We start from the raw sequence: 118,869 nt of genomic DNA on the forward strand, positions 1-118,869 counted from the left end.
AAGCGCGGGCTCTGCCGCCTCCTGGTGGCCGCGGAGGGAGGAGGGGCCGGGGCCGCGGCCGGGACTTGGGTCCACTGGTCCTGCGCGCGCGCGGAGGACACGCGTGCGTGCGTGCGTGTGTGAGGCCGTGTGTGCACACGGAGCCACAGTCGCACGCAGGGCGATCCGCCCACGCGCGCACCTTCAGGACTCACGCCCTCGTCCTTTCTTTCGTGTGTTCATTCACTAGTGTTTTCATTGAACACAGGTTGAGCGCTCCCCGGGTGCGGGCACTGAGCACACGATGGTGGCGGGTCCGATCGGCCCAGATAAATCAGAGAGAGGTTAGTACACCGATGGGACCAGGTGCCGGGCCTCCCTGGGGAAGTGACAGGGGAGACAGGAACCGGTGAGCAGGGGGCCACAAGGAGATGGGGAGCAGCGTTCCACACAGAGGGCACTATCAGTGCAAAGGCCCCGAGGTCAGAACAGCCTTCACGTGGGAAGGAGGTTGGAGCTGTTAAATGCTGTGCCAGGGAGGGTTATAGGTAGAGGCTGTCCCAGACTGAGGCTAGCTGAGGACGAGAATTGGACTCTGCCTCTGGCTGAACTGAGGCTGGGAGGACTGGTGGACGAGGCAGAGGGGAGATGGACCCCAGAGGGATCTGTGTCTCCTTGTGGGAACACACCCATTTCCCTTGGAGGACTAGCAAGGCTAGTCCTCAGACCTTGGGATGTAGGGAGGCTGACTCTCCTGTGTTGGGCCCTTTTAGCCTGAGATGGGCTTGGGGATGAGCATATGACCCTTCCTAGCTGAGAAGAGCCGGCCCTGGGACTTCGGTGGGAGCTCTGGGCCCCTTTGCTAAGCTGGTGGGAGCCACTGAGTCCTGACATGGCCCCATGTGGGGAGTGTGAAACTGAGGCAGAGAAAACAGCTAAGGCAGACTTAAGTTCCACAGGATAGTAACCTGGCTCCTGGATCCCACTATGCCTGAAGCCAGACACAGTTCTGCTTACATGAGCTATTAAATCCCCTTCTGCTTCAATCTGATGGAAGAGGGCTTCTACCCCATTCTGCCCCAGCCCAGGCCCCAAGGATGACAGAGCCAGACCGGATCTTGCCAAGGATGCCTTCTTCCAGCTGCCCCACTCCCTCTGTAGGGGCTACTACCTGTCCCCAAGCCTGTTTCTCCATCTCACAAGCCATGTGGCTTTGGGCAAGTGACTTCGGCTCTCCGGGCCTGTTTTCTCATCTGTGAGCTGGGAATAATGACATTACCCCTCAGTGAGGTGACGGCCCAGGCCCAGGTGCAGCACCTGGCAATGCACTCGTCAATGCCAGGGGGACAGGGGGCCCCTCAGGGGACTGGGCTTGTGTTGCCGCTCTGTCCAGTGTTCAGCAAGGGCCTGGCAGCTCGTCACGGCCCTTGGGGGCAGCCTCGTGTCCTCACATGTGGAAGTGCAGGGCCCCAGCAGGTGAGAGGCCCCCACTCCCCTGATCACGCTGCCGTGTCCCTGTCCCGGGGGTAAGGGGTCCCCCCTCCAGGGCCACCAGCCGTCACTGAGCAGGAGGAGGGCTCGCCGCTATGACACACAGTCTCACACGACCTTTTGTCCCACTTTTTTTTTTTTTAAATTAAAACAGCAATCAGGCAAGTGCCCCAACCAATCAGGGACAGGACCCTGGACGGGCAGTCCTTTCTTCAAAAAAATATATTTTCTTCTTTTTTTTTAAAACAATACCAAAAGCAAATCCACAGCCCCCGTCGAGCCGGTCCCCAAGGAGAGTGAGTTGGATGGCTCCCCTCGCGCCTCTCTGAGCAGAGACCTTGTGTCCATCCCCCTAGACCCCAGCCTGAGCAGAGAGGGCAGGTCTTAGCCTGCTGGTCCCCTAGCAGGTGACAGAAAAGTGATCGGCTCCAAACCATGCAAGAAAAACCAGCCAAACCCACAAAGCGAAAGAAAAAAATCAAGAGGATAAATTAAAAAAATAAAAGTGAAACAACACCCCTAGAGGCGGCAGGCAAGGGCGAGGTGGCCCCGGTGCCCTTAGAGCCCTGTCTGCCAGTGCTGGGGTGAAGGCCTCGGTGGCTCTGGCATCTGCCTCATGGGGGCTCCAGGGGATTCACATGGCTCATCCCCCTACTGGGTCCCCCTACCAATGCCGGGACAGAGGTGTGGCCAGCCTGGGCCAAGTGTGCAAAGTCCATTCAGTCAAGAGATAAAAAAATATACAACTTGGGTGGCATCCAGGGCCGGGCCAAGGCAGCGGCCTGTACAAGGCACCACTGCCTTCTCTGTGAGGGGTGTCTGGCCCCTCCAAGTCCAGAGTCTCAAGAGTCCTTGGAGCAGCAGGGGCAGAGGCACTGGAGGGCCCCGATGGTCTGGTTCTTTGGCACTTGGGACCAACAGCCTGTCAGGCGGGAGCAGCCCCCTGGATTCCTCCCGGGTGCCCAAGGCCAGGTTGGCAGTAGCTTATGGGTGTGGGCAAGCACTGCCGCAGCAGAGGGCTGCGGGACACCGCAGGGCCAGAGTGGGTCCAAGGCCCCACCGCCTACGAGTCCTCTCCCAGGATCTCCTTCACAAAGGCAGCGATGTCGGTCTTCTTGGTTTTGTGCGAGGTGAAGAAAGGATGTTCCTGATGGGGATAGACGGCAGTCAGTCACCTTGGAGTGGGGGAGGTGGAGGTGCCCCCACATGCTTCTCCTGCTCAGCAAACTCCCAGTCTTCCTTCCAGGACCTCTGCCCCCCAAGAAGCCCTCCTGTTAGAGGCAACGTTCATGGCCTCCTGCTCAGCCCTCCCGCAGCCACCCTCAACTCACTCTTCCCCGTGCATGCTAGGCCTCTGTCCCTCAGTGGGTAAATCCTTAGTCACCCTTCTAGGCCCAGTTCCCCTGCAAAGCCTTCCCTGATGCCTCCAAAGAAAATGGTCCACCTGCCCCCCCCTTGCCCTTTGCCTCCCTCCACAGGGCCTGGCATGGAGGGGGGAGGAGGGAGCCAGGGTACATGTGAGTGAATGAGTGACAGGAGTTCCTAGGAGTGAATGCACAGGCAAGCCAGAGGAGCTGCCCACTGCTGTGCACAGAGGCAGCCCTCTCCCAGAGAGTCGTGCCCACACTCACCATCAGCTCCAGGTAGCTCATGCGTTCTGCAGGGTTCTTTCTCAGGCTAGGACAGAACAGGGTAGGCTGAGGGCAGGCTGGAGCCAGACTGGCAGGGAAGAAGTGAGTCCACCCCATCCAGGCCAGCCAAGCCAGTCTGGGTTCAGCCCTGCGCGGGCAGCAAGGGAACACACATGCTCCTCGGGCTCAGGGAGGAAGGGGCCGGACTGTCCTGGGGGGCTTCCAAGGGCAGAGTGGGATCCATGGTGCAAACTACAGAGATTTGGACCAAGTTTCTTTGCCTCTTGGGGTGTTAGCTTTCTTGTCTCTAGAGTGATCTAGGGAATTTACAATGATCCCAATACCAAAATGCTAACATTAACAATCACTTACTTGGTATCCTTCACTGGGATACCCCCTACCACAGGTCTTGGGAGAAAATGACTCTGTCTAACAGGCTCACTTGTCTCCAGTCTTTCTTATTTTCCAATAAAAGAAATAAAGGCTACGAATTTTCCTCTGAGTATCTCTTTGGCCACAACACATAGATGTTGACATGTTATATTCTCATTGTCTTCACTTCTGACTAGTTTATAATTTTATTGTTTAAATCTCTCTCATAACCCAAGAGTGCATTAGAAGAATTTACTTTTAATTTGCATGTAGCTTTTTTCTCTTCAGTTATGGATTTCCTGTTCCAGCTAATTAGTCAGAGAATGTGGCCTATATGGCTTTGCCTTCTGCCTCTTCCCTTATTTCCTTTGTAATCTCAAACATAATTAATTTTTATAAGGATCCTGTGGGCATTCTTTAATTTGATATGAAGTTCTAAACATCAATGAAAGCAAATTTGTTATGCATTTAAACCCTCCATATGCTTTTTGTTTTCTTTTTCCATCTTCATGATCTGTCCATTTCTAGAGGGACTATTTTAAAATCTCCCCACTAGGACCATAGTTGGTCAAATTTTCCTTGTACTCAAACTATGTGTGCCTTACTTATTTTGATGCTATGTTGTTTGGGGGTTATTTGCTAAAGGAGAAGGAGACCAGGCCCAGGGAGCAGCTGGGATCTGGCCAGGACAGGGAGGGGTACTGACTGGGCTTGGGGAGGCCCAGAGGTCTGGGCAGGGCTGAGACTCACCACTGTGCAGTGAAGTCCACAAACTCGGGGGAGAAGCGGTCAGCTGGGAGCTGCGGGGACGGCTCCTCCACCACCTGCTTCAGCTGCTGGAACGGGGTCCCCCAGGACTCGTAAGGAAACCGCAGGATGGCCATCTCGATCTGCAGTGGCAACAGCGGCACTGGGTCAGATGCACCCACATTCTGTACGTGGAAGCAGGGCCTTCACAGATCCTGCCTGTCCTGGTCCAGCACCCAGAGCTGGACTGTGAGGCAAGTCAAGGGGCTGATAGATGACATCATACCAAAGATGAAAGCCAAGGGGACACCAGTAGTTAATTCTTCTGACCCAGCCAGCAGCTATGGCTCATGGAGCAAATCCAACCCTGAGTTTTGACTGGCTTAGCTATCATCAGGTTTTCAAACAATCTGAATTCAGAAGATTGTACCTGAAAACCCAGGTTTCAGCTAATCTGAAAAAATCAGAGGAATTGGCAACCTGGGGATGCTTTCCCACAGGCCAACGGCAGCAAAGGAACTCGGATAGGCAACCAGTTTCCCTTTCCTTTGCCACAGGCCACTCCCCACTCCCTGATGTCTCAACAATGACTTAAGCGTCTGCTGCCATTTATTTGGGCTGTTGTTATTACTGAAAGGGCAACAGGAAATGAAATGACTCTCATGTGTTTGCAGAAGGAATGTTAGACTGTGAGGTCTGCCTTTGACCGTGAGTTTCATCTCCTGGACTGTGCAACAATCCACCAGACTCTATTAGGAAATGAAGTTTACAGGTCCCTCCTCCTCCACAGAGCCCCCACTGCCCAGCCACCAATACCTGTAAGGCCCATATCCAATGCCTCCCCCTCCAGGAAGCCTTCCAGCTCTGACCTCATCACTGTTTCTCCCTGACTCCCTGGACACAAGGCTGCCATGGCCTCATCTCTCCTACTAGACCCGGACCTCCCTGTGCCTTGGGTGCCTCACTTGCAGTTGGCAGGAGTCATCTGTGGGAAAGACTGACAGCTCAGGACTTCCCTGGTGGTGCAGTGGTTAGGAATCCGCCTGCCAATGCAGGGGACACGAATTCGAGCCCTGGTCCAGGAAGATCCCACATGCTGCAGAGCAACTATGCCCATGCGCCACAACTACTGAGCCAGTGCTCTAGAGCCCGCAAGCCACAACTACTGAGCCCATGCGCCACAACTACTGAAACACGCACACCTAGAGCCCATGCTCTGCAACGAGAGAAGCCACGACAATGAGAAGCTCGCACACCGAAACGTAAAGTAGAGCCCGCGAGCCACAACTACTGAGCCTGTGAGCCACAACTACTGAAGCCCTCGCACCTAGAGCCCATACTCTGCAAGAAGAGAAGCCGCCACAATGAGAATCCCGCACACCGAAACGAAAATAGCCCCCACTCGCCGCAACTAGAGAAAGCCCGCACAGAGCAACAAAGACCCAAGGCAGCCGTTAATTAATTAATTAATTAATTAATTTTTAAAAAAGACTGGCAGCTCACAGCAAACTCTGGGTTCCGATTTTGACTGCTGAGATGAAAACACAAATCAGGTCCACCCAGGCCCCTTTCCCTGACAAGTGATCACCGTAATGAACAGAAGAGACCTTAGCTCAAGCAAATGCTTCCTGTTGGTGGTGACTGGCACCGAAACAGATCGCTAGTCATTGTGCTAAGAAAGCACCTTCCCGTTAGGCTAAAGGCCCCTTTCCAGCCAAGACACAAATGCATCCCACAGATGGAGGTGGCACAGTGCGGTGGGTGTGGGTGTGACCCTAGATTTTCATAGGACAAAGTCAGCCTGCTTTTTTCCCTAGAGTTCCCAATGATTCCGACACACAGAAGTGAGGACCCTGCCTGGGCTGCAGAGAAGGACCACCAACCAGAGTTTACAAGTAGGAAAACAGAGAAGTGTCCAAACCCTGGACCTCGTAATTCCTTTCCTGCTAATTTTTTCTAAGGAGCTCAAAAAAAGAAAAACAAAAATATAAACAGCCTCTGGGCACAGAGATGCACAGTACGATGTTATCTGTGATAGTAAACGTCGAGAAGCAGTATGACCGTCCAGCGCCAGGGCTGAGTCTCACCGTGATCTTGAGGGCCACATGTATGAGGAGCTCACTTAATTTGGGGTTGACTGTGATTTCTCGACAAGCACCATGAGCACTGGGTAAAGTCCAATGGACGAGTCATCAGAGACATCGAGAACTATGTAAAGCTGCCCCTCACCCCACGGCGGGTGTAAGGCACTTGCACACGCTCCCCTTAAGACACCGTAATTTTTTGTTTGTTTGTTTTTGTTTTTGTGGTACGCGAGCCTCTCACTGTTGTGGCCTCTACCGTTGCGGAGCACAGGCTCCGGATGCGCAGGCTCAGCGGCCATGGCTCACGGGCCCAGCCGCTCCGTGGCACGTGGGATCTTCCCAGACCAGGGCACGAACCCGCGTCCCCTGCATCGGCAGGCGGACTCTCAACCACTGCACCACCAGGGAAGCCCAAGACACCGTAATTTTTGATGACACAGTCTCTCCTCAGTTTGTGAAGCCAACCAACATTTCTGTCCAAGGCTAAACTATTTCCCAGGCCCCGGAAGCTCAAGGACCTGGTACAGCCCCTCCCAAATAGCAAGGGAGCCCCAGGTGGTACCATGGTGATGCCGAGGCTCCAGACGTCGGACTTGACATTGTAGCCTTTCTGGTTCAGCTCCGGGTTGATTCTCTCAGGCTGTAAGAGGGACCAGAGCAGGGTCGCCCAGGCATCCTCAGCTGGGTCTGGCCTCCCCCACCCCTAACCGAGGGGCCAGGGCTCACCCATCCCATCTCCCCTGGGGCAAGTGAGGAAGCTGAGGCCAGTGAGGGCCAGGGTCTCAAGGTGGAGGCCTGAGTCTTGCCACGCAGCTGCCCTGCCTGGGGGTCCCACCTTCGGGACACTGGGGGAGGGGTGGGACCCCGCAGGCCCCACCAGCCACCTCCCTGAGGTGAGACTTATTATCCAAATGGGCACCACGGGGCCAGTCAGACAGGGGTGGAGAGGGCCGGGCAGCAGACCCCTCTGCCCCCAACGGCAGGAAATTCAGGGTCTGGGGAGGCCTCATCCCTGATGGACACAGGACACGGCGGGGGTGGCCAAGCCTGGCTGCTTCCTCCTTGGGTGGCCCAGGAACCACTCACAGCCATGTAGGGCTTGCAGCCAGCATCCATCGTCTTGGCCACGGAATCCACCAGGTAGCCACTGATCCCAAAGTCGCACATCTTCACGTGGCCTTCCTTGTTGATGAGGACGTTGGACGGCTTCACGTCTGCCGGGGGCAGGACACGCCTTTCAGCTCCTGGTTGTGGGGCCCCCACTGCCCAGGGCAGAGCTGGTGGCCACACAGCCAGGAGCCCTGGGCTCCAGCCACAAGTAGGGGAGGAAGTCAGGGCTCGGGGGCTTCGCCTGGGACCATGTCTTTGCAGCCAACCAGCTGGGACTCAGCCGCCACTTCCCGCACAACCTCCAGCTCTGTGGTCCACCCAGGCTCCAGGGGGACCCATCACTGACAGCGTGGGCACTGGAAACCACCCCGTGCCCACCCACAGGGCTCGGCAGATTTGTCCAGGAAGCGCAGGGCAGCAGCTAAACACAGGAGATGGGTCTGCAGGAGAACCCAGAGCCCCCGGACTCGAGGTGGACACGGAGTGTGCTGGAGGGCACAGCAGGGACCATCCAGCGAGCACACACACAGGACACACACGCATCTCTGCTGCCTTCTATGGGGACTTCTGTGTGGATACAGACGCACAGAAAAAGGACCGAAGGTTCCGTGACAACCTGCCACTGAGTGGTCAAGGGGGCTTAGCCTAATGGACTTGGTCTGGAAAAGTAGAGCACCCAGAACACAGATGAAGAGGCAGGACGTACGCTGCCTGGGGGAGTCTCAGAATCACCGGGCCCAGCGGGAGGCTGAGAACAAGCAAAACCAACCCACTGTGGGAAAATCAGAGGAGTGTGGCTCCAGGACGTGGGGGGCTGGGGGCATGACTGAGCAGCAAGGGCTGAGAACGTGCCGGGAGGGAGGGGGAGGCTGGAAACACCTTCATCTTGATGGGCGGGGGTTACACAGTGTCAACAATGATCAGATTCACACAGTGGTACACAAACCCCCTGCGTGTCTTGCAACACGTAAACAACACATCAAAACAAGATGGCTCAGCCTTCCCAGGACAACGGCCCACACCATCCGTGCTCTGAGCACCAGCCAGCAGAACTGGGACTGGGCCTGGGGGCTGAGGAAAATGGCTGGGAGGAGTGGACAGTGGCCTGGACCGGGCAACAGGCTCAGCTCCTGACCCAACAGGCACGTCAGAGCCGGCTGCCTCTGAGCCTTGGTAGTGCGGGCCCAGCAGGACTGGGCAAGAGCGTGTGTGTGAGCAGCCAGGCCCCCTCCCGCCAGCCGGCCTGGGCACTGACCTCTGTGGATCACGGACAGCTTGCTGTGCAGGTGCTCCAGGGCCCTCACAATCTGGCATTTGGAACAGGAAGGGGGGGAAGAGACCGGATGGCTGTGACTCCCGGTTGCATCAACAATGACAGAGCTGTAAGACACCCCACCCAGGGCCGTCCATCGCCCTCTCCCAGGTACACACCCAACCCTTCACTACCCTAGGCTCCTGCCCACACCCCAGCCTTTGCTGTGGGGTCCCAGCAACCTTGATGCAGACGCACTCGGTTCCTGCATTGCTCTGAGGGGGCAAGGGTCTCAGGTGATATGCCCAGGACCCTGCAGAGTCCCAGACTTATGAGCCCCCAGGGTGCTGTCCCTTCCCCCTGCCAGGCTCCTGGTAGAACCCAGCCCTCTGCAGCCTCCCTGCTTCCTCTCCCTCCCTCAGCAGTCAGTGGGCTACATGCTCGGAGCCATTCCCCACAGGAATGACCCCAAAGATCCTGATTCAACGCCAGGGGGATGTTCACACGTTCGCAGGTGCGGTCAGGAGGAAGGACCGCTGGTTCGCTGACTCCATTTCCCTTCCTGCTTTGGCTGCCGGGGTGCTCATGCCCAGGGCTGCTGCCCTGCCCTAGGGACATGCAAGCTCAGGGGGCAAGCACGGAGACGAACCCCTCCCCCGACACTGCGCCTCTGTGAGCTGCCCCAGAGTGTCCTCGTCCTCCTCGGCATGAGGAAGTTGTAAGCACTAAGTCCTTTCTCGTGGCCTAGAAGCTCAGGAGCTGCACAGGAAGGCCCAGAGGGCCTGGCTCTGCCAAAGTTGCCTGGCTCCAGGAGCCCCGGTCTCCTCAGCAGGGAGGCTCTGGTCCAGGGTGGCGGCAGCTGGGCTTCGAGGGGCAGCCGCCCAGGTTCAGGGCCACAGCTGGGGGCCACACCGGGAGCCCGACTCTGCCCAAGACAACATCATCGGGACCCCCACCCCAGCAGGGCCTGAGCCACTTACAGATACAGCGATTTCCCCGAGAATGTCCTCGGGGATCGTCATGTCCTTGTCCAGCACCTTCCGGTAGAACTTGTCCAGGGATGTGTCCATGAGCTCCATGCAGATCCACACGTCTCCCTGCACGTGGACATGGGGAACTCAGCCATGCCCGCCCAGGACCGCCTGGCCCAGCGTCCACCCGTGCCCACCTCCCCGGAGCTGGCCGGCGCCCCCGACACACCTACACCCCTCAGCCTTTGCGGATGCCCCGACCTCCCAGCTCCTCCCCCTTCCCCCGAGGCCTGCCCACTCTGCTGGCTCCACACAGCAGCCCCCCCACCGCCACTGTCACCTCTTCGCGCCCCCATCTGACCCCTAATTCCACGGCAGTTTCCAGAGAGAAGTGACTGTGTCCCTCAGTGGGGGCTTCTGGGACCCACCTGTGCCAGCTCAGCTCCATGCCCCGGCCCTGCAGACCCCTCCTGCCTCAGCCCCACACCGGCCCCCCCGCCGCCCCATGGCTCGTCCCAGCTCTGAGCCTGGCAGACGGGCCCTTCCTCCGCCAGCCCCCCACCGCCCACCCCTACCCGAGACAGCCTTCTGAGAAGGCTGGGTGCAGCACCCCCTGGGGTACCCCTAAGGCCCTGGGCCCCCTGCCAGCTCTGACCCGGCCTGTGGAGAGGCTGGCGTGTCTCCCCTACCACGGCCTGGGCCTGGCTGAGCCCCCAGCCCCCGGGCCCACTCCGCGAGGGCCCACCTCTCTGAAGAGGGCCCCGTAGAACGTGACGGTGTAGAAGCAGTCGACTGTGCGCATGTTCACGTCCAAGTCCATGAGCAGGCGCTTCTGCTCCTGGGAGTTCACGGTGGCCCGGATGCGCTGCGGGGCAAGGGCCGCGGTCAGGGGCTGGGGGGCAGGTGCGCGGCCCCCGGTGCCCCCGGCCCTGACAGCCCTGTGCTGGGGGTCCCACTCACCTTCACGGCCATAATGGTGCCGCTCTGGGCGTGTCGCACCTTCTCCACTACCCCGTAGGCGCCTCGGCCCAGCTCCGAGATGGTCACCAGGTCATCCGCCTCCACCTCAAAGTTCTTGGGGGACACAAAAGAGGGAGAGTTCACAGGGGCCAAGTCAGGCGCCAGTGGAGACGTTGGGGCAGCAGAAAGAGAGGACCGCCAGCCAGTCAGACCTGTGCTCAAATCTTGCCCGAACCACTTCTGCTGCGTGCCCTGGGGCAACTCACGTAACCTCTCTGAGCCTCCCCTCACCTTCTACAGAACAGGCACAGCACCTACTTCCAAGGGCTGCTGCGAAGTGTCAGCAGGCCGGTCTGGGAAGTGCTCCCAGAGGCGTGGGGCCCTTGAGAGATGCTCCTTCCCTCTCGCCCCGCCCCACTCAGGTGGACAGACTGAATCACTCGTGCGGCACCTACTGCATGCAAGTCCCTGTTTCAGGCACCGGGGACACGGAGAGGACAACAGAAAGGTCTCGCCTCACAGGGAGCAGCCAAAAAAGGGAGCGAGCACGGGGACGAACAGGACACCGTCGGCGTGTCCTGTGGTCGACACACAGTCCCCAAGCCGGGCTTCCCAAGCCATCAGGAAGTGTGAGTGAAATGCAGGTCCCCGGGCACTGGCCCCGAGGGCAGGGCCAGGGATCTGCGCACTCAGCACCACTCCTCTGAGGTCGGGGAGCTCCACGCCGGCTCCGGCTCACCAGGGCCCCAGAAGGCAGCCACCACCTCTGCCCCAGACGGGCCACTGGTCAGCAGTGGGGAGCCAGCGCTCCGCCCCAGCCCAGCTCTGTCCACCACCCACAGCCACCTCCCACAGCCTGACGACACCTACCCTGTCCCCGATGGTGATGAAGGCCCGGGAGTCCAGGTTCCGGGGGGGCCTACAGAGAGGAGCAGGGCCGTGAGCCCGGGGAGCCGCACCCTCCTGAGCGGGCAGCCCAGCCTGGCACATATCCTGCCTGGGAGCCCCCACCCCCCAGCCACCGAGCGTCTGCGGGGCAGCACGCGGTACAGCACGCAGACGTGGCCAGGGCCTCGCCTTCCGTCCTCGACGGGAGAGCAGGGCCCTGAGCGGACGTGAGAGGCCCGTGGCCCCCGCAGCTGCCCAGAGGAGGTGCTGCCCAGGCAGGGGCCTGGCTCTCATGGTGGTCCCTTCAGGAGGCCGTCTGGGCGGCGCCGGGGGAAACCCGAGGCCAACTCACGTGGGGCTGGGCACCGGCGGCTTGGACACGCAGGAGATTCGTAAATCCTTCTTCCTCCTGGACTTTCCTAAATGGGAGGGAGAGAAGGGAGCGTCCGCTCAGCCACTGATCAGTCAGCGTCTCTCGGGACAGTAAGGGCCTCCCCAGGGTCCCGGCAGAGACACAGACGCCGAGGGTCAGCGTGGTCGGCACCGTGACGGGGCCCCAGGGTCTCCAGGAGCCCAGAGGACGTGCCCAGCCTGGGCTGGAGGGCCTGAGCCCTTCCAGTCTTCCTGGAACAGTCACCCCACAGCCACCTGAGAAGAGACAGCGCCTCCAAGGAAGATGCACCGTCACAGACCGGCCCCCACAGCCCCCATCAGGCCCCCGCGCTCCCACCCACGCAGAGTCCTATGTCCCAAGTTTCCCTGAAGGCCTGAATTGTGTCCTAACCCCTGAAAGCTGAAGTCCTAACCCCGAGTACCTCCGAGCATGGTCCTATTTGGAGAATTACAGACATGATCAGGTTAAAATGAGATCATTAAGGTGAGACCCTAATCCGGCATAACAGGTGCCCTTTTTTTTTAATTTTTTTTATTATTTTATTTTATTTTATTATTATTATTTTTTTGCGGTACGCGGGTCTCTCACTGCTGTGGCCTCTCCCGTTGCGGAGCACAGGCTCCGGACGCGCAGGCTCAGCGGCCATGGCTCACGGGCCCAGCCGCTCCGCGGCACGTGGGATCCTCGCGGACCGGGGCACGAACCCGCGTCCCCTGCATCGGCAGGCGGACTCTCAACCACTGTGCCACCAGGGAAGCCCACAGGTGCCCTTTTTATTTTATTTTTTTTTTTTTTTGCGGTACGCGGGTCTCTCACTGTTGTGGCCTCTCTCGTTGCGGAGCACAGGCTCCGGACACGCAGGCTCAGTGGCCATGGTTCACGGGCCTAGCCGCTCCGCAGCATGTGGGATCTTCCCGGACCAGGGCACGAACCCGTGTCCCCTGCAGCGGCAGGCAGACTCTCAACCACTGCACCACCAGGGAAGCCCAGGTGCCCTTTTTAAAGGGGGAAATTTAGGGCTTCCCTGGTGACGCAGTGGTTGGGAGTCCACCTGCCGATGCAGGGGACACGGGTTCAAGCCCCAGTCCGGGAAGATCCCACATGCCGCTGAGCGGCTGGGCCCGTAAGCCATGGCCACTGAGCCTGCGCTCCGCAATGGGAGAGGCCACAGTGGTGAGAGGCCCGCGTACCGCAAAAAGAAAAAAAGGTCGGGGGGGGGGGGAATTTGGACACAGAGACAGACACATGTCAGAGAAGACGACCGTCTGCAGTCCCGGGGGCGAGACTGGGGAGGCTCCTCTCGTCACGGCCGCAGCAGGACCAGCCCTGCGACACCTGGATGGGCTCAGGCCTCCAGACGGGGGACAGGAGGTTGCGGTGTTGAAGCCGTGCAGCGTGTGGGGCTTTGTCCAGCAGCCTAGGAGGGTAGCAGGGCCTCTACCCACCCCAAGCCCGTGCAGTGTTAACCTCGGTGGGGGAGCACCCGGCGAGCCAGAGCCTCGGCTCTGCCGCCCACCCCGCCTCTGAGCCTCAACGTCCCCACCCGTCGTGCTGGAACGCAGACGTAGGCTGGGGGCCCTGCCGGCAGGCATCACATGCAACCCGGCCAGGGGTGTCCACAGCCAGGCCCATGGGCCGGGACCCTGTGTGCAGGCACCCCGCCCCTCTCAGCCTCAGCTTCCCCAGAAGGGGCCCCGGGTGGACAAAGTATGAGGACAAGGACCACCTGCCAGGGCATCGGCCCCCGGCTCAGTTTGGAAAACGGGGCCAGGGCCAAGGGCAGGAAGGTGAGTCGGGAAAGGACCGCATGTGCACCCAGGTCTGCTGGTTCCACAGCCGGGGGTGTCCAGGGCAGGGCAGGACGTCCCCTGTGGAGTGAGGGCACTGGACCGGCCAAGCTCCCACTGCCGCCAAGGCTGCCTGTGCTTGGGGCCAGCTCCCCAGCCCTCCACACAGCCCTCCCCGTGGACAGACGGCGAGACTGAGGTGTCTGTACCCACAGCTACACCTGATGCTGTCAGCATCCCCGCCCAGGCTCACGCCAGGCTGGGAGCGGGGGAGGTTCCTGGGGGCCCACCTTCCTGGGGAAGCGGGAAGTAAGCCCAGCAGGCCTGCAGGGTCCAAAGCAGGGCAGATCCAGGCCTGGAGAACGGACCCATGGCCTCATCTCACCCCTGCCCACTGCCCCGGGCACACTGCAGTGCCCCTGGGCCTTAGTATCCCCATCTGTGAGGAGCCCCACCCCCAGCTCTAGCCAACAGGGTGGGAGGTGAGGGGGGCCCGGCGGGGTCCACGTCCCAGGGGAGGAGGACCACCCAAGGGGCGGGCAGGGCCAGCTCTGGCTGGGCCCACTCACCCTGGAGGCCGGAGTCTGTGCACATGCTCACCACACGGCCCCAGGAAGCCCACTCCCACCCCCAGGCTGCTGGGTGGGCCTGAGTCCCGAGGCAACGCCTCCCTCACCCCTCACCGCCAGGGACCGAAAAGAAGTGTTGCCTCTCCAGGACTCTCTGGCCGGTGCCTGGCACACGGCCGGTGCTAAAGAAGAATCGGCATCGAGAGCACTGGGCAGACCTGGGACTCGACCAGGACCTCCCAAAACCACCCAGAACAGAAACGGTGCCCATGTGCCTCTCCTGAAGGCACGTCCTTCCGCCTCCCGCCCAAGACCCCGTGCCTCGTGCCGCAGGTGTGCACAGGGCACCAGGAGACCCTGTGCACACCCTCCTGAAGTCACCTCTGAACCGCGTTTGGATCAAGCCTCCACACACCTGCTGTGCAGCCTCGGAGCCTCATCTGTGAATCCAGACAGGCCCACGCGCTCGGGCCCAGCAGCGGGGAGGTGGGGGGCCTGGCACCAATGTCCATGATAGGAGGGGTTATCAGTGCCCCTGGGAAGACGAGGCCCGGGCCCAGCTGTCCTGAGAGCTGGGTGAACCACCAGGAAAAGTCCGGTGGGGGTGGGGTCCCAGCATCTACCCCAGGGTGGGTGACGGAGGCAGACACTTGCAGCCTCTCCATAGAAGCACCCGCAGGGGCCCCCAGATGCCAGGCTTGAGGTGCATCCGTCTGTGCCCTGGCGGCCAGCAGGAGAGCCTCAGTCCTGGCCAAAGGCCCTGGCCCAGGCGGGCCTGGGCCTGCAGCCAAGTCAGTGCTCCGACGGCACAGTCCACAGCCCCAGAGCCGGGGTCCCTGCTCACTCCACACCAGGCTTGACTCTCGTGCAACCCTGTTGCCAAAAGCATGGGCTCTCTCTGCCACAAGTTCAAATCCCACCTTTGCCCCTTACAGGCTGGGTGATCTTGGGCAAGTGCCCACACCTCTCTGAGCCTCAGTATCTTCATCCATACAATGGGGACAAAAACAGCACCTCTTGGGAATTCCCCGCTGGCACAGTGGTTAAGACTCCACGCTCCCAATGCAGGGGGCCCAGGTTCAATCCCTAGTCAGGGAACTAGATCCCACATTCATGCCACAACTAAGGGTTCACATGCCACAACTAAGCAGCCTGCATGTCACAACTAAGGAGCCCGCCTGCCGCAACTAAGACCCAGCACAACCAAATTTAAAAAAAAAAAAAGAAAAAGAAAAACAGCACCTCCCTGTAGAGTTATCAGATAAAGCACTTAGAACAGCGTTCAGCCTGCATCGAGCTACTTCACCACCTCTGAAGCCCCAGGGGCCTGTCCAGGACCTGACCGGCGCCACTGCCTGTGCCCAGCACGGGGGTGTGCCAGCTGCACAATCATGACCTTGTGTGTGGAGAGATTTCAACCTGCTTTACAGACAAGGCAAGGTGGCTGGTTGTCAGGGGCCAGGGTGGGGGGTCTCCCTCCAAAGTCCTTTCGCCCATGAGAGCAGCAACCTGCCACTCACACACGGGCCCTTCCCATCTCCTCCAGACACCCCGATGACCCTGGAGGAGGAGCTCTTAGCCTCGTTTTACTTGGGGAAACCAAGGCTCGGAGGTGGAGTCACTGCACGTTAGTCAAGGGTCTGGCCAGGAGTCACACCTGGAGACCCTAACAGGCCAGGCCAGCGGCTCACAGTGCCCCTCCTGCAGGGAAGAGGGGACAGGCCTGCCACACTCCCCCAAGGGAAGCCAGCACATTCCACACGCCAAGAGGAAAACAGAAAAGCCGGGGCTTCAGTTCCTGAGGCCACTTCTGTACTGTCCCCAGATCAGACTTAGTCACCACCAGGCCCCAAGGTGGCGCAGGGGTCCACGGCGTGTGGTGGCCACAGGCCAGGCCAAAGGAAGCCCAGCTCTGCAGCCCGGCTGGAGCCCAGCACAGCGCCCTCCTGCCCGCACCTCTACTTCTCACCCGCTTGGAGGTACACCTGCCGCCCTAAAAGGCAAGGCCGAGGGTCTGGCACACAGTAGGTGACCCTCTAATGGCCCGCAAGTGGACACCACAGTTATCATCAGCGCCTCTGCAGAGGTGAAAAAATCCGTCCTAAGTAATGAGAAATATGGGTGGCTTTTATTCTTGACTTGATGCTATTTTGTAACCAGAAGATAAAACATTTTAAGTTACAAGGTAACAATCCACGTGGGGGTCTCCGGGGCCCACCTGCACCTCCTCTGCTCTCAGCCCCCTCTCCACCTTTCTTGGGCTCAGCCTGCACACCCATGGCCTGCCCTGGGCTTTGGGAACGTCCCCCTTACAAGCCTCAGTCTCCCTGCCTGTGGCTGCAGTGGTGGTGGGGGTGAGGGGAAGAGGGCGAGGACCCCCTGCCTGCCAGGGTCCCCAGGCCTACGTCTAGAGTGACACAACTGGGTCTGCGGGGCGGCCAGAAACAGGCTGCCGGCCCCTCCCACCGTCTGCCAGAGCCATCAGCGCCGGGCCGGGGCTGCCCAGGTGCAGGCCACTGTGGCGACTGTCACCACAACAAACAGACTTTGTGGGCTGCCACCAGCAAAGCACGATGAGCCCGCCAGCCTCGGCTTGCAGGGATCCCAGCACAGGAGGGCACAGTACCGGGTGTCTGTGTCCTCGTCCGCTCCAGCCTTCCAGGGGAGCCACAGGAGACAACGAGGACTCCAGCCATGACCTGAATGAGCCACCGATGTTCCCAGCTCAGGGCTTTTGCTGGTTCTGTTCCCGCTGCCTAGAATGCTCTTCCCTGCAACTCTGTCCCAGCTGATGTGTGAGCCTCAGCTTCTGTCTATTCAGAGAGGCCCCCCTGGTCGTACAGCTAAGCGCCCTTGTTAACTGGCTCTCCCGTGTCCAGCCGGCACCCCACAAGTCACGGCCCTGTAGTTACATCTCAGAGGCAGCACGGACTCTGGAGCCAGGCAGCCTGGGCTTGAACCGCAAAGCTGCCGCTTCCTAGCTGGGTGCCCTCAGGCAAACGACTTCACCTCTCTGGGCCTCAACTGTGACGTGGGGACAATGGACCGACCTCGCACGGGTATCAGCGCATCCCACGCGGTCCAGTACCCTGCCTCAGTGGTCCTGGCGCGAGGAAGATTAGACTGAGCCGCCTGGAAACGCATGGGACCCAAGCTAACACCGGGCCCGCAGCCCAGACGGCCACTCTGTCAGCACCCTCAGCAGCCCTGGAAGTGTCTTCACGGGTCTGCTGCACCAAGAGGGTCGGAGAGGAGGCGCCAGGCGAGGTCACAGTGGGCATCTGGTGGGGAGCAGACCCTGAGCGGGGCCTGGAGAGATTCCAACAAACCAGCTCTGCCCGGCTCTCAGGCTCCGTCCGGGGCGGGGGGCAGGGCAGACAACCCCGCACCACGGGCCCTGCCGGGCCTCACTCGCACGGGAGCCCCACACCCCGCCACGTTCTGTCTCATCCGTGGCCTCCCCGACGAAAGCAACACCGGCTCCCACTTTGTTATTCCCGTCTCCTACTTTTGGATATTTGGGGTGCTTCTCGTGCTTTCCAATCCTGCTGGAGATGTCCTGGGTCCTCCGGGTCCGTGCCCATCAGGTAAGGAAGCACGTGCCACCACGGAGGTGTCAGAGGCCAGATGTCCGAGGATGCCCACACACCCGCCTGGCCCTGCCCCCAGCTGGCCACCTCTATCCTGTGGGGGTCCCATAGAGAGAGATCAACCAGGCCAACCCGCTCCCACTGCTCAGGTGGGCAAACTGAGGCCCCGAGAAGGGGAGGCTTTCAGGGGGGCAGTAGATTCACCTGCACAGTTAATGTCTATCGCCAAGCCAAGGCCTATATCCACCCCCTGATATCATGACCCCCCGTTACCGCTCTGCGGGCGTGTCCAGCGAGGACACGGAGAGGCAGGCACAGCAGGGACGTCCCCTCACGTTCACACTCGGCTCCCCAGCTCTGCAATGGCCTCTCCCCCAGGTCCCACAGAGGGGAGGGCTCTCCGTTTCCTGGGAGCCTCCACGGGCCGGGCCCGCACCCGCCACAGTGCCCTTAGCACCGAGCCCACAGGGGAGTGACAGGCTGGGCGGGGGTCCGCTCAACCCAGCAGCCCTGCCCTGCGCCCCCCCAGCGGCACGGTGGCTCCCGGGCCAGGCCCTGGCCTCAGAGGCCTTCGGCATCCCTCGTCCCCCCACCTCCAGGGCCCTTCTCATCTGCAGAGCCCGTGGGGAGGGTCCTGAGCCCACGCAGCTCACAGCATCCGTCCCCTCAGCAGTGAGCAGACGGGGCCCTGCCCTCCCAGGATCACACTCTAACCACAGCCACGTGGCAAAGCCTGAAGACAATCTGCTTGTCACAACTTGGGATGCCACTGGTATCTGGTGGGTAGAGGCCAGAGGTGCTGCCCCACAAGCCAGAACGATCCGGCCCTAGACGCCCGGGGCTGGGGAGAGACAGGGCAACAGACAAAGCCAACTAACAGACAAAGTCCGGGTACACACCGTTTACGTAGATTTCCACAGTGGTAAGTGCTCTGACGAAAAAGGAAGCAGGGGACCCTGCGGAGGTGAGATCTGAGTGGAGGCTGACAGGGAAGAGGAGGCAACCTGGAAAGCTCTGCAGCAGGGGAATCTAGGCAGGGAGCTCGGGGTGGAAGCGCCCACAGGCTCACCCAGCAAGGGTCCAACCACACTATCCGGGTCTGCGCAGGGCAACTCGGGATGGGACAAGCTGGGCTGGAGTGAGAGGGGATGGGGTGGGCCAGAGGCCCAGACCCAGGTGCACAGAAGAACAAAGAGGGCAGGGAACAGTCTCCAGCCCCCGCGCCCAGAGCGGTCTCGGGCCAACCTCCCATCCAGGCCTCAGCAGCCACCGACTGCCAACACCGAGGAAGCACCCACTTACTGGAGGCACAGCAATGCCCCTCGGCCCCCTTTCTACTTCCTGGTGGCACCCAAACACCTCCACTGACATCCGAGGCCCATCACTTGTCCCTTCGTGCCCACTGGCTCGTGCAAACCTTAAGACAAACCCTCGAAGCTGCACAGTGACACAGACAAGGAAACTCAGGGCGGTGGTAGAGCTGCACCATCCGAGCACTGCACCACTTGGGCTTAACGTTCACTTGAAGCAACAGCAATAACAGCTGCAGGCACTCGACACGCTAACCCTGAGGCCCCATACTTAGTGCGGCCACATGTTAACACGCTGAATCATCCACGTAGGTCCCAGTATCACCCCCGCAGTGCAGCCCCTGACCGCCAGCCAGCTCTAGCCGTTCCCCCAACACCGCTACACACCAGTGCCTGTCCCATGGACCACGGTGTGGACACTGGCCCCGGGCTCTTGCAGGCCAGTGAGCTTAACTACACCACACGTACATTAGGGCTTGATTTAAAACAATAATATAGAAATGATAAGCTCCCACATCAGGACAGTGGTCAGAGAGAGGCAACACTGACGGGCCGCAGGGGCACAGCAAGGGGAGATTTCTTTAGCTGGGTGTTGGATATACAGAATTCACTTTCCTTTATTCTTTAAAACGTAGAGGTAGGGCTTCCCTGGTGGCGCAGTGGTTAGGAATCCACTTGCTAATGCAGGGGACATGGGTTCGAGCCCTGGTCTGGGAAGATCCCACATGCTGCGGAGCAACTGAGTCCGTGCGCCACAACTACTGAGCCTGTGCTCTAGAGCCCGCGAGCCACAGCTACTGAGCCTGTGTGCCACAACTACTGAAGCCCGCGTGCGTAGAGCTTGTGCTCCAGAACAAGAGAAGCCACGACAATGAGAAGTCTGCGCACCGTAACAAGGAGTGGCCCCATTCTCCGCAACCAGAGAAAAGCCCGTGCAAGCAATGAAGACCCAACACAGCCAAAAATAAAATAAATTAAATTAAAAAAAAAAAAGTAGAGGTACATTCTACATATCCTTCCGGTGTCTGCCCTGACAGGGCAGAAGGGCCAGTGCAGAGCGGCCCAGGGCGAGCACTGGGGGAGAGGGGCGACTGGACACGGCCTCCCAGAGAAGCCAGGGCAGCCCCTGGATGCCAGCTTAGCCTGCAAGGACACCCCAGAGAGGACCTCAGGACAGGGAGAGGGTGACAGGGACCTGTGCCCAGGACTGGGGGGATGAGGCAGGGGGAAGCCCTGTCAGGGTGAGCCTGGTGACCCCCTCTGGGGTGGAACGTGGGCCCAAGCGTGGTGTCTGAGCTGCAGAGGGGCTGCCTCCCAGCCCTGCCTGCTCTTCACACCCTTTATATGAGGCTTCGGGGGGGTTCCACGGTCACTGCTGGGGAAGCAGGCCTGACCACAGGGGCCACACCGAGAGGCCCGGCCAGTCCCGGGAGGGCAATGAGCCCCAGCGTGGGAAGCTGAGCTCAGGGAGGCCCGCCCCGTCGCCGCACCCAGCTGGGACGGGGCCCTGCATGCCGTTCTTCTTCTAGGACCCAACAGTGACCCCTCCCAAGATGCTGACGATGCTCCCCACAGCGGCCTAGGCCCCGCCCAGCTGCTCCCACTGCCGCCCACCGACACGGAGGCCTTGGAGCTGGACCCTCAGAACCACTTCCCCAGCGGCCTCCTTCCACTCCACGGTTAGGGCGCTCTCCGCCCAGCCCTGCGCTCCTGCAGCAGGTGCCCTGCCTGGCCCTGACAGAGCTCCACCCACTGAGGGGCTGGCCTAGGAGGCTCCCCCCTCCCAATTCCCGGTCCCACACACCCCCATGCTGCAGGGGACGCGGATGTGCAGGCCGAGGCAGGCACGCCGTCCTCTCTGTTCCCCGCAAGCCCTCCCCAGGAAGGCCCAAGAGGCAATGAAGCTCCCAGCTCCAGCTTGGGGACCAGTGGGGAAAGAGCCAGGTATATTCTAGTTGCCATTACAGGACCCTGCAGCCAGAGTCGTGTCACAGAGCTTAAAGTCCATCACCAGAGGTCCCCATCCTGGTTATTCATCCACGAACGAACAACTGCCACCACCATAACAATGAGAAAATAATAACAGATGACATTTGTTTGACAAACACCATCTCCCACCTTTACCACCACCCTGAGGGGGGCTGTTTTCTCCCATTTTACAGAAGAGGAGACTGAGGGTCAGAGAGGGCACGTGAGGAAGTTGGGAAGCAGTGGAGTGAGTCAGAATTCGAACACAGGTCCATCCACCCCCGAGCCCAGGCTCTGCCCTACTTCCTGTCTCGCTGAGGTTCTTTGTGGGCAGAGGGCAGTCTCGCTGTTCCCAGGACCTAACACTTAACAAGAGTGGAATGAGGCTGTCTACACCTGTCCTCGCGGCTGCCGGCAAGACGCCACGCAGGGTTCCCACTCCCATTTTGCAGGTGAAGAAACCGAGGCCTCACATCCAAAAGCCGGGCAGTGCCAGGGGACTGAAAGCATTTACAGCAGGCAGTGGACATCCAATGTCACAGCGAAGGGGCTGAGCTGGGATCTGACGGCAGAGTTTTCACCTCTGCACAGCCCTGTCTCCCGGGAGCCCAGGGGACCCCACACCACCTCTGCTCCTCGGCTGCCCGCGGCCCCCGGGAGCACATCGGAGTCGGAGCGGGAGCCGGAGCCGGAGGAGGCCCTGGGCCAAGGGCGGTAAACAGCCGCTGTCACCTGCTCCTCCGCTGCTTCCTGAACAGAGGAAGCAGGGCCCTTGCTTAACAGAGGAAGTTCCTGGGGGGATGGGCGCAGGGCCAGGAGGGGGCTCCCAGCTCTATCCCAGGTCCAGGAGGGGGGCCACCGCCGTGCCCAGCTCCAGGCCACGAGGTGGGGACTCCCAGCCCCCTCCCACCCACCAGCGGCCAGGCACTGGCCCTTTAAGCTGCAGCCAACCGGCTGGCGTGCCCCACGGGTGAGTCAGCGCCCAGTGCCCGCTGACTCACGCCGGAAGCCTTCCGCTGCCCCGGCCCTCTCCCCACACAAGCGACTGAGAACTTTGCTCCCTTCAGGCCCTGAGCCACAGGTTGGCGGATAGTTTCCTGTGCGTCACGCCAGGGGTGGGGGATGTCCCCAAGTGCCACCTTCCAATCTTTCCGAGAGCCGGGACAGGACAGGACAGGTCAGGGGAGGGCAGCTGCACAGCAGGAAGGGCCGGGACACGGTGCTCCTGCAGCCTCAGTGTCCCCGTCAGGCATCCAGGAGCCGCATGAGGATGAACCAGGAAGTGCCCACGGGGGCAGCACTCACGGTGCAGTGGGGGCACCCCAAGGACAGACATGGCCAGAGGCAGCAGAGCCCCTGCCCTCTGGCCGCAGCTGCCCTCGGCCTCTGATCCCAGGCAGAGATGGCATGTGGGCGAGGAAGCGGGGGAAAACAGCAGGGCTGTAGGGCCTGGGGCCTTGCGCACTCCCGGAAAACTCCCAAGGGCTGTGGCATGGAGGACGGGGGCAGGGCACCCCTGCAGGGCAGGAAGCTTAGAGGTAAAACTCCCTAAGGTCGAGTGCCAACCACATCCTGCTTGGTCCAAATTCCTTGAGAAGGTGGCGAGAAGGACAACACTGTGGCCTGTGCCCAGGACACGGAGGGCTGGGTCAAGCCACTCCTCCCACCTGACCTCAGTTTTGTCACCTGACAAATGGGTCAGACCGCAGAGAGTATGAAATGTGCCAGCTATAAAGGGCTCTGCACACAGGAGACATCACCTCTGCTCAGTCCGTCCTCCGCTCAGTCTGTCCTCCGCTCAGTCTGTCCTCCAGGTCAGGCATGGGCTAGAGGAGATGCCTCAGAACAGAGGTATGACGGGGGAGGGGGGAGTATCCCACCAACTCAGCCCAAGGACCCATCACAGAAATGGGACACAGAGGAGCACTGAGCACTAGAACAGCAGCTCCATCTGTCACAGCTGTGTGACCTCAAGCAAGGCAATGAATTCCTCTGAGCCTCAGCTTCCTCGTCTGTGAATGGGGCTGTGAGCAATAAACGGGCTAGCACATGGCACATGGAAAAACCTTGGTACGTGGGAGCTCTTGGGATTTTTGGCAAGAGGTCATTATGGCTTCCCACCACATGCTGCCACAGACCCCAAAGAGGCTGACGGTGTCCCCACCCAACATCATCTGTTACCTGGACCCACAGACTGGAAATGCATCCTGGCCCTCTCTCTGCAGAGAGGCTCAGAGAAAGCAATGCCAGGATTCAGGTCACACAGCATTTGAGTGTTTCCCCAAAGTGCTTTATTCCTTCACACCCATGATCTTTCTCCTTCCCAACCCTGCAACTTTAATTTTTATTTTGATGAGACATTCCCTGCCTGGAAGAGCTGAAGGGCCTTCAAAAACAAACACTGCGGGCTTCCCAGGTGGCGCAGTGGTTGAGAGTCTGCCTGCTGATGCAGGAGACACGGGTTCGTGCCCCGGTCCGGGAGGATCCCACATGCCGCGGAGCGGTTGGTCCCGTGAGCTGTGGCCACTGAGCCTGCGCGTCCGCAATGGGAGACGCCACACACAACAGTGAGAGGCCCGCATACCGCAAAAAAAAAAAAAAAAAAAAAAAACACTGCTTCCAACCTCTTCTTTCCACCCATGAAAACACCACTGTGGCCCAGAGAGGTTGATGGACCTGCCCGAGGTCTCACAGCGCTGGCCAGGCCAGGCCTACACCTGGAGCTGGGGAAAAGAAGTGTCTGATTTCCCGGTTCCCAAGCTCCACGAGGTCTGCGCAGTGCAAGTCCCTCCCCAGCCGTCTTCCCCCTCGAGTGCCTCCTGGGTTACTCACAGTGGTTGGGCAACGGTCAGGGATCCGGCCTCCCACTTATGTAAGACGTAATTACCCTGCCCACCCGGCCGGCTGGGCTCTGGCCCCAGCCACAGCAGCCACCAGGAGCAGGGGCAGCGAAGGACCCACACCCTCCCCAGGACCCCACAAGCCCTCCAGCTGCCTGGGCTCCCCCCACCGCAAAGAAAAAGAGGCAGAGACAACCCCTGATTAGGGGCCCCCTAAGTGCCAGCTGCTACCTTTCTCCCCCTCACTCTGAAGCTACAGCCCAACAGAGGCAAGGCCTGGATCCCACATGGCTGAGGCCTTTCTAGCAAGAAGAATGGTAACAGTAATAAAACACAGCAAGTGCCCCTTCCCCAGCACCTCTGAGCTCTTCATCTCATCGCCCACACTTGCCTAGAGCTCTTTAGTATTCACTATCTCACATCCTACGCCAGGAGTCCACGGAAGGTAGGTGTGATAAAGGAACCGAGGCCCAGAGACAGCAAGTTAGGGAGCCGCGGGCAGCCCATTCATTACGGCTGCGTCCGGTTTGGAACTCTCTCACACAGCCCAGCCCGCTGAGACTCCGACATGCCCAAAACATCCTTTCCTCTTCCTGCCAAAAAAAATCCCCCTTTCGCCCTCCAAGTCTCATCCTCCCCCTCTGCATGACAAAGCCTGCTGCCTCAGCCGCCACCTCACAGACATTTCCAGGAAGGCCGGCTGCCTGGAGAAAACAAGAGCAAGCCCATCGCACGGCCAGCACCCACCGGGCAGCCAGCCCAGGACCCACAGGCAGCGTCAGAGGTGAGCACCGCCCCCCCGCCCGCCCCCGTGCACAGAGAAGCTTGCAAGTCCAGATGAGGGAGCCGATGGAGAGGCCATGCAGTAGGGTGGGGTGGGAGGCCAAGAGAGGCTCCCCGGAAGACGAGGCTGCAGACAGAGCTGCAGGACGGGGTGCAGGCCGCCAGGGATGGGGCAATGTGGGACCTAGGAGGGTGGAGAGCCTTCGGGGAGAGGACGGGGAGTTCTGAGCTGGACCGTGGCCAGGGCAGCCACACGGGAGGGGCGTTTACAGAGAGATCCGCAGTAGGGGAGCACCACTGGGGGCCCAGGCTGGATACAGCCCTGGGACCCGGGAGTGGAAGGGGGCTGGGTGCAAGATCAGAGTGAATCCCACCTGGGTCCAGCTGAGAGACCCAGACTGGGAGAGTTCCTGTCCAAGGTGCAGTTAAGGCCCAAAGCGGGAGGTCCAAGCAAGGTTCCTGACCTGGAGCGGGGTGATCAGAACGAGACCCTCTCCCGACTTCGGGCCTGGGTGCAGCCCCAAGGCCTAAACTGGGGTCCGGCTGGGCCCGGGGCCTAAGGGAGGCGTTCCGGGCAGGGGAGCTGCCCGGGTGCGGACCGGGGGCCCGCGCAGAGGTCGGGTCCGCAGCCCGGGCGTTCCTACCTTTGGACGCGGGCACACCGGCGGGCTGGCTCGCGGCAGGAGATTCCATGGTGCAGGCGGGTCGGGGCGGCGGCGGGACTAGTCCAGGGGGCGGCGAGCTCGGCCCGGGCGGAGCACGCTCATGGCTGCGGGCGGGCGGCCCGGGCGGCTAGCAGGGCGTCGTCCGGTACGCGTCCGCGGCGGGCGGCGGCGGGGCCAGACTGGGCAGCGCGGCGGGGGCCCCGGCCGGACGGCGCCGACGCAGGCCCCGCCCCGCGCACCCATTGGCCCGCCGGTCTCCGGGCCCGGCCCCTGCCTATCAACCTCCGGCCGGGGTCTGCCCGTCAAGCTCAAGCCTCGCCCTCCATTGGCCCGGGGTACGGCTCCTCCCACCGCCTGTCAAGCCCGCCCACCACCGGGAAACCCGTCAGGCCCCGCCCCCCAGGCCCCGGCGGGTCCCTCCCAGTGCCTGTCCGGACGCGAGCCCCGCCCACTCCCGGGCCCCGCCTCGCGCGCGCTGGCTCCTGTGCGCAGAAGCCCTGGGTACCCCTGGCCCTCCCAGCTGCGGCCCTGGGGAGCGGGAAGGTGGGTGCTGCGGGGGTCAAAGTGCACCCCCCGGGTGAGGCCAGGGTCAGATCCCGCTTCGACTACTTTCTAGCGGGACTGACCTGGGCAACTCAGGTCACCCCGGAGCTTGTTTTCGCGTCCGCGCCTCCGGTCGCAGCTGGTGGAAAGGGACCTGGGCTACCGCGGACACTCAGGAGGTGTTTGTTGACTATTCAGTCCAGACAGGCCAGCCCTCCCTTCTGCTCCCACGTGGAGCCTTGGAGGATTTCGGGAGCCACTGACCAATCTGGCAGTGGGACCAGGTCCATAGAATGGACAGCCTGGCAAAGGTCACGGGGTCAGTCCCTCGCTTCATGCGGGCGTGAGTGTGTGACCTGCCAGGAGCCTCACATGAGGGAAGCAGATTCCACCACCTGCTAGAAAGGCTTGGAGCCCTCCCACTTGTAAGATGGGGTGACAGCAGGGCCTACCCACACAGTGATGGGGAGGGCCAGATGAGATAAGGGGAGGCCTGCTAATTGTCATTATTTCCTCCTGCATCCCCAGGCAGTGGGAGGAAAGGCATGAGCTATGGACTCATCAGGTTACAGGTTCAAATGCCAACCCTGCCACTCAGAGACGTCCTGAGCCACTCCGTGCCTGTTGACGTACCTGTGCCACGGAGACAGGGCGGCCTCTCCGAAGTTGGTTCACAAGTGTAAGCTTGGAAGTTCCTGGCTTAGGTCCTGGCACTCACTAGGTGCCCAGCAAATGTTTTTAAAATTCCTAAAGGGGCTTCCCTGGTGGTGCAGTGGTTGAGAGTCTGCCTGCTGAAGCAGGGGACGCGGGTTCGTGCCCCGGTCCGGGAGGATCCCACATGCCACGGAGCGGCTGGGCCCGTGGGCCATTGCCGCTGGGCCTGCGCGTCCGGAGCCTGTGCTCCGCAATGGGAGAGGCCACAGCAGTGAGAGGCCCGCGTACAGCAAAAAAAAAAAAAAAAAAAAAATTTCCTACAGGAAGCTGACCCGGCCTCACCACACCTGGGTGTCTGGAGTGGCCCAGGGCACTCGGTCCCAAATGGGTCCTGCTGCTTATCTATCTGCAAAATGGACACCAGTAGCAGATACCTCCCTAGTGGGACTGCAGGCCTGGTCTGGTGGGTTTTCTGGGTTCAGGCCCCTGCCAACCACTCGGACTCCTGCTCCCCCCCATGCTCCCCGTCGCCCCCTCCGCTCCATGCCATATGCACGGGTTCTCAGTGCTGCCCCTTGTACACGCCAATACCGGTCCTGCCTCACGGCCTGTGCCTCTGCTGTTCCCTCTGCCTGAAACATCTTTCTCCCCTAGCCTCCCACCATGACTGCTGGGGCTGGTCCCTTTCATCCTGCAGGCCTCCTCTTAAATGAACTCCCCTAAGAGGCTTTCCGGCCATACCCCCAAATCAGTTGTAATTCTCTGCACAGCATTCATGCCACCAATGCCTTTCCTATTTCCTCTGCTTTTAATCTGACTCTTAATCTGGACTGTCAGCGCCTCCTGGGCAGGAATCTGGCCAACTCACTCCCTGCGGGGCACTCCCGATGCACAGCCCAGGGCCTGGCACGTAGTAGGCCAGGAAAAATGTTTGAGGAATGAGCAAAGGACAGACAGAAAGCAGGCCACAGACATTGGAAGCAACTCTAGTCCCATGCTGGCCTGCTCCTATGACTCAGACGAGGCCCTGCCATTGGAGGAGGTGACGGTTAGTCAGGGAGCCTGACAGACAGCCCAAGAATCACAAAACTCCATGTGGGCTGCTATAAATAGATGCATGAGCAAGAGTCCCAGGATGGTGCCAGGCTCCACCCAGGTGAGGTCGGGAAGGCTCCTCAGAGGAGGTGACTTTGAGACTGGGCCTTTAAGGACCAGTAGGAGCTTGTGAGCTCATCAAGCAGAGAAGCGAGAAACAGTCTCCCTGTAGAAGGTTGGTGCTGTGCAAGCGGCCCCGTGTGAGGGCCCGGCGGGGAGGCAGGGCTCCGTCGTCCCTTCCTCGCTGGTTGCAGCTCCATGACCACTCAGAAACCAGAAGAGATATTGGACAGGGTCCCTGTAACAGGCTGCTTCTTGCCCTGACTCCTAGAAGATAGGTCCCCAACACCCTTCTCCGTGGACTCAGGGAAAGGGGTGTGGTCAGATCAGGATCTGGGTGTGAGCTGAGGTGGGCGGGGCCTGGGGTTACCAAGGGCTGGAGAGAGGATGTCTGCGCCCAGGATGGCAGGAGTTCATCCCTTCATTCACTCGACAGCTCCGTAGTAAGCACTGACTGTGTGCCTGGCGCTGAGGGCACGACGTTGAAGAGACAGACACAAGGCCCTGCCCTTGGGGAAGTGACTGGTGGACGAAACACACAAGCGAAATGCCCAAATTAAATTGTAGTCACCGGAGGATCTGCTACTGGGAAAGGAGGGAAGGGGACTGGCGTGCGTCTGAGGGTGGGGCTGTAATTTTAAAGAGGGAGGACAAGCCTCACCGGCAGGTGACATGTAAGTAAAGACCTGAGCAGGTGGGGGAGTTGTCATGAGGGTGTGGGGAAGAGCACTCCAGGGGGAGGAAACAGCGTGTGCAAAGGCGTTGAGGTGGACGGCTGGTGGGGGAGGAACAGGCGGGAGCAGCGGGGGATGAGGGCCCTGCTCTCACCTCTATGCACCCCTGCAGTGCTCACTCACGCCCTCGCCCCCCACCCCCCCAGCTCACACCCAAGTTCACACACCCCAGACACATGCACACGCTTGTGAGCACGGCGGGGTGCACAAGCATAGACCTGCCCGCGGAGCGGCCACGCAGGCTCAGGCGTGTGCACAGATAACACACACACACACACACACACACACACACACACACACACACACACACACACACACACGGCCCTGACTCCGCAAGGGCCCCCTCAGCTTGCGCCCACAGTGCCCTCTGGTGGCCAGCCCTGGCATGGCGGCTGGACGTGAACTGGTCACTCTACGGAGCCCTGGGCACTTCCGGGACCTCGTCTGCTCCCCCTCCCCCTCCCCGTTCCTCCCTGAACCTTTCTTTACAAAGGCTGTTCCCTCAGCTTGGAATGCCCTTCCCTGCCTTCTCCACCTGACTCATTCCTACCCCTCAAGGCCTACTTCTGAAACAGGGAGGGGAGGCTCTCCCTGACACTGCCCCCAGGGACCCCATCTCTGCCAGGGGCGGAAACCTCACCTGTGTCTCCAGCAGAATCGAGCTGCTCCGAGGCAGGGGCTGAGTTCTTTCTGGCCCAGCATCAGGCCAGCTGGAGGTGGTGCTTTAGGGCAGTAAGTAATTGCCCTTGAGCTTGGAGGGAGGTGGGAGCCTCCCTCAGGGTCAGGCCCTGACGTTGCAGTTTACAAAGAAGGAGACCTCGAGGGAGGGTGGGAGCTCACCTGCTCTATCTAAGCCGCCATCACTCTTGAATATCAAAGGGTGAATTCACACCAGTTAGGTGGCTCCAGGAGCAAAACAGCAAGCGCCATTGTTAGAGCACCTACTATGTGCTAATCCCTTGAAGTTCATGATTCTGTGGACTCACTATAATCAAGCTGCATGGGGGCTGTGACTTTGCTCTGGTCACTGCAGTGCCCCCACACACTGCAGGTGTGCAGTGAACAGCTGTGGAAAGGAGGATGGCTCACAGTACTGCAGCAAGGGGCAGCTGTTATCATCATCCCAGTGTAATAGATGAGAAGTGGAGGCTCAGAGAGGGGCTGAAGGCTGCTGGCGATGGCAGAGCTGTTGTTGGAACGGTCAGATGGAGACAGAGTTTTCCCTGCCCAAGCTTCCATTAGTTCAAGTAGTTTGCAACACCCTCCTTCTGGGCAAATCGCATCGCCCTTGAACTCCCTCCACCGCTTTCTGGGAAGATGCCAAGTGCTTCGCTTCTGACTGAGCCCTCGGGTATGTCCAGCCCAGGACCCTTCACGGCTGCACAGAAACCCTGAGGCTTCCCCCAGGAAATCTGCCAGGCAGCCAGGGGCTCAGGGCATCCCAGGAGCCCTGGCCCAGAGCCTGTCTGTCCCCAGGCCCTCACACATAGCACTTCATGCCCGGGAGGCAGGGCCAGGGGTTCACTGACATGCATTACACTCCAAGCCCAAGACTTGACGTGACCCAGCAAGGCCAGTGTGGTTAGACCTTCATCTCACAGACAAGGAAACTGAGGCCCAAGTCTTCAAGCAGCTGGCCCAGGTCCCACTGCCAGGTAGCACAAAGCCAGGCTCTTAGCCCTGATCAGGAGCAGCGTGCTATGTATCAGGCATTTTACTAGCAGGTTCAAGCCCGTCCCCTAGAACCCAGGACCTGAGAGTCGTCCTCATCACTGTGGTGTGGGGGAGAAGTACTGCAAACACAGAGACAAGCCACGTCCCCAAGATCACAGGACCAGGGAGAAGAGAGAGAGAACTGTGTCCAGGCCGGGCTGACTCCACGACCCAGACACATCCCAATATCTGCCTGCAAAGGGCTGTTTTCCAATCTGAGGGGAGTCCTGGCTCCACCAGGATGGACATGAGTGACCTTAAGCTAATCACCTGTCTCAGCCAGGCCTTGGAGGTGATCACATCCATTCTCACTAGAGTTTGTGTCCCCTCTCAGCCATCCCCAAGCCTGGGCTTACATCCCTTCCCTGATGAGGGGTCCACCCTCTCACTGGCAGTTTCTTCCATTCCCAGGAAACTCTGCCCATTACCAGCTTCTTCCTTAAGTTATGCTGAAGTTGCCTCTTGAAGATCCCAGGCTCAAATCCATCCATCCATTCAACACATATCTCCTGAACATTTTTGCCTGACACCATGTTACATGCTGAGGGGGCAGTGAAGAACAAAACAGACAGGGTCCCTGCCTTCATGGAGCAAGCCTTCTGGGGGAGGTTGAAAAAGAAGGCAAATATATCAATGAAAGTAAATCTATAAATTAATTTCAAATAGTGATAAGGGCTAAAAACAAAAGTAAAGCAGGGCAACATGATAGAGAGGCACTGGGGTGGCTCCATTAGATGGGTGGCCAAGGAGGCCTACCTGGAGGAGGTTTCTTCTGAGCTCAGACATGGGTGACAAAAAAAGAGCTATGTGAAACTGGGTGTAGGAGCTGACTTTAAATAGTCCACGGCACACAACAGGTGCTCAAAGAGAAGGTGAGGGGGACCCCTAATTAACCATGAACTGAACAGGGATATTTTTCTCCCTTCCCTCCCAAAACTCCACTAAAATAAAAGTAAAATAAGAAAACTTTAAGGCACAAACTCACAAGGACAAAGAGAACAGGAAAGTCTATGACAGGGACAGAATCTATAAAACTTTTGAAGCTGTTAAATGAATAGAAAAATGGTAACCAACTTAGTAGAGTAGAGGAAAGTGAAATGAAAGTCTACAGGGGAGGAAGCCAATCTGCAGCCAGACCACCTACAGACAGCCCCTAGAAACAGCAGCCTGGGAGACACCAGGTCCCTCTGGAGGTGGAAGGGCAGGCAGGGATGAAAAGAAAATAAGCTAAGAGTTTGTGAAAGGAGGAGTTATGCCTTCCAACTTCCCAGAACGAAGGTCATGAGTTCCCAGATTGAAAGGACCCCCCTCAATGCCCAGCTGGATGTAAGAAGAAAACAAGGCAGTTATCAACTCCTGGAAAAACAAATAACACAAAATAGAAAATGTAGTCATTGGGACTTCCTTGGTGGCACAGTGGTTAAAAATCTGCCTGCCAATGCAGGGGACACGGGTTTGAGCCCCTGGTCCGGGAGGATCCCACATGCCACGGAGCAACTAAGCCCGTGCACCACAACTACTGAGCCTGCGTTCTAGACCCTGCCAGCCACAACTACTGAGCCTGCGCTCTAGAGCCTGCCAGCCACAACTACTGAGCCCCCGTGCCACAACTAACAAAGCCCGCACACCTAGAGCCCGTGCTCTGCAAGAAGAGAAGCCACCACAATGAGAAGTCCACACACCGCAACGAAGAGTAGCCTCCGCTTGACACAACTAGAGAAAGCCTGAGCGCAGCAACAAAGACCCAACACAGCAATAATTATTTATTTATTTATTTATTTATTTTTAAAAAAAGAAAGAAAAGAAAATGTAGTCATAAAGTACTGCACAGCTCAGCTGGGAACAATATTTACATAATCATAATATGTAAACCAAAACACCAAATGCTGATATATCCAAAAATTGTGACGAAAAGAGAGTGAGCACTGGGGCAGGGGAAGTTCAGGGATCCATGTGTAAGGGACTAAGTCCTTGCCTGTAGTAGGAAGCATCAGATACTGTCTAACACTGAAAAGAGAGAAATGAAATAGCAATACAAGCATGTGATTGAGAAGTAAGGGGGAACTACAAGGGTTGGAAGCAGTCCCACCAGAATGTCAGCTGAGGGAGGGTCCGTTTGGGTCTCTGCTGCATCCCCAGTGCCTAGAGCCCAGTATACAGTAGGTGCTCAGTTCCTGTTTGTCAGTGGGTGCAAGCAGGTGGCTGCTGGTTTTCTGTTCCTGGTCTCATAGGCCTTGCAGTGCCCTCTGACTTCTAACACTATGTGTCCGCATCGATCTAATAAGAATTAGAAGTCACTTGAAGGAACACTTAAAGGCCAGCGTGTCTAGAGTACAGCCCAAGCAGGAGGCGAGGACCCCGGAGTGAGGACCTGAGGCTATGAGGTCAGCAGGCCTGGGGCGTGGGAAGCCAAAAATGGAATATTTTTAGAAGATCTGGGCTGTCCGGCCTGCCAGCTACCCGCTCAAGAACAAAGGCGCAAGTCTCCCCAGAGCCCTGCGAGCCAGACGCCCTCCCACAGCCTCGGCGGTGCTGGCCCTGCGACCCCGCCCGGAGCCGCCCTTCTGCCCTCAGCCTGGTTTCCAGCGCAGCCCCGAGTGCGGAGCCGGTCGCGTGGGCGCGGGGCCCGCGAGGGGCCCGCTGGGGAGGAATCCGGGCCGACCGGCCATTGGACCCCGAGTTGAGCCCCAGATCCGTCCTGCGTGGTACCCCACGGGGCACTGTGACCAGCGCTTTGCAGCAGAAAATGCTATAAATGTCGACGTTTTTCTACCAGCGTCTCCCTCCGGCTGCCCAGGCCTAGGGCGAGGGCGCGGCCTGGCGCCCTGAGACCGCGGAGCCCCACCGCGAGGAACGTTCTGCTCCCAGACCCTCTCCAGCGGCCGACACGTCGTCCTCTGAAAAGCCAGAGACAGTACAAGTTCAAGTGCTTGACCTTGGAGGGTCACAAACACTCTGGGGTAGAAAGAAGAATTCCCCCCCTCCCCCCTCGGGCTGCTGGGGGCGGGGTGCCTTGATGCCCAGAGGAAGGAATTCATTTCCTCCCCAGGCCCAGGACTCAGACTGATTCTGACACTTGCTGAGCGGCCCCCAGGATCCCCCAGCTCCCCGACAAGTGGCTTCCACTGCCCTGGGTCTGGGGGTTATTGTGCTTGGGGCTTAGAGGGCCGAGAGGTGGCAGGAAGGATGCTGGGTCTGGCACACTCGGAGGTGTCCCTCCACAGGGCTGTTCTGTGAAGGACCAGGGCACCAGCTGCATGATGACCTTTTTGTTGGTCGCTGGGCGGGGGCAGGGGAGGAGGGCTCCACGCCGGCCGGGACCACATGCCCCAAGCCTGGCTTCCTCTGCTGCTGTTGGGAACACCCGCTTCTGCCAGCTGGTTTGTGCCTTGTTTGAACCACCGGGAAATGGAAAGTTTGCCCAAAGTTGCAGCCTGGTCCCAGTTGCAAGGGGGGAAGGTAGGAATACTCCAACAGGCCATAATGATATCTGGGCCTAAGTTCACAAGGAATGTGTTTATCTTCGTTATGCTTTTCTTGTCAAACATTTCTGCAAGAATTATTTGTTGTTGTTTTTTTAATAAATTTATTTATTTTTAATTTTGAGTGCGTTGGGTCTTTGTTGCTGCGCGTGGGCTTTCTCTACCTGTGGCGAGTGGGGGCTACTCTTCGTTGCGGTGCACGGGCTTCTCATTGCGATGGCTTCTCTTGGTGCACAGCACGGGCTCTAAGCGCACGGGCTTCAGTAGTTGTGGCTCACAGGCTCCGTAGTTGTGGCTTGTGGGCTCTACAGCGCAGGCTCAGTAGTTGTGGCTCACGGGTTTAGTTGCTCTGCAGCATGTGGGATCTTCCCGGACCAGGGCTCGAACCCGTGTCCCCTGCACTGGCAGGCGTATTCTTAACCGCTGCGCCAGCAAGGAAGTCCCAAGAATTATTTGTTATTTTTAATATAAATTAAATACATAATATTTTAATATGTTAAAAAGTCAGTTAATATAATTATATTATTTTGATATTTTAATGTAAACAAGCAAAATGACATCATTATTTTTGACTCTGACTGTTCTTTACAACTAAATCCTGCCTCTTACATGCAGCCTTCCTGGATTACCCAAATTGATCCTCATGAGACTTGACACCACCTAGTGACCCAAGGCTCTATTCCAGTGGTGTCAGGGGCTGGGTGTATGTAGTGGTTTGGGGGGAGCAGATGGTCATGGCCAATGTCCCCTGATTCTAATCCAGCCCCCTAGTTTCACAGGGAAGGGGTAAACAGTGGCTCTAGGGTTTGAGCCTGGGCCGAGTTCCGAGACAGCACCGGCACCACCTCCGCAGCCCAGCCCCTCAGAGGTCCCAGCAGAAATGTGTTGAGAAAGGAATAACATCAGAGATGGGGAAAGTCACAGAATCCCCCTCTGCTTATCTCCTGCTGCATTCCAACCTCCCTAAACTCACTGGTGTCAAGCAACTATTTTACCATGGTGTCTCTGTCCCACAATGTCTGGGGCCTCTGCTGGATTCACCCGGAGGCCCTTCATTTCCATTCATTTCCAAGTCTGGCACTTGGGCTGGGAGGACTCCAGGGCTGGAGCCCCTCCACACGACCTCCGTCTCTGGCCAGGGCTTCCTCACAGGGGGTGGACAGAGGGTGGAAGCTGCATGGTCCTTTCTGCTGGTGTTGCTGCTGCCTGACTGTGTGCCAAAGCAACCCGCCCAGTTTTAAGGGGCGGAGACATCGACCCTGCCCCACAATGAGTGTAATGACAGACAACTTGCAGCCATTTTTCAAAACCTCCATACCCCTTTTGCAGTTCGTCATGGGCAGTGACCATTCACAGAGCTACCTACCGCACTTCCCAGTGTGACAGCGTGACTCATAGGGCAGGGCCCCAGCAGGGACTTCCTCCTCCAGTGAGGAGGCTGGAGCAAGTCCATGTGGGACAGGAGTGTGGCTGGAAGGTGGGGACGGGATCTGAGAAAGACTCAGAAGCCTTAGTGGCTGGTAGGAAGAGGGTAGAGGCCAAGGGAGGAGGCCAGGGTTACGGGGAGGCTCGCAGCCTCCTCCAGGGCCTGGAGGAGGGTGTCAATCATAAAATAAAATGGGGTGGGGCAGTAGGTGTGGGAAGAGAAGATAGTGAGTTTGGTGGGAACACGTTGGACTGAAGATTTGACGGCCACCTCATCTTTGCAGGCTGAGTGCCAGCACCACCTTCCCCAGGAAGCCCTCCCTGCTCCTTCAGGTGGAATTACTGTTCCCTCCTCTGGGTTCCTGAAAGCCCTGTTCTGCCCTCATCACACTGGCTCAGAGTCCTCAGTCCCAGGACAGTGCATCTTTGAGGCCCCAGCCTCATCCAGGGCAGGAGAAAGGCACCTACAGGCTGAGGGGCCTCGCCACGCCAGGAAGAGCAATATCCCTCCAAGGGCCGCCAGAAGCCTCGCTAGGGTGGAATTCTGGCTCTTCCCTCACTAGTGTGTGACCCCAGGCGAGTTAAGGGATCTCTGAACTGCTCTGAGCCTCAGTTTCCTCCTCTGTAAAGTGGGTATTTTAATGGTCTTCACTCTTAAGAGGCAGGGTGAGGGTTAGAATGTGCCCAGCACGCAGTCAGAGCTTCAGCGGGGCTGGGCTGAGAAACCAGCCCCCTCCTGAGGTCAGGCAGGAACAGGCCTAGGATCTGGGCCAACTCAGAGGCCACCTAGGGTCTTGAGCTGGATGCCAGGCCCCTCCCTCAGGGGTGCCCAGTGTAACCCAAAGGCCACAAGGGAAGGGCTGGTGGGAGGCGCTCCCCAAGAACTCGTGGGCGGGCAGCAGACTTAGAAAAGGGGGGTTTGTCACCTGACCCGCAAGTTACTCAAAACAGCACTGTGGTGGGGACACCTCAGGGGGTGGAATCAAAGGTGGCCTCCGGAGGAGGGAGACATTTCAGTTCAAAATTCAAGCAGTGATAAGACGTAGAGTGAAAAGTGTCCCCGGCTCTGTCCCCCGATGCCCAGGTGCCCCCCGGCAACGTAGCCCGTGTGCATCTTTGCGGGGCAAGGCAGCCTCTGTTCTCCACACACCGTCCCTTTGTGACTCAACGTCCCAAGGCCCTGAGTGTCCTTTCAGCTCAGCATGGGGAGAGCAGCCGTCCTCGTCACAGCGGCCTACAGAGTGTCCACACAGTGACTCCCCCCGCAGGGCACTCAGTAGTCCCCTGCTGACAGGCATTCGGGTGCCTTCCGGACTTCTGCGCTGACAATGAATGTCTTCGTGCAAACACCATTTCCCACCCACATGAGTGTATCCGAGGAAGACAGTCCCGAGGGGGCGGCTGGAAAAGGGCACACACTCCTCAGTGTAGCCAGATGTGGCTACATTGCCCTCCGCACTCTGGGGCCAGCAGAGGCTCTGAGCCAGCCATGTCCACAGGGAAGGGTCTACTGAATAGGGGGTGCTCGGGTCGGGAGGGCAGTCGGGAAGCAGCCCAGCACAGACAAGGGTACAGAGACGGGGAGGGGGGTCACAATGAGCTTGAAGGGAGAAGGGAAGTGGGGAGTCATGGGTGTAGTGGTGGTGGCGTGACTGACTTCCCACGGGTATCGTGACGGTCAATGAGGTGCACGCCACCCTCACCCAGTTGGGGCAGGCCCCACAGAAGGGACAGAGGCCATGGGTTCAGCCTGGCCCAGCAGTCAAGCACTCAGGCTGAGGGGACAGGGTACCTGGGCTCAAATCCTACTCTGCCACTGATTTATTGAGTCACTTGGTCTCTCTCAGCCTCAGTTTCCTCGTCTGTAAAATGGGGCCATAACAGCTACTCCCTGGAGGGAGATCACTCACGCAGAGCCAGGTGCTCAGTGGTCCCTGTCTGCTTCCACTGGTCCTCCACTCAGCCTTGGGGGACATTTGCCAAGTGACAGTGCTGCAGATGACACGCTCAGGGCATGAGAGCCAGGGCCTCCACAGCACCCCTTCTGGGCTGTGGACTCTGGGTGGCCACACTGGCTCCTTGAACCTCGCCTGTCTCGTCTGGCACATGGCTGTTTTTGTTTTTTTGTTTTGTTTCATTTTGTTTTTTGCGGTACGCGGGCCTCTCACTGTTGTGGCCTCTCCCGTTGCAGAGCACAGGCTCTGGACGCGCAGGCTCAGCGGCCATGGCTCATGGGCCCAGCCGCTCCGCGGCACGTGGGATCTTCCCGGACCGGGGCACGAATCCATGTCCCCTGCATCGGCAGGCGGACTCTCAACCACTGCGCCACCAGGGAAGCCCTCATCTGGCACATGGGACTCGGATCCTGGGTGCTGTGATGAGGTTCAAATGAGGGGCATGTCTGTGCATGCTGGCACGAGGAGTGTGGGCTGGAGATGGGAGGGATGTGGCTCCGTCCTGCAGGCAGAGTGGGGCGGGTGAGGCGAGGCCATCTCTGCAGCCTCCTCTGGGCCCAGCCAAGCGTCCAGGGCCGGCTGGATGGTTTTGATAAGTGAACATGTAAACAACAAACAACACAGATGTCCTGGGCTCCAGCGGAGGCTGGGCCCCCTCAGGGAGTTCCAGCAAAGGGGACCTGGGGGGATGGGGTTCGGGCAGCCTTGTTGCAGGTGCCATGAGGAGTTTGGGCAGAGAGGCGTGAGGTCTTATTCTATCCACAGGACAAAATCGAGTGATAAATAACAGTAGTAAAAAGAATAATAATGATAAGAGTACCCACTTACTTAGTGTTTATGGTGTTATTTAATCCTCAAAATAACCCTGAGAGAAAATATTTGCAAAACACATCTCTGATAAAGGGCTTGTACCCAGAATATACAAAGAATTCTTACAAGTCAATCATAGGAAAACAAACAACCCAATAAAAAATGTGCAAAAGCCCTGAACAGACACCTCACCAAGGAAGCTATCCAGACAGCAAACAAGCCAATGAAAAGATGCTTTCACCACCAGTCACCAGGGTTGCAAACTGAGACCACGGAAAGAGTCCATTGCACACCTGTTAGGACAGCTAAGATTTTTTTTTATACACAGATTTTTAAAAATTGAAGTATAGTTGATTTACATTGTTGTGTTAATTACTGCTGTACAGCAAAGTGATTCACTTACACATTTACATATATTTTTTCATACTCTTTGCCATTATGGTTTTTCATAGGATGTTGAATATAGTTCTCTGTGCTATACGGTAGGATCTTGTTGTTTATCCATCCTATATATAAAAGCTTACATCTGCTACAAACATCTTGGCAATCTCCTATAAAGTCAAATCTATACCTACCTACGACCCAGCCATTCTATGCCTAAGAGAAATGAAAACCTACACTGACACACACACAAAACTTGTGTGTAAGTATTAATAGCAGCTTTATTCATTATAACTAAATCCTGGAAAGACCCCAAATGCCCACATAACTTGCGAATGGACAGACGAATGTGGTCAATCCGTCAATGGGCGACTCCTCAGATACAAAGAAACGAACTCCAGATATGGGAACAACATGGTGCGTCCCAAGGGCGTTGAGTCCAAGATGCCAGACCTAAAAGGTGACACTCGGCACGATTCCGTTTGAATGCCATTGTGGAAAAGGCAAAACTAGACACAAGACAGAGCCGTGGCTGCCAGGGCGGGGGCGGTGGGTTAACCGCAAAGGAGCTCAAGGGAACTTGTGATAAAGGAAATGATGCTTGTGGTGGTCGTTGCGTAACTATACATTTGCCAAAAATTGTCAAACACACTTAAATGTTGAATTTTATTGTATGCAAATTATACCTTATTAAAGCTGGCGTTGGGGGTGGAGGGAAGCCTGTCTTCCCTTCCTGTTGGGGCAGTCCCTGCTGTGTTACAGATGAGGAAACCGAGGCTCAGAAGGTGACGTGATGGCTCTGAGGCCTGTGGCAAATGCTGACCTGAGGGGATGTGGACAGGTTGGCAGTGAGGCTGGTGGGAAAGCCTCACTCAGGTGGAGCCAGGGCTGGGGGAGCCAAGGCTGTGGAGGGAAGGGCTCAGGCCCAGGGCAGCCTGTGGGAAGGCTGCTGGAGATGCTGAGATTTCAAGGACGCAGGGCAGAGGGACATGTGACAGCACCAATGTGCACAGGGCAGCAGGCAGGAGCCTTCTCATCCGAAGCTGTGGCTCAGAGAGGTCAGGTGAGTCCCCACAGCAAAGCCGGTGACAGAGCCGGACCTGCCGACTCCAAAGCTAGTGTCCTTGCTCTGGGGACAGAGGGAAAACAGGAGGCCTGAGGCTTTTGATGAACAGCCCAGTCCATTCATTTCTCTCTGGGCCTCAGTTTCCACCTCCATGAAGTGGGGGGAGAGAGACGAAGGCCTGAAAAGCGCTGCCTGGGCCCCGTCCCCACGTGGCCGACACCTGCTCTCACGCTGGGTGGGGAAACCAATCAGGAAGGTAGGTCAGCGGCCAGAGGGGACACTCCCTCCTCCCTGGGCCTCAGTTTCCCCGGCTCGTGGGAGCAAACTGGCTAAATGACAGGTGGGAAACTGGGGGCCACAGTTAGCACCCACACACATTCTGCTTTACCTCCATGCCTGTCTTTTCCCCCCTTTCCCCTCAAATTTGTATTATGCAAAGCTTAAAGCACACGGGAAGTAGCAGCCTGGGCCAGCCATGTTCACGCGGAGCCCCTGGGCTCTCTCGCTGGCATAAGCTTTTTCTCTGAACCCTTCAGCATGTGTCCCTGGAGAACAAATACATTTTCCTCGTAACCACAACACGATTATCCCACCTGAGAAAAAAGCCATCATGCCACAGACACCTAATACACAGGCCACATTCAAGTACCCCATTAACCCCGCATGTTTGTTATGGCTGATTTTTTTTTCAAACCAGGATCTGACAAGATTCACATATTCTACTTGGTTTTATCTCTTTTTTCCCCACAATTTTTTTTTTTGGCCGCGCTGAGAGGTATGTGGGATCTTAGTTCCCCAACCAGGGATCAAACCCGTGCCCCCTGCAGTGGAAGCATGGAGTCCTAGCCACTGGAACGCCAGGAAAGTCCCCACATTTTTAATTTAAAAAAATTTTACTTCTCCAGGCCTTCCCTGGTGGCGCAGTGGTTGAGAGTCTGCCTGCTGATGCAAGAGACACGGGTTCGTGCCCCGGTCCGGGAGGATCCCACATGCCGCGGAGCAGCTGGGCCCATGAGCCATGGCCGCTGAGCCTGCGTGTCCAGAGCCTGTGCTCCGCAGTGGGAGAGGCCACAACGGTGAGAGGCCCGCGTACCGAAAAAAAAAAAAAAATTTACATCTCCAGAAGAATGGCCAGAATCCTGCAATGAACATGTAGACGGACGTTACCTGCCAGATCCTCTGTCTCTCTCTGCTAACCATTTAAGAGTAAGCAGCAGCCACGTGTAATTGTGCAGTTAATCAGTTGCCATCATTTAAGTATTAGGAGGCCTCACTTCATTTTTTCTTTCCAGCTCTTACTGAAACGTCAGAAGACCCGGCCAGGTTTCCCACGTGAGCTGTCAGCCCCAGTGGGGGAGGCAGTGCAGGAAGCCCCACTTTGCCACACTCCGCACTGACCCCTTTTGCCTAGCACCCGCCTGCCTTCCCAGTCCCTGCACCATAGCAGGCCTGGGCCCACCCCCATTGCACTGTTGACCCCGATCTACCCCAAGGGCCTCAGGGCCTCAGGCCATCTCGGGAGCCTCCTTGGTCAGGCCTGCCCGGAGGCCCGTCCCGTCCTCCACCTGGAATGTCAGCCCTGGCCTCAGCCTTCCCGGCTCTGAGTCCTGGCTCCACCACCTCCCCCCAGAGGGCTTCAGCAGTCCAGTGCTCTCAGCTCGATGGATCCTGGCTCCTCATGGGGGTGAGAGAGAAAATGAGACTTTGCCCGGGAAGCACCCAGCACACACTCAGTGCAGTGACAGCCTGGCGCCTGATCCAACGGCCCAGTGACAGGGGCCGCTCAGAGGATCATTGTCTCCTTAAGATGGAAGAGTCACAGTTGCGACAGAGGCTGTATTTAGAAACGACTCAAGTGCCTGACAGTAAAGGGCCATGGAGCGGGGGGTGCTGCCAGGGCCTTGCCCTCTGCTACTGACGTCATGGTGTCCACTCAGCGGATGACCACACACTGGGCGAAGGGCGGGTCTTTGGCACGTGCTGGCACCGACCGGGCTGCAGGACCTATGGTTCAGTGACAGCCCTCACTTTGGGTTTATATGCTAACTTTGGGGTTCAAATGGGAAGAAAGAATATACATTTGTATTTACTTGGGTTTATGTGTGGAAAACTGGAAAAATTCATAGCAAGTGAGAATGCTTCCCTCTGTGAGGCAGGGGAGGATGGGGAAGATGGGAGAGGGAGGTAGAGTGTCCCCTGGGGCTTGTGTATATTTTGTTTTAGTTTTGGAAACGTGAATATATTACATAATCAAAAATTAAATATAAGAATATTCTTGAAGAATGATTCTGTGGTTTCCTATATATTAACAAAGGAACTTGCTCACAGTATACTGTTAAATGGGAAAAAAGACTACAAAACAGTGAATATGAGTCCACTTGTGCTGGAGGAAACACTCTACCTGTATGTAAAGAGCTCACATGAACAGTTTGGGGGCCTTATTTGCTGAGTTCCCAGACTCTAGAACCAGGGCACTTGCTCCATACAAGGAAGGAAGGAATGACGTCGCAGGAGGAGAAGCCACCCAGGAGGACACGCCACCCCAGCCGTGGACCTCAGAGGGGCTCGGCCTCCTGGATATTTTCCTGATTATTTGGAAGACTGTAAGTCAGGCCCCTCGTGCATCCACTCAGGCAGGAAGGACAGGAGAGGCTCTGTCCCAGGGTGGAGGCAGGGAGGGGGGCACTGGGCGGGACGGTGAGCTCCCGGGGGAGGATGTGGGGCTGGTGAGCAGCACAGGGTCAGGGGTCATAAAAGTGCTTTACAACTGGGTTGTGATGGCAGCTGCATGGGGTACACATTTGTCAAAACTATAAAAAGGGGTCATTTTTGCTATATGTAAACACTACCTAAAATGTTTTTTAATAAAAGAAAAAAACACAGAAACAAACACCATAGCCACGACGGGTACGCTGGGCTTCATTTTATAATTCTCTCTACTTACATATGTGTTTGAAATTTTCCAATATTAAAAAACAAACAAACAAAAAACCTAAGATCCCTGGTCTGCTCAGAACCCTCCCACGGCCCCTCCTGGCTCAGAATGAAAGCTGAAGACGCCACATGGCCTCAGCTCTTTAAATCCACCCCAGGGTCTTTGCACTGGCTGTTCTCTCTGCCTGGACCAGGCTCCCTCACCTCCTTCAAGTCTTTCATTAAAAAAGCCCGGTTGTAGAGGTCTGTCCTCGATACCCGCTCTGAAACCTCTCCAAAGGCACCTCCTCCCCTCCCCGGCACTGAGTCTCCCTGGGCCCTTGTCTCAGTGAGATGGACCACGGATTTATTTCCTTCTTGGTGCCTCTCCCTCCCCTAGAATGTCAGCTCCTGAAGGGCAAGGAGTTTGGTCTGTTCACTGGATGCCCCTAGAATAGTGACTGGCACATAGTAGGTGCTCAATAAATATTTGCTAAATGAATTAATGGCTGACCGAATAAATGATACCCTATATACAATACATGGGACCCTGTCTCCGTGTGGCCCCACCAAGCTTTGGCCATTGGGGCTTTCATGACCCAGGGCCCATCTCCCCAGGACTGCTGGGACCCAGCTTTGCTTTCTAACTTTGGGGGGGTCACAGGTTCATTCAGGAGCCCCTCCCCAAGGCTCCTCCGTGACCAGCATGCTTTGGTGTTGAAAGATAGAGGCAAGTCTTTTCAACTCTGTAAAGCCTGATTGCTTGCTTTACTCTTTGATTGATCCACTGCCTGTTCCACAGAGGATTTCCACAAGGTTTAAAGACCCCAACAAGATAATAGACATTTAAAACTAGGACAGAAAGAAGGGAATCAAAAACAGGGAGGATCCTGGGCTCTTATGGTGGACCTGGTGTGCCCTCGGCCCTGCCAGGAATCTCCCCTGGACCCAAGAGGGCTGAGGAGCTTCGATGAGGGCCTTCCAAGGGAGGTGAGCTTGGACAGCAGCGCATGCAAAGGCCCAGCATGGGAAACAGCATAGCCAGTTGATGGAATTTCCAGAAACTTGTTCTGGCTTCCCCACACCGCTCAAGTTCTTTGGAGACAAAGAAATCACCTGAGACACACACAAGGTTACGTCTTGCTCAGGATTGCAGCCAGCCCTGACTCAGCTCAAGTCAAGACCCCCTCTGACCCCAGGATCCTTTTCTATCTCCTTGTATGTGATGACTCACTCCTCAGCCCTGTTTTGTTTCCAAACTCTGTGACACAACACACACTTTTTTTTTTTAATCTGCTAGGATAGGATATTCTCAATAAATATATCTGACAAAGGACTAATAACCAGACAATAAAAAGAACTCCAAAAAAAAAAACCTAAACAAACTTAAACAGGCACTTCACAAAAGTAGATATCCAAACGGTCAAGGAGTGGATGAAAAAGGTTCAACGTCATGGGTCATCAGGTAAATGCAAACTTAAGCCAGTTAGTGACGACTTCACACTCATCAGACGGCTAGAACTAAAGGGACTGACAGTACCAAACGTAACTCTCAAAATTGTTGGCAGCAGTGTAAAAATGGTACAACCACTTTGGAAAAAGGCCTGGCAAGTCCTCATAAAACTCAAGGTACACTGACTATAAGACGCAGCCACCTGCAAGGAGCACCATGCTCAAGAATGTCCACAGTACATTTATTCATAACAGTCAAAATCCAAAAACAACCCAAAGGCCCATCAACAGCAGGCGGATAAATTGTGGAATATGTATACGATGGAATACCATTCAGTGATGAAAAAGATACAACCACAAGGATTAACCTCACACATAAAATGTTGAAAAAAAGAAACTAGACCCTGAAAGTGCATACTATATGATGCTGTTTACATGAAGTTCTAGGAAAAGCAAATTAGTCAAGTGGTGGGGCACTGGCTGGAAGGGGGAAACACAAGGGTCGGGTATCTGGTATTGGGCAGTGGTCACGTGGGAGTGACGTCATGCTTACACCTTCATTACCGAACGAGTAAAACCTGCAGTCACCTGACTCGGTGGGCTGCTTCTGATCTGAGCAAAGCTGGGGGGGGGAGGGGTTGTCCAGTCCCCTTTCAAAAAAGTAGTCTGGTCCTCACACCCCCAGTCCTGTGTGTCCTCAAGCAAGTCCCTGGACCTCTTGGGACTCAGTCCTCCCCCCAGCCCCCACTTGAGTGGCTCCAGGCATCTCCAAGGCGCTTCCCGCGCTGCTGCCTCTGGGGTAGAGGTGGCATTTCACCGGATCCAAAGCAAGCAAGGTGACCTCGCAGGCCTCCCCGGCCCCCTGTCCTCCCGGTGACAAGGGGTTAAGCGCACCTACTTCCCAAGCTTCGCTGGGGCTTTGCTCAGCGCAGGCACACAGCAAGCACTTAAAAAGTGGTGGGTGCGAGGAACTTCCCTGCTGGCGCAGTGGTTAAGAATCTGCCTGCCTAATGCAGGGGACACGGGTTCAAGCCCTGGTCCGGGAAGATCCCACTTGCCGCGGAGCAACTAAGCCCGTGCACTACAACTACTGAGCCTGTGCGCCGCAACTACTGAAGCCCGCGTGCCTAGAGCCCATGCTCCGCAGCAAGAGAAGCCACCGCAAGGAGAAACCGCGCACCCCAAAAGTAGCCCCCGCTCGCCACAACTATAGAAAGCCCGCGAGCAGCAACGAAGACCCAAAGCAGCCAAAACTAAATAAATTTAATTTTTTTTTTTTATTTTTTTATTTTTTTCTGTACGCGGGCCTCTCACTGCTGTGGCCTCTCCCGTTGCGGAGCACAGGCTCCGGACACACAGGCTCCGCGGCCATGGCTCGCGGGCCCAGCCGCTCCGCGGCATGTGGGATCTTCCGGGATCGGGGCACGAACCCGTGTCCCCTGCATCGGCAGGCGGACTCTCAACCACTGCGCCACCAGGGAAGCCCAAAACTAAATAAATTTAAAAAAAAAAAAAAGTGGTGGCTGCGAGGGGACGGTGAGAATTGACCTACAGGTCGTCACGTGTCTTTTTTTTTTTTTTTTTTTTTGCGGTACGCGGGCCTCTCACTGTTGTGGCCTCTCCCGTTGCGGAGCACAGGCTCCGGACGCGCAGGCTCAGCGGCCATGGCTCACGGGCCCAGACGCTCCGCATGTGGAATCTTCCCGGACCGGGGCACGAACCCGTGTCCCCTCCATCGGCAGGCGGACTCAACCACTGCGCCACCAGGGGAGCCCCGTCACGTGTCTTTGAGAAGGGGTCCGTGGGGGCCCCAGAGTCTCCTGCCAGCTGAGGCCAGAGCCCCAAGGGCCCAGGCGCGAAGCTGTGAGCGGCGCGGCGCCTTTAAGAGCCAAACGGAATGCACCAAAACAGAGCGGCCGCGCGCTCACTGGCCGCGCGCTGCACGTGACCGCACAGCTGATTTCCTGCCCCCCTTTTTTGTTGCTGCCGCCGCCGAGTGTCAGTTTCTGCGCCGCCGCCTGCGGTCGGCCCACGGTGCGGGTCCGCGCGCCTCTCGCGGCCGCGCGCCCGCAGCCCGGGTCCCAGCGCCCATGGCGCACTCGCCGGCCGCCGTGCCGCCGGGCGCGCCGGAGCAGGGCTGCCCCATCCGCGTGGAGCACGACCGTAGGCGCCGCCAGTTCACCGTCCGGCTCAACGGTAACGCGGGGCCCGGCCCGCCCCCGCCTTTTGTCTGCGCGCCGCGGGGCTGGGGGCGCACTCGCGGGCCGGGTGGAGGCGGGCTGCCGGGAGAGTCGAGCCCGCGCCGGGCGCCCGGGGTGGAGAGGGCCCCGGGGAGGCGGAGGCAGGCGCCAGGCAGCTCCGATCCCGCCTCGGCCCCGGGGAACCCGCACCTGCTTGGCCTGGCTGTTTTCCGGGCTGCTGCCGAGGTCCTGGGGATAGTGGTGAGCCACCACCTCCCCTTTCCTCGGTGTTCAATGGCTTCTGGCTGCCCCTGGGAACCTTAGCTTTTCTGCACCAAGGGGATTGGAAGAATCCTCTGGGCCGACCCGGGGCTAACAGACAGAGGGACTTCTGCCTGGGAGGGGCGGGGGGTGTAGAGGGATGGTGTCGCCATCAGACCCCAGAGGCTCTGGGACTTTGGCTAAGTTGCCTCATCTCTGTGCGCGCCAGTTTCTCCGTCTCTACAATTGGGTACACCAGCGCATAACTCCTGGCTGGTGGTAAGGACCAGATGCCCCAGTAAGAGTAAGGTTCAGAACAGCGCCTGCGGCAGGTAGTAAATGTTGGTGAACATTGACTGAGTATTATTATTATTATTATTATTATTATTATTATTTTGGCCCAGAGGCGCAGCGTGCGGGATCTTAGTTCCCCCACCAGGGATGGAACGCGTGCCCCCTGAAGTGGAAGCACTGGAAGTGCAGAGTCTTAACCACTGGACCGCCAGGAAAGTCCCTGGGCATTACTTTTAAACCAGAAGCAAAGTCAAGTCCTCATTTCCTGTAAAGAAAGCTTCCACCACTTACTAGCCCGCACTCCCTCCGCCTAAGAGGTCTGGGGGTGGAAAGTGGAATTATGAAATGGAGGAGTGAACTTTCATCCGTGTCCCACCACTTCTGCCTTAATAACTTCTTCTTCCCTCCCAGCTGGGCCCCCTGTGGCAGTGTCCAAGCTGGAAGGGCCCTTATGGGCCGCTGTGCCCATTTCTGAGGAGGGAAGGGGCAGGCTTCCTGAGGTGGGGGGGATGTGCAGAGCCCGGATGGGGTCCTACCTGGGCCCACTCCTCCCACCTGCACTTGGACAGCCGGGAGGGGCTGGGACCTGGAGCGCGGACCCTCCTCAGAACCCCCTTTTGGGCTGTGCTGTGCACTGAGCACATCCCTGTCACAACATCCTTGTGACCTGGGCATCACCACCGCAGCTCAGGGGAGTAAGCCGAGGCCAGCGCAGGGGAGGAGCGCAGGCCGGAACTCAAACACGTGTCTTTCCACCTGGAGGCATGTACTTCCACTGCCATGCTGCCTGCAGTGGCCCGGCTGGCTGGCCAGCCGTGACTCTCCGGGCCCCGCTGCTCTCGTTGGACGAGGCCCCATGGGTTTTCAAATCCTCTTTCTGAAGCTCCAGAGAGGGCTTAGATTCCTTTGGGGGGGCTCAGGAGGCCCTAGACACTCAGAGAAAGAAGAAAAAGGGAATGTTTGGGGTTTTCCTTCTTTCTTTCCCTAGTGAGTACAGCCAAAGGACACCCCTCTAGACTTGGCTGAGGTCAGAGCTGGACGTGACCAGCCATCTTTCTAAACTTGCCCCTCTGTTGCCTACTGCTCAGATGGCTAACTGTAGAGTGGACCGGGATCTCCAGCCAAGCCCAGGAGTAGCTCCTCGCCCGCCCGCGAGGTGGGGGCTGTGCAGCCAGGCCGGACCTGGTCTGGGTGTATATAGGGGGCGGGGAGTCACCTGTGCCCAAGCCCCCACCCCACCCCAGCTGGGGAGGGGAACGGCCTGCCGTGGTGTCTCCTGACCTGCAGGCAGGCCCCGGAGGCCAGCTCACTGCACCCAGTGAGAGATGTGGACACTGAGGCCGAGAGGCAGAGCGGCCCTGGGGCTCCAGGTGCAGGTGTGTACCGGCCATCCCCTGGCAGAGCTGGGCTGATGAGCCTCCAGCAGGCTCCAGGTCTGGGAAGAGAAGAGGTTTGAGCAGCTGTGTGCATGCAGTCCTCAGGAGGCCCCATGCAGGCAGAGTCGTTTTATCCTCAGCCTTGGTGGGGGGTGGCGGTGTTGTCTGAACTGCTCTGCCCATTTTACAGAGGAGGAAGCTGAGGCAGGGAAAGTGACTGACCTGCCCAGGGGCTTGCACCTTGGAGGTAGAAGAACTAGGATTCATTCCACAAGTGTTTATTGAACACCTACTACGTGTTGCGAAACGTTGTTGTAGGTGCTGGAGGTTCCTGGGACCGACCGTCTGGGGGGCAGTGGACGATAAGGTGTAGAGCATCCTAGAGAGCAAGACTGGTGAGAAATAAGGTTGGGTGTCAGGAAAGGGCTCTTTGTTTGTTTGTTTGTTTCGGCTGCGCTGCGCGTCATGTGGGATCTTAGTTCCCTGACTAGGGATCGAACCCGTGGCCCCTGCATTGGAAGCGCAGAGTCTTAACCATTGGACCACCAGGGAGGTCTCAAGGGCTGTTGTTTAGAGTCAGGTGTCTGGGAGGGCCGCCCTGGGAAGGAGGCAAGGAAGCGAGCTACAGTGGGAACGGCAGTCCATGTGGAAGGGGAGGCAAGTGCAAAGGCCCTAGGATGCCTGGTGTGTATCGGGAGCGGCAGGGATGGGAGGACGGAGAGGCTGCATAGCAGAGGAAGTCAAGAGGTCTTGGGGGCAGGTGGTGCGGGGCCGTGGAAGGCATTGTGAGGACTTGACTCCGGGTGAGGTGGGTGCCTGGGAGGGTCCTGAGCAGAGGGCGGGTGGGATGTCCTGGGCTCCCTCTGGCTGCTCCGGGGCAAGACAAGAACAAGGATGGCTACTGCTCTGGAGCAGGCGGTGTGAGAGGAGGGGAGAGATCCCAGCTCCTGGATGGTTGCTGAAAGAAGCGTGGATGGGTCTTGCTGATGTGGGCTATGAGAGAACGCAGGTGCCCAGGCTTGTCTGGTCCCCAGATCCAGGGTCTGGAAAGCTAGCTTGTATCACCATTTCATCAGTGGGGAAACCTCAAAGCCAGAACTGAGCTCCCACCCCTGGGCGGCCCCACCCTTGGCCTTTGCTTTCCCCTCTCAGCCAGCGCCGAGTGTCCCATTTGCTCCAAGAAGTGTCATTTGGGGGTCCTAGAACCCAGCGCCTTCCACATCCTCCCCAGCCCCCACTTTGCAGATGGGAAGACTGAGGCCCTGGGGGCAGCAGGGCTGAAAGCGCAGCAGAGGCCTCCTACATTCAGATCCCAGTTCCCGGGCAGGAGGCCCCAGCTCGAGCCACGTTGTGCCCCCAGGGGCACAGAAGTCCTGGGATGCATGCTAGAGCGGGTCCCTGGGCAGGGTGCCTGGGTGGGGGGACCAGCTGGGCCTGTGGGTGGGCTTCCTGGGCGGCCCTCAGGGTCTGCCCTCTCACGCTTCCCAGCTCTGAGCCACCAGCACGTGGCCCCTGCAGGTGGAGATGCCCAGAGAAGCCAGGCAGTGCTGCCCGCCCTGGGCTCCCTCTCCCACTTGTCCTTGGCCAGCTACCTCCCAGAGGGCGCAGAGGACCTGGGTTCTGGCTTTGCCTCTGCCTCAGCCTCATCGTCTGTATAACAGGCGTTTTGATCTGCTGGGCCTGCTCTCGGAACTGGTGCAGGCAGGGCGGAGACCGAGGGAAGGTCTCCTCGTTTGCCAGGTTGCTTTAACTTTTCTCAAAACCAGTCACAGCCCATGATCTCGACGTGACTCTCAGGCCCAGGAGGGAGGTAGCGGTTGTCCCAGACCTGGTGAGGTCTGAGGTCTCCTGGCAGAGCTGGGACTGGAAGCCGGGGCCCTGGCTGGCTCCATGGCCCCCAGATGGCAAGTACTGGCCCAGCCCGGAGAAGGGCCTGGGGTCCAGCCAGGCTGCCATGAGCAGAGGCTGTGGGATCCACGGACCCAGATGCCGGGGATGGGGTGGCCGTGGTGCCCAGGGGGGCAGGTCAGGGGGGTCTCCGGCGGGAGGCGCCAGGCAGAGGGAGCACCCGACCGAGGCTGGGTGGACGTGAGGGGCCACGAGGAGGCCCCTGAGCAGAGGACGGACAGGATGTGACTCAGCTTCCACGGGGGGCGCAGGGGCCGGCGGAGGTATGAAGTGGCTAGATTCCGGGCATGTTTTGAAAGCTGTGCCCACGGGCCTGCCGGAGGTCAGAGCAGAGGCTGAGAGACGTATGAGAAGGGCCTCGGGGTGTGGCCGTCTCCAGGCAGCGTGGGGCAGTGGGGACTGGGCGGTCTCTGCGGTCACTGAGGCCCAGGTGTTCCAGGGCTGTCCTCTGGCGTCTGGCTCCTCCGCAGCCCAGGGAGGTGTGGGGCGGGGAGAGGGGTCAGCGTCACGCCCTTTCCCTCACATGCAGCCACGTCTGCCCCGCGGCCCGATACCCTTCTGCTCCTCTCAGCCGCAAGACCCGGGGCCCCAGACAGCTCCACACATGCCGAGCTGCTCCAGAGCCTCGGTTTCCCTGTTTGTCGACGGGGCTGTGAGAACCCTGCCCATTTTGTAAGGTTCTCGTGAGGATTGGTGTGTGCAGGGGCTGAGTGCGCCCCACCAATGTGAGCTGCAGCTGTCCTGTCCTGGTGTCCCCAAGGGCGTGGGGTCGGGCTCCGGGGAGGCACTGGGCATACAGGAGCCACGAACCGGCCTCCAGTTCCTGCTGTGCATCTGGCACAGAGAACAGCAGGAGTTTGTGGGGCAGGTATTTCTTGGGCATCTGCCACGGCCCGGGCACTGGGGATGTGGTGGTGACTGAGCCCCTGGGACCACCAGGAGCTGGCGGGGTGGAGGGGCAGAGAATCCCCCAGGCCATCCTGGGATCTGGTCCATCTGTGGCCCAAGTGGTCACTCAGGAATGCTGACGGAGGCGATGGGTGAGCAAGTGAGCGGGGACCGGGAGCAGGCTGACAGGGGCTCCAGACCCCGCCCCCTCTCTGCAGGGGGGCCACAGTGCAGAAGCGGAGGTCTGCACAGTGCCTATGAAGCCCCGAAGTGGCCTGCTGCCCTGCGTAAACATTCTGCCTCGGGGCCTTTACGCTGGCTGTGCCCTCTGCCCACCCCTCCCCTGCTCTTCCCTCAGACGTCTGCTGCTCCCCAGTTACCCCTCAGCTCAGAGGTTTCCTCCTGGGAGGTCTCCCCTGACCTCCCTGGCTAAATGCCCGTCTCCCCTGGCCCAGATTATTTTTTCCTTCATACACTTGAAACTTCCTGAAATAGTAACCCATGGAGTTGTCCTCAGCTCCTGAAACAGTGTCTGGGCCTTAGTGAACTTTTGTCAAGGGGAACAGGTGGACAGATGGGTGGATGGGATGCCTGGGCAGGTAGATGGGCAGGCAAATGGGGGCCGGATGGGTGGGTGGGTGTGTGGTTGGATGGACAGACAGACAGGAGGATGAGGAACTGAAGACTTGGGTTGGAGGAACTCCAGTTAAATGTTTTTCCAGCAGGAAAACAGGGTAGACCAGAGTGCCAGGCCTGAGAGGGCATGAAGGCCAGTTTGCTCTGCCTCCTGTGCCTGGCGTGGCTTTCCTGTGTGCCCCTCCTTCTGCCCTTCCCCAGGGTCCGGTGGGTGGTCCTACTCTCTTGTCTCTTCAGGCTCTGGTTTAGTTGGCGACTTGCTGAGCTCTGCTCTTCATCCAGCGCTGGGCCTGGGGCTCCGAGACCCTCGGGCAGGTGCTCCGGTGGGGATGCAGAGAGCTGGGCTTTGGGGGCGCCGGGGGCCCTGGGATGCTGGCACCCTAATGAGGAATGTTCTGTTACATCCATACTTTATGGACGCGGAACTGAGGCGCAGAGAGGCTCTTCCAGAACCAGCTCCCCAGCCGGGTTCCAAACGCCTGCACCTCCAAGGTCCAGGCCTCCGTGCCGGCTCGGGCCTCACCCGCCAACCACCCTCCCCACAGGGTGTCACGACCGGGCTGTCCTGCTCTACGAGTACGTGGGCAAGCGGATTGTGGACCTGCAGCACACGGAGGTCCCCGACGCCTACCGCGGGCGTGGCATCGCCAAGCACCTGGCCAAGGTAGGGGCGTGGGGGCTGCCCCCAACTCACAGGAGACCACGCCCCGGGGGCCGGGCCCCGCCCTCCCGCGGCTGCGGCCGTCTCGCCCCCTTCCCTTCCTCTCCGGGCCAGGCCCCGCCCTCCTCCCGCGGCTGCGGCCGCCTCGCCCGCTTCCCCTCCTCTCGAGGCCAGGCCCCGCCCTCCTTCCGCGGCTGCTGCCGCCTCATCCTCTTCCCCTCCAATCGGGGCCGGGCCTCCGGGCCCCCACCACCACACGCACACACCTGCCTGGTGCCGGGAGCTCACTGCCGGGACCCCATGTCTGGCACGTAGTAGGTGCTCCGTGAACCCTTGCTGAACAGGTGTACAGACATTGGAGTGACTTGGCTCTTGTCCCTGCATCCCCAGCCGCTAGGAGAGCAGCTTGGGCTTCAAGGGGCTTTGACCTGGAGCAGAGCTCGGCCTTGCGTTCCCCCGACGGCTGCTGGGGCCCAGCCCCTCCCCCTGCTGCCCCGCTGCTCCCTCCGCCCCCTCCCCCGGCCCCCCCGGCGGGGGACAGGTGTCTTTCAGTAGCAGCTCGAGCTGGTCTGTGGGCCCACCCCGTTACAAGCGAGGAACCCAGAGTTGCTACCTGGGTAACAGGAGAAGGGATCTGCCAGGGGTGAGGGCGCTTATCTGCAAAATGGGAGAAGAGCCTGGAATCCTGTCACTAGAGGCTCTCGGGTTGAAACCCGGGGTCAGGTGTGGGCCGCTGGGGGGGGGGCCGGACGGTCAGACGGCCGACCAGGAGCCCAGGCGCCTAGTTGGCCCTCGGCCTTTGTCATCAGACCCTCCAGCTACACCCAGACTGTGCTGTACTGTTTCAGCAAACGTTTATTGTGCACCAGTGTGTGCAGGGCACTGGGGCAGGGAGGTGCACCAGACCCACCAGGACGACAACTGCATGCTGACACCCCCACCCCCGGCTGCTGCTCTTGGGATCCCTGTGAAAACTCAGTGACCTCTGCCAGGGGTGGAGGGAGCCCCGGGTGCCCTGACCCAGCCCATAGGGGAGGCTCCTGGAGGAGTGTCCAGTGAAGAATTAGCGGAGGAGTTTGGTGGGCACCCCGGCTCGCTGTGGAGACGGGCGGGCGGGGTTCTCCCAGGGTGGATCCGACCCTGGCCTCTCTCTTCCCTGCCTTGTTCCTCCGGCAATTCACCAGAGCTTCCTGCCCCGGCTTCCCGACTGTAACGGGGGTGGTGGCAGCACCCTGGCTCCATCGGAGACCCCAGGGAAAGCCCGGGGCCTGAGGGGCTGGGCCTCTGAGCCGAGGTGCTGCTGGGGGCCCTGACCGCTCTTCTCTCTGCCCGGCTGCCAGGCCGCTCTGGACTTCGTAGTGGAGGAGGACCTGAGGGCCCATGTCACGTGCTGGTACATCCAGAAGTTCGTCAAGGAAAACCCCCTGCCGCAGTACCTGGAGCGCCTGCAGCCGTAGCCCCGGCCCCGCGGGGCCCGAGCCCGCCCACCGGACCCTCCCTCCGGGCCTCGCCCCGGCCTCTGCGTGCTCTCAGGAACCCTGGTCCCCACGGGGACAGACTCAGAGTTATTTTTGTAAGGACGCTCATCTGTGGCCGTGGCCCAGCTGCCGTGGCGAACGGGGCCCGGCTGTTCCTGCTCTGCAGACACCGTGAGGGCCCGCAGTCAGGACCGGAACGTGGACAGGGGCGTCCCTCTGGTCTTTCTGGGTCCCACCTGCTGCTCCCCGCTCCGTGATGGGCAGGGGGGCTGATCTGGGGCCCTGCCAACATGCCCAGGCCGGGTCCTCTCCGCAGATGAGGAGCCACGAGGAACCTTGTGTGCCAACTGCTGGGGGCATCGGGCCAAGCGTGCACGCACACGTCTCCTTACTCCTTGCCATGCCCTTCAGCTCTGCAAGAGGCAGGCCCCCCGAGGCTGCCTTCCCCCCTCCAGCCCGAGTATCTTGGGGGTGCCGGCCTCTCGCTGTGGCTGAGCTTTCTCAAGAGAGGGCCCTTCCGAGCTGGGGTGGGAGGGAGAAAGCCGTCCTCCACGAACCATCCGCACCACCCAAGAGGAAGAAGCAGCTCTGCAGAGGGATTTCCTGTGCAGCCGCCAGACATCAGAGCGTCTCTGCCTTCCTGCGAGCTCGTGGCCCGTCAGGAGCTCTGGGGCCCCTCCCGGACCAGCCTTCCTGGGAACAGCCTGAGGAGCAAGCACCCCAGCACCCTTTGTCCTGTGGGGCCAGCCTTTCTGGGGGCTTCCTCTTGGGGGCTGGTTAGGGCTCAGGGTACCAGCCTCCTCTGCCGTGTTCCCCACGAGGGCTGAATCCACACCTGCTCTTCTGTGGGGCTGGAGGGGAGCCCAGGAGTCCGGTCCCTCTGGGGCTGAGGCGTGAGTGACGTGGCCCCTTCAGCCCTCTGGCTAGGGTGGGCTGCTTGCCCCATTGACTCCTCCCTGCCTGACCTCGGCAGGCATTGGCCTGTGTCCTCTTCCCACTCGTCCGCTCCCAGTCTTGCACCAAGCCCCCCTCCTCCACTGCAGTGGCCTGGGGCCCCCAAACACCTGTGCACAAATGCCTTCTCACCTGGTGGTGGGAACCTCTCTGTCTGCGTGCCTGAAGCCCTGGCAGCCCCAGAGTCCCCGTCCTCAGCATCCCCCACCCTTCCCAGGTCCCAACCCCCAGCCCCCCTCTGGCCTCCAGGAATTCCTGAGAGGGCCAAGGGCACCCACCGCACTCCCAGCTCTGTTTGCAAAGGGATTTTGGGGGAGTCAGGGAGGCCCCTGGGCCTCTACTGTGCTGGCAGGAGGTGGGCTCGGCTGCTGGGCCCCCTCCGAGCCCGGGGGTGTCCCCTTCCTGGTGCAGCAAAAGGAAAGAGTGGGTTGTAGGCCTGAGAGTGGACTGACGGGCAGCCCAGGCTCTGAGCCGTTTCCCTCTCCAGCACCACCCCCTCCCCGTCCACACAACCCTCCCAAGTTCAAGCACAGACTCCATCATGAGAACTTCTCTCCAGTAGCTCAGCGAGCTGGTGCTGATCCCTCTGCAGCCGTTGGGGCAAGGGGCCCAGTTCCAGGAGGCGCTGTCTGTGGGAGGGTGTCCTGCAGCTGTGGCGCAGGGGACCCCAGGGCTGAGTGGCACCAGGGCCCGCCAACCCCCATCCCAGCCTGCACCTGTGTTCTAACAGCAGGTGACTCTGGGTACCCAGCCAGCACGCAGACAAAACACTTAGTACTTGAACCAGGGGATGTGCGGGGCCTCCAGGGCCCCTGCAGCACTGGACCCAGGGACAGCTTGTCCCCAGTTTCTGTAGGTGCGACCCGGGCTTCCTTGCCTAGGGCTGCCTTAAAGTGCCGCTGCTGCTCCCCCTAGAGCCCTCGCCGGCAGCAACGGCCAACTTTCCCGGGTCGGGCTGGGTCCACTGCAGACCCCTGCCCCGGAGCCCCAGCCCCCCTCTGCCAGCACGCCTAACCCCATCCCGCTGTGGCTGGCCACCCCACCCCACCCCGGTGCTACCCTGACTGACTGGCGTCCCAGCCTTGGCCCCCAGCCCCACCCATCCCGGGACACCCGGGGAACTCTTGCTCAGGAGGCAGGTCACGTGGGCCAGTTTGTGTGCCACTGGCAGGGCAGGGGGACAGTCAGAGACCCACCCAGGCCCCCCAAGCAGATCGCCCCCGAGGCCCCGTGCCCTCCTGCCACAGCTAACTTTGTGGGTCTCTCTTTCTCGCCCGGTCGAGACAGGTGGTCACTCACGTGCCTTTCCCACTCAGGACCTGCTGCAGGTGGCGTCTGGGCCAGGGCTGGTCTCCAGACGGATTGCATGACGTACATTTCAATAAAAGGTGTGACCCAGTGCAGCTCCAGGACTGCTTCTGGAAGGGCAGGGGCACTCCCCCGCCCCCGGCCCCTGCCTCTGCTCCACCCCCGTGACAGTCGGGCTCCACCCAGGTTGGGAGGGGCCCTCAGGTGTGAGGGAGGAGTGAGAGGGCAGACCTGGCAGGTGCTCTGCGTTCCCGCATCCTAACTGGCGGCAGCGGAAGCAAGGCTCTGAGAGGCGCAGGTGGCGTCAGGATCTGGGGGCTTTGCCGGCACGGCCCGTGCCTCCTCCCAGGTACGGGCCCCTCTGAGGCCACAGTCATACCCCCGGCACTGGCTCCCCTCGCTGGGAGCAGCTGGACGGGGTGACTAGGAAGAGGCTGTCAGGTCACATCTGCTGCTCTTAGCCCTGTCCCTCTCTCCCCAGGAAGCCTACCCTTGGAGCTCCTGGCCCAGGGGGCCACAGGCCAGGGGCAAGCGTCACTCAGAACACAGACGATGGAGAGCCTCCGGCATGGTGTTTGGAGCCTGAGGACTCCTGGATGGGGCGTGTTCCTCTAGGTCCACCTGGCGGGGGGGGGGGGGGGGGGAGGGGACACGTCGCTGCCCCGACGGAGAGAAAGGGGCTCTGCGGTCACCAGGTCACCAGCCCTCCATCGTGGCCAGCTCGGCTCCCATAGCAGCTCCGTGAGACACCAGGTATTGGGAACCAGAGGCTGGGGGCGGGGGGGTGACAAGGCTGCAGGAAGGCTAGGGGACCATGACCCACGCCCAGTTCCTGCCCCTCCACGTCCACATCCCGTGGCGGAGACTTCACAGGGCAATATCCAGGGACACCCCCAGCAACCGCCCTGCAGCCACCTGGGGTCTAGAAGTAAAACCCAAGTTACCATCTACCCTGAACCAGAATGAAACGGCGGGGCAGGGACAGGACAGACCCAGTAAAGGTCCCACCGGGAGGAGGGAGGGCAGGAGCCGGCAGCCGGGGCAGGAGTCATGGGTGCTGAGTGACCCATGCCCACCCAGCCCTCCTCATCCTGCTTCCCAGTGGCCACCTCTCAGGAGGAGTCTGCACACTTTCTGTGGCTCTTTCCTGACCACGTGGGTGTGACCAGGCTTTGCTCTGAGCAGCAACTCAGGGTCCATGTCCCCTCCAGCCTGCAGAGTCCCCATCCCCAAAGCTGACCACATCCAGCTGTGGAACGGGCATGACGGGGCCCAGGGGCCCCTCGTGTTCCCAGCACTGCTGCAGGGCAGGCTGGGGGTGAGTTCCAGCCATACAAACAAGGAGCCTGTGTTCTGAGGCCTGGATGGGGAGAGAGGAAAACACACCCCCAGTGGGATCTGGATTGGGGGAGGGCTCTTTGCTCACAGCATGGGGCAGGGTCCCCTCAAGGCAGCCTGGCTGGCAAGGTGGTCCTGGGAGGTTCAAAGCCTGGAGTTAGATGGCAGGACAGAGCTGCAGGCACAGCGCGCAGGCACAGCAGGCAGCCTTTGGGTAAAAGAAAGCAGGTTTTTTTAAATTGAGATATAGTTGATGTACAATATTAAATAAGTTTCAGGTGTTCAAGATAGTGATTCAGCCAGCCTGCCCAACACCTCCACAAACAATGCCCTGTATTAAATCCCTTCTGTTTGAAATACCTCGGGTGGATTTCTTTTCCTAGTTAGACACTGACTAATATAGATAAAACTACCCCCATTTTACAGTTGAGAAAAGTGACATTCAGAGAAAGGAAACGACTAACCAAAGGCAAACCCAGTACCTCTCCTCTGTCACCCTGGTCCCGTTACTGGGTCACAATGCTGTCCCCAGCTCTTCCTTGCACACTCTTCATCCAGGCCCCATGCAGATGCCACCTCTTGAAAAGCCCTCTAGCCAGCTGTAATCTCCAAGTCATCTATTACATCATCCTGCTTAGTTTCTTGTTAGTATTTATCATGCACTGAAAACTCTTAATTACTTAGTTGTTTATTCCACTGGACTGGAAACTCCATGAGACCAGGAAGTGTTTGTCTTACTAAATGCTGTGACTCTGGTGCCTGAGAGTACCTGGTACTGACTGTGCACACGACAATTATTTGCTATAAGAATGAATGAAAAGAGTAGTAAGGGAAGTGGCAGAGATTTCTGAGCACCAGCTAGGACCCACCTTTCCTGCTGGCTGCTTCTCTGCCAGCAATCAGGGCTCTCTGGGGGCCCACCGGAATTTCACCTCTCACCATTCAGGCTGTGCCCTCTGTGGGAGCTCAGTTACTACACGCTGAGGGAATCAACCTGCCCATGAATCTTCCAGAAGGTGTCTGTGCACTAGCGGTGATGAACAGGTGACATTCTGGGTGTTTCCACTCAAGTCAGCAGACTGAGGCAGATGGCCTGTTAGAAGTTAAGTGCAAAAGCAAGGAGATGGGGAGATGGTCCCAGGCCCACAGTTGCTTGAGCACTTTCCTCTGTGCACTAGATCCTGGCCTGACTGTTCCCGAGAGACACCATAGCATAGCGAAATCTCGGCAACCAGACAGCTTGGGCTCAAATCCTGGCGCATGACTTTAGCGAGTCACTCAGGTAGGTCCTCCTCATTTGCAAGATGAGAATGTGGATAAAAACAGTGTCACTTTCACAGGGCTGTTGTGAAGATTTAAGAGTTAATCACTTAAAATAATTAGAACAGGGCTTGGCCTGACTTAAATGTCAGTTGATTGTTACCTTGTGTGGTGGTCTGAGTTCTACAGGTGTCATCTTATGTAACACTCATACTGGTCCTCTGAGGAGAGGTGCTACTATCACACCCAGGTTACAAACTGGGAGGCTGAGAAAGAGAGGTTATAAAAGCAGCCCCCCCGCCCCAAAAAGCAACTCCAGATCCAGATCCATGCTTCAAACCCAGCTGTTCTAGAATCCCTAGAAACCCTCTGAATCAGCAAACTGGTCCAGAGAAAACAGACTGATCACAAGGCGAGATGGTCATCGTTCAGAGGTCTCCAGCAGTGCCGCACGCTGTTACCTGGAGGCGGGACTGTGACCCAGCAGGAGGAGCAGGTACTGCTGAAGGATGGTTGGCAGGGAGAGAAAGGCATTTTAGGCACAGCATGGACCATCTGGGGACCTCCGAAACTGCTAACCTGGCTCTGGGCAGGGAAGGGAGGCAGCTGAAGCTGGAGAGGGGAGCAACCTCCACATTACGGAGGGACTTCTGGGTTGCACTTAGGAGCCTGAGTTGCATCTTGTAGGTACTGAGGGCCCGTGACAGACTATTAAGACTATTGTAGACTGTGAACCGGAAGGAAATCGTGAGGAATCCTCAACAATGGGAGCCGCATCTACACCCGACAGCCCTCGGGCCCTGGTTCGCCCAGTTCGGCCAGACCGGGGGTGCTGAGAGCAGGCGCCGTGCTTCCCCCCTCTCTGAACACGGAGCTGATTTCGGCATGAGAGTTGCTTAAATGCTTATGGGACCAACTAATATGTCTAGCAACGCTGTCAGTCGGAAGCAAGGGAGGGACTACAAGTTCAGAGCTGCGACGGGTCCCCCGGATCAGCCCCTGCTCGGAGGGGTCAGCAGGCAGGAGTCACTTGGCTCCGTCCTCCCTCCCGACTTGGCAGGGTCCAGGCAGGGCTCCCGCCGGCGGGGTGAGGGGCCAGCACCCGCCTTCGAAGACGCCCGAGTGCGGGGCTGTGTCCTCGCCACCACGGCCGGACGAGGGTGCGACGTGCGCGGCGCCCCGTCTCTCCCAGCAGTCATCACACGTTAAATTCTCCCCTTTCTCCGCTTCCAGACACTCTCTGCCAACAGCCTGCCAGCAGGGACACCCTGGCGGCGGGGACCGCGTCTGTCTCGCCTCCCGAGAATTTGGGGGATGAGCGAGAGTGGCCCCTCGGTGACCTCGGCGGTCGAAGCTCTCGAAACGCAGGAGGCCTAGCGCCGGCTAGTCCGGAAGTGGGCCCTCAGCTCCTCCTGTCTGGGCCCGCGTTTCCCAGGCGGCCTCGGGGTGGGCTTCCGGCGTGCAGTGTATTGTGGACCTTATAGTCCCGCGGGGCCCTATCCCCAGCCGGCGCGCCGTCCGGGGCGGCGGCCGGACTACAACTCCCTCCCGCCCGCGGGGTGTCGCGAGGCCGTCCGGCGTGAGGCGTCCGCGAGCGGGGAGTCTCCAAGATGGCCGCGTGGGGAAGGAGGCGTCTTGGCCCGGGCGGCGGCGGCGGCGGCGGCGGCGCCGCCGCCCGAGAGAGGTGAGGCGCGGGCTGCTCCCTGCGGGCGGCTCGGGGCTGGAAGCCAGCGGGGCTCCTCAGGCTGCAGCGCCGTCCCCGCCTCCGCCCCGCGGCTCGTCCCGGTCCGCCGCTGGGCGCGCGGGGTCCCGGTCCTGGCCGACGCGGCCTCCGCGGAGGGCTCAGGAAGGGGCGATGGCGGGCTGGGCACGGCCGGGCCGCGGCGGTACCCGCCTGAATGCCGCGGGCCGAGCGGCGCGGAGACCCCGGCCGCCTGGTCGCGCGCGTGGTCCTCTCAGCCGTAGCGAGGAGTGGCTCCGGGGACGGAGGAAGAAGGGGAAGCCTTCCCAGCGCGGGTCGGTGCGGGGCGGGCGGGGCGGTTCGCACGGTCACCGAGGGGCCTCAGCGTTCCGCGCTGTGACTCCGGGCGGGGAGCCGGCCGCTTCCCCCGGGGGTGATCCTTGGGACTTTGGAGGCGTCTCCGCGAGCGCCCCTGCCGTGGAAGTCCTTTGCAGCGACCTTTCCTAACGAACGGTGCGTGAGTAGGGAGTCGGGAGCTTGTTTCTCACAAGGTAGATCTCTATTTGAAGGACTCATTTCTAGAAGATAAGATTGGAGTCGTTGTTTTCGTGTTTCGTGTTGAATTTACAGTTTTTGCTTCTGGAAAACAGTTTCAGCTAGTAGAAGCCACTAGAACCTGTTCAGGCCCCAGAAGTTTGGGAAAGGATGTGTATTCGTGGAGTCATCCGGTTTGCACTGTCCTGACCATTCTGTCACGAGTGGGCTGGTGCGGTAGATATAGGTCAGTAGGATCTCCGGGTTTGTTGGGGGTTTTTTTGGTGAGGATTGTTGAAAAGTTCTCTTTCTTTTCTCTTCCCCCTTCCTCCCCTCCCGCCCCGCTCTCTTTTTCTCTCGACTGTTTTGCGTTATTCTCTTTCTTTGATTGCATCACGTACTCATTGTGGTCACCTTCCTGTTGGGTTAGCTGTGCTGATAGACCCCTCCAGCTTGCGTTTTATTCTCGAGCTCGGAATTATCCAGCCTTGTCCCTGCTGCACTTCCTCTTCTTGGAGAAGCAGCAGTGAATGGCCAGCAAGTATTTTTGTTTTTCCACCTCCCACCTGGTTATTTCTTAGATCAGACCATAAAAAGTTAAAGAAGCGATCTCGATGGTTTCCAGATGGCCTTAAAAACTAGCAAAGGTTTTCAAGATCTTCAATGCAAACATTAATCCTTTAGTAATAGGAAATAACTGGTTTAGAAGACTCAGTTGCAGAGAGAGAAGCATTCCTTCTTACTGGATAAAAACAACAGAAAGGGCCAAATGAGGACGCCCCAGGCACCACACAGGGGCCGTGCCAGCAAAAGTTACGCTTTTACTGATCTAAGAAATTGGATATCGGGGTTTTTTTTTTTTCTCTTTGGTTTAAGACAAGTGTTAATTCGAAACTGAGTTTGCAAACGAGGATCCCAAAGTCTGAAACTAGTCCTTGACTGTGATACTCAGTTTTTAAGAGAATTTAAGTTAGTTGCCAATGGTTATAAACGGGAATATTTCACATAAAACTCCGCTTGAAAAGCTGCGTGTTGGCTCTTTTTGGTCAAGGCAGGTGCTCATTATTCCTCACCTGACAGCTTGACTCATTGCAGTTACCTGCCTGGTCTCCTTAGGTGTTCAGGTTGCACCCTTTGGCCTGAACGGCAGGCTCTGCTTGCACATGCATATGTCGTGTGTCAGCCAGGGATGGGGCGTCTGGTTTTGTGGTTTGGGGGGCACCATCTGTCATCCTTCCAGATAACATGGAGTGGCTGTGGGTACCCCTTTGTTTGCCTCTGCCATGAGGCCCTAGCTGGGCTCTTTTGGAGGACTGTTTGCCTGGGCTGTTTCCCTGAGATCCTCCAAGCTGAGTAGGGGATGGAAACCTAGCCTGGGCACACCTCCATTCCTGCTCAGTGGGTGGGAAGACTTCCTGGTGGGGCAGGCTGGATTAATTGATTGCCCACACCATAGATTGAGGCCCAAGCATACCTAGTGGCTCCTGTGACCAAAGTAGGCTGATTATGGTGCTCTTAAATGACTTTGTTCCATGTCACGTTTGTGCTGACTCAGATTTCAGCTCCACACTGTAAGACCACTTTCCCGAGTTGCTGCACACACTTGGTTGGAATCTGCTTTATGCTGACACCCAAGGAAACGTCGTCTAGTTTGGGGCATCGGTTGGAGCAGAGCAACGCTTTGGGCAGACTTTCCAGATTTCCCTGTGGCTGCAAACTCTGAAGCCTGCATTGTATTCGAAGGCCCTGCTTGGTGCCAGACCTTCCGCAGGAGTTACTGTTGTCTGCTGTGTGCTAATGACGGTCCAGTTTAGAATCCATAGTGTGTGAATCCTTGCTTTACCTGGTTCTTGAGTCTAGAGCTGTGTTAATTCAGTGCCCACTAGTCACTTGCAGCAATTAAATTTAAATTAATTAAAATTAAATAAAGTGAAAAATTCAGCTCCTCAGTCACACTATTCACATTTCAAGTGCTTGGTAGCAACACATGGCTCATGGCTAATATACTGCACAGCGCAGATAGAGAACAGAAAGGTCAGCGCTGGTCTAGAACAAAATAGGAGAGGGGTGGAAACAGCAAAATGAGAGCGCTTGCATGTTGATCTGTCTCTTCAGTCCATTAGATCTAGGGAACCCACAGTGTTTGTAATGAAGAACATCAGACCCTGAGCTGTAACCTGAATTCTTGTCCAAAACTCTGCACACTGGCAGCAAGCACAGCAAACAGATTGCAACTTGTCCTGTCGGCCTCTTTGAGACAAACTTGCCCGTCTGGGAAGGCGCGGTGCAGGTATCTGTGTGTTCTGCCGCTTGGTGCCAACCTGGGCCAGCTCACAGAGTCCCCCCTCCGTCCCATGTGGGCTGCCTGTCCTCCTCCTGAAGGGCCCCCGAGTGTCCCTGGTTCTCTGTGACTGTTGAATGTGAGTGCAGCCCGTGAGGATGCACGGGATCCGATTCCGATCATGACGTGAGGCAGCAGTGCTGTTTAAAGGCCTGCAGTGTTCAGAGGGCCGGGCGTGCTGCACTGAATGCTCAGGTTTTAGGGTGAAACCACTTTTTGTGGCCTTTCCCCTCCCCGGCTTATGCAGGTGCTGCTCCAGCATTTCTAGGTAGCCAGTTCTGTGGGATTACTTCCACGTCTTTTGTGCTACACTTTATTCCCGGGGACTGGGCCCTCCTCTTTGACAGCTTTGCTGTAATCTTTGAACTGGATGGATGTGGTTCTGCCTGTGGCTGGTGGAGGGTTTAGTTCCCAGAACAGGTGGACCACGAGCCACGTGGGCAGGTGGCTAACATTCCCAGGGTGACGTTCCCCTCATTCTGACCTGGTCATTTCCTTTAGAGCTGAGGACCTCCAGGGGATGTGGAGATTTTCTTTCTCTCTAGTTTCTTTCCTCCTGGTCTGTATGAGTCGTGCCAGTACAGCATCTGCACCCAGGTCCGCGGGTGTGCAGGCCTGAGGGTGTGGGTCCCGCTCCGCTGGCTGCCAGAAGGTTCTGATCCTGGAAGTTGGATGTTGTAGGTTAGGGTCTGCTGGGGTTCATCCTCTGGGGTGAATCTCCATTTGCCTTGATTCGTTCAAGCCGTCGGGGTTCCAACGGCAGTAACTCGTGCCTCTATGGTTCAGTCCTTCAGGCCTGACTTTCTGAAGGAGGGAGGGTGGTCTTGTGTCCTGAACCTGGCCTCTCTGCACTGGCTCCTGGGCAGTCTTGGCAGTTCCACTCAGGGCTGTCCACTAGGGCAGCCTTTGGTCACTTGCAGCTGTCAAGAAATGTGGCTAGTGTGTCTGAGGAACTGAATTTTTTTTTTTTTTTGGCTGTGTTGGGTCTTCGTTTCTGTGCGAGGGCTTTCTCTAGTTGCGGCGAGCGAGGGCCACTCTTCATCGCGGTGTGCGGGCCTCTGTCACGGCCTCTCACTGTTGCGGCCTCTCTCGTTGCAGAGCATGAGCTCCAGACGCGCAGGCTCAGTAGTTGTGGCTCACCGGCCCAGTTGCTCCGCGGCATATGGGATCTTCCCAGACCAGGGCTTGAACCCATGTCCCCTGCATTGGCAGGCAGATTCTCAACCACTGCGCCACCAGGGAAGCCCAGGAACTGGATTTTAAATTTCACTCAATTTTACTTAAGTTTAAACAGTGCTTGGGCCTTACACTGGGTGGCGCTTTGCAGCTGTCACCTTGTTTGCATGCCCGGCCCATCCCATCTCACCCCATCTTCACTCTGCGAGCTGGGGCCTTTGCACCATTTGACACGAGGGAAGCTGGCTCAGAGCAGCAAGGGGGCTTGTCCTTGGACACAAAGCCAGTGAGTGACTGAGAGGAACCGGAATCCAAGGCCTCTCGGCTCCCACTCTTGGTGCGCCGTGGTCTTGTCCCCAAAGCAGAGCTGCCCGGTCCCTGGAGCACCATGGGGAGCCTGTTCCCTGGCACGTGGCTTCTTCTGAAACAAGGAGAACGTCAGGTGCCAGTTTGGAAACATCCTCAGTATTTGGAGCTACAAGCCTGTGCCTTTCAGTCCTAACTGGCCTTTGAATCCACAGCATAGGAGTTTACTGCTTTCCTTGGCTACCAAGGAAGTGATGTGGGGTTTGCTAAAAGTGGGTTTCCCTAGACCAGGGATGCAGGGGTGGCACCACGCGGCATGTCACAGCTGGTCACGTGACCCTGTGCTTATTGGGTGGAAAGCAACCTGATGCATGGACCTAATTTATTTTCAGCCACAGGTGCTCTTAATTACTGTTAATTGTTTTTCATCTCCTGTCAGTCCTTTCAAACGTGCTTCCTCTAAGTCTGTTGGGAACCTGTCACATTCAGGCCCAGGGTGGGGTGGGGCGGAGCAGAGCAGACTGCGATGAAAACAGTCACTGCCCTCAAGGAGCTTGGCATCACCTCCTCCTCTCTTTGAGCTGAGACTGTGAGCCCAGGGCCGCTCCAGGAAGGGGTCTTAAAGCAGGTGTTTGGGTCGGTTCTTCTGGTTCCAGCATGACCAGAAAAGGTGACGGGTTGCAGGGCCAGTGCCCACTGGAGCAGGAGGGGGGCCCCCTCTCCTCGGCTGGGAGGGCCTACCCTGTCTGGTCTCTTCCACCCCAAGGGATACAGAGCTATTGGACAGGATTTTTCTTTTTATGAAAAAATTTATAATTAATTTTCCCATTACAAAAGAAACACGTTTATTTTTTGTTTTTGAAAAATACAGAAAACTAAAATTTAAAAGTTGCCTGTTGGGCCACCATCCAGAGAAAACCAGTATTGGCCTTTTTTTATGCAGAGCATCTTTGATGCTTCCCACTGGATATTTTGTCTTGGAATTTTAAAAATTATATGTTAAAGACAAAAGTATGTCTTTACCATATGAAAAGTTATAAACTTGCTACCATATGCACGACCTTGGGAACACGAGGCTAAATGAAGGAATCAGCTCCAAAGCCCGCGTGCCACATGATGCAGAAAGTAGGTTGGTGATTGCCAGGGACAGAGGTCAGGGGAGAATGGGGAGTGACGGGGTTACTTTTTGAGGTGAGGAAGATGTTCTAAAATTGATCGTGGTGTTGGTTGCACAACTCAAAGTGTCGAGCCACTGACTTGTGCAGTTTAAGTGGGTGAATCTATCACAATAAAGCTGTCATTCAGGAAGCACAAGTCAAAGCCACCATGAGATGCCACCTCATACCACTAGGATGGCTAGTATGGAAAAAACAGAAAACAAAAGTGTTGGCAAGGATGTGGAGAAAAGGGAACCCTTGTGCAGTGTTGGTGGGAATGTACATTAGTACAGCCACTGTGGGAAAGTGTGGCGGTTCCTCAAAAAATTAAAAATAGAACTACCACATGATCCAGCAATCCCACTTCTGGGTATATATCCAAAATAATTAAAAGCAGGGACTAAAACAGATATTTTTACACCCGTGTTCACAGCAGCATTGTTCACAATAGCTAGAAGGTGGAAGCAACCTATCGATGGATGGATGGATAACGAAACGTGGTCTATACACACAGGGAATATTACTCAGCGTTAAAAAGGAAGGAAATTGACACTTGCTACAACCTGGATGAACCCTGAGGACATTATGCTAAGTGAAAGAAGCCAGCCACAAAAAAAGATACTGTGTGACTCCACTTACATGAGGTCCCTCCCTGAGCAGCCAAATTCATAGAGACAGAATGTAGAAGGGTGGGGTGGGGTGGGGTGGGATTTGTGGTTTAATGGGGACAGAGTTTTAGTTTTGTTAAGACAAAAAAGTTCTGGAGATTGGTTGCCCAACAGTGTCTAAGTGTACTTAACCTTACCGAACTGGACACATAACTGGACGCATAACACAGAATTTACAGATAGTAAATTCTGTGTTATGTGTATTTTACCATAATTTACAAAAAAATTAATAAACCAAGTGCTAGCATCTCCCTGGCCCACACTTCCCTCCCGAGCTCAGGCAGCAGCCACCTTACTCCTGAATCCTCCATCGTCTGCGTGACAGCACGTGCTTGGTTCTGCATGCTTCTGAACCGTGTGTGTGGTGGGGGGAGGGGTTCACGGGTGTGGTGCGCCCACTTCCCCTTCAGGGTCGGGAGGGACTGGGCGGCTGTGCCTCCACGGCTTTCCCTCCCTTGGCCGAGTCACGGTCTCTTTCTCTCTGCTCTCGAGACTTCTGCTCTCACCAGAGTGCTGCTTTGAACATTCTTGTGCACCCCTGACTTTTGGAACTGCCTCCAGACTTTGTTCGTCCCATGTCTGAGGCTCCTGTAATCCCAGGTTCCTTCAAGACCGGCTTCCAGATGGCGTGGGATCCCCAGGGCCAGATACTGTGCTGGCAAAATGAGGTTTGTTCTGTGGGCTCTTCGTGGTGGCTGCCAGGTTCCCCAGGATTCCTTTGAGGACTATTTCCTGGGTGCTGCTGGAGCCGATTCTGACGAGGAGAGGAGGAGACTGACCCCAGCTGGAGGCAGGTTCCCAAGCCCCCAGGGAGAGCCCGTGACCCTGACCCAAGGCAGCGCCTGCAGCAGCCCCTGTGGCCCAGCAGGCTGTGCTCTTCTGTGCAGGCCAGTTCCTTCCTGTAAGCTCCATGGAACCTTCCAAATTCAAAGGGTTCTAAAGTCATTTGGTAGGAAGGAGCCCCTTTTCTTTCTGGAGCCCCTCCATTCCCCTCCTCAGAGACAGTTGTAACTTTTGGGTCTTTGTATATCAGCCCAGAAACATTTGTGCATCTAAAAGCAAACGTACACTTTCTCAGAAAGGCACTGAAGATCACAGGCTACAAACACTGTACTGTACTTGACTTTTTCACTTTAAAGACCTTTCCATTATCGGTGCGCTCTCAGTTTTATTTTTCAGCGTGAACCCTTTTTACTATGCTCTCTTGCTGGTCACTTCACACCTGCAACAAAATGCAAAAATATAGTCGCTTAGGAAGCCCAGGACTCAAAGGATCCCAATTAGCTATCAGTTGTTGGGTTTTCTTAATCTGCTTTTGTGTACAGGGTTCAAGTTGGGGGTTGGCTGGTGGTGCTCTGAGATGGTTCAAGGCAAACTTCTGACTGGGTTCTTTCCTTAATTGGGTTACTTCTGACCCAGAAACAAAGCAGGCCACATGCAGTGGGCGCTGGGGTAGCTGGGCAGTGGTGGCCATGGCTCACTTTTGAGTCCTCGGCCACCTGGCTTGAGAAGCAACAGTCCCTGTCAACTGCAGGACTGAATCTGGTGGTCCAGGCAGCCTTTGAAACTACATTTGCAGGGCAGAGGGTTCCCCGCACCCCCCCCCCGCAGGTGGGGCTGTGGGTGCGTGCTGACCGCAGGGTGGGTCCTCTGACAAAGGGGGCGCCTCCTGGTGGGTCTGGGTGTTTTGGACCTTGTGCTGCTTCCCTTCCCTGCACACTGGAGTCCTGGAAATCTGCTTGTGTGTGTGTCACGGTCCATCCTTTCCTGAGCAGGTAAAGCAGGTTTGGCCTCTAAAGCAGAACTGGTGGTGAGCCCAGGGCAGTGTGCCCGCTGGGCTGGCTGGCTCCTGAGCCTGCTGTGCTGGAAGGCGCCGGGGAGGGTTCTCCGCGCTGTGGAAGGCTGGTCACTGGTTGGCGGTGACGGACAGGAGTGGGGTGACAGGCCCACCGTAAGACTTGGGGCTCCAGGCGGCCTTGGTGGGTGAGCGCCCCATCCACACACCCTCAGCTGTGCAGTGCCGACTGCCCGTGTCCACTGATAGTTGCTCCCGTGCCATCAGGCCAGAGCCAGCAGCCTGGAGGGACTTGTAGGCACAGCCACCAACCTGTGGAGATGGGCTCGCCCAGCACGCTGTGGGAGGAACCAGGAGCCCGCCCCTGGGGTGGGCGCCAGCGTGAGGGCGGGGCAGACAGGAAGGCCTGGGTGAGCGCCAGGTGAGGGTGGGGTCTGCTCACCGACGTGTCCCCGAGATGGAGCAGTCTGTTTGGACGCTGGGGCTTCAACTGGTGCTTCCTTGTTGGGCCTGTTTTGTCATTGCACTCAGGTTAGGGTTTGGGCAAGAACGTTCTCTAATCCCGGCCTTGACACCCGCGCCTTGCTCTGAGCGTTCCAGAGGGACTCTGTGGCCAGAAAGCTCACCTTGGACGCCGACAGGGAGGCATCGTCCCCTGGCCTCACTCTGACAGTCAGCGGGGTGGCACAGACCCTCCCTTTTCCCGTGCTTCTCTCCCTGTGCCTGTCTTGGCTGATGAACTTGAGAACACAAAGGGAATCTCTGTGCCAGAGCTGCTCCCGCCGGAGTGAGGCCCTGCCTCTTAGCTTTGCTTGTCTGCTAAGGTGCCTTGTAAGGTGCTGGGTCCTGCCTGGGAGCCTGTCTCCTTTCCGAGTTAAAACCAAATGGGGAGGGGGACTTCCTTGGCGGTGCAGTGGCTAAGACTCCACGCTTCAGATGCAGGGGGCGCGGGTTCGATGCCTGGTTGGGGAGCTAAGATCCCACATGCCATGCAGCACGGCCTCCAAAAAAATCCCCCTGGGAGCACAAAAGGAGGGGCACCAGTGGCCGGCTCTGCCTTGCATCTCTTTCCTCCCAGGAGTTTGCCCAGCAGTCCGGTCTCCGCTGCCTTGAATACATAACAGCTTTCCTCTTGGAAGGAAATGCCAACCCTGGAGGTTCTGGGGTGACCTCGCTTCACAAGCCTTCCCTGGTACCTATGCGTGCGGCCCCTCGTGCAGCCGCTGACCAGGCAGCTGAGCCCCGCTCCCGGCGGCCGCCTGGTGTGCGCAGGGCAGGGGCCCCCACTCTGGGGACGGCACCTCCGCAGAGCAGCTGCCTCCAACCAGCTCTTCTTTTCCCCACCCCTTCCTCCTAAGGGTGAGCCTGGCGGCCACAGACTGTTACATCGTGCATGAGATCTACAACGGGGAGAATGCCCAAGACCAGTTTGAGTACGAGCTGGAGCAGGCCCTGGAAGCCCAGTACAAGTACATCGTGATCGAGCCCACCCGCATCGGTGACGAGACAGCCCGCTGGATCACTGTGGGCAACTGCCTGCACAAGACCACCGTGCTGGCGGGTACTGCCTGCCTCTTCACCCCGCTGGCGCTGCCGCTGGATTACTCCCACTATATCTCCCTGCCTGCGGGCGTGCTGAGCCTGGCCTGCTGCACCCTCTACGGCATCTCCTGGCAGTTCGACCCCTGCTGCAAGTACCAGGTGGAGTACGACGCCTACAAACTGTCCCGACTGCCCCTGCACACACTCACCTCCTCCACCCCGGTGGTGCTGGTCCGGAAGGACGACTTGCACAGAAAGAGACTGCACAACACGATAGCACTGGCGGCCCTGGTGTACTGTGTAAAGAAGATTTACGAGCTCTGCGCCGTATGATCGGGGCAGAGTAAGGGGAGCAGGCAGCCCGGCAGCGAGGTGGCAGAATGGAGCCCGGGAAGGCATCTGGCTGCACGTTTGTTATTTTAAAGAAATAACAGATCACAAGTGTACCAGGGGTTTTTTCAGCTCATCACACTAAGATGTGGATTCCCATAACCCACGGGGGCCTGAGGCTGTGGAAGACCGACCAGGCAGCAGGATGTGATGGAAGCAACGCTACTGAGGGGATATGAACGCGCCTGGGGGGTCGTTAAGTATGTTGTTTAGCTGTACCATCCAGAGCCAACCAGAAGCTATTGACCATTAAAATTATAAGAATTTCATCTCCAGGTGTCTGCTCTGTCCGTGATGGTCCTGGTGGGAGCATGCAGGCGGCAGGAGGGGCACCACCTGTAGCGCGAACAGGCCTCTCGACAGGCAAGCCCAGCCCCTCCCAGAGCAGCGTCACGCCTCGCTCGCCTTGGCCTTGGTCCAAGGCAGCGCAGCTCAGTGCCGCTCAGAGGTGTGGCAGGACAGGTAGGTAGCGAGGCCTGGCAGTCACTGGGTCTCCATTGGGCTCACCTGGCGAGCTGGGGCCTGGGACCTCTTGTCCAGATTCTGATTTAGGAGAACACAAACTAACATCTGTATTTTTTTTTAAAGCACTGAAGCTGTCCTGATGTGTCCTGAGTTCAACCTGCTGCCCCCTTCGTGTTCCACAGAAAAGGGGGCCATGCTGGCCCGAGGCTCTGCTCGGTCATCCCTAAAGGGCACTTTTCTAAGCAGCAACCAGACTGATGTTCACGTAGTTTTAAAGGATCCCTCAGGAAGATCAGACACCAGAGAGTAACAAGGGGTGCAGGGAAGGTGTCAAAAGGGTGTATGGGGGTGATGGGGCCATCTGTTCATAGGGGGAGAGCCAGAGATTTCAGAAGAGTGAGAAACTTTGACTTAATTCCACGGGGCCTGGAAATGCTGGTCCCTCAGTTGGGTGCTGGGTGGCAAATGGTCTGGAACAAGGGTAAACTGGCAGTGATCCTAAACAGACCTGTCTTGACCGTGCAGTGCCCACCACCCTCCCGAGCCTGTTGGGTGGGACTGGGAGGTGTTTCTGTAATAAACAGGCCAGATTTGGAAAGGGAGCCTGTGATCTGCCTGCAGATCAGATTCATGGGTGAGGCAGCTGGAGACGGACAAGCTGTGGCCACCTTGGGGCAGCTGAGCAGAAGCTGTCACCAGAAACAAGCCAGGTGTGGATGGGCGGCTCCAGCACACTGAACGATGGGACACCTCGAGAAGCCAGTCACATGCTGATTGTTGGCCGCGCTAAACAAGATGCTGGGGGACCCTGTGAACAGTGTTAAGGCGGCAGCAGCCTTTTCCCTGAGCCCCAGGGATGGGCTCTGCCCCCAGCGCTAGGTGAGTCAAATACGAGAACTGGGTCAGATGACAGGATGTCTTCTGATCTCAAGACCCAAATTCAAAGGAGGTGTGGTTCTGCCTGCCCTCGGGGATCACAGCTCCACAGCTCAACCCTTTACTTCAGTCCCAGAGTTTAGATCCAGCTGCATTTTACCCCTCCCCCCGGAGGAAGCCTGTCCTCCTCCAGCAGGACAGGCTGGGGGTCTGCGGGAGAGGCGTGACTCCCTCCCCCTCCTCCCCATGAGGCAAGAATCGAGTACAGTCCACACAAACACACCTGTCCCTGTGCAGCAGCGGTGCTGCCGCGCCACCTGCCCGGACAGGCACTAGCAATGCTTGGGTTTCCGCTCCTTCCTGGCCCGGGAGGCCATGAGGCTGAAGAAGAGCCTGGGAGCCAGAGTCCGCAGGTAAACAGCCAGGGAAGGCGCCACATCGGCCAGGACCACATCCTTCTTTTTCTTCCCCACGGCAGCCAGCACATCTTGGGCCACCTGCGAGGGGTTTCGGCCCTGGGCCGTGGTCTCGTCCATCACTGAAATGAAACGAGAGACTCACTGAGCTCGGGTTCATGCCGAGTGAGGTCAGTCCTCAGTATATACGACCAACGCCCACGTGTCAAGTGGTTTAGTTTTAAACTTATTTTCTGAAAGAACATGAAAACGACCACAGAATCATCAGGTGGCTTTGCATAGAAGAAAAGTGACACCAGGGCCTAACCTCCATACTTGGACCCGTCGGCCGTGACAGCATTGAGGGAGAGGTTGGTGTGGATGTATCCGGGGCTGACGACGGTCACCTCGATGTCATGCTGCTCCACCTCGGCCCGCAGACAGTCGAAGAAGGCCTGGGTTGCGTGTTTGGAGGCCGCGTCTGCAAAGGTCGGTGGCCAGAGAGGCAGGTGAGTGAGGGGTGGGGACGCATTTGTTCCCTGAGTCAGAGGCACCCAGTCTGGGCCCTGGACAGGCGCGGGGGTGTCAGGTCTCCTGCTCTCGTGTGGTTCAGGGAAAACACTGTACACGATACACTGACATACAGGTACGCTCACACACAACATTACACAGCGCACATGGTCAAATGTGAACCACTGGGAATGCGTAGGAAGGGTGCACGGGTGTTCTTTGTACTGTTCCTGCAAGGTTTAAGTGTGAAATTAATCTAAATTAAAAGTTTTTTTTTAAAAAAACAGTGCCTACTGGGTAAAATATTCAAATAGTTCAGGAGGAAATAAAGTAACCAAGTGAAAGTCCTCCTCGTGCCTTCCAGTACAGTTCCCCAGAGGGAGCCAAGCTGCCGGTTTCTCAGCATTCATTTCTCACATCAACCAGGTACCTACACGGGGTGCGACACAGAAGTCCTATTTGTGCGGACATGGCCTCACGCTGTGCCTGTTTCCATGTCATTCCTGCACGTAGCTCTCTCCAGCGGGGGACAGACGGGGCGGCTGCCGTGCCCCTCGTGGTCACAGGCCACACTGCAACAGTGCATCCAGGGAGGCTCCCTGCACGTGCAGGAGCGTGTGTACAACCCCACAGCTGGCCTTCTCACGTCTTTTGTCTGACAGCTTCCACAGGATGGCCTTTCATCTGGAAGAGCTGTCCGGGCCCCCTCCGCTCCCCAGCAACAGCCTCTCTGCACGGCGTCAGGTGCTCTGAGGGGACAGAGGAACCCTACGATGGCACTCCTGGGAAACGGCATCTCCACTGACGGTTTCCAGATTTGGAGTCCACACGTTCGAGCCTGAGGAAAGGGCATCCATCAGCCACGTAACTGTAGGTCCTGTGAGCAGCCCAGCAGCGTCCAGACTCTGCAGAGACTCTGGAGGAGCGGCCTGGCCGAACGAACGCTCTGCGGGTGGGTGGCTAGAGACACGCTCCTACCAGCCATGATTCCAGAGGCACGGCCCACGCCGAGGCCCGAGAGGATTGAGCCACCTGGGGGCCTCCCTGACCCCCGGTCTCCACGGCTCTTGGGCTGTAGGTAGGTCCTCGGCCAGGCTGTGCTAACCTAAACGCCGTGACTGTGGTCCCCAGGGCTCCACGTGCTCTACACACATCCTGGATCCTCCCACTCGGCCTCACAGCAGCCCCGAGAGGTACACGAAGCCACCCACACTTCACGAGTGGGGAGACTGCTGCCCGTTGGGTTGGCCGACGTGCCCAGGAGGCGTTGCCTTGTCTGGCCTGGTGGTTATAAAGCACCCAGAACAACCAAGTGTGACCTACGCAGTCACAGCCAAGGGGAGGACAAAACTCAGTGGCACTAAATCCAAGTGAAGTTTGGAAATAATTCAGTCCAGGAACACTTTGCAAAGAACTCCTTTACCCTGCATATTCTTTTCCCTATTATTGCCTCATCTGCTCTGTCACATGTGATGCCTGCATATCTATTCCTCAGGAGGCTGTCCTGTGCCAGCGAAGTGAGACAGAGAACTGGCAAAGGGAAATAACTGCCCCAGAAACAAGCACGGATACGGCGGGTGTCTCACGTTGTCTTGAGCACGGCCATGGAGACTGTCGGATGACATGAGGGGGCAGTGTGGGCTCAGACGAGTCCCACAGCTGACCCAGACACACAGCCAGCACCAGAAGGATGGCTGCGCTGCGTTCGGGCTGACAGGTGGTTCCCAGTTGTCCAGCTGGGTGTGCGTGGCCGTGCTTTCACGGTGTGGAGGCGGCTTCGCCCCTCCCCTCCCTTCCCGTGGCTACGTTGAGCATCTGGAGAGGGGGAGACTATTACAGCTGAGCATTTCCTTGCAGACGGTGGAGCAAAGAATGCAGTTCCCAGGACAGTTTGTGAAATCATCTTTCAGATCTTTTAACAAAAGTAGAATCTGCTTGCTGGTGCTTGTGATGGCGCAGTCTCAACATTCTGGCGTAGCCATTCATGCAGGGAGTGAGAGTCGGAACTGAAGTCAAGCTGGCAGCGTTAATTTTTTGGTCCTATGTCCACTTTTCAGAACTAATCTTACTGAAACGCTCCCATGAGCGCCCAGAGATAAAAATACTGAAGGATGCTGTGCACAGCACATCACTGCTACCAGTCACCGACTGAAGGGACGCAAATCCTCATGTGTCACGAAAACTACTAAAGAAATTATGCCACATCCATTCGATTAATGACTGCATATCCACTTAAAGGAACTAGGTAAACCCATATGTGCTGATGCAGAAAGATACACTGCCAAATGGAATAAGCGAACCACAAAACCCCAGTTTTGCACATTTGATCCCATGTAGAAGAATTCTGGAGGCACATGCGGTTAAGTGGTGGCGGGGCAGCACCTGTGGGCCGACACTCGGGAGGCACAGCACGGGGGCCACGGCACGAGGTCGCACGTGGCACGAGGAGCAGAGCTGGGGCTGAGCTCAGGCCTCTGCTCAGGAGCACGCGCTGATGACGCCCCTGCACGTTCTGTGCTGAGTGCTTCTCTAATGTCTGAGTTCTGGACAGTAAACGTGTTGTTTTTATAACAGGGAGAAAACAATAAAGGAAACGTGGGGAGGAGAAGGAAGTACTCACATGCAGATCGGAAAGGAACGCTGATTTTGCCCTGGATACTGCTGATGGCGACAATGTGGCCCTTGCGCCTTCTGATCATAGAGGGCAGGAGCGCTGTGGGGAGAGGGCAGAGGTTGCTGCAGCTCATGCTGAGTCGTGGGGGGGGACTGTTTACTGGAACTCTTAGCCCCTGCGCCCAGGAGGGGAGGGAGGGCTTCCCCCTGGAGTGAGAACCGTGGCTGGACGTCAGAATGCCCCACTCTGTAGGTGTGCAGACACAGTGGAAAGACATCACTGTGCAGATGAGGCTGTTGCTGAGGAGAACATCTCGATGTAAGACCATAAAGCAGTGGAAGAAAATGCAAATAAAAGCCCAGAAAAGCCAACACCCAGGATGTAAGGAAACTACTGACTCCAGGGTCAAATGGATGGGACAGGCCAGGTCTAGGAAGAAGGAACCAAGGGAAATACAAAGAATGCCGACGTGCCTGTGCTCATCTTCCTTTTCACCCACAACCGTTACCTTTCGTCAGAGCAACTGGACCAAAGTAGTTTGTCTCCATGACTCTCTTGTCCACGTCCAGGCTGGTATCCATAATGGTGCCGCGGTAGCTGACCCCAGCGTTGTTAATGAGCACATCCACATAGCCAAAGCACTGCAGGATCTCCGCGGCGGCCCCCACTATGGCCCCAGGGTCTGTGAGGTCGAAGGTCACCGTGCAAGGCTTGTGAGTCTGCACCTGGGCAAGAATGACAGAAGCCAAACGTAGCTTCAGAGCAACGGGCATGGGAGCCACAGGCCCTGCTTCTCGGTGCTGGGAGGGCCTGGCCGTGAAGGGACAGGTCACAACACTTCTCTGAAGGATGTGACCTGGAGGAGCCTGCCAACCCTGCTCATACCTGACTTGGGCAGCCTTTCTCCTTAACTGACTGTAAATGCCATGGGGCAGGGGTCACGTATGATGGAAGCATGGCTCCCCTTGCCGCCCTGTGCCAGCCTGGCGCTGCACTGTCCTACGTCACAGAGCTGCTATCCTTCTCAGGCCAAATCAGTTTCATTCTTCATTCACAAAACATTTTTTTTTTTTTTGCGGTACGTGGGCCTCTCACCGCTGTGGCCTCTCCCGTGGCAGAGCACAGGCTTTGGACACGCAGGCTCAGCAGCCATGGCCCATGGGCCCAGCCGCTCCGTGGCATGTGGGATCCTCCCAGACTGGGGCACGAACCCGTGTCCCCTGCATCGGCAGGCGGACTCTCAACCACTGCGCCACCAGGGAAGCCCCCTATATGCTGTCTTTAAGAGACTAACTTTAGATCCAAAGACATGTTGACAGGAAAAGGATGAAAAGAGATAGTCTATTTAAATAGTAACCAAACAGAGAGCTAGGGTGCCTAAACTAATATCAGACAAAAAAATACTTTAAATCAAAAAAGGTTACAAGAGACAAAGAAGGACATTATATAACAACGTTAAAAGGTACATTACAACAAGAAGGTATAACAGTTATAAACACTTATGTACCTAATAACAGACCCTCAAAATATAGGAAGCAAAAATCAACAGAATTAAAGGGAGAAACAGACAGTTCTATAATAATATTTTGATATTTCAATACCCCACTTTCAATAATGGATAGAACAACCAGACAAATCAATTAGGAAATAGATGACCTGAACAACACTATAAACAAATTGGACCTAACAGTCATATTTAGAACGCTCCACCCATCAGCAGTGTAATACATACTCTTCACAAGCACACATGGAACATTCTCCAGGACAGACCACATGTTAGGTCGCAAACAAGTCTCAACAGATTTTAAAAGATAAACATCATAAAAATTATCTTCTGCAACCACAGAGTGATGAAGCTAGAAACCAATAGCACCATGCAAACTGGAGAAAAGGGGACATTAAACAACCACTGACCCAAAAAAGAAATCACAGGGGACATTAGAGAATATTTAGAACAAAATGAAAATGGAAACATAACATACCAAAACTTACAGGATGCAGTGAAGGCTATGCTAAGAGAGAAACTTATAACTATAAATGACTGTATTAAAAAAGAAGGGGCTTTCCCTGGCAGTACAGTGGTTAAGACTGTGCCTCCAGTGCAGGGGGTGCAGGTTCGATCCCTAGTTGGGGAGCTAAGATCCCACATGCCATGCAGTATGGCCGGGGGGGGGGGAAGAACCTCAAATCAATAACATATCTTTAACATATCTTTGCATCTTAGGGAAATAGAGCAAACTAAACTCAGAGCTAGCAGAGGAGAGAAAGCAGATTAGAAAGAAGATAAACAAAATACAGGGGACTTCCCTGGTGGTCCAGTGGTTAAGACTCCACACTCCCAATGCAGGGGGCCCAGGTTCGATCCCTGGTCAGGGAACTAGATCCCACATGCTGCAACTAAAGATTCCACACGGCAATAAAGATCCCGAGTGCCTCAACTAAAGACTCGGCACAGCCAAATAAATAAATAAAATATTTAAAAACAAACATATATATAGAGAGAATAGAAAACAAAGAAAATGAATGAAATCACAAGTTGGTGTTCTGAAAAGATCAACAAAATTGAGAAACCATTAGCTAGACCAAAGAAAAAAGAAAAGATGCAAATAACTAAAATTAGAACTGAAAGTGGGACCTTACATAGATAAAAAAGATTATAAAAAAATACTATGAACAACTGTATGCCAACAAATTAGATAGCCTAGAAGAAATGGACAAATTCCTGGAAACACACAAATTACCTAAACTGAGTCAAGAAGAAACAAAATCTCAGCAGACATGTGACAGGTAGAAATTGAATCAGTAACCTAAAACCTCCCAATAGAAAATATCCTGAACCAAATTCACTGGTGAATTTTATCAAATTTTAAAGAAGAATTAACACCAATACTTATACTCTTCCAAAAAACTGAAGAGGAGGGACTTCCCTGGTGGTGCAGTGGTTAAGAATCCGCCTTCCAGTGCAGGGGACGCAGGTCTGATCCCTAGTCAGGGAACTAAGATCCCACATGCCACAGAGCAACTAAGCCTGCACGCTCTGGAGCCCGCGCAATGCAACAAAAGATCCCGCATTACACAACTAAGATCTGGCGCAGCCAAATAAATAAATATTTAGAAAACAAAAAAAAACCGAAGAGGAGAGAACACTTACTGATTCATTCTGTGAGGCCAGCATTACTCTGATACCAAGGCCAGATAAAGACACCACAAGAAAATTACAGACCAAAATCCTTTATGAGTACCGATGCTAACAAATCAAATTCAACAGCATATTAAAAGGATTATTCATCATGAACAGGCTAAATTTATCCTAGCAAATGCAAGGGTAGTTTACCGTAAGGAAATCAATCAGTATAACCCACCACATTAACAGAACGAAGGGGGAAGGACCACGTAAGCATCTCAATTGACGCAGAAAAGAGATCTGACATAATCCAACACCCTTTCATGATAAAAACTCTCAGAAAACTAGGAACAGGGGGGAAATTCCCCAAGGTATTTATGAAAAACTTACAACTAACATCATGTCCAGTGGTGTAAGACTGAAAGTGTTCCTCTGTGCTCCAGAACAAGACAAGGATGTCTGCTTTCACTGCAGCTATTCAGCATAGCTTGTTGTTCTGATCGGAGCAGTTAGACAAGAAAAAGGATAAAAGGCACCTCAACTGGAAAGGAAATGTTAAATGTCATCTTAACTTAAAGTGTCAAAAGTCACCGCCAGTCTCCCGGCTACCACCGCCAAGAGGTGAATAGGTATTAGCGGAGACATGGGGGAGGAAGAAGGCACTCAGAGGGGCCTCCCTAAACTCGCGGCACTGCGCAAGTGGTGGATTTGAGCCCAGCTGGCCGACCGCGGCTGCCCCTCTTCCCCACGAAAACCACCCCTGGGCTCACCTCGGTAGCCCGGGAAGCAGCAAGTTCTCGGGTGAGCTCCTCCAGGGCCTCGGCGTTCCGGCCACAGAGCACCAGCTTGGCACCGGCAGCATGGAAAACTCTGACACATTCTAGAGGAAGAAGAAAGCAGTGTGGCAGCTGGGGAGGCCCAGGCCTTCACCGTCAGCTCAGCTCCCAGCTCCCCAGCCCCAGACCACAGGGCTACTTCTTCCGCAGCCATCGGCACCAGCCCGCTGTGGAAGTCCATGGGGCAGGGTTAGGGACCCGGCACAGGGAGCTCTGCTGTCACCACTGCGGAGCCAACGTCCAGGGCTGTGACAGACGTCCACGGGCAGGAGGAAGGCAGCAGCTAGGGGACAGGCTGTTAGGTACCAGGCTCAGAACTTTCCAGCATAACCTTTAGCTCTGATCCACCCTGCGAGCAGTATCTCCCCACTTTCATGGCGAGGAGCTCAGTGAGGCAAGGGATGTGCCCGACGGGCAGGCGGCGCCAGCTCGGGGATGCCGTTGCCTCAACGCAGCAGGCACACACCTGCCGGGGCTGCTTCTGTGGTTCTGTGGACACATGGGGGACACAGGACTCTGGTGAGAAGGGGCGGAGAGGCTCCCCCGAGGCCTGAAGCCCCCAGGTTCTTCCTCCCGAGAGTACACAGGCCCGAGGGCTCGTGGACACACGCAACGGGGACAGAACGTGGGGAGGCTGACAGCCTCGCGAGGAGGTTAAAGAGCTAAAGCATGCCGAGCGCCCACGCAGCAGGGTGGCATTAAGGGTGGCATCATTTTTTTTTTTTTTTGCTGCGTTGGGTCTTTGTTGCTGCGCGCGGGCTTTCTGTAGTTGTGGCGAGCGGGGGCTACTCTTCACTGCGATGCACGGGCTTCTCATGGCGGTGGCTTCTCTTGGTGTGGAGCATGGGCTCTAGTAGTTGTGGCTGTCGGGCTTGGTTGCTCCGCGGCATGTGGGATCTTCCCAGACCAGGGCCTGAACGTGTGTCCCCTGCATCAGCAGGAGGATTCTGCGCCACCAGGGAAGTCCAAGGGTGGCATCATTTAAAAAAATTCCCTCCTGCTGGGGGTTCCTCTGAGTCACTACAGCATCCAGGTGACAACTGACGAAGACCATGGCGGGGGGGGTCCAGAACTATCTGGGCACCTCTCTTAGTCAATATTCTTTGGTGGCAGGAAAAGAGACTCAAGTCACCCGGGGCAAAGCAATAAGAGGATTTATCAGGATTCCAGGGTAGCTCAAGGATTAAGGGAAGGAGCTGAATGGTTCAGATGGGAAGGACAGGAGTGCTGGTGGCCCAGGGTCCTGGGCAGTAGGAATCAAGCTCTCTGAATGCTAGCAGGTCCCTTCCCCACTTCATTCCCAGCCTGGCCTCTCCACCAGATGGGGGCGGGCTGCAGACAGCGCAGCGTTCCCGTGGACACCACTCCCAGGCCAGACAAGGGTGGCCTTGGCCCGTTCCCTCCAAGCTCTGGTGTCCAAATCCTTGGGAGGGACCAGATCAGCCCTGGTGGGGGCAGCATTACTAGGACTAGGCCAGCCAGGGTCACATGTGAATCCCAAGGCCACTACGGGAGGGGCAGGGAGAGGGAGGAAGCAGGGGCTGAGGGCCTCTCACCCTGCCCCCAAACACAGCCGAGTGCTTAGTACCCCGAGGCTCACAGCCCACGGAGAGCAGCACAGCCCTGCGGTCAAGAGGACGGACACGGGCGAGACTTCCTGTGTCCAACTCAGACTCCCAACCCTGACTGGCCCTGTGATGTGGGAAGTTTCGACCTCTTTGTCCCCACTTTCCTCTTCTGTAGGTGCAGGTCAGCAGCGCTAGGACTGAGCGGGTTACAGCGGCCAGGCCAGCACCGCGAAGAGAGAAAGCACTGCACAAGCGCTGCGTCGTGCTTCTAAGCTGCCTTCTTAAAATGTTCTAAAGAATGACTGTTGGGGCCTCCCTGGTGGCGCAAGTGGTTAAGAGTCCGCCTGCCGATGCAGGGGATACGGGTTCGTGCCCCGGTCTGGGAGGATCCCATATGCCGCGGAGCGGCTGGGCCCGTGAGCCATGGCCGCTGGGCCTGCGCGTCCGGAGCCTGTGCTCCGCAACGGGAGAGGCCACAACAGTGAGAGGCCCGCATACCGCAAAAAGAAAAAAAAAAAAAAAAGAATGACTGTTAGTGCGAATGGAAACGTGGGGCTTAAGGGGGCATAGTCTGTCCTCACTAGAGGCTCTTGAGGTTTCCCTCAAGAGCAGGTGTGTGCGGCCCCCGCAGCCCCGGCTGACCATGCGGCCACCCCCAGGGCCCAGACTGAGTCTCGGGGGCCGGGTGCTCAAGCGGAGTCTTGGTGCCACGGGCTGCTAGGAGGGCAAGGCCGGCCCCAAGAGCCCACTGGAGGGTCAGGGATCCAGGAAGGGAGGAGGCTCGGAGGTCCAGGCAGGGTCCTTCCCCCACCCACGCCTTGAAAGCGAAAGCGAAGCGGGGAGAATGCCAGCGTCCCTCAGGGAAGGAGGGAGGAGGCTCCCTGGCAGCAAAGCCTTCTTTCCAGACGCGGCGCCTCCTGCACCTTCACTTGCTATCCCGGGGCCGGCGCCTCCCAGCCTCACCCAGATGGAGCTTTCTGGAAGGAGGTTCAAGTCAACTAAACCGGTGCACTTCCAGGCGTGCGGTGTTGTCTCCTTTGAAGCTCACCCTGACCGAGGGCACAAACCCAGACGGAGCCACAGCCCCCGCTCTGGCCCCAGGGTCTGCTTGGGTCACGGCCCCCATCCCACCTGCCCTGCAGAGCCTCCTTGGGGGTGGGGCTGGGGGCAGGCACTCCTGAGGCCCGTTTCCTATCACTCCCGAAGCCCTGCTGGCTTCCTCACCCCATTTTGTCCCGGCCTGGCCACCACAATGGACATTCAGTGAGGTGCCACCAAGATCCAAGGTGGGGGACACACAAGTGTCTGAACAGCTCTGGAAACTGGTCACCCGCGTTCTGCTTAAGCTTTGCTTCCCAAGGAAAGCCAAGGGAGGAAATTAAAGTTCGTGTAGAGAATGACATAAATGCCAACAGGCTGAGAAAATTCCATTTTCATTTCTTGAAAAAAGTGATATAGAGGCAAGAGGGTGGAGAGAAAAAGGAATACATTTATCTTGGGCTGTCAGCCGGTCCCCAGGCCACCAGCACTACTGGCTTATAAGTCCAGTAGGCTCATGGCCTCGGGGCCGAGACGTGTCCCTTCACCCAGTGTCCTGCCAGCCCACAAGGACAAGCCAGGAGACAAGGCAGGAGAGACACGAGAGCTGTCCGAACACTCAGCACGCCACCCAGGCCTCCAGGGCGGCCGACAGGGTGGGCAGAGCCATGAGGGTGGCCGGGGTCTCCTCCCCACGCCTCCTGGGCAGTCGCTGAGGGGTGTTTGTACTGAGACAGCCAGAGGGGGAGGGATACACGCCCTCCTGGCCCTCCGATGGAATCTAGGAGATGGTGGAAAGAGCACGGACGCACACAGACAAGTGGGCTTTGTGTCTTCCATCCCCTTCCTGGCCCTGGTGTCACAGGAGGAAGCGCGGATGGAGAGAGAACAGCACCTCCGTCACGCGTGTGCACGTCGGCGCCGCAGTGTGCCTTTCCCTCACAGCCAACCCCAGACACACTTCAAGGACGTTAAAAAAAAAGCTTCTCTCTGTGGTGGAGCAGCGGCTGCTGACACCCTATATTTAGCAGCTGAGTAAGGTCAGAGGCCGGCTATGGCTTGGGGCCTGGAGATCTGATGGCAGACCCTGGGTCACCCCGAGAGCTCACCTGAACGCCACGCTGGTGCACGCACGGACCCTGCTCCCCGCTCTCTGCCCAGGTCCCCTGGCAGCCTGCCGCCACTCCCCGTCTGTTCCTCTGTGTTCCCGCAGATCTCAAGTGCCAGCAGCCCCTGCATGACCCTACTGCTCACGGCCACCCTGCCCCCTCCCCCAGGGAGACAAGACGAGGGCTTGAGTCCTGGCTCCGCGCTCCTGCCTACAAGTCACAGGGCAAGTCACACCTTCTCTGAGCATCAGCTGTGAGGACTCAGGAGATAAGCCCAAGCCAGCACGCACCTAGGTGCCTCCCCTGCCAGCCCGCTGGGAACACCCGTGCTGAAAGGGCAACACACGGAGAGAAGTCCTTCCTCTCTGCACAGACCACGGGCTCCCAGAGGGAAGGGACCCTGCCTCACATCCGTCTGTTCCAGCACCTGGCCTAGGGGCCAGCACGTGGCCCTGGGCCACACTGGCTGTACTCTCACCGGCCAGGAGACGCAGGAGCGCTGGGTGTACCCCAACTCAGGGCGCCTCTCGGCCTCGTTCCATGGAACTGAGCGTGAGCGTGGGGGGCGTGCGGGGGTGGTGCAGAGCATGTGCGGAAGCTGATACACCCGCACCTGCCCTGGTACACTGCCACGGTTGGCACAGGCGCGTGGGGTGGGCCTGGGACCCAGCAGCTCCATGTGGCCACTAGGTTAGATCTGAGCTCAACTGGAGAACCCGGCTGAGGAACAGCTGAGGCCTCACTGCTCCTGTCCCCACCTGCCAAGGTGCCAGGGCACGGCTGGAGGCACGGCCCCATGAGGGGACGGCAAGCTGGAGGTTACACCAAAGCCGTAAACCTGGGATGCTCGCTGAACTCAGGATAAGGAACGTTTTGTTTGGCCCTAAGTTAGTGTCCATTTTTGAAAGTCTCCACATACAAGTGCCTGTTTCCACACCGACTGGCGCTGAGGCTGCCCCACGTGCACATGCGGCCCCCTCCCTGGCTTCCGCCTCCGGCCCCGGTGCTGAAGGTCAGGGTCGTCTCTCCCTGCGCTTAAGCTCTCCGTCTCCATCTGGACCAAGGGCAGTGCCGCCCTTGCCGCCCAGCTGCCGGCCCTCCTCGCGTGTCTGCACCCACGCCGCTGCCCCCCGCCCGGCACTGCCCCACCACCCACCTCGGCCCAGGCCCGACGTGGCACCGGTGATGACCACCACAGCGTTCTGGACGCAGGCGCCCGTGCGCAGCCACCGCAGCAGCTTGCAGAGGCCGAAGACGCCCACGCAGCCCAGCAGCAGGGGCAGGATAGCCGTGGAGGTGATACAGTCCATGACCCTCGCCCTCAGCAGACTCCTTCTGGAAGAACAAAGCAGATAAATTAGTGACAAGGTGGGACGACGCCAGGGACTCACCAACCCTCCTCCCCCAAGTCTGACACAGACCCCAAATCTCTCGTGCGGACCTCAGCTCTGAGCCTGTCTGTGTCTCCCCAGGCCCGCGCCCCGTGTGGACCGTCCAGCATGGTGGGACCAGTGTCCTCTCCGCACGGACACGAGCGGGCGGCAGGGCGCAGACGCACGTCGCCCAGGCAGGCTGAGGACCAGCTCCTGAGGGGCGTCAAGGAGGCCCCAAGCCTCCTGCAGAAATCTGTTTCGAGGAACTTAATATCACCCAGTATCATTTTCAATTCCTGATATTTGTGAAACTAGAAAAGTTTTTCTAAAAACTTTTTTTAAAAGGAAAAAGGAGCCATACCGATCGATCTTTACACTCCTCCCTGGACAGGCTGCTCCACGGCCACAGGCCTCCGGATGCCTGGGGGACTCATGGCAGGGCAAGCAGCCCTCTGCCAAGTGGGCGCAGACTCAGGCCGTGGAGTGCAGGCCCTGCTGTACTGTGGCCCATGCCCACCAAGTGCCCCTGGCGAGCTGCGTCAGCCTGACCAATCAGGAGCCCACAGGAGCGTGGTGAGCGCTACCATGCGGGGTCCATGCTTAGGAAACATCCGTTCCTTCTACAACTGCCCTTCCCTTCCTCATTCCCACCCTCCACGGCCCTGGGCCCAGAGCAGCAGCCAAGAGGGCAGACACGGGGTTAAAGGAACGCTGAGGAGGAGCTACGGGGGAGCAGCACCACACAGCCGCCTTGAGATGCCCACCCGGGCCCTCCAGACTATGATGTTAGAAGCACGTCAGCTTCCAGGGGAGGAAGGGGCTGGGAAGTAAGCGCACAGCTCCGTGAACAAGCCTGCAGCCTTCAATCACTCATCACACCGCGGTGACCGAGTAAAGCCCTCGCCCACCCACCAAGCCCTCAACTCCGCATATTTAAAAGCATATCTCTGCTCCCTTCCCAAGACAGCACCCACTGTGTGGATACCGTGAAGCCAAGAACACACACATGCCAGCACGGATCCGCCTGTGCCCTGAGCTGCTTTGACTCTGAAGTCCAGGTTTGGGAGGGGCCGTCCCGATCTAAGTTAAAAGGTTCTGCTCCGGTTTGAACTGTCAACTAAGCTAGTTTAGTATTTAGCTTAATTTTTCACCTCCCTTTCCAAATACGCCCAAATTCTTGATCACTATAAAAAATTAACATCCTTGGACGAACATCTGCAAAAATGACTCTTTCCTATCAACCTCCACTTAATCTACTCCTGAAAGACGCCGGCTACTGTCTGCTAAGTGAACACATTTTCCTCTTACCCTACACTGTGCCAAACCCACACGTGGATGCCCTGGCAATCCAAGTGGATTGTGAAGTGCCGAGCTCTTTACCCGGGTACTACTGGCACCAACCCCTGCCCTCAACTGGATGTTCAGGCAGGGCCGAGTCCCAGGGGAGAGGTGAGAACCCAAAGACCCTTTGTTTGGGGACTTCCCTGGTGGTCCAGTGGTTAAAAGTCCGCCTTCCAAAGCAGGGGACGCGAGTTCGATCCCTGGTCAGGGAACTAAGATCCCACATGCCACGGGGCAACTAAGCCTGCGCTCTAGAGCCCGTGCACCACAACTAGAGAGGCCCGTGTGCCACAACTACTGAGCCCACGCACCCTGAAGCCTGTGCACTCCAACTACAGAGAAGCCCATGTGCCGCAAGAAGATTCCGCATGCCGCATCTAAGACCTGACACAGCCAAATTAATTGATTAATTAAAAAAACAAAAACAAAAACAAAGATCCTTTGTTTGGCACCTGGTAGTACTGAGAGAGGCTGAGAGCGGGCAGGAGCACCTCCGCCGTTCTGTGAGTCTGTGGGTGCTGCCTGGGGGCCTTCACAGGGCACAGCCCCTGAAGACGGCAGGCTGTGGGGTACATTTCAGCCCAGCGGGACAGCTGTGCGGGAAGAGCTTTATCCCCAGGGCAATCCCAGATCCTTATACCACGTAGGTCCCAAGGTGGACCACCCTGCTTGGCTCAAATCAGCCGGGGCCCAGACAATGCCCAGGAAGCCCAGGGAGGTGGGGACACTGCTCAGGAAAGGACAACCAGCTCAGCCTCTGGGTCTGTGGAGTCTGCCTGTCTCAGACCCATAACCTGGGGCTAAGTCAGAACTTCACTGAAGGCTACAAGGGATCCAGCACCAATACGCAGCCCTATTGCCTCTAAAAATTCAGAGGTTTCAGAGACCACCTGGAAAACACCAACTAATGGAGTGGCAGCACAGGGTCGCCTCCTGGCCGGGTTCACATCCTGGCTCAGCTACTCACCAGCCTGGGTCAGGGCCACACCGCTGAGGCCTCGGCACCTCTGTCGGTAAGACAGGTTCGTTGGCATGGCCAAGAAAAAGAAGGAAAGGAAGACGAGGAAGTGTGGCCAAAGAAAACCTGAAGTCAGCAGAAAGAAGGAGGTAATAAAGGTCAGAGAGGAAATAAATAAAATAGAGATTAAAAAAAATAGAAAACAAATCAATAAAACTCAGAGCTGGTTCTTTGAAAGGGTAAACAAAAATTAACACACCAATGGCCAGGCTCCCTAAGAAGGAAAGAGAGAAGACTCAAATAAACAAAATATGAAATGAAAGAGGAGAAATCACAACTGATACCACAGAAATACAAAAAAAACATGAGAGAATACTATGAACAATTATATGCCAATAAATTTGACAACCTAGAAGAAATGGACAACTTTCTACAAACATACAGCCCACCAAAACTGAATCAAGGAGAAATAGATAACTTGAACAGACCGATCACTAGAAGTGAAATAAAATCTGTAAAAACAAATAAACAAACAAAACTCCCTACAAACAAAGTCCAGAGCCAGATGGCTTCACAGGCAAATTCTACCAAACATACAAGGAAGAACTTACACTGATCCTGCTCAAACACTTCCAAAAGATTGAAGAGGAAGAAACACTCCCAAAGACATTCTATAAAGCCACAAGCACCCTGATACCAAAACCAGACAAAGATACTATCAAAAAAGAAAATTATAGGCCAATATCTTTGATGAATATAGATGCAAAAATCCTCAACAAGATATTAGCAAACCGGGGCTTCCCTGGTGGCGCAGTGGTTGAGAGTCCGCCTGCCGATGCAGGGGACACAGGTTCGTGCCCCGGTCCGGGAAGATCCCACATGCCGCGGAGTGGCTGGGCCCGTGAGCCATGGCCGCTGAGCCTGCACATCCGGAGCCTGTGCTCCGCAACGGGAGAGGCCACAACAGTGAGAGGCCCGCACACCGCAAAAAAAATAAATAAATAAAATAAAAAATAACAAGGTCCTACTGTATGGCACAGGGAACTACATTCAATATCCTTTGATAAACCATAATGGAAAAGAATATGAAAAACAATACGTGTATCTATAACTGAGTCACTTTGCTGTACAGCAGAAGTTAACACAACATTGTAAACCAACTACAATTCAATAAACTTAAAAAAAATAAAAAAGAAACAAACAAAATGCGGCCAACACAATAGTCATGGAGGCCAACACAGCAAAGAGAGAGCAGACAAGGGCCACAATGTCCTGTCCACCCCTTTCTCATACCCAGGGGAGGAACAGGATGAAGATAAACCCACCCAGCAAGGCGCCCCACTCAGACAACCACAGCTCCATGCACCTGTTCAAAGCCCCAGCCGGCAACCCTTGATGTGAAGAAAAGAGAGAAACCACACACCGTCTTGTACATGTCTGGTATTCCTTGAGCACCTGACCCAACATCGCGAGCCAGCCTTGGTCTCCTGGCCCCAGGGACCACTCTGCCCGAGGCAAATATGGCACCAGGTTAAGGGGGTCCATCCTCAGCCCACTTTCTGTAAGGAGAGTGCATCTGCATTCAGTCTGGCAAGTTCTCACAGAATCAGAACGTAAACTATAAACCAGTGCAGCTTTGCCCAGTAACTCAGGATGATGGTGGGAAAAGACACCCCAGAGCAAGCCACTAATTTTAGAGTCAGGTTCAACTTCAGCATAACTCCCCTGACCAGGTGAAGCTGCTAATATAGACAATCTCAACTCTTTCTGGGAGTTTTTCAAATTCTTAAAGATCTCCCACCTGCCATTCTGCTCTGCAGTACACATCGCCACACCGATGGGCCCCGGGCCTCCCAGACGCTCAGAGGTCGCTGTGCCAACTCCTTCCTGTCTCCCCCTCAGCAGTTATGATGGCCAGGAGAGCTAGACAAAGAAGTAACTCAGACCCACTGACTTGCTGTGGTGTCTGGGGGCCTTCTCCGAGCAAAAGGGGCTCCCAAGTGGAAGAAAGGAACTAAGTCTTGGCTGGCCACATTTCCAGATCAGGAAATAAATCTCCTATGTAAAGCAAGGTCAAAAGGGGCCTGGTTTTTTTTGAAAATGACATATAACATGCTTATAAATTTTGTATTTTATACCAAAATGTTTCTTAAAACTGCTAGTTTCAGATATAACTGGAAGACAAGACTGGTGGTAAAAAAAAAAAAAAGGGAGTGGGAAAAAAATCTTGCTCACGATTCCCAGCATTTGGAGATGAGCTTATAGCACAGAGGGACAGTCAGCCCAGCAGTGCTGTGAGCCAGAGCCAAAAGCAGGACAGGCACGTGGCGAGAGGGGAGGCAGGCTCCGCCCACCCGCACCAGCCACATCCACTCACTCCCCACACAGGAAGTCACCAGAGAGAGGAAGTCACAAGCCCAGGTGTCTGCTTGTGTTTTCTCGCAGCACACACAACGGAGCTCCAGACCTAAGTCAAAAGAGTGTGAAGGTGGAAAAGCACCTTCACAGGTGCCTGTTACTTGGGCCAGGCGGCCGGAAAGTTTGTGGGTCTGCACTGCTCTCCTACTTTCTACTGAGGCTTTTGAAACCTCAAACTAGAAACAAGACCGTCACCGAGAAACCAACTCGGAGCAGGCACGTCACCTCTTATGCCATCTGTTCCATTCTCCACCCTTTAGCCAAAATTCTACATTGCATTTCACAGATGGAATCTGTTCCAAAGATTCCTTTCTTCTCGGTTACAAAAATAAAATAAATTGAACCGTCAATAAAAACAAGTTGTTAGAATCTACTCAGAAACCACACATATAAATTAAACCATTAGGAGCTACATCTGAAAATCAAAGGAGGGGATATGAAAACCCTCCAAAGTGAAAAATGATAATGAGGGACTTCCCTGGTGGTGCAGTGGTTAAGAATCTGCCTGCCAATGCAGGGGACACGGGTTCAAGCCCTGGTCCGGGAAGATCCCACATGCCGCGGAGCAACTAAGCTTGTGCGCCACAACTACTGAGCTTGCGCTCTAGAGCCCGCGAGCCACAACTACTGAAGCCCACGTGCCACAACTACTGAAACCCACGCCCCTAGAGCCCATGCTCCGCCACAAGAGAAGCCACCGCAATGAGAAGCATATGCACCGCAACCAAGAGTAGCCCCCACTCGCCGCAACTAGAGAAAGCCCACGCACAGCAACGAAGACCCAGCGCAGCCAAAGATAAAATTAATTAATTAATTAATTTTAAAAAATGATAATGAGTTCAGGTCTGGAAGGATTAGTCGTGAAATAAGCTGCCATGTTATGCACAAGAAAATCAGGCTAAAGGGCAGAGAGGGGTTCCAACTGGACGGCAGGACACTGAGGCCACAGGGCAAGGAGGGGCTTGGCAGCAAAAGCAGTCAGGCTCAGTTCCCACAGCCCACATCCACTTTTGTGTGTTAGCGCTGACAGCCAGCTGTTCTATTACAGGTGACGTAAGCTACAGGTCATGCTTATGACCCATATCTGAAAATACGTATCTAATTTCAGAAAGTAAAAGCAGAGTAAAGCCACTCTTTCTTGGTCTCAAGCGTATGAGAAGCAGCAGCTAAGGCCATCTCTGACTGAAAAGAAAAGATAGCATCCTACCTCAGACAGCAGATACTTCACCAGTGGCAGTTCCCAGTACCCATGTCTACTCTGGTCTTTTGACCCAGGGCAGAGTAACTTGGACCAGAGGCCAGAGGATACCTTCAGGTCAGCAGGCCCTCCCTGGAATGCTGGAACGAGCCATGAACGAGTGGTCTATGGGGTGCATTTTGGGATGCCAGCCTTAGGGCCCCCAGTTTAAAGGAGTGCAGGCTGGCATTAGTGAAGGCAGAACCAAAAGGAAAGCCTACGAGTATTTCAGACCAGGTCCTGAGCATCCAGTCCTGGAGAAGCGAGCACTGCTCTCCAGTAAGATGCTGGGCCCCCCGCTGCACAGCATGCCCAGCCTGGGAGGGTGGGATGAGAGGTGCTGAGCACAGCTCCAGACCCTGCAGCACGGGCTCCTGACACGAGGACAGGGTGCTGGAGGCTAACGTTTATTATGGGCCAAAGTCTTTGTTCAGTTTTTAAAAACAGCACTTATGATAGCAACCTAGACACCTTGTCACAAAAAACAATTTTGGTTTCTTTTTTTTTTTTTTTTTAGTTTATTATTTACTATTGGCTGTGTTGGGTCTTTGTTGCTGCACACAGGCTTTCTCTAGTTGTGGTGAGCGGGGGCTACTCTTCATTGTGATGCACGGGCTTCTCGTTGCAGTGGCTTCTCTTGTTACGGAGCACGGGCTCTAGGCACGTGGGCTTCAGTAGTTGTGGCTCGCGGGCTCAGTAGTTGTGGCTTGCAGGCTCTAGAGCTCAGGCTCAGTAGTTGTGGCGCAAGGGCTTAGCTGCTCCGCGGCATGTGGGATCTTCCCGGACCAGGGCTCGAACCCGTGTCCCCTGCATCGCCAGGTGGACTCTCAACCACTGCGCCACCAGGGATGTCCCACAATTTTTATTTCTAATGTGCTTTATAAAATGAATTTAGTATTACTGGAAGATGCCTGAGTGATCTTGCCCTCTTTCCCAGAGCACACAAGAGGCCCAGACTCCTCGACGGAAACCACACAAGGCGCTCACCGTGGGTGTAAAGCAGAAAAAGCACCAAGTTGGCACTGGGGAGCAGGGTTCAAGTTCACACTGTCATGTCCCTGCTGTGTGACACAAGCAGATTTATTCTCTGCAACTAAGTGTTCTAACTTCAAAATGGGGGTGATTATTCCAATGAGAAACCACATGGGAAGCACTTTGTAAATGCTAAGGTCCTGCTGACTCATAAGCTAACTGAAAAAAAGCAATAAAGCATTTCCAGAGAGGATCTCAGACAGGAACTGAGCAAAGGCAGCCAGGCAGGCAGCTGGGTTTTTTTGGCTGCACCATGCGGCATGTGGGATCTTAGTTTCCTGACCACGGATCAAACCTGCGCCCCCTTCATTGGAAGCATGGAGTCTTAACCACTGGACCACCAGGTAAGTCCCCAGACAGGCAGCGTTAACAGCGTTTTGTAAAAAGACCAAGCTCCCTACTTTACATCCACACCTCACGTGCTGAGCCTCCTTTCAGCTCCAGGATGGCTCTGGCTCACCTGTTCACCTAAGGCACACGAGATGCCATTCACACCGGGTGCTGGCGGGGCCGGGGTTGCAGGGCGATGGACCAAGAAGACGTGGGTTCTGACCTCATGAAGCTCACCGCCTAGACAGACAGAGTGGCGATAAACAAAGAAACACAAAAATTAAACGACTAGAATTGTGATAAGGTGTTCTGTCTAGAGGATGAGCCTCACCTGAAGCTTTGATTCAAAGTCAAAACCACCCAAGCTGGTGTGCTGGCCACATGGCACACAACCGGCCCAGGGCAGCCCTAGCTAGTGACTCCTCCGTTTTAGGAGAGAACACTTTCTAACCCATTCCATGAGACCAGCATTACCCTGATACCAAGAAAAAACACTGTAAGAAAACTATAGAACAATATCCCTTTTGAAGAGTGACACCAAACTCCTCAACAAAAAAAACTAACAAACTGAATTTAGCAGCATAGTAAAAGGATTATACATCCTGACCACGTGGGATTTGTTCCTGGAATGCAAGGATCCTACAACATATGAAGATGATCAACAATATGCCACATCAACTGAAGGAAAAAACCACACGATCAACTCAGTTGACGCAGAAAAAGCATTTGATAAAATTTAACACCCTTTCATGATAAAAGTACTCAACAAATAGGAATACAAGGAAACTACTCAACACAATAAGAGCCATACATTAAAAACCTACATCAAACATCAGACTCAATGGTAAAGACTGAAAGCTTTTCCTCCAAGATCAGGAGCAAAGCAAGGATGCCAACTTTCATCACCTCTATTCAACATAGTACTGAAAATTCTAGCCAGACCAATTAGGAAAGAAAAAGAAATAATAGGCATCTAAATTGGAAAGGAAGAAGTAAAATTATCTGCAGGTGATATGATCTTGTATGTAGGAAACCCTAAGGACTCCACAAAAATGTGTTTAAAATGTGTTAGAATAAATTTATTCAGCAAAGTAGCAGGACACAAAGTCAACACAAAAAAATCAGTTGTATCTCTATACATGCAAAAACAATTCCATTTACAATAACAACTAAAAGAATTAAATACTTAAGAACTAACTTAACCAAGGAGGTGAAGACTTGTACAACAAAAACTGCAAAATATTGCTGAAAGAAATTAAACAAGACATAAATGAATGGAAATACATCCCATGTTCATGAAGTGGAACACTTATTACTATTAAAATGTCAATACCAATCAAAGCAACGTGCAGATTCAATTCAATCCCTATCAAAATCCCAACAATGCCTTTTGCAGAAAGAGAAAAACTCATCCTAAAATTCACATGGAATCTCAAAGGTCCCTGAATAGTCAAAAGAATCTTGGAAAAGAACAAAGAAGCTGGAAGAACCACTTCTTGATACCAAAACTTACTATAAAGCTAGAGTAATCAAAACAGTGTGGTGCTGGCACAAAGACAGACATAGACCAATGGAATAGAGAGGCCAGAAATAAACCTTTGCATATATGGTCAAGTAATTTTTGACAGGAATGTCAAAACCATTCAATGGGGGAAAGATAGTCTTTCCAACAAATGATGCTAAGAAAACTGGATATCCAGTGACTTACCTGGCAGTCCAGTGGTTAAGACTGTGCTTTCACTGCATGGGGCATGGGTTTGATCACTGGTTGGGGAAATAATACCCCACATTCTGCATGGCACAGCCAAAAAATAAAAAATTTAATTTAATTTAATTTTTAAAAAAACTGGATATCCACTTGCAAAAGAACAAAATTGGACCCTTATACAAAAATTAACTCAAAATGGATCAAGGATCTAAATGTAAGACCTAAAACATGTTTCTTACAAGAAAACATAGGCAAAAGCTTCATGACATTGGATTTGGTAATGATTTCTTGGATAAGACTCTATAAACGCACAGGTAACAAAAGAAAAACTAGATAAATTGGTTCATGAAAAATTTTAAATGTTGTGCAGTAAAAGACACTATTCACAGAGTAAAAAGATAACCCACAGGGTCGCAGAAAATATTTTCAAATCATATATCTGATAAGGGAGCAATATCTAAAATAGAGAACTCCAGGGCTTCCCTGGTGGCGCAGTGGTTGAGAGTCCGCCTGCCGATGCAGGGGACACGGGTTCGTGCCCCGATCCCGGAAGATCCCACATGCCGCGGAGTGGCTGGGCCCGCGAGCCATGGCCGCGGAGCCTGTGTGTCCGGAGCCTGTGCTCCGCAACGGGAGAGGCCACAGCAGTGAGAGGCCCGCGTACAGCAAAAAAAAAAAAAAAAAAAAAAAAAAAAAAAAATAAAATAAAATAAAATAGAGAACTCCTAAAATTTAAAACAAAACAAAAACAACCTGATTCAAAAATGGGCAAAGGGGGCTTCCCTGCTGGCGCAGTGGTTAAGAATCCGCCTGCCAATGCAGGGGACACGGGTTCGAACCCTGGTCCAGGAAGATCCCACATGCCACGGAGCAACTAAGCCCGCACTCTAGAGTCTGTGAGCCACAACTACTGAGCCCATGTGCTACAACTACTGAAGCCCGTGCACCTAGAGCCCGAGCTCCACAACAAGAGAAGCCACCACAATGAGAAGCCCGCGCACCACAGCTAGAGAAAGCCCTCACGAAGCAATGAAGACCCAATGCAGCCAAAAATTTTAAAAAAATAAATTAATTTTAAAAAAGATGGTAAGTTCAAATTATGTATATTTTATTACCATAAAAAAATTTTTAAGTGTGTCATTCATAAAGGATTAAACATTAAATGCTGTCTAATTTCAAGTAGGCTCATGGTTGAAATCAGATTATTTTAAAATTCTAACAAATTAGTTTCCTCATGAATTTGGATAAATTATTTGCCTCTGCCCACTGTTCTCTCTCTTAGACAATTTATTTAGGATGATGGTTCACTCTGAGTTCCAAGGCTTTTTTTCCTATTATTAATTTATTTATTTACTTATTTGGCTGTGCTGGGTCTTAGTTTCAGCATTCAGGATCTTTAATGGCGGCATGCAAACTCTTAGTTGTGGCATGTGGGAGCTAGTTCCCTGACCAGGGATCGAACCCAGGCCCCCTGCATTGGGAGTGTGGAGTCCTAGCCACTGGACCACCAGGGAAGTCCCCCAAGTTATTTTTGGAACTGGAAAACATAATTGTGAAATTTAACTAGGAAATGCCCTTTACTCTGAAGCAGTTTTTAATAATGCTTCCACTTAAAACTTAAGAGTGTCCTGACTTTAATGCCAGAAAACACATGGAAAGGAATCTCACGTTCTGGAGGACTAAAGGAGGAGGGAAGCATAATAACCTGAGAGGGTTTTCCAGAGCCAACTTCTAAGCTTTCATTTAAAAATAGCCTAGCCGGTGACCTATCACTTTATTTCCCAGCAACCCCCCAAACAGCTCCCTAAGGACATGGCCACATCGCCTCAGGACATGTCCACAGTAAGCCATCAAACGATCTGTTTATTTCACCAAACACTGTTGGCAGATTTACTTTTCCGCATACATATTTCCCTCCTTATTCCTCTCGCAGAGCCTTTTCAGGATTGAAAAAAATTACTTGGCAAATTCCAGAGCCCATATTAAAAGAAAAAAAAATACCTTAAATCGAAAACGTATTTTGTGCATTCACCATGTTTATTGCTAGGGTATGTAATAGCGTAAAGGCTTTTTTTTTTTTTTTTTCCTATTTTCTAAGTGCTTTTATTATAATGGGTATTGAATTTTTTGACAGGCTTTTCAGCATCTAGAGAAATAATATCATTGTTCCTAACACTTAATAATGCTGTATAAGATACTAATCAATTTCCCAATATTGAACCAACCTTGCATTCATGGAATACATCCCACCTGCTCATTTCATTTTCTTTGAAACAAAAGGAAAAAAACCACTCAAGGAGAATTAGGCAGTTACCTAAAAAAAGACTACTCATAAGCCATTTCCCATAAATGAAATAGAAATCTTTGAGCAATCAAGTGAGTTTTTAAAGAATGGCTTTGACTTTTACATTATGGTAAATTAATGGGCAAAGAACAGTCTTTTCAATAAATGATGCTGGAACAACTGGATAACTTTATTAAACTGAAGAATAAAGTTGGAACCTTACAGAACACAATATATAAAAATTAACTCAAAATGATCAAAGACCTAAATGTGAGAGCTAAAATTATAAAATACTTTAACGAATATTTAAGTGTAAATCTTCATGATCTTGGATTAAGCAATGATTTCTTAGCTATGACACTACAGCAAAAGCAACAAAAGAAAAAGATAAATTGAACATCAGAATTTAAAACTTCTGTGCTTCAAAGAAAACTATCAAAAAAGACAACCAACAGAATGGGAGAAAATATTTGCACATCATGTATCTCATAAGGGTAAAGTGTCCAGAATATAAAAAGAACTCGTGCAACACAAGAATAAAAGATAACCCAGATAAAAAATGAGCTGCTTCTTCTCTAAACTTTCTTTTCCAAAGAAGATATACTAGGTGAAAAACTGAAAGCATTTCCTCTAAGGTCAGGAACAAGACAAGGATGTCCACTCTCACCACTACTATTCAACATAGTTTTGGAAGTCCTAGCCATGGCAATCAGAGAAGAAAAAGAAATAAAAGGAATACAAATTGGAAAAGAAGAAGTAAAACTGTCACTGTTTGCAGATGACATTATACTATACATAGAGAATCCTAAAGATGCCACCAGAAAACTACTAGAGCTAATCAATGAATTTGGTAGAGTTGCAGGGTACAAAATTAATGCACAGAAATCTCTTGCATTCCTATACACTAATGATGAAAAAAGGCTGATAACAGCAAACAAGTTCAAACTACTGGTAAGCAATGTTCAATCACTTCAGCTGCCATCAGCGGTCTCTCCCTCCAGTAAGCAGTTTAGTGGCCAAGTCTCAGGTTACCGTGAACTTAAGAAGATGGAAGGGATAGCTCAGGTAGGATCTAACGGAGAGTTTGTGGCATTTACTACGTCGGTGAGTGGAAAGCAGCTTCCAAGCTGAATTTACATGCCATTCAGTCTCAATTTCCATCCCCACATTTATGACCTTCCAGAATAGATTAGTGGGGAGTTCATTTCTGCATTAAAATCATAACTTTACCTACCAAATATCTCATATATGAAGAACTGGTGTTAAAAACAAGAAAATATGCTCAAAGTGGAGTCACCGACGCTGAGCCTCACATCACCAAACTTCACTTAATTAGTTTCAGCCTCTCCCAGAAATGGAATCTTAAACCAGGGAATCAGGAATCGCCTGGTCAGCACAGTGAGGTCATCTGCCTGGTGGACCCCTGCATCCCTTAAAGGGGGGTGACCTTGCCACAACCAACCCGTTTTTTCCCCAAGTAGAGCTTCCTGTTCCCGCTCCTTCTGCCTGTAAAAGTCTTTCACTTTGTACAGCTCCTCGGAGCTCCTCTCTATCTGCTAGATGGGATGCTGCCCGATTCATGACTCAAAGAAAGCCAGTAAGATCTTTAAAACGTACTCAGTTAGGGACTTCCCTGGTGGCGCAGTGGTTAAGAATCCACCTGCCAGTGCAGGGGACACGGGTTCGAGCCCTGATCCGGGAAGATCCCACATGCCGCGGAGCAACTAAGCCCATGTGCCACAACTACTGAGCCTGCGATCTAGAGCCCACGAGCCACAACTACTGAGCCTGCGTGCCACAACTACTGAAGCCCTCACGCCCTAGTGACCATGCTCTGCAACGAGAAGCCACCGCAATGAGAAGCCCGTGCACGACAACGAAGAGTAGCCCCCGCTCACCGCAGCCAGAGAAAGCCCATGTGCAGCAACAAAGACCCAACACAGCCAAATATATATATATATATATATATATATATATATATTAATTAATTTTAAAAAATTACTCAGTTGAATTTTATGTTTTTAACAATGGGTAGGAGTGAGAAATTACATTATTGACATTAAAGAGGACAAGTCCTGGAAGGGTTAACTACCAGAGACAAGAGCTCTGGCTGGAAACCAGCAGGATCTGTATCTATATTTTTCTTTAAATCAATGTACAAGAAATTATGGGCTAGATTTGACCACCTGCAGGCATCCTAACTATGCACAACTACATGGAACTCACTTAAAGATCATCTCCAGAACAATTCCCATACTGTGAGAGCTCCAGTCCAACATTTTACTGCACTGTTTAATTTTCTGTTGTTGTTGTTACGCGGGCCTCTCACTGTTGTGGCCTCTCCCGTTGCGGAGCACAGGCTCTGGACGCGCAGGCTCAGTGGCCGTGGTTCACGGGCCCAGCCGCTCCGCGGCATGTGGGATCTTCCCACGGGCACAAACCCGTGTCCCCTGCATCAGCAGGCGGACTCTCAACCACTGCGCCACCAGGGAAGCCCTAAGTAAATTTTTTAAACTGACTTTTCCCTGTTGCAAAAAGGGAAAGAGATTTTTCTCTCTTTTTCTTAGAGCATTTCTTTGAAAAACCTAGAGTTTGTAAATCCTTCCTCTGTCCCTTTGGTATGTAAGCAAACCTTTTTAAAGGCTAAATAAGCTAGCTCCAGCCACAAGTAAAACCCAAGAATTTTTTTCTGAAGGGCCTGGGAGCCACCTCTCTTAAGGTAACATTGTGGGAGTTTAGCCTAGGCACCTCGACTACCTGCTCATAGAAATTAAGGATGTTTTATTTTTCTTTCAGAGAAAGGCAACTGACTAGCACAGACAGCCACCCCAATCACCAGGTAAATTCAGGATGAAAACACATACAGCAAATGGTGTTGTCCAGTCTTTTTACAAGAGAACAAATTACCATTAATCTTGAGATTATGTATGCAATGGGCTGTAAATGTTTTCTGTTTTTGTAGTCTCATTTGCAGATTACCTGTGTTGTATCCCAGTTTCGGTTAATGCTTGAAAAACAGAATTCTTTTCTTTCCGCATTTGTGGAGAGCATTTCCTAGGTTGGCAGGAGATTTTATTTTTACCTTTCCCCAACATAAATGTGGAGAAATTCTACTCTCATTGGACCACCTCACGGGTCCCACCTTGACAGCTCCCTCAATAAGGAAAGGTGGGGACTTGCCTGGCGGTCCAGTGGTTAAGGCTCCACACCTCACAGGTTCGATCCCTGGTCAGGGAACTAAAATCCTACATGCCCCACAGCACAGCCCCCCGCCAAAAAAATGGGAAAGGTGTTCATTCCTCTCTGACAAGAGCTTTAGAGACTCAGCCATTCCGGTCATGTGAGTGCCAAACCTTCCTACATCCCTGCCTTTGTGACACCCCACCGGGATCATTTCAAAGACGTCTTACTCAAAACTGAACTCATGTCCTTCCTCTGAGTTCCGATCTCAGATACACAGGCCAGAAAACGAATCAGCCCTGAGCCTCCCTCTTCCATCTTACCCCAGAGTGAACCTATTACCAAGTCCCACTGATCCTACCTTTTAAACAGCCCTCACACCCATCGACTTCCGCCTCCGCAGAGGGAGAAGCCAGAGTGATCTTTCATAAACACACACCTGCTGGTTCTACTCCCTGACTGAGACTCTTCAGTGGCCTCCCACCATCCTTAGGAGAAGCCCCAGATATACTTGGCATGACCTGTGAGGCCTGCATGGTCTGACCCCTGCCTACCTCTCCAACCCCATCTCCCTGAGTCGCTCCCCCTCCCTCTCCGTCCTCCAGCCCCAACTGGGAGCTTAAGCTCCAGGAGGACACAGACCATGTCTGTTTGCTCATGCTATGTCCCTAGCACAGTGCCTAGCACATAGTAGATGGTAAACAAACACATCTGAAGAACAATATTGTTAAAATAACTGTAGCATCTTAAATGGAAAGCAAATAAAACATGAATTAAATTAATAACTATCCTTACACGTTTGTATCCTAGGTAGCTAACATAGGACTTGGACCATCGGGAGACTAAAAAATGTTAAATAATTTTGCAAACCAGAGACAAATAGGGTGAAATACAATACAGGCACTCCTGTCTATTCAGCTTTGCCATGCAAGTAACCAACACTGAGCAAGTGTCACACTGAGGTCTCTGCCCCTCCGCACATCCGTCCCCACCCAGGGCAATCAGAGGCCTAACCATGTCTGAAGAAGGAGGCCGGGAGCTGGAACACAGACACAGTTTGTGGAGATGATTATATGTGCTGGGAAGCAAATAAACCCTGGGGCGCAGCACTGCTCGGATGGGACCCAACCTGTGTCCGTTTCTGCCTTGGACGCACTCTCCACTGCCGGCCACATGGGTAGCTCCGAAACTACCAGACACAGCGCCTCCGACCCTCGAGGCCTCACGTGCGTCCCTCCTTCTCTTCACTCTTCTCTTTGCCCATTTTTCTTTCTTTCTTTTTTTTTTTTTTTTTTTTTGTGGTACGCACAGGCTCCGGACGCGCAGGCTCAGCGGCCACGACTCACGGGCCCAGCCGCTCCGCGGCATGTGGGATCTTCCCGGACCGGGGCACGAACTCATGTCCCCTGCATCGGCAGGCGGACTCTCAACCACTGCGCCACCAGGGAAGCCCTCTCTTTGCCCATTTTAACTCCAACTCGGTCCTTACGGTCTCAGCTGACTACTATCTCCTCAGGAAAGGCGACCCTGTCCCTCTTCACCCGGCCTGCTGCCACTGACCCCATTATCTATTCTTACAGCGCCCTCTACTGTCTCCTATGGCGGGTACCACGACCACAGCCAATATTTAGTTGGTCATTTTCTATTATCTGTGTCTCTCTTGCTAGACTCACTGCTTTTGAGTTGCTACTTCAACTCAAGTTGCTACCTGAAGACAGAGGCTGTGTCTGCTTTGGCCATCAGTGTATTCCCAACACCTAGCACCTGCTGGTACAGACCAGCTGTTCAATAAATATCTGTGAAGTGAAGGAATTAATGAAATACATAGACAAGCACTAGCTTTTGGAGTGACATGGAATTGGCTCTGCCCTTACTAGTTCAGTGCTAAATTTCTTCCCATCTCTGAGTCCATTTCTTCTACTATAAACGAAGACAGGACTTCCCTGGTGGCGCAGTGGTTGAGAATCCATCTGCCAACGCAGGGGACATGGGTTCGAGCCCTGGTCCGGGAAGATCCCACATGCCGCGGAGCAACTAAGCCCGTGCGCCACAACTACTGAGCCTGCGTACTGCAACTACTGAAGCCCGTGCACCTACAGTCCGTGCTCCACAACAAGAGAAGCCACCACCATGAGAAGCCCGCGCACCACAATGAAGAGTAGTCCCCTCTGGACACAACTAGAGAAAGCCCACGCACAGCAATGAAGACCCAACGCAGCCAAAAATAAATACACTTTAAAAAAATATTTTAAAAAAATAAATTCTTGAGCAAGGACCTCTTCAGAAGCAATCCCTGTACTAGAATGAGTTTGTTTTATACCGAAGCCTAGTTTTAAAAGCCTGCTTCCCTCACTTATTTGCTGTGGGTGCTCTCAGCACCCAAAACTGGGCTGGAAAATATGGTGATACCACTCACTATACTATACTCTCTCGTGCTAAGGAATAAGAGATATCTACAACAGTCATTTTGGTGGGTGCTCAAAAAAGTTAGTTCCCTGCCTATCCTTAAGAATTAGATCACTTTTGCTAATTCTATCCCTGTATCACCAAGTTGAGGATCCCTTTTCTATCTGCCACTTTTCTAGAAACTGACTTCCTGTTTTCCCCATACACAGGTTGGAAGACGTGAAAAGCACTTCCTGGTAATTCCATTAAGAGAAGCAAGTATTATGTTCACTGAACACACGTGTATATGAAGCTCAAAAATTACTTCGTTAACTATTTCGTAACAAAAGTAACTCGTCAATTCTCAAATCACCATAGCAAAGGAAACTAAAAAGAGGGTTGTATGGGTACCATTTGTTGAGCACCTATTCTGTGCCAAACGCTTGCTGAGTACCACCCATGCGCAATCTCACCATGCTTCTCGACAAACTCATTGTGGCGGGGGGAGGCATTTTATTCCCAAAGTTACAGCTGAGGACACTGGTCCAAGCCGCACAGCTTGGGAACGGCAGAGCAAGGGCAGGAGGAGCAAGAGATGCCGTAGCCACACCGCGGGTACGCAGCAGGCAGCACCCCGCCCTGCCTCCGAACAAAGGTACCTGCTGCGCTAACTCTGCACCGGCCAGGTGCCGCCAGCCTCGCCCGCGCACGGCGCGGAATCGGGGAAATCGGGTCCGCCGCCTGCCTACACCCACTTGCAGCCGCGCAAACCGAGGCTCAAAGCTCAGCGAAGGCGCGGCTCCCCATCCAGAAAACGCTGAGCCCGGAGCCTCTCCGGGTCCGCGGCCTCCGCTCGGCCTCCACACCACTTCTCTCCCCTCAGCGGGCGGGACGAGCTCGAGCCGGGACCTGCCGCGCGCCTCAGCTCGGGGCGGGACCTCGCGCCCCTCGCCACCGAGGTTCCCCCGCCCGCAGCCCTACCTGGTCGGGGCGGAGGCCATGGCGAATCAACCCCATCCTCCCGCCTCTCCGGTGACGTATTTTTCCCTCGCCCAGTCGTGAGCTGCGCATGCGCAGGAGGGGCTGGATGCGGAGGTGTGAATTGCGTCCTCCAGCCTAAGTGCCGTCCCTCCATCTTCGGAGGGAAATTCGGAAGGTCACGGTTTGAGTTCCGTGCACTCTTCGGGAAGAGGGCAGGGGACACAAAGTTGAAGAATGTATGCTACGGAGCATAAAGCCTTTAGTAATTAAAGCGGTGTGATACTGGCCCAAGGATAAATAAAAAGATCAATGCAAAAGAAGTGAGAAGCCAGAAACAGACCCACGGGTATGTAGTTACATGTCTTCTCCCCACAAAAGAGCCACTGTAATGAAATAGAAGAGTTATTTTGAAGGAAAAGTGCTCGATCAATTGAATGTCCTTGGCGGGGTTGGGCGACGAACCGTAACCCCTACCTCACGCAAAAAAATCAATCCAAGCTAGGTTGTAGACCTAAATGTGAAAGACACGACTCTGGAAAATAACAGCCAACAGCGGAATATCGGGGGTCTTTAGTTTTGTTTTGCTTGGCTGCGTCGCGCGGTTTTGGGGATCTTAGTTCCGGGACCAGGGATCCAATCCTGCCAGAGCAGTGAAAGCGCCGAGTCCTAACCACTGGACCCCCAGGGAAGTCCCAAACAGCAGAATATCGTGACCGTGGGAGAGGAAAATACTTTTTAGCAGGACATTAAAAACTACCGACCTTAAAGGGAAATGCTGATAAATTGGTCATCGTTAACTTTAAGACGTGGAAAGACACCATCAATAGAGCAAAAGGCGAGCAATAGAGTGGAGAAGATATTTGCAATACGTATATCTGAAGATGACTTTTATTTAGAATATAGAAGTAATTCTTGCAAATAAATTTTGTAAAGATGTCAAGTAGTAAAAGAGGAAGCATGGAAAGAGGATGTGGAGAGAGAAACTGGGGGGAATTCTCATGATTCAAAATTCAAGAGATGGCAAAAGTGTATAAATTGAAAAACCTCCCTTCCTTTTTTTCAGGCACCCCTTTCTCCTTCACCTTGGTAACAGTGCCAGCTGTGCTTGTCTTTCCAGAGCCATCTTATGTGTGGTCAAGCAATTATGTATATGTTCAGCATTCTCCCCACCGTCCCTTGTTATACAAACAACATAATACTCTACACACTGCTTTTATTCGCTTTAGTCAATTAACATACCATGGAAGTCCTCACAAGTATCCACAAAATCTGAAAACTAGAGCGAAATTTTTTTTTTTTTGATGTTGGGGTCAGGAGTTTTTATTAATTTATTTATTTTTGCTGTATTGGGTCTTCGTTTCTGTGCGAGGGCTTTCTCTAGTTGTGGCAAGCGGGAGCCACTCTTCATCGCAGTGCGCGGGCCTCTCACTATCGCAGCCTCTCTTGTTGCGGGGCACAGGCTCCAGACGCGCAGGCTTAGCAGCTGTGGCTCACGGGCCTAGTTGCTCCGCAGCATGTGGGATCCTCCCAGACCAGGACTCGAACCTGTGTCCCCTGCATTGGCAGGCAGATTCTCAACCACTGCGCCACCAGGGAAGCCCTAGAGCGAAATTTTACTGACAGCAGATTTTGCATTAGAAACCCAGAAGCCAGAAGAAAGTGACACAACACTTTTCAAGTGCAACTCAAAATTCTACATCCAGCAAAAAAAAAAAAGTATCCTTCAGGAATGAAAGGGAAACAGACATTATCACATGAAGGAAAACTAAGAGAATCTGTCACCAACAGGCCTACCCTACAAAAATGACTAAAGGAAGTGCTATAAACAGAAAGGCAATGATAAAGAAGGAATCTTAGAATGTTAGCCTCTAAGATATAGAAAGAAAGAACACTGAAAGAGTAAAGATATGGGTAAACAAAATAGACTTCTCTTAAATTTTCTAAATTACGTTGAATTGTTGAAGGAAAAATTATAACACTTTCCAATATGGTTCTCAGTGTATGCAAAGGAAATATTTAAAACAATTAGAAATGTGAAGGGACAGACATAAAAGGAGGTGAGCTTTCTACACTTCACTTGAACTGATAAAATGTAGACAACAGTAGACTGTGATAAGTTATGTATATATAATGAAATCCCTAGGGCAACCACTTAAAAAGTTATACAAAGAGATATACTAAAAAATACTATAGATGAATCAAAATGGAATCCAAAAATGTTCAAATAACCACAGGAAGAAAAAAAGCCAACAAAACAAACAAACAAAAATGGAAAGCAAAGAATAAAATGATACACTTAAACCTTAACATATTAATAATTACAACATTAAAAGAGGTCTAAATACAAAAAAAGAGATTGGCAGAAGTGGATAAAAATAATATAACCAAACTCTGCTAGCTACAAGAACCTCAATTGTATAGGTAGGTAGAAAGTACAAGGATGGAAAAAGATAAACTATGCAAAAGTTAATTAAGAGAAAGCAGGAATGGCTATATTAATACCAGATAAAATTGACTTCAGAGCAGAGAAATATGTATATGTATAGCTGGTTCACTTTGTTATAAAGCAGAAACTAACACACCATTGTAAAGCAATTATACTCCAATAAAGATATTAAAAGAAAAAAAAGAGCAGAGAAAATTACCAGGGACGGAAAGGTACCTTACATACAGAAGAGTCAATCCCTAAGAAGACACAGCAACCCAAAATCTTTATGCACCAAACAACAGAGGTGCAAAATATGCAAAGAAAAATCTGAACTAAAAGGAGAAAGAGACAAATCCACAATTACAGCTGAAGACTTCAACACACCTCTCTCAGTACTTGATAGAACAAATAAAAAGTCAGCAAAGATTTGGAAAGGCTTAATGATACCATTAACCAACAGGACCTAATCAAGATTTACAGAACACCTGCTAACACCAGAGACAACACATTCTTTTTAAGCACTCACAGAACATAAATCAAGATAGACCATATCCTGGCCATAAAAACTAACCTCAACATATTTAAAATAATTGAAATTTTATAGAGTGTGTACCAACTACAATGGGATCAAACTGGTTATCAGGACTTCCCTGGTGGTCCAGTGGTTAAGACTTCGCCTTCCATTGCAGGAAGTGTGGGTTCAATCCCTGGTCAGGAAGCTAAGATCCCACATGCCCTATGGCCAAAAAAACAAAACATAAAGCAGAAGCAATATTGTAACAAATTCAATAAGGACTTTAAAAATGGTCCACATCAAAAAAAAAACTTTAAAAAAAATTGGGTATCAATAAGAGAATGATAAGAAAATCCAAAAACTTGGAAGCTGAACAGCACACTTTTAAATAATCTATGTATCTAAAAGGTAGTCTCAAGTTAAAAATACATTGAACTGAATGAGGGACTTCCCTGGTGGTCCAGTGGTTGAGACTTTGCCTTCCAGTGCAGGGGGTGAGGGTTCAACCCCTGGTTGGGGAACTAGGGTCCCACATGCCTTGCAGCCAAAGGGCCAAGAAATAAAACAGAAGCAATACTGTAACAAATTCAATAAAGACTTAAAAAAAATTGTCCACATCAAAAAAAACTTTAAAAAATAAATTAATTAAATAAAATAAATAAAAATACATTGAGCTGAATGAAAATGAAAATAGAATACAAACTACCTCACATAAAATAGATGAGCAACAAGGATATACTGTATAACAGGGAATTATATTCAATATCTTGTAATAACCTATAATGCAATATAATCTGAAAAAATATATAACTGAATCACTCTGCCATACACCTGAAACTAACACAATATTGTAAATCAACTATAATGTTTTAATAATGGAAATACTTAGGTATAAATAAAAGATGTATAAGGGCTTCCCTGGTGGCGCAGTGGTTAAGAATCTGCCTGCCAATGCAGGGGACACGGGTTCGATCCCTGGTCCGGGAAGATCCCACATGCCGCGGAGCAACTAAGCCCGTGTGCCACAACTACTGAGCCTGTGCTCAGAGCCCACAAGCCACAACTACTGAGCCCGTGAGCCACAACTACTGAAGCCCGCACGCCTAGAGCCCACACTCTGCAACAAGACAAGCCACCGCAATGAGAAGCCCGCACACAGCAACGAAGACCCAATGCAGCCAAAACTAAATAACTTAATTAAAAAATAATAATAAATAAAATGTATGTGGAAAGGCAAAGGAACAACAATAGCTAAAACAATTTTGAAAAAGAATAATAAAGTGGGAGGAATCACTCTACCTGATTACAAACCTTATTATATAGCTCAAACTCTGTGATGTTGAGGGATGGACACATGGATCAATGGGACAGAATTGAGGATCCAGAAGTAGCTCCACACAATTATGTCCGTCTGATTTTTGAAAAAGTTGAAAAAGCAATTCAGTGCAGAAAGGATAGTCTTTTTCAACAAATGGTGCTGGAGCAATTGGATATCTATAGGCAAAACATATAATAAATAAAAAATAAAGAACATCAATCTAAACCTCACATCTTTTGTAAAAATTAATTCAAAATGAACCAGATTTAAATGTAAAACATAAAATTATAGGGTTTGGGGTTTTTTTGGCCACAGTGCGCAGCATGTGGGATATTAGTTCCCCAACCAGGGATGGAACCTGTGCCCCCTGCTGTGGAAGCACGGAGTCTTAACCACTGGACCGCCAGGAAGTCCCTAAAATATAAATTTATAAGACTTCTAGAAGACAGGAGAAAATTTGGCAGAACTAGGAGTTGACGAATTCTTAGACATGACACTAAAAGTATGTTCCATAAAAGAAAAAATTGATAATGTGGACTTAATTAACGTTAAAATCTTTTGCTCTGCAAAAAACCCTGTTAATGGGCTGCAAAAACCAATTACGGACTAGGAGAAAATATTTGAAAATCATATATCTGAAAAAGGATTCATATCTAGATTACATAAAGAACTCTCAAAACTCAACAGTAAACAAATGGACAATTCAATTTAAACACGGACAAAGAGGGACTTCCCTGGTAGTCAAAATAAGGTTTAAAATTAAAATTAAAATTATTCATTCCAAATAAGGTTTAAAATTTAAAAATAAAATACCCCACATGACAGATGTTGAGTTTCTTACCACCTGCAACCTCAGGCTTCTCAACCTAAAATGAAGATAATAAAGTGTGAGACCCAGAAGAGTTCTTGGCCTCCTTAACCAGTAGAAATTGATCAGAGGGCAGACAAGAAATTCAGGCAAAGCTTTATTAGGGCCGCTGATGCAGCAGCGGGGAGGGAGAACAAACAACAGGTTCCCTTGTTTGCCAGCTCCCTGAGAGGGGGCGGGCTTGTTCCTCACAGGGGGTGAAGGTAGGGGTGTGTCCAGGGGTCGGGTCAGAGGGGTGGCTTAGCTGTTTTGCCCACCCCTTAGGTGGTGTTGAGAGCAGGGGGCTTGCGCAGTACGCTGTTTTTGCTCCTGGCTCTTCAAAAGTGGCAGCTGGGTTTTTTGGTCTCTTTGTATCTTTTGTCCAGAATTTACCCCAACTGTGCATGCACTCAGTTATATTTAGTCCTATATAGTTTCCTTGTATTTTGCTGCTGGAGGAGAGGTGTGTCCAGGTGCAAGCACTGCAGCAAAGGGTCCCAGGTCCCTGCCTGTCTGAAAGGCAGTTGTAAAGAACCACGTAAGCTGTGATCAGTAAACTGTAGCTGTTGCTTTGATTGCTGTTGGTGGGGTGATTGTTGCAAGAATACGAAGTTGCATAAGTGGGCTTTCCTCTGATGAGGGCGGAAAAGAAAACATGTTTTCCTGGTACCTACAGAGGTTTCCTGTAGTTATAAGAACTTCTCTTTAGTGATGTGCTTTGTATGATGCTGCTTGGAACTGGGGGATGATGACTCGAGGCCCCTCCTCAGTGGTGTACACGTGTCAGACCACCCCTTCCTCCCGGAAACCTCCTGCCCAGCTCCATGTTTTGCCGAGGTTACTAAATGGTCAGAAGAACAGGGATCTGATAACAGAAGAAAGCTGTTGCTGTGTCAGCCAGAGACACAGACACGCGTTGTTACTTGTGGTTCCTAGGACATGTTCAGCCTCTTGGCAGGAAGGGGAGTTTTACTGCACCTCACTGAAACTTAAGAGAAAAGCGACTGCTGTGACTCCCAGAAATAAGAAAGGTGATATTCCTTTCCTGGAAGGAAGGGTTGAAGACTTTTTAAAGTGTCCTGTAGTGTCCTGTTGCCTATTCTAACAAATAATATCTACACTGTATTTCTTCAAATCCTCAATCAGATGTAATATTCAAGAGGAATATCCATAAAGGCTGTGTCAGATGCAATGAACATTTTAATAAGACCGACTCTTCCACAGGAAGCTCGTGGCATCTAGGGCTAGAACGGTGCTGTCCAGGACAGTAGCCACTAGCTACCCATGGCTCTTTAAATGTAAATTAATTCAAAAAAATTTTTAAATTCAGTTCCTCAGTCCCACCAGATGCAGAACATTTCTACCACCCCAGAAAGTTCTGGAGGAATGTGCTAGATGAGTCACAGCGAGGGCACATTACCCTTGACAAACAGCCCTTCTACCCTCTGTTATTTCCACCAAGTATCTCTAGTCCTGTGGGAGACATCTGCGTGTCAGACAGTGAGCTGTTGTCAAATGGAAAAAACTAAACATTGGTTACTGGGAATTGAACCCGGAAGTCTGGCCCAGAGCATATCCCTGGAAACAGTCATGCCACCCGGCCCTTCCGGGAAGAGAGCGTGGCGCCAGGACGTGGCGGTCCCCACTTAAAGCCCAGGGAGTCAGCCCTCTGACTTGGTCCTGTGGACGCAGAAGCATCCCCCCAACACACACGCGCATGCACAGACACGCACACGCCTCAGGTGTGTGCAAAAAGTGTGGAAGGCCTCCTAAGAAGCCAACCCAATTTTACGTTCACCAGGAACAATTTGGGTTTTGTTTGAATCAGAATAAATCAATTTGACAGTTGCTGCATCTGAATCTTGGCTTCATGAAACATGGTCCGACTTGCTTCTCTCTCCTATATTCAGTCCCAGGACTTCCACTTTCTGAGTCTCTGGGTGTATTTAATAAATGGAAAAAAAAATCCCCTAATGGGATTACAGTACTTATGGAACATTTGTAAGTTTTCCATTTAAGAAAGCACGCAGGGCCTCCCTGGTGGCGCAGTGGTTGAGAGTCCGCCTGCCGATGCAGGGGATACGGGTTCGTGCCCCGGTCTGGGGGGATCCCATGTGCCGCGGAGCGGCTGGGCCCGTGAGCCATGGCCACTGGGCCTGCGCATCCGGAGCCTGCGCCTCCGGAGCCTGTGCTCCGCGACGGGGGAGGCCACGGCAGTGAGAGGCCCGCATACCACCAAAAAAAAAAAAAAAAAAAAAGAAAGCACGCAATTTAACACGCAAATACAGTGTGATGTGTTTGTGTTATTTACAGGAGAAGTACAGAATTCACGGGAAATCTACTCAAAGACAGCTGCCCCAGAGGCTGTGCTGGGACAGGAGCGCAGATGCCATGAGGAGCCACACCTGTCTCTGTCCCATCAGTGTCGCTGTGACTCTGCAGTCAAAACGTGAGGACCTTTTGACTGTGAAGCCAGGACAAAGGCCTGGCCCGGCTGCCTGGGGCTCCAGCGTCAAGTGGGGCACGGTGCCTGCAGACGGTGCCACTTAGAGCGGGCCCATTCTTCTTCCACCGGCCACTAGGAGGCGTCTGTACTGAGACTCCCGGGGGAAGTTGCTAGTCTGTCCCTTTCTTCCAGTCTTAACAGCTACCCTTGCCAAGTGCCTCTCACTAGAATTGTGCATAAGTAATGCTGGCTACGCAGGGTAGACTCTTTCCATTCTTTATATTCTTCTAAAGAAACCCCTTCCTAAAGCAATTCCATTTCCCCTTCGCTGTTTATAGAGGACATTTAAGGAGGCCAAGGAAAAAGAGAGCTGCTCACTTCAATATTTCTCTATTGTTTTAGCACAGACTTATCCAAAAAAGAGACTTTATATGTCTAAGCATGTCTGTATTCCTGAGATGGTCACATCCCTCTTTGAGGCAGGGAAATTCTGTCTCTGAGATTTAAAAAAATAGCTTTGATCTCAAGGTTTCTCCCAGGAAGGCAGCAAGTTGTCAGGGCTCAAAAAGCAGCAGCCTCCGCCATTTAGCAATTTAGAGACTTTCAGCCACTGAGAAGGTATTTTGGGTTTTTGAAAACACTTACGACTCTCACACATTCTGTTTAAGTATCTATAAAAACCTATTTTGTACCCTTGCTGCCCACAGACGCCCCATCAGCCATGGCACAGCAGGGTCCATGACATTTCTGTGTCAGTTAAACCATCTGATCTATGAGATAAAATGGGAGGGGAGGGAAGGGTGGAAAAGCACACAGTGTGAGCCCAGGAGCCTGGGGCTCAGCTCCGTGGAGCCCAGGAGTCCAGGCCTGGCCTTAGGACATTGTGAGCGCTCAGAGGAGTACTGACAGGCGCTCTCCTGGATCATGGTGTCGCCTGTGGAGAAATGCACCACATTTCCTCACTTCCCATTTCCTTTGTATTCATTCAACCAATGCTTATGCAGCACTTACTGTGTGCAGGGTACTGTGGGAGCACAAGGAAAATACGGGCACAGCTCTGGCCCACAAGACACGCATGACCTGGGGAGAGAGAAGACATGTCCACATGTAGCTGGGGCAGGAGGAAATGGCATGCAGTGTAGGGGAGTTTCAGTCACATCGCTGTGGGAATCCAGGAGATGGAGCTAGGAAGTGCATCCAAGAAGGCTGCATGGAAGAGGAGACATCTGTGTGGGACTTGGAAGGATGGGAGAATTCGGACACGTCCATTTCACCCTTGGGACATTAGCAAGGGCACAGAGGAACAGACAGAATGGTCAGTTCTTTAATTTGGCTACTGTGAGGATGAGACATGAGATGTGGGGAAGTAGATCGGGTCGGACTGGACTCTTTTCAGTTGGCAGTGGAAGCCACAAGTGGGTTTATAGCACTGAAACCGAGCAGGACCCTGCGGGGACTTCCTGGGGACATGTCCCCCATGTCTCCTGCTTCTTTTTTTTTTTTATTTTTGCGGTAAGTGGGCCTCTCATTGTTGTGGCCTCTCCTGTTGCGGAGCACAGGCTCCAGACGCGCAGGCTCAGCAGCCATGGCTCATAGGCCCAGCCGCTCCGCGGCATGTGGGATCTTCCCGAACCGGGGCACGAACCCGCGTCCCCTGCATCGGCAGGCGGACTCTCAACCACTGCGCCACCAGGGAAGCCCCTCCTGCTTCTTGTTTGTAGAAAAGCTTTAGCACCCTAGGCCTTCCTCAAGTCCCAAAAAGAAAAATTTAATCAGAGAAGTTAAAAAAAAAAAAAAAAAATGGGGGCCTCCCTGGTGGCGCAAGTGGTTGAGAGTCCGCCTGCCGATGCAGGGGATACGGGTTCGTGCCCCGGTCTGGGAGGATCCCATATGCCGCGGAGCGGCTGGGCCCGTGAGCCATGGCCGCTGAGCCTGCGCGTCCGGAGCCTGCGCGTCCGGAGCCTGTGCTCCGCAACGGGGGAGGCCACAACAGTGAGAGGCCCGCATACTGCAAAAAAAAAAAAAAAAAAAAAAAAAATGGGACTTCCCTGGAGGTCCAGCGGTTAAGACTCTGTGCTTTCACTGCAGGGGGCGTGGATTCGATCCCTGGTTGGGGAACTAAGAACCTGCATGCTGTGCAGTGTGGCCAAAGGGGGGGAAAAATATACGTATATATACACACATATACATATATATATATACACACAGAAACAAAACAATCAAGCAAGACAAAATAATAATAGTTTAGCAATAAAACAAAGTCAAGGACATTTATTTCCCCCTCAAGGGCTGTAGACAAGATCCTGAGCCATATTCTTGAACTATTTTGCCTGTACTAAAACCGCCACCAGGTGGAAGAAGTTAATTGCATACTGAGCACCAGCATGTAGACCCCAGCATAATTGGAACCAGAAGGTTGATAATGTTAATTTCCAAAACATCACCCTGTCACCTCACCACCAACCAACCAGAAAAATGTCCACGAGCTGATCACATACCCTACAACCCTCACCCCAACACTGTCCTTTAGAGGGACAAAATGGTAAGTCACAATATATCTTACTGACTTCCATATAAAGTTAATAAAGCAGAGTGAGGGACTTCCCTGGTGGCACAGTGGTTAAGAATCCACTTGCCAACACAGGGGACACGGGTTTGAGCCCTGGTCCGGGAAGATCCCACATCCTGCAAAGCAACTAAGCCCGTGCGCCACAACTATTGAGCCTGCACTCTAGAGCCCGCGAGCCACAACTACTGAGCCTGCGTGCCACAACTACTGAAACCTGGGCTCCGCAATAAGAGAAGCCACCGCAATGAGAAGCCCGCGCACCACAAGGAAGAGTAGCCCCTGCTCGCTGCAACTAGAGAAAGCCTGCATGCAGCAATGAAGACCCAATGCAGCCCAAAATAAAAATAAATTAAATTAAATTAAAAAAATAAAGTTTTAAAAAAAGAATAGCAAGAGTAAGGAGATGTTAGGGAGGAAAAACTTTAAAAAAAAAAGAGGCTGGTGCATCAGTGTGAGATAGAGTTAGTCTTGGTAACCGCTTCATTGGGCTCTTAGGAGGGCATTTATATCACGAACAGTGCTTGGTACTTAGTAAGTATTAAATAAATATTAGTTGTTGCCATTACTACTCATATCACTGCCCTCCTCAAAGCCTCACAAAACCAGGCTTCCAGTCTTCATTCTGCCACAAAAGCCCTGAGCGTCATTGAGGCCCCTCATGGGCAACGTGGAAGTTAGTGCCTGCTTCCCAGGGCTGCTGTGACAATTACACAAAGGTGTGGATGGGAAAGTAGTTGTCAAGAAGCATGAGGGGTTATTACTATCTTGAGCGTTTTCCAAAAGAAAGTTAAATATAGGAAAGCCCAATTAGTTTCAAAGAAGAAAATTTCTATACACTCTTCACTTTCATTTTACTATTTTTCTTTTAGGTATAAAAATTATATTTAGGGCTTCCCTGGTGGCACAGTGGTTGAGAGTCCTCCTGCCGATGCAGGGGACACAGGTTCGTGCCCCGGTCCGGGAGGATCCCACATGCCGCGGAGCGGCTGGGCCCGTGAGCCATGGCCGCTGAGCCTGTGCGTCTGGAGCCTGTGCTCCGCAACGGGAGGGGCCGCGATAGTGAGAGGCCCACGTACTGCAAAAATTAAAATTTATTTATTTATTTATTTATTTATTTATTTATTTCAACCAAGGAAAGAAATCACAAGTTACGAATTTTAAAAGCTGACCAACATCACAAAATCTGTAACTGCCTGACACACGTCTGTAATACTTTTTTTTAATTTTTATTTTATTTATTTTTTTATATAGCAGGTTCTTTTCATTATTAAGTAAGATCCATATTCAGTCTTTGCTCCATTTCTGCCAGCAAAAAGGCACTTTGCAGGTATGTTCTTTGCACGAGATGCTGAATAAGAGGCCATTTCACAGCCAGGCCTTAAAAACTACAAGTCTTAAAAACGAACAGGGGGGCTTCCCTGGTGGCGCAGTGGTTGAGAGTCCGCCTGCCGATGCAGGGGACACGGGTTCATGCCCCGGTCCGGGAAGATCCCACATGTCGTGGAGCGGCTGGGCCCGTGAGCCATGGCCGCTGAGCCTGTGCGTCCGGAGCCTGTGCTCCGCAACGGGAGAGGCCACAGCAGTGAGAGGCCCGCGTACCGCAAAAAAAAAAAAAAAACTAACAGGGACTTCCCTGGTGGTCCAGTGGTAAAGAATCCGCCTTACAATGCAGGGGACGCGGGTTTGATTCCTGGTCAGGGAACTAAGATCCCACATGCCTCGGGGGCAACTCAGCCCACACGCCACAACTACTGAGCTTGGGTGCCCTGGAGACTGTGTGCCACAACTAGAGAGAGAAAACCTGCATGCCACAACTAGAGAGAAGCCCACGTGCTGCAATGAAGAGCCCGCGCAGTGATGAAAGACCCAGCATGCCTCAGCGAAGATGCCACATACCGCAACTAAGACCTGACGCAGTTAAAAAAAAAAAAAAGAACAAAGGGAGTTTCAGAAAGAATTGAAGATCTAAGGGTTAGAGAGAATGTTGTACATCATAAAATATCTTAAATAACCTATCTTAAATAATCTAAACTATTTAAACAATCTGTTATAATCACAAACAATTTAAAATAATCCAATTTGATAGGATGGTAAGTTAAGAGTGGTCACAAGATCCTATCTTCTGATGCAAAATTGGGACTGGTGTGAATATAACAGTTTCCAACTTCTGTCCGTGATTAAAATAAATTTTTTCTTGCATGTGTTACTCGAACACAGAAGCTTTAGAAATTGTTTTCACATTCTGCAAAAACAAAACAAAACAACCTACAGGAAGGACATTACTTCTAGAGGGTTATCTTGGTTGATAGTTTGTTGCTCTGGAGGGAGTCTTGTAACTGAGTCTCTGTATTCTTACTAGATACTTCCAAGATTTATCTGTTACATCTGACCACAAGGATCACTGGCCTCTTTCACTTTTCCCAAATGCATGATGGAAAATGTCCAACTCTCCTGGGTTTATTATTTAACAATGAGTTTGAGAGTTTAAATGAAGAGTGTGAACTCTGCTGATTAAGAAATTGTGATCATTCAACCTGCTCAGGACAGAAGTTAACACTTGTTGCATCTAGAAAAACTTTTTCCCTAAGACATAACAGTTTTAGTGTTTTATGTAGTGGGCATTACTAATTTCAAACTGAAAATAAATAATACTCTTGGAATTACTTTATTAACAATTCTGGTTGGAAAGTTGTAACATGATTTGGTGAAATTTTAACATTTCAGGATATTAATCACCACACTTATCTAAAATAGCCGGGGAGGGACTTCCCTGGTGGCACAGCACTTACGAATCTGCCTGCCCTTGCAGGGGACACGGGTTTGATCCCTGGTCTGGGAATATCCCACATGCCACGGAGCAACTAAGCTCGTGCGCCACAATTATTGAGCCCATGCGCCACAGTTACTGAGCCCGCACGCCACAATTACTGAGCCCGCATGCCTAGAGTCCGTGCTCCACAACAAGAGAAGCCACTGCAACGAGAAGCCTGTGCACCACAATGAAGAGTAGCCCCCGCTCGCCACAACTAGAGAAAGCCTGTGTGCAGCAACAAAGACCCAACGCAGCCATAAATAAATAAATAATAAACAAACAAAGTAATAAGGAGGGACTTCCCTGGTGGTCCAGCGGTTAAGACTCCACGCTCCCAGTGCAGGGGGCCTGGGTTCGATCCCTGGTCAGGGAACTAGATCCCACATGCCGCAGCTAAGAGCCCGCGTGCTGCAACAAAGATCCTGTGTGCCACAACTAAGACCCAGCACAGCCAAATAAATAAATAAATATTTTAAAAAATAATAAGGAAAATAACATGCTGGTGAGAATGTGGAGAAATTGGAACACTCATACACTGCTGGTGGGAAAGTAAGATGGTACAGCTGCTGTGGAAAACAGTCTGGAGGTTCCTCAAAAGGTTAAACATAAAGTTATCATGGACCCAACAATTCCATCCCTAAGTATATTCCCAAGAGAACAGAAAGCAGCCTCACAAAAATTTATAGGCTAGAACAAATAATTCTAAAATTTGTATGGAACTACAAAAGATCCTGAATAGCCAAAAAAAGAACAACAACAACAAAAAAAAAAACCTTGAGAAAGAAGAACAAAGCTGGAAACTGGAGGCAGCACACCCTGACTCCAAACTGTATCCCAGAGCTAGGGCGATTAACAGTGTGGTATTGGTATATAAACAGACACCTAGATCAGTGGGACAGAATTAAGAGCCCAGAAGTAAACTCTCTCAGACATGGTCAATTAACCTACGACAGAGGAGCCAAGAATATACGATGGGGAAAGGACGGTCTCTTCCAAAAGTGGTGCTGGGGGCAATCCCTGGCGGTCCAGTGGTTAGGGCTCCGAGCTTCCACTGCAAGGGGCGTGGGTTCAGTCCTTGGTCGGGGAACTAAGATCCCGCGTGCCACATGGCGCGGCCAAAAAAAAAAACAAAAAAAAAACAAAAAACAGGGTGGGGAAAACTGGACAGCTATATGCAAAAGAATGAAACTGGACTACTTTCTTACGTCACACACAAAAAGACTTGAACTTAAGAGCTGAAATCACGTTTCAGCTAAACCACACCATTTCCATATCAAGCAACGTGGGTAAACTATTGGATATTTTAAAAAACAGAAACTTGTTTTTTTTTTTTTAATTTAACCATTTCTTGGGCAGCAGCTTAAATCTCCACTCATTTCTTTTCGTTCCAGTTGGGCTGCTGGAATTTGCCCCACACACGAGTGATTCAGTGGTCAGCTTGGACGTGGTTTATCCACAGACTCTGGGGCTCCCCTTCCCTGACTCTGCCCTCGCTTTTCAGTGGCTTTAGCTGTCCTGTGCTCTGTTCTCTAATTCTTCAGTCCAGAAAGACTGCGTTTTCTATCAGAGCTTCAGCCTCCCTGTTTGGGCTCCTGCTAGCGTGCCCTGTCCTCAGTCTATAAACCATAAAAAACAGGTCTCTTCGTCTGGGCAGGTCCCTTCTTCCAAGCATCTACTTCCTTACAATTTCGCTCATTCTCCAATGCCTTCAGGTGTTTGTGTTTGTATTCTGTCAAGAGTTCATAGTTGTTATCTGAGAGAGGATTATAGGATATATTTGACCATGTTGAAAGCATAATTCCATGGATGTTTACATGAAAAAAAATTGAAAACTAAACAAAACAAACAAAAAACAGATACAGAGAATAACATTTTAGGCCATGTTAGTCCCATGGGACTAACATGTGGGAAATGCCTTTTGAGGCAAATACCTGACCATATCACTTTTTTTTTTTTTTTTTTTGGCTGTACCCGGGCCTCTCACTGCTGTGGCCTCTCCCGCCGTGGAGCACAGGCTCCGGACGCGCAGGCTCAGCGGCCATGGCCCATGGGCCCAGCCGCTCCGTGGCATGTGGGATCCTCCCGGACTGGGGTATGAACCCGTGTCCCCTGCATTGGCAGGCGGACTCTCAACCACTGCGCCACCAGGGAAGCCCCATATCACTTATTTTTAAACTGGCCAGCTCTTGCCCATCCTTCTACTCTTAGGTCAGGCATAGGAAACATTTCCGGATCCCCTCCACTGCAACCGCCTGGGCAGGGTTAGGGTGAGAGGTGTCTTGGAGTGTTTTCATTTTACCTGGACTTTCCTCTATCTCTGCAATTTCATCCTTCAGTCATCCCTCAGTATCCTCAAGGGACTGGTTCCAGGACGCTCTGTAGATACCCAAACCTGCAGATACTCGAGTCCCTTATATAAAGTGGTATATAACCTACCCACATCCTCCTGTATACCTTAAATCATCTCTAGATTACTTATAATACCTGATACAATGTAAATGCTGTGTAAATAGTTGTAAGTACAATGTAAAAGCTATGTAAGTTGTGGCCAGTGCACGGTTTGCTTTTTGGAAATTTCTGGCATTTTTTTTCAAATATTTTCCATCCGAGGTTGCTTGAATCCTTGGATGTGGTACCTATGGATACACAGCAATGGCTGTACTGAAATTGCCTGCTAGTGTTCCTATTTATCCCACTACACTGTGGAATTCTTAAAGTAGGATATTGTCCATCGTTTCAATGCCCAGCAACTTCCAGATCAATTGCTAATGTTCCTTTTTTTTTCCTTTTGCTGCACTGCTCTGCGGCATGTGGGATCTTAGTTCCCCAACTAGTTATTGAACCCAAGTCCCCTGCAGTGGAAGCGTGGAGTTTTAATCACTGGACTGTCAGGGAAGTCCCTGTTTCTCAAGCCCTTAATAAACAACAGGCACGTACTAAGAGCTTGGCATGGATTACCATTTATTCTGTGCTGTAACCCTTTAATATAAGCACTGAGTTGGTGTCACCCCAATTTTAACAGATAAGCAATCTGCTTCATGTTACACAGGCAGAAAGTGGTGGAGCCAGAACTCAAGGTTAAGAGTCTGACTTGTTTTCTGGGTGGATGGATGAATGGAACTTCTGGACCTGTTTTCTAGATGGTGTGGAACTTGAGCAAGTCCCCTTTCCCCGCCTTAGAATATTTTGTCATTTCAAGTTTTAGTGATTTTTTTAAGTATGAAATACTACAATTAATTCTTATTATAAAATAATTCAAATGCCATAGATGAAGTTCTCCCTCACCAGACATTAACTATGATTGATTTGTTTGTTTCTCCCAGCCCTTTAATAGATACTCACGTACAATATTATTTTTCGGTAAATGTCACCATACTATCTGTATTTTTCTGCAACTTGTTTTATTCATGTATGTTTTATAGACTTTCCATATTAGTACTTAGAAACCTAGGTCATTCTTTTTACAGCAGCATAGCATTCCCTAGAATGTCTAGTTAATAGTTTACTCAATCATTTGCCTATTAATGGTCATTTAGGGTGTTTTCAGCTTTTTTCCCATTAGAAAAAAAATGCCGCGGTTAAGTTTCATCCATGACTCTTCTCGGAACTGCTTCTCAAGGATATATCATGTTTTAATCTTATTTATGTATGAGGCTGATTACAGGGCATTTCAAATCATTATTTATAATCCAAGTAGAGAGCATAGAAATTCTCCCAAGGTTGGATGACCATACTGATAAAAAATGTGATCAATAGATATTAGGGGCCTGAATTCTAAGGGCACATTCTTTTTTTTCCTTAATATTTATTTATTTATTTGGTTGCGCCGGGTCTTAATTGCAGCAGGCGGGCTACCCATGCGAACTCTTGGTTGCGGCATACAAGTGGGATCTAGTTCCCTGACCAAGGATGGAACCAGGGCCCCCTGCATTGGGAGTGCAGTCTTATCCACTGCGCCACCAGGTAAGGCCCTAAGCGCACATTCTTGAAACCGAATCATATTTGCAAGGACAGTAAAACTAAAATACTCATGACATTGAATATTAATAGAGGTGAATCACATATAATTTGTAATTCCCATTTCTGAGTTTACTTTTTATTAAACGGATACATCTTTCTTTAACATATCCATAACGTGCCTTACTTCACCTGTGCTTTATTCTGAGAATGATCTTATTAGATTCTCCTATAAAAGTTTGTTTGGGTTAAATTAGCTAATTAAACATTTATTTTTGAGAACCTGCATATAACTAGTACTACTCGGGTCACTGGGTGATACTGACGTTAATAAAACACAAACATCATTATCGTCATGGAGTTTCCAAGCTACGTTGGGAATAGTTAATTTAAAAACAGGGCAGGGAAGT

At 53.9% G+C, this 118,869-nt stretch overlaps 4 protein-coding genes across 6 annotated transcripts; 2 read left to right on the forward strand and 2 right to left on the reverse strand.

Moving 5' to 3' along the window:
- Nucleotides 1-1,597: 1,597 nt before the first annotated feature.
- Nucleotides 1,598-25,561, reverse strand: MAP2K3 (mitogen-activated protein kinase kinase 3). The gene is made up of 12 exons (XM_060080436.1): nucleotides 25,371-25,561; nucleotides 11,838-11,904; nucleotides 11,468-11,516; nucleotides 10,598-10,711; nucleotides 10,383-10,502; nucleotides 9,647-9,763; nucleotides 8,670-8,721; nucleotides 7,391-7,518; nucleotides 6,867-6,944; nucleotides 4,224-4,363; nucleotides 3,102-3,147; nucleotides 1,598-2,617 (listed from the first exon to the last, which is right to left on the reverse strand). Exons 1-12 carry the CDS (start codon nucleotides 25,417-25,419, stop codon nucleotides 2,534-2,536), a joined length of 1,044 nt encoding a protein of 347 aa, XP_059936419.1. The 5' UTR covers nucleotides 25,420-25,561; the 3' UTR covers nucleotides 1,598-2,533.
- A 20,190-nt stretch (nucleotides 25,562-45,751) lies between these two features.
- Nucleotides 45,752-55,731, forward strand: NATD1 (N-acetyltransferase domain containing 1). The gene is made up of 3 exons (XM_060081221.1): nucleotides 45,752-45,870; nucleotides 51,763-51,881; nucleotides 53,219-55,731. The coding sequence occupies exons 1-3, from the start codon at nucleotides 45,765-45,767 to the stop codon at nucleotides 53,333-53,335; spliced, it is 342 nt and encodes a 113-aa protein (XP_059937204.1). The 5' UTR covers nucleotides 45,752-45,764; the 3' UTR covers nucleotides 53,336-55,731.
- Nucleotides 55,732-59,732: 4,001 nt separating this feature from the next.
- TMEM11 (transmembrane protein 11) lies at nucleotides 59,733-70,075 on the forward strand. The gene is made up of 2 exons (XM_060081220.1): nucleotides 59,733-59,900; nucleotides 69,233-70,075. The coding sequence occupies exons 1-2, from the start codon at nucleotides 59,827-59,829 to the stop codon at nucleotides 69,747-69,749; spliced, it is 591 nt and encodes a 196-aa protein (XP_059937203.1). The 5' UTR covers nucleotides 59,733-59,826; the 3' UTR covers nucleotides 69,750-70,075.
- On the reverse strand, nucleotides 65,085-101,550 carry DHRS7B (dehydrogenase/reductase 7B). 3 transcript variants are annotated; one of them, XM_060081218.1, is made up of 10 exons: nucleotides 101,247-101,547; nucleotides 91,161-91,270; nucleotides 87,437-87,572; nucleotides 83,498-83,676; nucleotides 78,561-78,670; nucleotides 75,175-75,391; nucleotides 74,673-74,765; nucleotides 71,871-72,023; nucleotides 71,431-71,685; nucleotides 65,085-67,301 (listed from the first exon to the last, which is right to left on the reverse strand). In XM_060081218.1, the coding sequence occupies exons 3-9, from the start codon at nucleotides 87,556-87,558 to the stop codon at nucleotides 71,480-71,482; spliced, it is 1,080 nt and encodes a 359-aa protein (XP_059937201.1). In that variant the 5' UTR covers nucleotides 87,559-87,572; nucleotides 91,161-91,270; nucleotides 101,247-101,547; the 3' UTR covers nucleotides 65,085-67,301; nucleotides 71,431-71,479. The 3 variants fall into 3 exon arrangements, with proteins under 3 accessions (XP_059937201.1, XP_059937200.1, XP_059937202.1); XM_060081217.1 differs by lacking the exon at nucleotides 65,085-67,301 and having other exon boundaries at nucleotides 71,381-71,685; XM_060081219.1 differs by lacking the exons at nucleotides 65,085-67,301; nucleotides 71,871-72,023 and having other exon boundaries at nucleotides 71,381-71,685; nucleotides 101,247-101,550.
- Nucleotides 101,551-118,869: the final 17,319 nt, after the last annotated feature.

The sequence above is a fragment of the Mesoplodon densirostris genome, chromosome 18, assembly GCF_025265405.1.
Source record: "Mesoplodon densirostris isolate mMesDen1 chromosome 18, mMesDen1 primary haplotype, whole genome shotgun sequence".
Classification (NCBI taxonomy): Eukaryota; Metazoa; Chordata; class Mammalia; order Artiodactyla; family Ziphiidae; genus Mesoplodon; species Mesoplodon densirostris.

Coding starts and splice junctions, on each gene's coding strand:
- MAP2K3 (XM_060080436.1), bottom strand. CDS start 25,419: ATGGAATCTCCTGCCGCGAGCCAGCCCGCCGGTGTGCCCGCGTCCAAA. Junction 10,712..11,467: donor TCATCACCATCGGGGACAGG/GTAGGTGTCGTC, acceptor GTGTCCCCCAAG/AACTTTGAGGTGGAGGCGGA. Junction 10,503..10,597: donor GCACCATTATGGCCGTGAAG/GTGAGTGGGACC, acceptor CTTGCCCCGCAG/CGCATCCGGGCCACCGTGAA.
- DHRS7B (XM_060081218.1), bottom strand. CDS start 87,558: ATGGACCCCCTTAACCTGGTGCCATATTTGCCTCGGGCAGAGTGGTCC. Junction 83,677..87,436: donor TACCAGACATGTACAAGACG/GTGTGTGGTTTC, acceptor TTGTTCTTCCAG/AAGGAGTCTGCTGAGGGCGA. Junction 74,766..75,174: donor TCCAGTTGCTCTGACGAAAG/GTAACGGTTGTG, acceptor CTCTCCCCACAG/CGCTCCTGCCCTCTATGATC.
- TMEM11 (XM_060081220.1), top strand. CDS start 59,827: ATGGCCGCGTGGGGAAGGAGGCGTCTTGGCCCGGGCGGCGGCGGCGGC. Junction 59,901..69,232: donor GGCGCCGCCGCCCGAGAGAG/GTGAGGCGCGGG, acceptor CTTCCTCCTAAG/GGTGAGCCTGGCGGCCACAG.
- NATD1 (XM_060081221.1), top strand. CDS start 45,765: ATGGCGCACTCGCCGGCCGCCGTGCCGCCGGGCGCGCCGGAGCAGGGC. Junction 45,871..51,762: donor GTTCACCGTCCGGCTCAACG/GTAACGCGGGGC, acceptor CCCTCCCCACAG/GGTGTCACGACCGGGCTGTC. Junction 51,882..53,218: donor TCGCCAAGCACCTGGCCAAG/GTAGGGGCGTGG, acceptor CCCGGCTGCCAG/GCCGCTCTGGACTTCGTAGT.